Source organism: Girardinichthys multiradiatus, chromosome 8 (assembly GCF_021462225.1).
Source record: "Girardinichthys multiradiatus isolate DD_20200921_A chromosome 8, DD_fGirMul_XY1, whole genome shotgun sequence".
Taxonomy (NCBI): Eukaryota; Metazoa; Chordata; class Actinopteri; order Cyprinodontiformes; family Goodeidae; genus Girardinichthys; species Girardinichthys multiradiatus.
In genome coordinates this window covers 41919297-42063475 of record NC_061801.1, presented here as the reverse complement: position 1 = coordinate 42063475, position 144179 = coordinate 41919297, and the positions used below count along the sequence as shown (strand labels likewise).

Sequence of the window (144179 nt, the reverse complement as noted above, 5' to 3'; positions counted from 1 at the left end):
TGTTAGAGCAACATGATGATGCTTAACACACCTCATCTGCACATGTTCTGTCCTTCTGGCTACTGACAGAAGGTCTGCCCACATAGAAACCATGACTGGATCATCTAAGCACTGTAAGAACAGATAAATAACTGTCCAGTTCATGGATTTTATTTAAATTCTCCATAATCTGCAACATTTCAAGGTTTCTAAACTGGGAACTGACCCTCTTCATTGGTTTCTTCTATGACTCCCCATGCCCAAGTTCATACAGTAGCTGATCAGTTTAATAAAGGGAACAGGAACATTTTTTTTATCTGAAACTTACTTTGTTCAGATATTGTAAAATAAAACAGAACAAATAAATAATGTGCTTTGATTTAGTGTTTAACCCTTGAAACATTTTCCATGTTTGTGTGAGAAACAGGTTTATGAGGACGCTGGACATACCTGGAGAAACTACAACCTGTAGAACAAACAGACATTAGTGATAAATCTGAGGGAAGATGCTTCAATGATGAACATGCCAGAACATGTCAGATTCAGTATGATTATCAGCACGTTAGTAATTAATACACCTGGATGTCTAAACTCGATCAATGGTTGGGAGGTAACGTCTGTAAGGAGGGCTGATATTGGATTTATTAGAACATCTGAAACACCAGTAAGAACTGAAGCTCCAACCCGTTTTTCTTTTCATTTCACACAGCAGATCTGCATCACCAACCATCACCAACTGTCGCCATGGCAACGTGAGTCCACATTTTTCAACATGTACTCTTGACCCTCTGCTTTAAATGTTTTTGACCTTAAGTAGATTTAAACCTGAAGATCAGGTTCTTCCTCAGTGTAGAGTCCATGATTAGACCTTCAGCTGCGTGTGAACTTTATATAGACCTTGAATGTGGGCCTGAGGTTTGCCTGCAGTGTAGCTGGCAGCTAACACCTGAGCTTCCACTCAGAGTTCCTGTTCTTGCTGCTATGAGCTATCTGTCAGCAAGGTGACGTCCAGTTAGTCTGACCAGGCTTCCTCAGGGTGTGAGAAGCTACCAGCTGAGCTCTCTCATTGTTAGGCAGTGCTTGTCTTCCTCAGTACGTGGACCTTTAGGTTGTGTCCAATATAATTTACATCAGAATTATACAGTGATAATTAAATGTTAGACTAATGTCTAATAGGTGTTAATATCTGCCATCAATCCACTGAATCGGATCCAGTCCAGCAGCTTGCAGAGCATAAAATACATCATGACCTTCATATTCAGATGTTATACAGCTAATTGTACCTGCAGAATAACCTACATCCAATGATCTGCATGACCATGACAGCGAGGGAGATGTTAGAAGCAATGTCCGGTGCTGCTGTTGAAGTTCTACACCAGCAGCAAAGACTCTAGAGAGTCTAGCATTAACTACCTGCTAAATTTGGTCACTTTGACAGGTTTGGGTTCCTGAAACCAAGCAATGAACAGATAACTGAATTATTTTCTGAAACCATTAGAAACTAAACTGGCTGGAAGCTTTGTCTGTGTGTCATATTCTCCATCTTCTCCTAGAAACAGGGTTTCATTTTCACTGTTCTGGTCACAGCTGTTAGAAAGGGAGGTATCAGTGACTGAGCCGTTTCTATATGAAACTAACAGATGATAGATATTAAGACTAACTGTTAATCTAACCAGAAACGCAGACTATTCACACTTAAAAAGTCCACATGAATCATTAGATACAACAACAGATCTTTTGGCTGCTTTAGAAGCCAGAGGCCACAATACCCAAATTATAACAAGTCTTAAGATGTTTAAATAGATATTCTGACCCTGGTAGCTGCTTCCCTGATCCTTGCTACAGAAGACATATGGTTCCACAACCGTTTCCTTATTGTTAATCCTTACTAAATATGTAATATGTTAACATTTTATATCCCTACCATCTTATTTTTACATCATCTATGGGGCTCAAGCCTTAATCTCCCCTCCAGCTTATTATTAGCTTCTACTCTCGATATCTTCCCATCCCAACCCAGTAGGTACCCTGTGGAGTCCAGGCTGCATGTAGACCTTGTCTTCTTTAGTGAAGGACGCCACCTCTCAGGTTGCAGCAGTTTCTTTTACATTCAGTTTGGAAACACTTTTCCACCCTTACTGTCCTATTAAATTCATCCAAGCTGGTTGTGATGGCAGCAGCTCCGAAATGCAACATTTAGCTGTTCTGGAGTCTGTTGTCTCATCTTAAATTCACTTTTAGAAAACATGTTTAAATACAATGTTAGTTCTAACCTATGTTGATCCATCATTAGGGCTCCTTCTAATGCAATGAAGAAATAGTTGGTACTGAAGCAACTTTGAAGATAATTACCTTTAAATATAAATTCATATTTTTTGGTACACAACATTTAGATTTACATATTTCCTTTTAAAGCATTTATTGGCCATTGCTGAATGTCAAAAATAATTATTAATTTCTGTGACCCAGGAACTTAAAGAGAGCAAAGATCTCTACAGGATATGAGGACATCATATCAGCAAGTGAACTTCTTCAATCAGGTCCTCCTGCTGTCTACCAGCTTAAACCAGAGAAACAACATATTGGAACTCTTAAAAGAATAAGAATTGGGAAAAAGACCCCTGGAAAAGTAAATAAAACCATCTTACTTGTTGGGGAAACAGGAACAGGAAAATCTACTTTGATCGACGCTCTGGTCAACCACGCCATGGGAGTGAAGTTTGAGGAGAAAGTCTGGTTTCAGATAGTAGAAGAAGAAGACAGAAGTCAGACAGAAAGTCAGACATCAGATGTGATCGTGTATGAGATCTTTGGTTTTGAAGGTAAAACTATGCCCTTCTCCCTGACCATCATCGATACTCCTGGATATGGAGACACCAGAGGGCTGGAAAGGGACTCCATTGTCCGTCAAAGATTGTTTGATTTGTTCCGGACTGAAGGTGGAGTTCAAGAAATCAATGTAGTTGGTCTGGTAGTGAAAGCAAGTGAGAATCGAGTCAGTGATCGCATGAGGTACATCTTTGATTCAGTGATGTCTCTGTTTGGAAAAGACCTGGAGAACAACATCGTTGCCCTGATGACACACTCAGATGGGATGCCACCACGAAATGCTCTACGGGCTCTTGAAGCAGCAGACATTAAATGTGCCAAACATAGAAATGGGCAACTTGTTCACTTCCTGTTCAATAACTGTCAGATCATTCCAAGAGATGAAGAAACAGAGGATGCCTTGAAAAATGCATGGCGGCAAACAGAGAAGGGATTGCAAAAGTTTGCTGAGTTCCTGAATCAAACTGGACCTCAAAAGCTGAAAAAAACCAAAGAGGTTCTCAATTCCCAGATCTGTCTAACAGCCTCTATCCACAACCTGCAAGAGCGAATCAAATCTGCTGATACGATGAAGGAGGCGATATGATGCTGCAGATGCATGAAAAAGACCTGGATAATGACAAGCATTTCACCACAGAGGTGCTAGAGCATTACAAGGTGCTGGAGCCCTACACATCGTCATGGTCTCCATTAGATGGAGTTACTCGCTGCAAAGTCTGTGAGGAAAACTGCCATTACCCAGGATGCACTGTGGCTTTGAATGCAAGTTGGTGTGAGGTCATGAGTAATGACCGCTGCACTGTCTGTACACGGAGATGTTCTGTGGAACATCATGTTAAGGACAAACAGAGGTACGTCAGTAAGACCAGAACCGTGAAGAAGACTTTGAATGATATCAAGAAAGCATATGAAGCACAGGTGAGTGACACATCAAGCCTGCTGAAGGTCCTGGATCAGGAGATACAACAGCTGGAAGCAGAAATAAAGCAATGGGTGGATAGCGCTTTTAGGCATGTCCTGAAACTGAGGGATAATGCACTGGATGTGAAAACAGTGTCCACTTCGACTCACTTGGATCTCCTCATCAAGAAGATGAAGGAGGAAGGAGATAATGAGAAAGTCCAGATACTGGAAGAGATAGCAGGTCGGGTGGATGAGGGAGACAAAGCTCTGCTGAGGAAGACCTTTGGCAAAACATAAACCAAGAAGCAGTGAGATGTTATTTTGATGGTCTCTACCAACCAGATGTTCTGACTCCGTAACTTGATCCAATCTGTAATCATTAGCAGTGTTTTAGGTCCATCCAAAGCTGAACCTTGATGTGACAATCAAATGGTAGCGTCCAGCATTAACAGCTAAATCCCTCTTCAAGCTTCTTTAAAACTTGATTTTTTCACTGTTTTGTGTAAATGTTCTGCAGAACTGATAGAGTATGTGTGTAACATATTAGCAGCTAACTGATTTAAAAATATGAAATATTCAGAATGTCTTATTATATGACTCACCTGAGGTCAGGTTTACAGCCTTAACTCAATCATGTGATGGTTTTACATATTTTGTTCTGTTATTTCCTGGGACTTGTACCCACATGATGTAGAATATTTGTAGGGATTTTGTGATTTATGGTTTTCGGTTGTGTAGAAACGAACCAAAGCTTTAATATATCTAAAAGATTTGAACCATTGTAAACAAGCTGGGGATATTTGTCTGGAACATATCTGCTTAAATAAAACATGCTGTAAAATTATCATCCTATCTTTGAAGTCAAAATCGATTGCTTACTCTGTGCCAACTGTTCAGTAGAGAAATGGTGACAAATAAGTCTTTACTTTATGGTTTTAAAATGTGTGAAGCTTTACAGTATAGTTCTGAAATATACTGCCTGACAGTATGGGAAAATGACTTTTTAATGTTATAATCAATAAAAACAGTGTGAGAAAATGTTTGCATGTTTCCAGTCATCTCTGAAATCCCACATAGCAGCATTAGATCACTGAAAGTTCCTTCTTCTGATCATTAGATTGATCTAAGACAGAGTTTTATGGTCACCTGATGATAGCAACGAGGAGGGAGTATTTTTCTGTTGCTGTTTTCTGTTTTAAGATTAAAATGATGAGAAAAAAAGTGTATCAACAGAAAAGTTGATATGACACCGATGCAATGACCTGCAACAATCATGCCTTGTGTAAACCAGCGAGTATTTTAGAACAGGATTTCTTCCTCCTTCAGGACGTTAACATCCTGTGGAAACATTTTGTCCTTCAGCAGGAACGTTATCTCGACACACCCCAAACCAGCTCAGAAACAATTATTTTCACTATTTTCACAATATTTTGACTATACTCACGAAGCAAAAGTTTTTTCTCACCATTTCTGCTTTATTCCTAAGATGCTATTCAGACTTTATTCTTTTAATAAAATGTTTCAGAGTAATTCTTTAATGGAAAAGAAAATCTGCCCAAAAAACAAAACTTTTTTCCCTCCAAGTAAGATCCTTTGTATTTATCAAAACTGTTATTTTACTCTTATTTAGTTAATTATTTGAAATACATTGATAGACTTCAGACGTACAAATATAAACATTGTGGAGTTATTAAGACAGCTCATTTGTTCCTTACCAGGTAACATGCAACAAATATAATGAATACATACATCAGATGAAGCATTAAAATGCCAAAGGTGCAGCTACTGTTTAACACACATTGGTAATAAGACACAAGGTAAAGGAATCCAATTATTCAGATCAGTCCTGCTGCCTGGAGCAGATCCAAACACTGGACACTTAACAGCACACGCCCCACACATAAAGTACAGACCAAACGTTTGGACACATCTTCTCATTCAAAGAGTTTTCTTTATTTTCATGACTATGAATATTGTAGCTTCACACTGAAGGCATCAAAACTATGAATTAACACATGTGGAATTATATACTGAACAAAAAAGTGTGAAACAACTGAAAATATGTCTTATATTCTAGGTTCTTCAAAGTAGCCACCTTTTGCTTTGATTACTGCTCCACACACTCTTGGCATTCTGTTGATGAGCTTCAAGAGGTAGTCACCTGAAATGGTTTTCCAACAGTCTTGAAGGAGTTCCCAGAGATGCTTAGCACTTGTTGGCCCTTTTACCTTCACTCTGTGGTCCAGCTCACCCCAAACCATCTCGATTGGGTTCAGGTCCGGTGACTGTGGAGGCCAGGTCATCTGGCGCAGGACCCCATCACTCTCCTTCTTGGTCAAACAGCCCTTACACAGCCTGGAGGTGTGTTTGGGGTCATTGTCCTGTTGAAAAATAAATGATGGTCCAACTAAACGCAAACCGGATGGAATAGCATGACGCTGCAAGATGCTGTGGTAGCCATGCTGGTTCAGTATGCCTTCAATTTTGAATAAATCCCCAACAGTGTCGCCAGCAAAGCACCCCCACACCATCACACCTCCTCCTCCATGTATACTCCATTTATACTCCTCCACCACCTCCACTTCTTCTCCAATGATGGAAATAGTTTTTGACTTATTCCTGTTTCTCTTAAAATCTACAATCATATCCTTTGTTTTAGTCACGTTCAAAATGAGATGATTGTTTCCACACCATGCCACAAAGTGGTCCACCACCTTCCTGTACTCATCTTTTTGTCCATCATCTGAGCATTTCTGCAGATGACAGGAGTCTGTCTTGTACTGGAAGTCTGAGGTGTACAGAGTGAAAAGGAATGGTGAGAGTACAGTCCCCTGTGGTGCTCCTGTGCTGCTGACTACCTGGTTAGACTCACAACCCTTCAGTCTCACAAACTGTGGTCTGTTTGTCAGGTAGTCTTTGATCCAGGAGATTGTTGAGGCCTCCACCTGAGTCTTCTGGAGTTTCTGACAAAGCAAATCAGGTTGGATTGTATTAAATTGTGCGGCATAGATTCAACAAGGTACTGGAAACATTCCTCAGAGAGTTTGGTCCATATTGACATGATAGCATCACACAGATGCTGCAGATTTGTCGGCGGCAGCCATGATTTGAATCTCCCGTTCCACCACATCCCAAAGGTGCTCTATTGGATTGAGATCTGGTGACTGTAGAGACCATTTGAGTCCAGTGAACTAATTGTCATGTTCAAGAAACCAGTCTGAGATGATTCATGCTTTATGACATGGTGCGTTATCCTGCTGGAAGTAACCATCAGAAGATGGGTCCACTGTGGTCATAAAGGGATGGACATGGTCAGCAACAATACTCAGGTAGACTGTGGCGTTGACACGATGCTCAGTTGGTACTAAGGGGCCCAAAGAGTGCCAAGAAAATATCCCCCACACCATTACACCACCACCACCAGCCTGAACCGTTGATACAAGCCAGGATGGATCCATGCTTTCATGATGTTGACACCAAATTCTGACCCGACCATCCGAATGTTGCAGCAGAAATCGAGACTCATCAGACCAGGCACCGTTTTTCCAATCTTCTATTGTCCAATTTTGGTGAGCCTGTGTGAATTGTAGCCTCAGTTTCCTGTTCTTAGCTGACAGGAGTGGCACCCGGTGTGGTCTTCTGCTGCTGTAGCCCATCTGCCTCAAGGTTAGACGTGTTGTACGTTCAGAGATGCTCTTCTGCATGCCTTGGTTGTAACAAGCGGACATTTGAGTTACAGTTGCCTTTCTATTAGTCTGGCCATTCTCCTCTGACCTCTGGCATCAACAAGGCATTTGTGCCACAGAACTGCCGCTCACTGGATATTTTCTCTTTTTCGGACCATTCTCTGTAAACCCTAGAGATGGTAGTGCGTGAAAATCCCAGTAGATCAGCAGTTTCTGAAATACTCAGACCAGCCAGTCTGGCACCAACAACCATGCCATGTTCAAAGTCGCTTAAATCACCTTTCTTCCCCTTTCTGATGCTCAGTTTGAACTGCAGTAGATCGTCTTGACCATGTCTACATGTCTAAATGCATTGAGTTCCTGCCATGTGATTGGCTGATTAGAAATTTGCGTTAAAAAACAGTTGGAAAGGTGTACCTAATAAACTGGGTGGTGAGTGTATACTCGTACTTGTCGTTATCTGCTTCATCCGGGACCGGGTCGCAGGGTCACCGGACTCAGTAGAGACACCCAGACGTCCCTCTCTCCAGACACCTCCTCCAGCTCCTCTGGGGGGAGCCCTAGGCGTTCCCAGGCCAGCTGAGAGACATAGTCCCTCCAGCGTGTCCTGGGCCGTCCCCTGGGCCTCCTCCCGGTGGGACGTGCCTGGAACACCTCCCGAGGAAGGCGTCCAGGAGGCATCCGGTGTAGATATCCGAGCCACCTCAACTGGCTCCTCTCAATGTGGAGGAGCAGCGGCTCTACCCCTCCTTACCCAATATCTAAGGGAGTGCCCAGCAACCCTACATAGGCAGCTCACTTCAGCTGTTGGTATCCGGCATTTCGTTCTTTCATTCATGACCCAAAGTTCATGGCCATAGGTGAGAATAGGTACATATACCAACTGGCAAATCAAGAGCTTCGCTTTTGGGCTCAGCTCTCTCTTCACCACAACGGACCGGCACAGCGTCCCCATTACTGCAGTAGCTGCAATGATCCGTCTGTCGATCTCCCGCTCCATTCTGCCCTCACACGTGAACAAGACCCCAAGATACTTGAACTCCTCCACTTGAGGCAGGAACTCCGCTCCGGAAGAGGACAATCCACCCTTTTCAAGGTTGAGAACCATGGCCTCGGACTTGGATGAGCTGATCTTCATCCCAGCTGCTTCACACTCAGCTGCAAACCGCCCCAGTGCATGCTGTAGGTCTTGGCGAGAGGGGACCAGCAGGACCACGTCATCTGCAAAATAAAGAGACGAAATCCACCAGTCCCCAAGCCAGACTCCTCTGGCCCTTGGCAGCGCCTAGAAATCCTGTCCTTAAAAGTTATTAACAGGACCAGTGACAAAGGGCAGCCCCGACGGAGTCCAACATGCACTGGGAACAGATCCGATTTAGTGCTGGCATTGTGGACCAAACTTCTGTTCCGCTTGTACAGAGACTGGATGGCCCCTAATAAAGGGCCCCCAACTTCGTACTCCTGGAGCACCCCCCACAGGGCACCACGAGAAACACAGTTGAATGCTTTCTCCAGGTCCACAAAACACATGTGGACCAGTTGGGCAAACTCCCATGAACCCTCGAGTACCCTGTAGAGGGTATAGAGCTGTTTCTCTGTTGAACATTTAATAGAGAACCAAACAACCTCATACTGAAGTCGCAATTCCACCTTGTATATGTGTATATTCTTTAACGCAAAAAAAACAAAAACAAAACCAGAGAGCAAAGTGTACTGGAGTCAAATTCCTTGTTTGTATGTACGAACATACAAATCAGCAATAAAGCTGATTCTGATTCTGATCTCAATGTTCCTCACAGGAGCTTCTACTCTGCTGAGGTTAATTATTATTCTTAGAAGATATCTGGAGCTGAGTATATAGATAATGAGATAATATCCTGCCCTTCATAGTGTCTGCCATTAATAAAATAATAATTTATATTATTCATTATTATGACATACAGGGGTTGAACAATGAAACTGAAGCACCTGTCATTTTAGTGTGGGAGATTTCATGGCTAAATTGGACCAGCCTGGTAGCCAGTCTTCATTGATTGCACATTGCACCAGTAAGAGCAGAGTGTGAAGGTTCAATTAGCAGGGTAAGAGCACAGTTTTACTCAAAATATTGAAATGCACACAACATTATGGGTGACATACCAGAGTTCAAAAGAAGACAAATTGTTGGTGCACGTCTTGCTGGCGCATCTGTGACCAAGACAGCAAGTCTTTGTGATGAATCAAGAGCCACGGTATCCAGGGTAATGTCAGCATACCACCAAGAAGGACGAACCACATCCAACAGGATTAACTGTGGATGCAAGAGGAAGCTGTCTGAAAGGGATGTTCGGGTGCTAACCTGGATTGTATCCAAAAAACATAAAACCACGGCTGCCCAAATCACGGCAGAATTAAATGTGCACCTCAACTCTCCTGTTTCCACCAGAACTGTCCGTCAGGAGCTCCACAGGGTCAATATACACGGCCGGGCTGCTATAGCCAAACCTTTGGTCACTCATGCCAATGCCAAACGTCGGTTTCAATGGTGCAAGGAGCGCAAATCTTGGGCTGTGGACAATGTGAAACATGTATTGTTCTCTGATGAGTCCACCTTTACTGTTTTCCCCACATCCAGGAGAGTTACGGTGTGGAGAAGCCCCAAAGAAGCGTACCACCCAGACTGTTGCATGCCCAGAGTGAAGCATGGGGGTGGATCAGTGATGGTTTGGGCTGCCATATCATGGCATTCCCTTGGCCCAATACTTGTGCTAGATGGGCGCGTCACTGCCAAGGACTACCGAACCATTCTTGAGGACCATGTTCATCCAATGGTTCAAACATTGTATCCTGAAGGTGGTGCCGTGTATCAGGATGACAATGCACCAATACACACAGCAAGACTGGTGAAAGATTGGTTTGATGAACATGAAAGTGAAGTTGAACATCTCCCATGGCCTGCACAGTCACCAGATCTAAATATTATTGAGCCACTTTGGGGTGTTTTGGAGGAGCGAGTCAGGAAACGTTTTCCTCCACCAGTATCACGTAGTGACCTGGCCACTATCCTGCAAGAAGAATGGCTTAAAATCCCTCTGACCACTGTGCAGGACTTGTATATGTCATTCCCAAGACGAATTGACGCTGTATTGGCCGCAAAAGGAGGCCCTACACCATACTAATAAATTATTGTGGTCTAAAACCAGGTGTTTCAGTTTCATTGTCCAACACCTGTACATCATGAATAATAATGTTTTCCTGTGGAAAAAAACAGGTCAGTACCGACTCCGACCACTAGAGGACAGTACATACCTGTGTTTCCTGTACGGATGGTTGTCAAGAAGAGAGTCACTGTCCAATCACACAGAGCAAACCTCAGAATTTCTAAACATATAAAACTCATGATGTTTCAGGTCTCTTGTACGTTTTCATTGATAGAATATAAATCTTATACATGCAACTACATGAAGTATGAGCTGAAAACAGTTCAAATAGAATAAAACTTCAATAAACCAGCTGATTCCAGGATTTATGGAAACAAAAATCTCTATCAGTCTTTAAGTAAAGAGATCTTCTGGACTGTGGAAACCTTTTCTAAAAAAGCCCTGTGCAATAATAACTACAGATGAACATAAAATATAAACGCACAATGAAATGCTGAAATGAACAGAAACAGAAAACACATCCTGTAGCTCAGTGGAAATGATTCACTTATTCTGATTGTCCATTTCAGGTCCTTTATGTCATTTTCATAACAACCAAGAGCTTAATAAAACCATAACTGACACCTCAGTTGATGTTTTATCAAACTCCCAGCGCCAGAAGTTCTAATAACATAATTTATAACTTTACACATATAACTTTAAATATTTTCCCTGTAAAGCTTCCCTTTGAAATGAGAACATTCAATTTGATGCTGTTAATATTTGAGTTACATCTAAACCTCTGCTGTCCTGCCCAGTTTTTCACTCAGTGAGTTTCTTCATGGCGACCTTTAAAACGAAGCAGTCTGTGAAACCATGTGACCCGTGACTCCTCCTCTAGTGGAGTTTAAAAGCTGTTAGCTCATCCCATCTCAGCTCTTCCTGACTAATCCTCATCACAGGTAAGAACTCCACAAATATCTTCTTCACAAGATGGCTGAAATGTCCTGAATTATCAGGTTTTTCTGATAGATTCAATATTTAGTCAAACATCAGCAGCACCATTCATCTTCTGGACAGAAAACTGCTTTTTTATTGTTGCTTTCATCAGAATCATCTTGAAGTAAAAAACTGAGCTAAAATTTTCAAATATTTCTCAGAATATGTCTTTTTTCATCAGAGATAACTTTAATTAATTTTTCTCCATCTGAGAATTTCATGCACACAGAAACCTGATCACCTCTTGCTGTCTTTCTTTATGATTATAACAGTTCAACTAGTTTTCAGAATCAGAATCAGCTTTATTGCCAAGTTTGTTCAGACAGACTAGGAATTGGACTCCGGAACACTTTGCTCTCAATAATAAAGAATATCTTTTTAAAGGTACATATATACACAATTGACTTTACAATAGAAAATAATGTGGGATCAGTCCAAGTATGCATGGTGTTGTTCTAGAGCTCTGACTGTCAAGTGTTCATCTCACAATAAAGTCCCAGCCATGAATAGAAGCATTTGAAAACCAAGCAATATGACTTGGAACCTGGTGGAAAACCCTCTGTTGGAAGCACAGTGCTAAGATATTTCTTGTAGTTGGTCATCACGTTCTCACAAACCTTCCTGCAAACACAGCAGGATATATTGATGCCAAACAGCTTGATTTTGGTGCCATCTAACCAGAGCACCTTCCATTAGCCTTCTCTGAATCATTTAGGTTTTCACTGCCAGATCTAAGATGAGTCGGTACAACTAGAGGCTACAAGATTTTAATTCATCCGAGCATGAAGTGGTATAATTGATGTAACTTTGGTCCCTACTGCCTTCAGATCATTAGCAAGCTCCTCCTGTGTTACTGTGAGGTGATCCTTCACCTTTCTCATGATTATCCTCACCTTCCATGGAGCTGCAGGCTGAAGGTGATTCATTGTTACATGTCTTCCATTTCCCAGTAATAGGACAGCACTTGCCATCTTCTCCCCAAGTTAAATGGACTGAATATACATGGCCTCTTTTCCAGTCATATTGACCAATCAAAGCACTGTACACTAGAGCCACATCCACCCAAAACCCAGTTGCACCCACATTCTTACACCGCTACACAGACCAGTAGGCAACTTCAGGTTAAGTGCCTTTCCCAGGAGCACATCGACAAGTAACAGGAGGAAACTGGAATCAAACCAACAACTTTCAGATTGCAAGACAACTGCTCTTCCTTCTACTCCCTCAACTCGAGTTCCTTGCTCTCTGACCTCTGGAAACTCTTTGGTCTTTGGAAGACATTTATTATGAGGACCAGTGGTACTTCAGACATATAACAAATTTAGATTATCTGAATTTCTAATCAGATATCCATCCATTGTCTATACCTGCTCATCCATGCAGGGTCGGGGGTCGGGCGGTTGGTCTATCTCTTGCATGCATTGGGTGAGAGGTCACCAGTCACCAGTCCATCACATGACAACAAAGACACACTGCACAAACAACCATGCACACACTCAGACCTAAGGGGAATTTTAGAGAAACCAGTTAACCCAATATGCATGTTTCTGTACTGTGGAAGGAAGCTGGAGCAACTGGTGAGAACCCAGGCATGCTTGGAGAACATCCAAACCTCATGCAGAAAGTTTCAGGGTCAGGATTCAAACCTCAGACCAGTTCGGTTGAATAATATGTGAGCCACTGTCACAATCTGCCTCTGTTAGGTTTAGGTATTTCAGCATTTTGCTTGGTTATGTTCTAAACGTTTTGCCATATTTTGTTGAATTGTTCCCGTTTGGGTTTTGCCATGTCAGTTCTTTCATTGTGCTCATTGTTAGGCGTATTCTTTTAGTTCACTACTTTGTGTTTCTCTTGTGAAACTTTTATTCTGTTCGATCTAAATTTGACATTTTTCCTCAGGGTTTCTTTTTTAGCTCCAGTCATGTTTGTCTTTCCTTCTCTGCTCTGCCTTTTCTCTGCCTCCGCTGTTGTCATCCCCTCTGATCAGCTCTTCTGGTCATTTCTCTACACCTGCCTCAGTAAATATACCTCCTTGTTCTCTTTGTTCTTTACTGCTTCCTTCCGTCAATCTGTCATTTGGTCTGATTCTCTGTTCCATGTTCGGTTTCTCCATGTCTTCGTTGAATTCACTTTTAGTTGCTCTGCATTTGAGTCATGCACATGGGGCCTTAACTGCTTTGACGGAACCAGAAATTCTGATGGTTCTAAGGACCCGACCCCTATTTCATACAATGATGCACAAATCAATCTTTGACTTAAAAACTTTTTATTATTTTAATTTAATTTTTTTTTTTTTTATACTATTTTCTGTGGACATACTGTTGATATTCTCTCTTCCACACGATGTTAAAAAGCCGTCATTTGATTTTAAGTTAACCTATAAAGATTCATGTCTTCTTGAATTATTATCCAGGTTCCTCATCATCTAATCATCTGAGTGACCTTCACTGGTTTCAACTGCAGACTGCACAATGGACTCACCGTGAGTACCACTAACCAGTACAACTACAGGTCCTTCTCAAAATATTAGCATATTGTGATAAAGTTCATTATTTTCCATAATGTCATAATGAAAATGTAACATTCATATATTTTAGATTCATTGCACACTAACTGAAATATTTCAGGTCTTTTATTGTCTTAATACGGATGATTTTGGCATACAGCTCATGAAAACCCAAAATTCCTATCTCACAAAATTAGCATATCATTAAAAGGGTCTCTAAACGAGCTATGAACCTAATCATCTGAATCAACGAGTTAACTCTAAACACCTGCAAAAGATTCCTGGGGCCTTTAAAACTCCCAGCCTGGTTCATCACTCAAAACCCCAATCATGGGTAAGACTGCCGACCTGACTGCTGTCCAGAAGGCCACTATTGACACCCTCAAGCAAGAGGGTAAGACACAGAAAGACATTTCTGAACGAATAGGCTGTTCCCAGAGTGCTGTATCAAGGCACCTCAGTGGGAAGTCTGTGGGAAGGAAAAAGTGTGGCAGAAAACGCTGCACAACGAGAAGAGGTGACCGGACCCTGAGGAAGATTGTGGAGAAGGTCCGATTCCAGACCTTGGGGGACCTGCGGAAGCAGTGGACTGAGTCTGGAGTAGAAACATCCAGAGCCACCGTGCACAGGCGTGTGCAGGAAATGGGCTACAGGTGCCGCATTCCCCAGGTCAAGCCACTTTTGAACCAGAAACAGCGGCAGAAGCGCCTGACCTGGGCTACAGAGAAGCAGCACTGGACTGTTGATCAGTGGTCCAAAGTACTTTTTTTGGATGAAAGCAAATTCTGCATGTCATTCGGAAATCAAGGTGCCAGAGTCTGGAGGAAGACTGGGGAGAAGGAAATGCCAAAATGCCAGAAGTCCAGTGTCAAGTACCCACAGTCAGTGATGGTCTGGGGTGCCGTGTCAGCTGCTGGTGTTGGTCCACTGTGTTTTATCAAGGGCAGGGTCAATGCAGCTAGCTATCAGGAGATTTTGGAGCACTTCATGCTTCCATCTGCTGAAAAGCTTTATGGAGATGAAGATTTCATTTTTCAGCACGACCTGGCACCTGCTCACAGTGCCAAAACCACTGGTAAATGGTTTACTGACCATGGTATCACTGTGCTCAATTGGCCTGCCAACTCTCCTGACCTGAACCCCATAGAGAATCTGTGGGATATTGTGAAGAGAACGTTGAGAAACTCAAGACCCAACACTCTGGATGAGCTAAAGGCCGCTATCGAAGCATCCTGGGCCTCCATAAGACCTCAGCAGTGCCACAGGCTGATTGCCTCCATGCCACGCCGCATTGAAGCAGTCATTTCTGCCAAAGGATTCCCGACCAAGTATTGAGTGCATAACTGTACATGATTATTTGAAGGTTGACGTTTTTTGTATTAAAAAACACTTTTCTTTTATTGGTCGGATGAAATATGCTAATTTTGTGAGATAGGAATTTTGGGTTTTCATGAGCTGTATGCCAAAATCATCCGTATTAAGACAATAAAAGACCTGAAATATTTCAGTTAGTGTGCAATGAATCTAAAATATATGAATGTTAAATTTTCATCATGACATTATGGAAAATAATGAACTTTATCACAATATGCTAATATTTTGAGAAGGACCTGTATGTTCTATGACAGAGAGAGAGAATGAATTTTGGTCAAAGTTTTTCAGTGTGATTTTCACTATTTTTGTCACAGCTATCATCTCTCAATGTTTGCGTAATTCCTCTTCAAATCCTGTCTCTTCCACAGTGTATTGACCCGCTCCGGATGTCTTACCATCCACCAGAAGCAAATTGAAAAAGGGCACTTTGGGACTCTGACCAGAGTCACTGTTGGTAAAAAGCAACTGAACAAACCAAATAAAACCATCTTACTTGTTGGAGAAACAGGAGCAGGAAAAACTACTCTGGTCAACGCTCTGTTCAACTACAGCATGGGAGTAAATTGGCAGGATAAGGTCTGGTATCAGATCGTAGAGGAGGGAGAACAAGGTCCAACATCAGATGTGATCGTTTACGAGATCTTTGGTTCTGAGTGTAAAACTCTGCCGTACTCTCTGACCGTCATCGACACGCCTGGTTATAGAGACACAGACGGACTTAAACATGATGTCATCATCAATCAAAGATTGTTTGACTTGTTTCGGATAGAAGAAGGCATCCATGAAGTTCATGCTGTCGGTGTGGTGATGAAAGCAACAGAACGAAAAATTAGTGACCAGCTGTCGTACGTCTTTGATTCGGTGATGCGTCTCTTTGGAAAAGACTTGGAGAATAAAATTGTAGCTTTTATTACTCACTCAGATGGAACAACACCTGAAATATCTCATCAGGCTGCAGGAAGTGGTCCTCTTCACTTCATGTTCAATAACCGTCAGCATGAAGCCCGAACAGAGGAAACCAGCTCAGATCTAGAAAAAGCATGGAGAGTGACAGAGAGGGGAATGAGCCAAGTAACAGATTTTTTTCAAAAGGTCTCAGCTCAGCAGCTGCAGGTCATGGTTGGGTTTAACTCATTTATCAGGCTGACGGCCTCCATCCACAACCTGCAAGAGAAAATCAAACTGACTGAACTGAAACAGAGAGAAATCAGACAGATTCAAGAAGCTCTGAAGAAACACAAAGAAGAGATGAAGAGGAACAAGAAGTTCACTGTGGAGGTAGATGAAATCTACAAAGATAAAGAACATATTGATGGTGATATATTCTTCTTAAAATCAGCTGTCTGCTGCACTGTCTGTGAGGAGAACTGCCACTATCCAGGATGTACGGTGGCCCTGAACGCTCAACAGTGTGAGGTCATGAATTTAGGCTCTTGCACTGTTTGTTCCAAGGGATGTCCTGCAACAGCACATGTTAAAGGCAACTGGAGATATGTGACCAAGACAAGGAAGGTGCAGAGAACCAAAGAAGAATTTAAGAAGAGGTATTTGAAGACTCATTCAGACACAAAGAAGCAGATAAAACTTGGAGAAACTCTAGAAAAGAAAATGGAAAAGCTGACCACAGAGAAGGGACGTTTCATGGAAAAGTCTTATCAACTTGCTGTCAAACTGGATCCAACTCTCCTCAAAGTGAACTCAGTTTCCACATACATTAATCTGGACTTCCTGATTAAGAAGATAAAGGACAAAGGAGACACAGAAAAGGTCCATAAACTGGAAAAGATAGACAGTCAAATGGACGGAGGAGCCAAATCAGTCATCGAGGGGAAGTAGGTCCAATCACCATTTGTTAAAATTTCATCTAACAAGGAATGGTTTAGATTAACAGCCACCTGATGATCAACCAGGTTTTAGCTGATCATTTAGAAGATAACTTGGTTCAGATTACTGGTCACGTTTTAGCTTTTTTATGGAAAATAGAAAAACATATTAGTGTGTTTTATTGGAGCTTAATCAGACTCATCGTTGACGTCTTCCACTTTATCCGGGACCAGGTCGCGGGAGCAGCAGACTCTGTAGAGACACCCAGACGTCCCTCTCTCTAGACACCTCCTCCAGCTCCTCTGGGGGGAGCCCAAGACGTTCCCTGGCCAGCCGAGAGACATAGTCCCTCCAGCGTGTCCTGGGCCGTCCCCTGGGCCTCCTCCTGGTGGGACGTGCCTGGAACACCTCCCGAGGAAGGCGTCCAGGAGGCATCCAGTATAGATGCCCGAGCCACCTCAACTGGCTCCTCTCAATGTGGAGGAGCAGCAGCTCTACTCCGAGCCCCTCCCAGATGGCCGAGCTCCTCACCCTATCTCTAAGGGAGTGCCCGGCCACCCTACGGAGGAAGCTCATTTCAGCCCCTTGTATCCGGGATCTCGTTCTTTCGGTCATGACCCAAAGTTCATGGCCATAGGTGAGGGTAGGAACGTAGACCGACCGGTAAATCGAGAGCTTCGCTTTTTGGCTCAGCTCTCTCTTCACCACAACGGACCGGCACAGCGCCACCATTACTGCGGCAGCCGCACCGATCTGTCTGTCGATCTCCCGCTCCATTCTTCCCTCACTCGTGAACAAGACCCCGAGATACTTAAACTCCTCCACTTGAGGCAGGAACTCCCCTCCAACCTGAAGAGGACAAGTTACCCTTTCCCAGTCGGGAACCAAGGCCTCGGACTTATAGCAGCTGATCTTCATCTCAGCCACTTCACACTCAGCTGCGAACCGCCCCAGTGCATGCTGTAGGTCTTGGTTAGAGGAGGCCAGCAGGACCACGTCATCTGCAAAAAGAAGAGACGAAATCCACTGGTCCCCAAACCAGACCCCCTCCGGCCCTTGGCCTCATCTAGAAATCCTGTCCATAAAAGTTATGAACAGGACCGGTGACAAAGGGCAGCCCTGCCGGAGTTCAACATGCACCGGGAACAGGTCCAACTTAGTGCCGGCAATGTGGACCAAACTCCTGCTCCACTTGTGCAGAGACGGGATGGCCCCTAATAAAGGAGCCCTGACTCCGTACTCCTGGAGCACCCCCCACAGGGCACCGCAGGGGACACAGTCGAATGCCTTCTCCAGGTCCACAAGACACATGTGGACCGGTTGGGCAAACTCCCATGAACCCTCGAGTACCCTGTAGAGGGTATAGAGCTGGTCCAGTGTTCCACGGCCGGGACGAAAACCACACTGCTCCTCCTGAAGCCGAGGTTCGACTATTGGCCGGAGTCTCCTCTCCAATACCCTGGTATAGGCCTTACCAGGGAGACTGAGGAGTGTGATCCCCCTGTAGTTGGAACACACCCTCCGGTCACCCTTCTTAGGAAGGGAGACCACAACCCCGGTCTGCCAGTCCAGAGGCACTGTCCTCGACCGCCAACACAATGTCTTTGTCTGACCCGTCACCCAGAGCCTGTTTGCCATGGTAGACCCTACCAGGGACATTTAAGCCCCAGACAACATAACCTCTAGGATCATTCAAGCACTCGAACCCCTCCACCACGTTAAGGTGGCGGTTCAAGGAGGGGAGTTTACTTGGAGCTTACTATTAACAGGAAATATTTACACTTCAAAAATCTTCTTGTTTCAATCGACCAAATTTTGATGTATACTCCTAATGAAACGGCAGATGAAACCTAAAACCACATCATGTGAAATTTAAAGGAAATAATCAGTAATGCATCAGCACATCCAAGCCCTTTACACAATGTCCGAGGTGAGACAGGCCTTCTGTCCTCTTGCCTTGTTAACATAGGAACTGTTCTTCTCTTGATGGTTAATGTTCTGGAGAAATTCAAATGTAAACCGACTCCAGAGTAGGGCAACATTTAGCATTTCAAAATGAAAGTAAACAAAATATGTAAACTATATTTCTCTGCTCCTTGTACAGGGTTGACAACACCTCTCTACAATATCTAACCTCCAACAGTGTGGTCATCAGCTCAGGACCTCCTGCTGTCTATCAGCTTAAAACAAGAAAAGAGACCTTTGGGACTCTGACCAAAGTGACATTTGGTAAAAAAAAGCTGAACAAGCCAAATAAAAGCATCTTGCTTGTTGGTGAAACAGGAGCAGGGAAGTCTACTCTGATCAACGCTCTGGTCAACCACGCCATGGGAGTGAAATTTGAGGATGAAGTCTGGTTTCAGATTGTAGAAGACGAGAACAGAAGTCAGACAGAAAGTCAGACCTCAGATGTGATGGTGTACGAGATCTTTGGTTTTGAAGGTAAAACTCTGCCCTTCTCTCTGACCATCATCGATACTCCTGGATATGGAGACACCAGAGGGATTGAACATGATGTCATCGTCATTGAAAGATTGTTCGAGTTGTTTCGATCTGAAAATGGCATTCATGAACTTGATGCAGTGGGTCTGGTGCTGAAGTCAAGCGTGAATCGTCTGAGTGACCGACTGAAGTACATCTTCGATTCAGTGATGTCTCTGTTTGGAAAAGACATAGAGAAAAACATTGTAGCCCTGGTCACTCACTCCAGTGGAAGAAGGCCGAAGGACCTGCTTCAGGCTCTCGAAGCTGCAGATATTAGATGTGCCAAAGATGAGAAGGAACAACCTGTTTACTTCCTGTTTAATAACTGTCAACAAGATGAGCGAACAGACGAACCAGAATACCTGGAAAATGCTGATAGAATAGCAAGGAGAGGACTGAGTGGCTTTACTGCCTTCCTGGGAAAAACTGCACCTCAAAAACTAGAAACGACTTTGGATGTTCTCAATGAACGGATCCGACTGACGGCCTGCATCCAGAACCTGCAGGATAGGATCCGAATGTCTGAACTGAAACAGGCAGAAATTAAGCAGATGCAAGAAGCTCTGAAGAACCATGAAGAAAACACTAAGAATGAGAAGTTTGCTGTAGAAGTTGATGAAGCCTACAAAGAAAAAGAGTCCATTGATGGAGGGGTGTGGTTGATGACTTTATTTAAAGGAGCAGTCTGCTGTACCGTCTGTGAGGAGAACTGTCACAATTCTGGATGCATAAGTTTTAGAGGCCCTAAAGACTGTGAGGTGATGAAAGATGGCCGCTGCACCGTTTGTTCTTCAAAATGTCCCGTATCTGCTCATGTGAAAGGAAAGTGGAGATATGTAACCAGAACAAGGAAAGTTCAGAAGAATATGGAAGATCTAAGGATAAGATTGAAAAAAGAAAAACGTTTGAACTTCGTCGAAACTCTTGAGGATGAAATCAAAGATCTGACAGCAGAGAAATCTGATTTGCTTGAAGAGTCCTTCCAACATCTTGTCACTCTGGAGCAGATTGCTCTCAAAGTTAATTCTGTGTCCACATTTGTCCACTTGAACTTCTTAATTGAAAAGATGAAAGAAAATGGAGACACAGAGAAGGTCCAGAAACTGGAGGAGATGAAGACCAAGGAGGATGAAGGAACTAGATCCAAACTGCAGTATGTGTGGGGGAAACTAGCTGCAGCTGGAAAGAAAGTGAAAGCAGTATTGAACAGTAACCTGGGCACCTTCTGACTCTAAAATGACTTGTGTATTATCTTCTTCAGCTGAACCGTTGCTCAGATAAAGTCATCCACAACTTGGAAACAGTGATGTTTACAACTGTCAGAAAAACCATCATTAAGCCCTTTTCTAAGCAGTTAGAGGTCTGTGGTTGTCTTTGAATCCACTACCCTGTCTGGATAATACAACCTGTATGTGCTTAAAAATAATAATTCTTTATATTCACCTATTTGTGTGGGCTTTGTGTTGCTACACACACAAATTTGTATTTCTTGCTATATTAGGACTTTGTATCAATTTCCATTCATCATTAAGTTACTGAATTATTCTTAACCCTAATACTGATTACTTGGGATGTTATGATGACACTAAGCCAACCCCACGCCTAACCATTACCAGTGTATTACTAACCTTAACCTAAACGTAATTCATTTCATTCCTCTGACCACAAAAGGCGAGTATGCCAGAATATAACCAGATGTCGGTCCCGATGAGGCCCATCGTCTGCTGGTGGTTGAACAGAAACTGTCCTTAGTAGACAACATTAACAGTACACACACAAAACACTATATTGCCAATAGCTCTGAGACACCCATTAAAAGAGTGAATTTAGCTGGTGTATAATATCCAACATCTTGGCCTGCAGAATGCCTCTAAAACATCTGTGAAAGGAGCCAGTAACAACCTTTAGTGAATAATGAATTCCAGTGTTGTACTGAGATGGTATGCCACTAGTGCAGTAAATCGAGTTGTGAAATATACTCACTGCTGAACTGTAAACCATGAATGGTTGCCTGAGGAACTGGGATGAACAGAAACTCAACCACAGCTTGATAAATCACATACGATCACACAGAGTCCACCGAGGTCAATGGTTGTCTACAGGATAAATAGTCACAGACCTGTGGTTGAACATTGCAAGCAGAACGGCTGTGGATGATTGCATTTTGTCAAGGACAAAGTTTGGAGGAGGAGGGATGGTGGAGGGCTGTTTTAGGATTTGGAATGGGCTCCTTTGTTCCAGTGAAAGGAAGTTTCTATATTCATCATTACAAGACATTTTGGACTATTTCATGCTGCTACCTTTGTGTGAACAGTTTGGAGATGACCCCCTCCTGTTCAAAAATGACTGCCTACTAGTGAACAAAGTAAAGACTTGGACGAGTGACTTTGTTGTGGAAGAACTTGACGGATCTGGACGAGTTTTGACCTTAACCTCAAATTTAAGTTCTTTTAAATCAAAGTTAAAAACCCATTTGTTCAGAGATGCATTTGACTGTTTTATTTAAACTATTAACTGAAACATCTTTAATTTTAGTCTGTAGCCCAACTTTTCTTTACTTTCCTTTATTATGCCACCGCATCATGTAAAGAACTTTGACTTGTCTTATTGCAGAAATGTGCTATACTAATAAACATGCCTTGCCAAATAACTTTGGGATGGAACAGAGCAGAGATGCATCCAGTTTCAGTGTGTGACCTCAGAATGACATTTATTGAATAATAATTTGTTGAGGACCACTCTAAATAAGCATCACATTCATTAAAAACATTTAAATTAGAATGACTTTTATCAAATAAATGAATCTATCCCAGAAACATTTGACTTGTTTTATATTGACATTACATTTTTGTGTATATTCTTTTTATTTTTATGAATGCATCCTCTGTCTGACCAAGCTCTCTGTATGGATTAATAAAAACTGTTCTTCATGAAATAAAATTTGCTACAGTGCCTTTTTTTATATCCTGTTTGTTCTGGTTTCTCGAGCATCTTTTGCATTCTCTCTTGAATTCAGTAAAAGTATTTTTCTAGTTCTAACTCTGTGAATACAGACAGATCATAGTTGTGACAGGATCCCAACTCTATCTAGTGATAATTTCCTTTAAATCTCAGACATTTCTCTCAAAGGTCGGAATGTTTAGAGGTGAAATAAACAAGCAATATTACGTTTGTTACCAGGAAAGTTATGGCAGTCTTATAAAGATTTCTGCAGATTCTGAATGAAATTCACACACTTTGAAAAAATAGCAGAGTCTAATTATTGTTTAGCTTGTAAAGCTCTCTGAGCTAACAGCAGCTTCATCTAAACAACCACCCTGTCCTGGAGGCCTGTGAAAAATACTGTAATACAATATAATAACCTATTTAATTTAAATATTTGATCATTTATAATTAAATAATGAATGGAAAACTTGCATTGTGAAATACAGTATCAATGTTACATGCTGCATGGATCATCTGATCTCCTGAATAAGCTGCAGTGGAGCAGAAACACCTGCTGCTCCCAGGTGGTGGGAGAAGGGTGCAGTTTTCTATCAGCGCCAGGTCTTTGGGTCAACAGAACATTCAATCAGAAGTGCTCATCCCTGTTTTAGATGTGTTAGGATTTCCAAACCTACTTTAATTTGCTAAATGCTGGATCAATGAGAGAATTTTATTATTTTCTTTAAGCTTTAGCACAATAAGATTACTATACTTTTATACAGTCTGGAAAAGCCCAGATGATGAAGTCATGGCTTTGTAAGATTCTCATAGGTTTATTCACAACATTTATGCTGAATCAAGGCACATCTGTGGTTGTATTTGACAATAGGAAATCAGCCAAGATATCTGGAGGATAATTGTGCATCTCCGACACGTTCGTCTGTTCTATTATATGCCAGAATAAACACCTTTTCTCATCTTCCAGCAAATTTCCAATGGGACAGGGCTTTGTGATGGCCAAAAACAGGAGGTTTGTTGTCCTTGGGCCACCTTGTTACTAATTTCTGTTTTCAAATATGCTGCTTAGCAGGTAAGATATTTGTTTATGGTTTCTCCTAAACCAATTATTATTTTAACACAGCCCTCCCTCTACCTTTTTGTCCAAAAAAAGTTGTTTATTAGCTTATGAAGCCATGTAATCATCACCTAGACTCTCCCAAATTGTGTTAAGGTATAAGACAGTCTCTGTAAACTTCTGAATATGATGATGTTAAAAAGAAAATCACTGAAATAAACCCTCTATCATTGTTTTAGCAAATAGAAATACTTTGGGGAACACTCTCTGATCTAGGTTTAGTCTGATTTATTGTTAGTCAGAAAAAAGGTTTTGTGTCATTTTATACAGTGTATGTTAATATCTGCACCATTAGTGACTTTACTGGTCCTATAAGCCTGTAACCTCCAGCCATGTAGTTCTGAACATGGCTGGGAGGTGAAACTTCTAGAAACAAGAGAAGTCCATTTGCCTTCCACCTAGTCTATTAACAGTCCCAGTCTTTCTGAATGACTAGATTATTTTAAGAACCACGGTGTTAACCTCTGATTATTTAAAGTATTTTCCTACAAATGAATGAAAGCGGCACCAATCTTTTTGCCGGCAAAAAAATAAAACTGACAAATGAGTTTAAGTAATTAGATTTATTTGCTCTTTTTTATAAATGGGTAAATCTATTGTTTGATGTTAGTTTTTATGTCTTCTTGGTAAGAAAAATGAATACTAAGGTTGTTTTCTTTTAATAGTAAAAAAAAAAAAAAAATGGTAATGTTCGTGTTAAATTATTTTCACCCTTCAGTAACAGTGGTAATTCAGAGGCATAGAAGTACCGCTGTTTGAATTTTAAGTAAAGAAAACCACACTGGTGTCTTCAGTCGTGCACTCAGCGAGACAAACCTCAAATGTCATAGTGTTGTCAATGTGAGTTTTGCTTAGCACGAATATAAAAGTATTTACTGGAAACAATGCGGCCACTCTTCATTTATGTCCCGGTACCACACCCAAGTAACAACACTGTATGGTGAAGCATTAATGCACATACCAAACACGCTGTCAACAGACTTATTGTGTTTGACCACTTAGGTGTGGGTTTTCTCGCAGGGCTGCTTCTGGCTGGTGTATTGGTGTCAGGCATATGCTTCTGGGTGTGGATGTGTGGGTCCTCTTGCAGGAGTGCACTTCCATGGGGGTGGTGGTCCTGTGCGGTTTGGCTCTGGCCATAGTATGTGGGTGCGGCAGGGCAGGAGTTGGTGGGCTTAGTGGTTGCATCAGGCTTCTCAGCCTTATACTGGGGTGGGGTTTGCTTGTCTGCTGTCTAGTTCCTGGTGGGTAGTGCGTGCTTGAGGTTGCCGGTTTTCCACGTGTCCCTACAGACTTATAAAAGGAAGTGTGTTGTTGTTGTGGCATTGGCTTGGGGGGAGCTGTTGCCTGGCTTGACTCCATTGTTTTTGCTTAGCTCACCTTGATGATGGTGGTTCTGCACATCGCGTGTGGCCACTTTGCGGTGCGGGCTGTGGCCTTTCTGTGGCGCTCTTCGGTTTCCTGGGCTGATGTCTTTCCCTTGGGCATGGTGGTGGGTGGTGTGGCACGTTGCAGGGTCTGCTTGACTGCCTGGCTGGTGCTGGCAGTTTTGGTAAATTTTTCTATAGATGGATGCATGTGCTAACGTCACACTGGCTGGGGGTTTGCATTTGAGAGAGCCTGTCGTTTTAGGTTGGGTGGGGCTTGTTGGCTGACTTGTTGGGCAAGTTTTATTGTTCTGCTGGCCTGGTTGTGGCTGCGATCAGGTGCTGGTCTGCGGGGTCGGGGACTGGGTGCCCTGTTTGTTCTGCACCGTGGGTCCAGGATGTTTGTGCATGTTGGTCATGTGCCCTATTTTATGCTGCATATTCCTGTTGCCCTGAGCTGGCAGGTCGGCTGTTTTTGCTGGAGTGGGGCCTGCTCTTGATCACTGCTGCATGCTTCTAGCTGGTTCCTCTTTGTTGGGGTTCAGTGGCTTCTTCAGTCATGGGCTGTGTATCAGGACTGGGTTTGAGGGTTTGGACAGTTCTGGGGGGGCTGGGGGTGTTGGTCCCGGTTCTCAGGGTTATATTTTAAAGGGGTGGGGGTATGCCATGCGGGTGTGGATGTGGCCGGCATACTGGGGCAACTCTGGTTGCGTCGGGGCAACAGGCTGGGGGGAAGCACAGGGGAGTTGCAGAATGTGTGGTGGGGGGATTGCATCCTCTTTTTGGATGTGTGATCACCGGCATTTGGATTTGGGGGCTGGGTGATTGGGTCTGTGCTGGCTCACTCCCGGTGGCTGCTTGGTGGGGCCTGGGCCCCCTGGCTCTGTTAGGCCTTTGCTGGCGGGCAATGTGCCTTAGGGTCTCTGGGTCAATGGCTGGGTCTGCTCCGGCATAGCCCAATCAGAATCAGAAAAGCCTTATTGCCAAGTACGTTTTTGGACATACAAGAAATTTGTTTTGGCGTAATCGGTGCAATACAGTACTCAAATTAAACAGTATAAATACAGCTACAATATAAATATAAATATATGTGCACAGTTTTAAGTGAGTGAGAGTAAATGTAGAGCAGTATAAGATGTGAGAGCGGTACAACAGTGCAGGTGATCAGTGTGCAAGTATGGCAGTGCAAGTAAAGCAGGAGTCCAAGCTGAGCGTTAATGTAACGCATAGAGTTACAAGTTACAAGTGTCCTGTCAGCAAAAAAAGGGGGTGTGGGGGGGAGGGAGAGTGTCAGGGTGGTTTCGGGCTTTGTTAACCAGGCTGGTGGCAGATGGGAAAAAACTGTTCTTGTGGCGTGAGGTTTTGGTCCGGATGGACCGCAGCCTCCTGCCAGAGGGGAGAGTCTCAAAGAGTCTGTGACCGGGGTGGGAGGGATCAGCCAGAATCTTCCCTGCCCGCTTCAGGGTCCTGGAGGTGTACAGTTCCTGGAGCGACAGTAGACTGCAGCCAATCACCTTCTCAGCAGACCGAATGACACGCTGCAGCCTGTCCTTATCCTTGGCTGTAGCAGCGGCGTACCAGATGGTGATGGAGGAGGTGAGTATGGACTCAATGATGGCTGTGTAGAAGTGCACCATCATAGTCTTTGGCAGGTTGAATTTCTTCAGCTGCCACAGGAAGAACATCCTCTGCTGGGCTTTCTTGATGAGGGAGCTGATGTTTGGCTCCCACTTGAGATCCTGGGAGATGATGGTTCCCAGGAAGCGGAAAGATTCCACAGTGTCAATTGTGGAGTCACAGAGGGTGATGGGGGCAGGTGGGGCTGGGTTCTGCCTGAAGTCCACAACCATCTCCACTGTCTTTAGAGCGTTGAGCTCAAGGTTGTTCTGGCTGCACCAGTCCAACAGATGGTCCACCTCCCATCTGTATGCGGACTCGTCACCATCAGAGATCAGAGTAGTGTTGTCTGCAAACTTCAGAAGCTTGACAGACTGGTGACTGGAGGTGCAGCTGTTGGTGTACAGGGAGAAGAGCAGAGGAGAGAGAACACAGCCTTGGGGGGAACCGGAGCTGATGGTCAGGGAGTCAGAGACGTGCTTCCCCAGCCTCACACGCTGCTTCCTGTCAGACAGGAAGTCAGTGATCCACCTGCAGGTGGAGTCGGGCACACTCAGCTGGAAGAGCTTCTCCTGGAGCAGAGCTGGAACGATGGTGTTGAAGGCAGAGCTGAAATCCACAAACAGGATCCTGGCGTAGGTTCCTGTGGAGTCCAGGTGCCGGAGAATGAAGTGAAGGGCTAGGTTGACTGCATCATCTACAGACCGGTTGGCTCTGTAGGCAAACTGCAGGGGGTCCAGGAGGGGGTCGGTGATGTCTTTTAGGTGTGAGAGCACAAGGCGCTCAAAGGACCTTATCACCACAGAGGTCAGGGCAACGAGTCTGTAGTCATTAAGCCCTGTGGTCCTTGGCTTCTTGGGAACAAGGACAATGATGGAGGACTTGAAGCAGGCTGGCACATGACATTAAATTCAATGGTTATTAAAAATGTTCAGACGGGACAGGGTTATGAGGAAATATTGTTATTTCATTGGACTCAATTCCATATGTCAACACAAGGTCCAGAGAATGAAGACAAAGGTGGGTTGGTTTGCTTATTTTTTGATCAAAACTAATTGAGTCTAAGATAGCATTAAAGGCTATATTTACTCTATCACTTTCCATGTCAACATGCAAACCTCCAAAGACGAGCAGAGGAGAACCTCAGGGGAACCACCCAGCAGTCTCAGTGCAGAAGCCTCAGGGAGCTGCAGCGACAAGCCCACAGGCCCCACCACCAATGAAATAACAATATTTCCTCATAACCCTGTCCCATCTGAACATTTTTAATAACCTTTGAGTTTAATTTAACGGAGTACTCCACACCTTAAAGAAAATTATATTAGAATAGATCATTATCAGACAATGCTGTACCAACCTTTGAAGAATCTGTGTCATGTTTAATTTCCTCAAAACAGAAAAACACAGATGAAGGTGATAATTTAGTTTTTTCCCCTTCACAAATTGATTCTCTTGTTCATAGTGTTACTTCCTCACTGCGTGGTGCATTAGACAATATAGCCTTCTGAAAAAGAAGGTAATTAGTCATAAGAGACTGGTTCACTGGTTTTATTCAGGGCTGCGTACTTTAAAGCACAATGTCAGAATATTGGACAGAAAATGGCGCTCTACACATCTAGAGAACTTCTACTTAATCAGGAAAAATAGTCTACTGTTGCCAAGAGGAGGTTGTTATTGATTTTAATCATGGCCATTTCAGTGTTATGGCGGGAGGGAAAACCAGAATTGAACTGCTTATATAAATTGTTGGAGGTTACATAGGAGTGGATTAAGAGACAAGTAAACTGAATTGAATTGAATTGAAGTGTTTTTTTAAGGATTTTCAAGATAAATGCAAGGTTGGATATAGGACGCAGGATTTTTTTAATTGTGGGAAAGGGATCAAGGAGAAAGGTAGATGGAGAAGAGGTTTGAGATGGAGGCCATGTCAGGGAGGATGAAATATGAGAAGGGCTGATTGTAAGAAAGAGACGAAGGCTCAAAGGAGAGGCTTGGTAGGACAACGGAGTTGATGTGCTGATTAATATTAATAATTTTGTCATTAAAAATGAGAACAGGGAGATGCAGGTGTCACTGGAATACATGTGGGGAGACAGAGTTCGAAAGTTTGATCATCTGATTGAAGAGAGAAAAGAGGATCATAGAATTGGTGAGGTTTTCATTTACTAAGTTGGAGTAGTAGTTGGATTTGGCTGTTTTGATTTTGTCTCCATAGAAATTGAGGTGGATTCTGTAAATGTTCATTCTCCCATGAATTGGGAGTTTGTTTGTTTTTTATAAGGTACTCCAGCTGTCGTCCTTCCGCCTTCAGTAAGACCTGAGGTAAACCAGGGTGGAGAGTGGAGAATGTCTCTGAAAGTAGTTACTAGGTTGTTGGAGGAGGAGTTGAGAACCAGCATATTGTTGATAAGCTGAGAAATGATAAGGCGAGGTGTCCTTTGGGGCTTAGGTAGTAGGGGTTTGAACCCCTGCTCTGTCCATCTTAGCTGTTGTGTTCTTGGGCAAGAGACTTCAACCACCCTGGCGGTCTGGTGGCGCAGATTGTATGGCAACCTCGCTTCTGTCAGTCTGCCCTAGGGCAGAATTTGGGGGATCTAAACTGCTGGTTTGATCTTCATAGACTCTCAATGTTGTTTTTATTTTTATTTGGTTAGTTTTTTAGCCCTTTTTGTAGAATTATGCATGCTTGATTAGGTGAAGATTATTGAATCAGAATAGCAAAGTGTATCAGGGCTGTTGATTCCATAAATGTTCACATTGATAAAGAGGAAGCGTTTGTGTTTATTTTGTGCAAGAGTGATTTATCTGTCAAAAGGTTAGTGTTTCCCACCAATCGGTGGAGCAGATAATAAACAGTGACATTCAGCGTGATTTTGGTTAATAATGATAAATTATTAATGGTAATTAACTAATTTTAATTATTAGGAGCTGTGAGCCCATCATCACACCAGAGTGCATCTCTGATTTCTATTTGTAAGCAATGATTTTGGTAAATAACAATTATTTTTCTGAATTAGGATTTTTAATTATCATTTTTGATACACATTCATTCACCAGGAATTATAATCCTTACATAATTGGCGTCCCTGGGTGGGCCTTAAAATGACATATATCACTTTGGCCCAGAGTGAACAATTGTGACACCCTTGGAACTTATGACCGTTATTGTGAGATTTTTTAGTTTTGCAAAAGTGGTTGTGAGCTATAGGATATCTTGACTAGACTTTGCTCAATTCTACTGCAGAGGAGTAATAACCTTTCTGAGGTGCTTTGTGGAAGCAAGGTGGAAGTGGTATAGTTTATGGTGTGAAATTTAACTTAATTTATGCCTAATCTCCCCATCATCAAAGGAGCAAACAAAACTGTTAAACGTTCGGTTTTGGAAGGACAACACACATGTACACCTTAAGCCAGAAGAAAAGGAGCCATCTGTTTGTGTCTGCAGCAAAAGGCTGGTGTCAGTAAAAACAATTAGTGATGCGCCACGGGAAAACCAGGAACAAGTCGGCAGAGCACAAACGGAGAAAATTAGGAAAAACTGTCAATTTCTGAGAAAATAGTGATCTTTGTTTTATTGCAAAATGTACAAGTTGAAATTATGAAGTATCCACTCAGTTCTTTAAATGACAGTTTCGGAGGTTTTAAAATGGTAAATTACATGTTTAAACTCGGCTTGTTTTCAGCCTAAAACTCAGCCAGCTTGTATTTACATTTTGGGGAGGGGAAAAGCCTCAGCTCATTTCTGTAGTGGCTTTCTTTGGCTCCGTCAATTTTCACATGGGATACAATGATTGCCTGCTAACCTCGTGTAGCTACGCTAGCCAAAAAACTCTTTTTGTGACCACCGATCACCTAGCGCAGGGGAAAGAAAAAAAACACAACCTCAAGCTTAGATCAAAAATACAACCCCCCTCTCCCCACTCAAGTCAATTTTCACATGGGATACAAAGATTCCCTGCTAACCTCGTATATCTACGCTAGCCAAAAAACTGCTGTTGTGAACACTGATCACCCCTGTGCTGGGTAATCAGTGGTCACAACAAGAGTTTTTTTTGTCTAAACCATTAGCTGAATATTTCCTTTGTTTCCCCTGCTCAGAATCTGTAAAGCCACTTGGACGGACATCATCAGACACTTTGATGAGAACGATGCAAGACCCCGCTTAAGGAGCCAGCAGCCACAGGATCCCCATTTTATCAGCAGTGAGCAACTCCGCAGAGTTTTGGAGTTCACAAAGAACTATGCTGAGGATCACGCCATCATGCTGCCTGGTCGGCATCCTGGCCACAGGGATAGGCATGTGAAGCTACTGCCAACACATGTGTCAAAGGCCTCAGTGTGGGGTCTCTATATGAAGTCTGCTAAGGAGCTTGGTATGTATAAAAATATATTTTTATAGAACAGTGAAATTCTTCTAATGACCAGTGATGTAAAACCTTCATCAAAAATTAATAACCCTGTGATATCTTTCTTTTAGGTGAGCGTGCAATTGCTAAATCAAGCTTCAAGGTGCTTTGGACCCAGCTACTCCCACACATAAGAAGCTGTAAGCCCTGCACCGACCTCTGCTGGCCGTGCCAACAGAATAATGACCAGCTTATAAGAAAGGCAAACCTTCCAGAGGAGAGGAAGACTGCAGCAATCAAGAAGCAACAGGATCATCTTCAGCTTGTTCAAAAAGAGAGGGCCGTCTACAACGAGATGACTGCTTCCTGCAAAAAGACCTGCGACAACTGTCAATTGTCCATCGGCCCCTCCCCACCTTCAAGTAAGAAGATCAGGATCCACTACAGCTTTGACTTTGCACAGCAGGTATTTGTTCCACATTGCACTTTTTTTTTCTTATAAAGTATAAACATAAGACTGCTTTAATGATACACAGCTTTTGTTTAATCTAATCCTTGTTTTTTTTTTGTCCTCTGTCTTCATCAGATGCACTTCCCCTCGAACCCACTGCAGCCTGGGCCAATGTACTTCCTGACACCACGGAACTGTGGACTTTTTGGTATCTCTTGTGATGGCCTGCAGAAACAGGTGAATTTCCTGATTGATGAAGGCATGTCATCAGGGAAGGGGAGCAATGAAGTCATCAGCTACATGCACCACTTCTTCACTCATTTCCGAGTTAGAGAAACTGATGTGGATCTTCATTGTGACAACTGCACTGGGCAAATCAAATAAAATTTTATGCTGTGGTATGGCATCTGGCGTGTTGCACACAAGCTTCACTCCACACTAAACATCCACTTCCTGATTGCTGGCCACACCAAATTTGCCCCGGACTGCGGCTTTGGACTTATCAAACAAGCATACAAGAGGACCAGGGTCAGCACATTGGCAGATATCGCCAAAGTAAGTCTATTCCATCAGATAGAAAATCAAAGAAGAAATTCAGTCATATACATGAAAACTAATATGCTTATTTCTATTATGGTCCTTCTGTGTACAGGTACTGGAAAACAGCTTGCCAGAAAGTCGCCTCAACATCCCACAGCTGGTCGGACTGGAAGATGGCACCGTGTTAGTCAACACGTTTGACTGAGTCCCTACTTCTGAAAGCTCCCACAGATCAAGAGTTATCAGCACTTCAGGTTTCTATTATGCGGACTTCCACAATCTGTATTTGTCAATAACAAATAAAAGAGACATAGAATATTTTAATTGTCTTTTGTGTGCTTTTATTAACAGCTTTGATGCCAAAAGACCTGGTGTGGCCCTAGCTAGGACTCAGTGACACAGAGCCTGTTAGCTTTCAGCTGCTGTGTGACCCGGAAGTTCTACCCCCTGTCGTCTGTGTTCCTGCCCTGCCTGCACCTGGACTGGCCACGGACAGACAGACTTATCTTTATTCAAAGATCAGGCCTTTCTGTTCCGATGAAGCAAAGGACATTACGTGCCCAGCACCACAAAGCACAACAGAATAGCACACAGACAAGAACAATGGTGTGACACTGTGACATTGGCGTTTTGGCAATTTGTAATGTGTATAGAGTTGTAAATAAAAATCACATTTGCAGACATGAAATTTGATGGGTAGAGATTAAGTAGCTGCAGCACCAGCCTCTTCTAGATTAACATGTATTTAAAAGGTGTAAACTATTAGCCCATAGCTCTATTCATACCTGCACACATAAAATGAAGACCGATAAACTATATTTCTGCATGCTACAATAATCTTTGGACATTTCAAATTACATATTAAGAATAACACATCCATATTACCCTGATATTTTGCTAATTGCTGTGAGATAGGACTTCAAACTCTACCTGAGGCAGAACATTTAATAGACTGGAACTTTAAGTGAGATTTATTCAATTCAATTCAGTTTTATTTATATAGCTCCAATTCACAACACAAGTCTCAAGGCACTTCACAACAGTCAGGTTCATACATTCCAATTAATCCTAATCATTGAACAGTTCAGTCAGATTCAGTTATTTATTCAAATTGGATAAAAAGTTTTTCTATCTAAGGAAACCCAGCAGATTGCATCCAGTCAGTGACTTGCAGCATTCACTCCTCCTGGATGAGCATGTAGAGACAGTGGACAGTCACTGGTGTTGACTTTGCAGCAATCCCTCATACTGAGCATGCATGTAGCGACAGTGGAGAGGAAAAACTCCCTTTTAACAGGAAGAAACCTCCAGCAGAACCAGAACCAGACTCAGTGTGAGCAGTCAGACAGGACCTATCTAAAAACAAGAGGAAAGGAAACAATCACCAGGATGCAGACATTAGGGTGCAGTCATGATGCAATTTGCAGACATAAATAATATAAATAATAAATTGTAATGCAGTGCTGTAAATTATCTTTACATAGAAAAATACTATGAGTTCAGTGACAGATGCCTGTTGCAGTCAGTTGGAGCTTCTGTTCACAAACAGTTGGGGGAGGTGGGCTATTCAAAGTTATTCACATTAGCAGCTTTTGTCATCACCCTGCTTTCAGGGAGAGAAAACAAGGCGAGTGCAGACATTCAGATGGTCATATCTTCTTCAATTCTTTTTCAATTTCCACAAGTTTGACATCATTGGAAAGCTTAGACTCCATTCTTTCAGGATCTGTTAATTACTCAAAACGACCCGGGATAGATTTGTTCCTGATTTGCCACAGCCAGTCCTGTTCCAAGCAGTTGCCAGACTGGCTGGATAAATAAACCAGTCTGCGTACTGTTTCAGTCAGGATGCAACAGACAATTCGAGGAATGTCGGTTTTGGGTCCATATTTTAAGGAGATTCTTGTGTTGGTTTATCTCCTCTTTATTGATTGTTTCGTTTTCCTTGGTCTTTGTGTTTTGTCGTGGTTGTTCTGGGTTAGCTGCTCTCCAAATGACTTTGATCCCCACCTCCAACTGAAGGTTGGACTTTTCAGTATTAGTAAAGGAATGGTCATCTTTTCAATCAAGCTCTTGATGAAACATTGAGTGCTGCTGTTCACTGAATAGAAGATAAAAATAAATCAAGTTCTGGTGACTTGAGTTGAATGAAATGTTCACGGTGGTGGGTGAATAAAGGCAAAGTTTTTATGTTTGTTTGATAAAACTGAAATAAACTCCATTCTCTGTTTTGTTGTTTCTGACTCTCAGTGACGTTTATTTGAAGCCAAAGCAGAATTGTGGAAGTCACGCCAGATTTAGAGAAGGTTGCTCAGTGAGAAATAGATTTGTCTTCAGACATCAAGACTCTGAAAGAGAAACCAAAATATTATTTCAACACACCCATAAACCCAGTTATTGTTCAAATTAAAGCAGGTATGACTACAAACCAAGCCTGATGCCAAACCCACAGTCTGTTCAAACACCTGCAGGCAGTTGCTCTAAGAGGCCAATAAATAAGAGACATCCCAGCATGCATGGGAACATTTGGCTTCTTTTAAATATTTAAGCATCATTTTTACTGACTGGACTGAACAGATTATTGCAGAAGAAAAGCAGCCATCTGTTTGTGTCTGCAACAACATGCTAGGGTCAATAAAAACAGTATCTTCTAGTTTGCAATAAAATTTAGGAGACATTATTAATTTAAATAAAACATTAAGAGATTCTTAGATTTTGTTTTGGAGTAGATGAAAAGTATCAGCCTATCTAAATAAGTCCATTTGCTCATATTTGGTTTACAAAACACAGTTATTGTAGCACATTTAAAATTCATGTATCCACTTTTCTTTAAAATATTAAGCATCCAACATTACTCTCTTAAAACCCAACAATGATTTAATCTGAACTGATCAACCTATTCATGGACAATGATGTTAATCTCCGCTTTGATCCTTCATGAATAATTTGACATGTGAGACAGTTTCTAATCAGGCTTTAAAATGTTAAATCTGACATTTTAATTAACTTTGTCCAAGTAAAGCTTTTCTCATATTTAGCCACAATCGTTTTCAATTTAGTCACATTAATTTGATTGTGATACAACTTTAATGTGACTTTTCTAGATTTTCTTTCTCCTATTATTGAACAGCGCTACACAATGTGGCTTCTTGTTGCAAAAACTTATTCTTCGTACGTCTTTTCTTCCTCATTCTTCTAATTGAAAACATTGCATTCTGAATTTGTGTTTTCATTGAGGTTAGGATGCTGTGTGGCTTTATGATGTTCGTCTTGTTGGATGTATACGATGTGTAACCATAGCAACAAGAGTTTCAGGTGACTGACATCTCAAAGGCTCAAGCAATATTCAAATTAGGACCCCAATGATTAGTTAAGATGTGGAGAAAGATAAATATGAGGTGCAAATAATTTCTTTCCATAATGAGCAACATGAGTTCTGTGAAAAACACGATGGATGAACTTCAAATGCTAAAAATCACTTTCAACATGTGGTTACCCTATCTAGGCTTATGTTAAGACATCCAGGATCTCAAGAAAACACTGAACCTGCTCCAGGGAAGGAGAAAGTAGCAAGAGAAGAAAAAACATTGACATTTCATAGTAGCTTAAGCATCTGAGGATCAAGATAGATATTGTCCAAGCATAAAGTCCTGAGGCATTGAAACCTAGCAACACTCTGAGTGGTTCATGCCAAGGTTAAAACACCCAGACACAAGCTCAGCCTCTACACTAACAGATCTAACTAGATAGCAGATGCACTGAAGGATGGCTCAACCCAGAAGAACCAGATGATCAGGTCAAGAGTCAGCGTTCATTTAGGTCTCAAGGACAGAGGAGGAAAAGTGGTTTGAAGAAAGTAGTGAAGGAAGCCAACTATGGTACATCTGACAATTGATGACGTTCTATATTCTAAGTCACAAAGTTTTTAAAAGATGGACACAGTTAAAACACCCCATTAAATCCTCTATAAACTGATGCAGTGCACAGGTGATATATTTGCTGAAATTAAATGTCCCTGTGGATCAGATTACAGCCAGTAAATGAAAAGATCCTAAAAAACTCAGATATATGTGAGAAAGACGGCCGCACAGCACAGAATATATTTGGCAGGAATTATGTACAGACCAACCCTGGCTCTGCAGCAGCCCTGAGGTTTGGGGAAACACAAAAAAGCTGACGTCTTAATTCACAGACAGGAACATCAGACTTCAGTTATAAAATAGTGGAACCGTTTGACATTAAGGAAAAAATGTCTTGTTTAGTTTCTTGAGTTGTATTGCAAAAGTCTGTTTGCTGTTTAACTATTTTTATTGACCCCAGCATGTTGTTGCAGACACAAACAGATGGCTGCTTTTCTTCTGCAATAATCTGTTCAGTCCAGTCAGTAAAAATGATGTTTAAATATTTAAAAGAAGCCAAATGTTCCCATGCATGCTGGGATGTCTCTTATTTATTGGCCTCTTAGAGCAACTGCCTGCAGGTGTTTGAACAGACTGTGGGTTTGGCATCAGGCTTGGTTTGTAGTCATACCTGCTTTAATTTGAACAATAACTGGGTTTATGGGTGTGTTGAAATAATATTTTGGTTTCTCTTTCAGAATCTTGATGTCTGAAGACAAATCTATTTCTCACTGAGCAACCTTCTCTAAATCTGGCGTGACTTCCACGAAATGCTGCTTTGGCTTCAAATAAACGTCACTGAGAGTCAGAAACAACAAAACAGAGAATGGAGTTTATTTCAGTTTTATCAAACAAACATAAAAACTTTGCCTTTATTCACCCACCACCGTGAACATTTCATTCAACTCAAGTCACCAGAACTTGATTTATTTTTATCTTCTATTCAGTGAACAGCAGCACTCAATGTTTCATCAAGAGCTTGATTGAAAAGATGACCATTCCTTTACTAATACTGAAAAGTCCAACCTTCAGTTGGAGGTGGGGATCAAAGTCATTGTAGAGCAGCTAACCCAGAACAACCACGACAAAACACAAAGACCAAGGAAAACTAAACAATCAGTAAAGAGAAGATAAACCAACACAAGAATCCCCTTAAAATATGGACCCAAAACCGACGTTCCTCGAATTGTCTGTTGCATCCTGACTGAAACAGTACGCAGACTGGTTTATTTATCCAGCCAGTCTGGCAACTGCTTGGAACAGGACAAAAAACTGAGAATGTCCCACTGATTTACAGACCCATTCAGTAAATTTGAATATTATTGAAATGTTCATTTATTTCTGTAACTTAATTCACTAAGTGAAAAACATTCTATGGATTAATTACACAGACTGATGTTTTTAAACGTTTTATTCTGCTAATTATGATGATTTTCCTCTTATAGCAAATCAAAACATGATATTTAAGATTCGAATATTACATCAGATCAATAAAAATAACCCTTTTTAATAAAGTGATGTGGGTTAAATGAAAAGTATGTTTAATACCTGCTTAACGATTGTTATTTTCATGAGGTTCTTTTAATCTGACAAATGAGCCTCATCAGAACGCATATTGTTATTTCTTGTATATAACTGTAGTTTAGTCAAAGAACAGAGATTGTTCCTCACTGCACATGCTCATATTCAGAAGAGCAGCATTCAACCGATGGATGGACAGCTGGCAGCGATGTGCTCGTCTTTCAGATGTCTAACCAAAGAGACAGGACGCCTCTGCATTCTGAATAAACATTCATCTAACAGTACGTTAGGGGAGGTTGTGTCCAAGCTTTGATTAGGCCAGACTTTAAACTCTTGTATTTGTGATCTTAATTCTTAGGCACATATTAGTTTTTTTGTTGATTTCACTCGTCACTTTTTAATTGTCAGGAAGTTGTGTGGTGTTTTTGTTTCGTTATTGTCTTACTGTGTTCTGATGGGACACACATGTAAATCCCACTCTTCAGTAAAGTTTTAAAGGAACAATTTTCAATCTTACTGTATTTACGCTTCTCCTAATCAGTTCAGATCGGGATTGATGCCTAAACATTTCTATAGCGCCACATTTCTGACTATGGAGCTGCCAGTTATGACTTCCCAGCACATGAGAACACAAAATAAAGTTTATATAGAATTTAATGATGTTTTTTTAACTGTGTGTGGATTTGTTAAAAACTCAATTCTCTCTGTTTTGTTGTTTCTGACTGTCAGGTTTATCTTCTCTTTACTGATTGTTTCGTTTTCCTTGGTCTTTGTGTTTTGTCGTGGTTGTTCTGGGTTAGCTGCTCTACAATGACTTTGATCCCCACCTCCAACTGAAGGTTGGACTTTTCAGTATTAGTAAAGGAATGGTCATCTTTTCAATCAAGCTCTTGATGAAACATTGAGTGCTGCTGTTCACTGAATAGAAGATAAAAATAAATCAAGTTCTGGTGACTTGAGTTGAATGAAATGTTCACGGTGGTGGGTGAATAAAGGCAAAGTTTTTATGTTTGTTTGATAAAACTGAAATAAACTCCATTCTCTGTTTTGTTGTTTCTGACTCTCAGTGACGTTTATTTGAAGCCAAAGCAGCATTTCGTGGAAGTCACGCCAGATTTAGAGAAGGTTGCTCAGTGAGAAATAGATTTGTCTTCAGACATCAAGACTCTGAAAGAGAAACCAAAATATTATTTCAACACACCCATAAACCTAGTTATTGTTCAAATTAAAGCAGGTATGACTACAAACCAAGCCTGATGCCAAACCCACAGTCTGTTCAAACACCTGCAGGCAGTTGCTCTAAGAGGCCAATAAATAAGAGACATCCCAGCATGCATGGGAACATTTGGCTTCTTTTAAATATTTAAGCATCATTTTTACTGACTGGACTGAACAGATTATTGCAGAAGAAAAGCAGCCATCTGTTTGTGTCTGCAACAACATGCTGGGGTCAATAAAAACAGTATCTTCTAGTTTGCAATAAAATTTAGGAGACATTATTAATTTAAATAAAACATTAAGAGATTCTTAGATTTTGTTTTGGAGTAGATGAAAAGTATCAGCCTATCTAAATAAGTCCATTTGCTCATATTTGGTTTACAAAACACAGTTATTGTAGCACATTTAAAATTCATGTATCCACTTTTCTTTAAACTATTAAGCATCCAACATTACTCTCTTAAAACCCAACAATGATTTAATCTGAACTGATCAACCTATTCATGGACAATTATGTTAATCTCCGCTTTGATCCTTCATGAATAATTTGACATGTGAGACAGTTTCTAATCAGGCTTTAAAATGTTAAATCTGACATTTTAATTAACTTTGTCCAAGTAAAGCTTTTCTCATATTTAGCCACAATCGTTTTCAATTTAGTCACATTAATTTGATTGTGATACAACTTTAACATGACTTTTCTAGATTTTCTTTCTCCTATTATTGAACAGCGCTACACAATGTGGCTTCTTGTTGCAAAAACTTATTCTTCGTACGTCTTTTCTTCCTCATTCTTCTAATTGAAAACATTGCATTCTGAATTTGTGTTTTCATTGAGGTTAGGATGCTGTGTGGCTTTATGATGTTCGTCTTGTTGGATGTATACGATGTGTAACCATAGCAACAAGAGTTTCAGGTGACTGACATCTCAAAGGCTCAAGCAATATTCAAATTAGGACCCCAATGATTAGTTAAGATGTGGAGAAAGATAAATATGAGGTGCAAATAATTTCTTTCCATAATGAGCAACATGAGTTCTGTGAAAAACACGATGGATGAACTTCAAATGCTAAAAATCACTTTCAACATGTGGTTACCCTATCTAGGCTTATGTTAAGACATCCAGGATCTCAAGAAAACACTGAACCTGCTCCAGGGAAGGAGCAAGTAGCAAGAGAAGAAAAAACATTGACATTTCATAGTAGCTTAAGCATCTGAGGATCAAGATAGATATTGTCCAAGCATAAAGTCCTGAGGCATTGAAACCTAGCAACACTCTGAGTGGTTCATGCCAAGGTTAAAACACCCAGACACAAGCTCAGCCTCTACACTAACAGATCTAACTAGATAGCAGATGCACTGAAGGATGGCTCAACCCAGAAGAACCAGATGATCAGGTCAAGAGTCAGCGTTCATTTAGGTCTCAAGGACAGAGGAGGAAAAGTGGTTTGAAGAAAGTAGTGAAGGAAGCCAACTATGGTACATCTGACAATTGATGACGTTCTATATTCTAAGTCACAAAGTTTTTAAAAGATGGACACAGTTAAAACACCCCATTAAATCCTCTATAAACTGATGCGGTGCACAGGTGATATATTTGCTGAAATTAAATGTCCCTGTGGATCAGATTACAGCCAGTAAATGAAAAGATCCTAAAAAACTCAGATATATGTGAGAAAGACGGCCACACAGCACAGAATATATTTGGCAGGAATTATGTACAGACCAACCCTGGCTCTGCAGCAGCCCTGAGGTTTGGGGAAACACAAAAAAGCTGACGTCTTAATTCACAGACAGGAACATCAGACTTCAGTTATAAAATAGTGGAACCGTTTGACATTAAGGAAAAAATGTCTTGTTTAGTTTCTTTGAGTTGTATTGCAAAAGTCTGTTTGCTGTTTAACTGTTTTTATTGACCCCAGCATGTTGTTGCAGACACAAACAGATGGCTGCTTTTCTTCTGCAATAATCTGTTCAGTCCAGTCAGTAAAAATGATGCTTAAATATTTAAAAGAAGCCAAATGTTCCCATGCATGCTGGGATGTCTCTTATTTATTGGCCTCTTAGAGCAACTGCCTGCAGGTGTTTGAACAGACTGTGGGTTTGGCATCATGCTTGGTTTGTATTCATACCTGCTTTAATTTGAACAATAACTGGGTTTATGGGTGTGTTGAAATAATATTTTGGTTTCTCTTTCAGAGTCTTGATGTCTGAAGACAAATCTATTTCTCACTGAGCAACCTTCTCTAAATCTGGCGTGACTTCCACGAAATGCTGCTTTGGCTTCAAATAAACGTCACTGAGAGTCAGAAACAACAAAACAGAGAATGGAGTTTATTTCAGTTTTATCAAACAAACATAAAAACTTTGCCTTTATTCACCCACCACCGTGAACATTTCATTCAACTCAAGTCACCAGAACTTGATTTATTTTTATCTTCTATTCAGTGAACAGCAGCACTCAATGTTTCATCAAGAGCTTGATTGAAAAGATGACCATTCCTTTACTAATACTGAAAAGTCCAACCTTCAGTTGGAGGTGGGGATCAAAGTCATTTGTAGAGCAGCTAACCCAGAACAACCACGACAAAACACAAAGACCAAGGAAAACTAAACAATCAGTAAAGAGAAGATAAACCTGACAGTCAGAAACAACAAAACAGAGAGAATTGAGTTTTTAACAAATCCACACACAGTTAAAAACACATCATTAAATTCTATATAAACTTTATTTTGTGTTCTCATGTGCTGGGAAGTCATAACTGGCAGCTCCATAGTCAGAAATGTGGCGCTAGAGAAATGTTTAGGCATCAATCCCGATCTGAACTGATTAGGAGAAGCGTAAATACAGTAAGATTGAAAATTGTTCCTTTAAAACTTTACTGAAGAGTGGGATTTACATGTGTGTCCCATCAGAACACAGTAAGACAATAACGAAACAAAAACACCACACAACTTCCTGACAATTAAAAAGTGACGAGTGAAATCAACAAAAAAACTAATATGTGCCTAAGAATTAAGATCACAAAAACAAGAGTTTAAAGTCTGGCCTAATCAAAGCTTGGACACAACCTCCACTAACGTAATGTTAGATGAATGTTTATTCAGAATGCAGAGGCGTCCTGTCTCTTTGGTTAGACATCTGAAAGACGAGCACATCGCTGCCAGCTGTCCATCCATCGGTTGAATGCTGCTCTGCTGAATATTAGCAGGTGCAGTGAGGAACAATCTCTGTTCTTTGACTAAACTACAGTTATATACAAGAAATTACAATATGCGTTCTGATGAGGCTCATTTGTCAGATTAAAAGAACCTCATAAAAATAACAATCGTTAAGCAGGTATTAAACATACTTTTCATTTAACCCACATCACTTTATTAAAAAGGGTTATTTTTATTGATCTGATGTAATATTCGAATCTTAAATATCATGTTTTGATTTGCTATAAGAGGAAAATCATCATAATTAGCAGAATAAAACGTTTAAAAACATCAGTCTGTGTAATTAATCCATAGAATGTTTTTCACTTAGTGAATTAAGTTACAGAAATAAATGAACATTTCAATAATATTCAAATTTACTGAATGGGTCTGTAAATCAGTGGGACATTCTCAGTTTTTTGTCCTGTTCCAAGCAGTTGCCAGACTGGCTGGATAAATAAACCAGTCTGCGTATTGTTTCAGTCAGGATGCAACAGACAATTCGAGGAACGTCGGTTTTGGGTCCATATTTTAAGGGGATTCTTGTGTTGGTTTATCTTCTCTTTACTGATTGTTTAGTTTTCCTTGGTCTTTGTGTTTTGTCGTGGTTGTTCTGGGTTAGCTGCTCTACAATGACTTTGATCCCCACCTCCAACTGAAGGTTGGACTTTTCAGTATTAGTAAAGGAATGGTCATCTTTTCAATCAAGCTCTTGATGAAACATTGAGTGCTGCTGTTCACTGAATAGAAGATAAAAATAAATCAAGTTCTGGTGACTTGAGTTGAATGAAATGTTCACGGTGGTGGGTGAATAAAGGCAAAGTTTTTATGTTTGTTTGATAAAACTGAAATAAACTCCATTCTCTGTTTTGTTGTTTCTGACTCTCAGTGACGTTTATTTGAAGCCAAAGCAGCATTTCGTGGAAGTCACGCCAGATTTAGAGAAGGTTGCTCAGTGAGAAATAGATTTGTCTTCAGAAAACTAAACAATCAGTAAAGAGAAGATAAACCAACACAAGAATCCCCTTAAAATATGGACCCAAAACCGACGTTCCTCGAATTGTCTGTTGCATCCTGACTGAAACAATACGCAGACTGGTTTATTTATCCAGCCAGTCTGGCAACTGCTTGGAACAGGACAAAAAACTGAGAATGTCCCACTGATTTACAGACCCATTCAGTAAATTTGAATATTATTGAAATGTTCATTTATTTCTGTAACTTAATTCACTAAGTGAAAAACATTCTATGGATTAATTACACAGACTGATGTTTTTAAACGTTTTATTCTGCTAATTATGATGATTTTCCTCTTATAGCAAATCAAAACATGATATTTAAGATTCGAATATTACATCAGATCAATAAAAATAACCCTTTTTAATAAAGTGATGTGGGTTAAATGAAAAGTATGTTTAATACCTGCTTAACGATTGTTATTTTTATGAGGTTCTTTTAATCTGACAAATGAGCCTCATCAGAACGCATATTGTAATTTCTTGTATATAACTGTAGTTTAGTCAAAGAACAGAGATTGTTCCTCACTGCACCTGCTAATATTCAGCAGAGCAGCATTCAACCGATGGATGGACAGCTGGCAGCGATGTGCTCGTCTTTCAGATGTCTAACCAAAGAGACAGGACGCCTCTGCATTCTGAATAAACATTCATCTAACAGTACGTTAGTGGAGGTTGTGTCCAAGCTTTGATTAGGCCAGACTTTAAACTCTTGTATTTGTGATCTTAATTCTTAGGCACATATTAGTTTTTTTGTTGATTTCACTCGTCACTTTTTAATTGTCAGGAAGTTGTGTGGTGTTTTTGTTTCGTTATTGTCTTACTGTGTTCTGATGGGACACACATGTAAATCCCACTCTTCAGTAAAGTTTTAAAGGAACAATTTTCAATCTTACTGTATTTACGCTTCTCCTAATCAGTTCAGATCGGGATTGATGCCTAAACATTTCTCTAGCGCCACATTTCTGACTATGGAGCTGCCAGTTATGACTTCCCAGCACATGAGAACACAAAATAAAGTTTATATAGAATTTAATGATGTGTTTTTAACTGTGTGTGGATTTGTTAAAAACTCAATTCTCTCTGTTTTGTTGTTTCTGACTGTCAGGTTTATCTTCTCTTTACTGATTGTTTAGTTTTCCTTGGTCTTTGTGTTTTGTCGTGGTTGTTCTGGGTTAGCTGCTCTACAAATGACTTTGATCCCCACCTCCAACTGAAGGTTGGACTTTTCAGTATTAGTAAAGGAATGGTCATCTTTTCAATCAAGCTCTTGATGAAACATTGAGTGCTGCTGTTCACTGAATAGAAGATAAAAATAAATCAAGTTCTGGTGACTTGAGTTGAATGAAATGTTCACGGTGGTGGGTGAATAAAGGCAAAGTTTTTATGTTTGTTTGATAAAACTGAAATAAACTCCATTCTCTGTTTTGTTGTTTCTGACTCTCAGTGACGTTTATTTGAAGCCAAAGCAGCATTTCGTGGAAGTCACGCCAGATTTAGAGAAGGTTGCTCAGTGAGAAATAGATTTGTCTTCAGACATCAAGACTCTGAAAGAGAAACCAAAATATTATTTCAACACACCCATAAACCCAGTTATTGTTCAAATTAAAGCAGGTATGACTACAAACCAAGCCTGATGCCAAACCCACAGTCTGTTCAAACACCTGCAGGCAGTTGCTCTAAGAGGCCAATAAATAAGAGACATCCCAGCATGCATGGGAACATTTGGCTTCTTTTAAATATTTAAGCATCATTTTTACTGACTGGACTGAACAGATTATTGCAGAAGAAAAGCAGCCATCTGTTTGTGTCTGCAACAACATGCTGGGGTCAATAAAAACAGTTAAACAGCAAACAGACTTTTGCAATGCAACTCAAAGAAACTAAACAAGACATTTTTTCCTTAATGTCAAACGGTTCCACTATTTTATAACTGAAGTCTGATGTTCCTGTCTGTGAATTAAGACGTCAGCTTTTTTGTGTTTCCCCAAACCTCAGGGCTGCTGCAGAGCCAGGGTTGGTCTGTACATAATTCCTGCCAAATATATTCTGTGCTGTGCGGCCGTCTTTCTCACATATATCTGAGTTTTTTAGGATCTTTTCATTTACTGGCTGTAATCTGATCCACAGGGACATTTAATTTCAGCAAATATATCACCTGTGCACCGCATCAGTTTATAGAGGATTTAATGGGGTGTTTTAACTGTGTCCATCTTTTAAAAACTTTGTGACTTAGAATATAGAACGTCATCAATTGTCAGATGTACCCTAGTTGGCTTCCTTCACTACTTTCTTCAAACCACTTTTCCTCCTCTGTCCTTGAGACCTAAATGAACGCTGACTCTTGACCTGATCATCTGGTTCTTCTGGGTTGAGCCATCCTTCAGTGCATCTGCTATCTAGTTAGATCTGTTAGTGTAGAGGCTGAGCTTGTGTCTGGGTGTTTTAACCTTGGCATGAACCACTCAGAGTGTTGCTAGGTTTCAATGCCTCAGGACTTTATGCTTGGACAATATCTATCTTGATCCTCAGATGCTTAAACTACTATGAAATGTCAATGTTTTTTCTTCTCTTGCTACTTTCTCCTTCCCTGGAGCAGGTTCAGTGTTTTCTTGAGATCCTGGATGTCTTAACATAAGCCTAGATAGGGTAACCACATGTTGAAAGTGATTTTTAGCATTTGAAGTTCATCCATTGTGTTTTTCACAGAACTCATGTTGCTCATTATGGAAAGAAATTATTTGCACCTCATATTTATCTTTCTCCACATCTTAACTAATCATTGGGGTCCTAATTTGAATATTGCTTGAGCCTTTGAGATGTCAGTCACCTGAAACTCTTGTTGCTATGGTTACACATCGTATACATCCAACAAGACGAACATCATAAAGCCACACAGCATCCTAACCTCAATGAAAACACAAATTCAGAATGCAATGTTTTCAATTAGAAGAATGAGGAAGAAAAGACGTACGAAGAATAAGTTTTTGCAACAAGAAGCCACATTGTGTAGCGCTGTTCAATAATAGGAGAAAGAAAATCTAGAAAAGTCACGTTAAAGTTGTATCACAATCAAATTAATGTGACTAAATTGAAAACGATTGTGGCTAAATATGAGAAAAGCTTTACTTGGACAAAGTTAATTAAAATGTCAGATTTAACATTTTAAAGCCTGATTAGAAACTGTCTCACATGTCAAATTATTCATGAAGGATCAAAGCGGAGATTAACATAATTGTCCATGAATAGGTTGATCAGTTCAGATTAAATCATTGTTGGGTTTTAAGAGAGTAATGTTGGATGCTTAATAGTTTAAAGAAAAGTGGATACATGAATTTTAAATGTGCTACAATAACTGTGTTTTGTAAACCAAATATGAGCAAATGGACTTATTTAGATAGGCTGATACTTTTCATCTACTCCAAAACAAAATCTAAGAATCTCTTAATGTTTTATTTAAATTAATAATGTCTCCTAAATTTTATTGCAAACTAGAAGATACTGTTTTTATTGACCCCAGCATGTTGTTGCAGACACAAACAGATGGCTGCTTTTCTTCTGCAATAATCTGTTCAGTCCAGTCAGTAAAAATGATGCTTAAATATTTAAAAGAAGCCAAATGTTCCCATGCATGCTGGGATGTCTCTTATTTATTGGCCTCTTAGAGCAACTGCCTGCAGGTGTTTGAACAGACTGTGGGTTTGGCATCAGGCTTGGTTTGTAGTCATACCTGCTTTAATTTGAACAATAACTAGGTTTATGGGTGTGTTGAAATAATATTTTGGTTTCTCTTTCAGAGTCTTGATGTCTGAAGACAAATCTATTTCTCACTGAGCAACCTTCTCTAAATCTGGCGTGACTTCCACGAAATGCTGCTTTGGCTTCAAATAAACGTCACTGAGAGTCAGAAACAACAAAACAGAGAATGGAGTTTATTTCAGTTTTATCAAACAAACATAAAAACTTTGCCTTTATTCACCCACCACCGTGAACATTTCATTCAACTCAAGTCACCAGAACTTGATTTATTTTTATCTTCTATTCAGTGAACAGCAGCACTCAATGTTTCATCAAGAGCTTGATTGAAAAGATGACCATTCCTTTACTAATACTGAAAAGTCCAACCTTCAGTTGGAGGTGGGGATCAAAGTCATTTGTAGAGCAGCTAACCCAGAACAACCACGACAAAACACAAAGACCAAGGAAAACGAAACAATCAATAAAGAGGAGATAAACCAACACAAGAATCCCCTTAAAATATGGACCCAAAACCGACATTCCTCGAATTGTCTGTTGCATCCTGACTGAAACAGTACGCAGACTGGTTTATTTATCCAGCCAGTCTGTTAACTGCTTGGAACAGGACTGGCTGTGGCAAATCAGGAACAAATCTATCCCGGGTCGTTTTGAGTAATTAACAGATCCTGAAAGAATGGAGTCTAAGCTTTCCAATGATGTCAAACTTGTGGAAATTGAAAAAGAATTGAAGAAGATATGACCATCTGAATGTCTGCAATCGCCTTGTTTTCTCTCCCTGAAAGCAGGGTGATGACAAAAGCTGCTAATGTGAATAACTTTGAATAGCCCACCTCCCCCAACTGTTTGTGAACAGAAGCTCCAACTGACTGCAACAGGCATCTGTCACTGAACTCATAGTATTTTTCTATGTAAAGATAATTTACAGCACTGCATTACAATTTATTATTTATATTATTTATGTCTGCAAATTGCATCATGACTGCACCCTAATGTCTGCATCCTGGTGATTGTTTCCTTTCCTCTTGTTTTTAGATAGGTCCTGTCTGACTGCTCACACTGAGTCTGGTTCTGGTTCTGCTGGAGGTTTCTTCCTGTTAAAAGGGAGTTTTTCCTCTCCACTGTCGCTACATGCATGCTCAGTATGAGGGATTGCTGCAAAGTCAACACCAGTGACTGTCCACTGTCTCTACATGCTCATCCAGGAGGAGTGAATGCTGCAAGTCACTGACTGGATGCAATCTGCTGGGTTTCCTTAGATAGAAAAACTTTTTATCCAATTTGAATAAATAACTGAATCTGACTGAACTGTTCAATGATTAGGATTAATTGGAATGTATGAACCTGACTGTTGTGAAGTGCCTTGAGACTTGTGTTGTGAATTGGAGCTATATAAATAAAACTGAATTGAATTGAATAAATCTCACTTAAAGTTCCAGTCTATTAAATGTTCTGCCTCAGGTAGAGTTTGAAGTCCTATCTCACAGCAATTAGCAAAATATCAGGGTAATATGGATGTGTTATTCTTAATATGTAATTTGAAATGTCCAAAGATTATTGTAGCATGCAGAAATATAGTTTATCGGTCTTCATTTTATGTGTGCAGGTATGAATAGAGCTATGGGCTAATAGTTTACACCTTTTAAATACATGTTAATCTAGAAGAGGCTGGTGCTGCAGCTACTTAATCTCTACCCATCAAATTTCATGTCTGCAAATGTGATTTTTATTTACAACTCTATACACATTACAAATTGCCAAAACGCCAATGTCACAGTGTCACACCATTGTTCTTGTCTGTGTGCTATTCTGTTGTGCTTTGTGGTGCTGGGCACGTAATGTCCTTTGCTTCATCGGAACAGAAAGGCCTGATCTTTGAATAAAGATAAGTCTGTCTGTCCGTGGCCAGTCCAGGTGCAGGCAGGGCAGGAACACAGACGACAGGGGGTAGAACGTCCGGGTCACACAGCAGCTGAAAGCTAACAGGCTCTGTGTCACTGAGTCCTAGCTGGGGCCACACCAGGTCTTTTGGCATCAAAGCTGTTAATAAAAGCACACAAAAGACAATTAAAATATTCTATGTCTCTTTTATTTGTTATTGACAAATACAGATTGTGGAAGTCCGCATAATAGAAACCTGAAGTGCTGATAACTCTTGATCTGTGGGAGCTTTCAGAAGTAGGGACTCAGGTGTGCCTGCCAGTCAAACGTGTTGACTAACACGGTGCCATCTTCCAGTCCGACCAGCTGTGGGATGTTGAGGCGACTTTCTGGCAAGCTGTTTTCCACTACCTGTACACAGAAGGACCATAATAGAAATAAGCATATTAGTTTTCATGTATATGACTGAATTTCTTCTTTGATTTTCTATCTGATGGAATAGACTTACTTTGGCGATATCTGCCAATGTGCTGACCCTGGTCCTCTTGTATGCTTGTTTGATAAGTCCAAAGCCGCAGTCCGGGGCAAATTTGGTGTGGCCAGCAATCAGGAAGTGGATGTTTAGTGTGGAGTGAAGCTTGTGTGCAACACGCCAGATGCCATACCACAGCATAAAATTGTATTTGATTTGCCCAGTGCAGTTGTCACAATGAAGATCCACATCAGTTTCTCTAACTCGGAAATGAGTGAAGAAGTGGTGCATGTAGCTGATGACTTCATTGCTCCCCTTCCCTGATGACATGCCTTCATCAATCAGGAAATTCACCTGTTTCTGCAGGCCATCACAAGAGATACCAAAAAGTCCACAGTTCCGTGGTGTCAGGAAGTACATTGGCCCAGGCTGCAGTGGGTTCGAGGGGAAGTGCATCTGATGAAGACAGAGGACAAAAAAAAAACAAGGATTAGATTAAACAAAAGCTGTGTATCATTAAAGCAGTCTTATGTTTATACTTTATAAGAAAAAAAAAGTGCAATGTGGAACAAATACCTGCTGTGCAAAGTCAAAGCTGTAGTGGATCCTGATCTTCTTACTTGAAGGTGGGGAGGGGCCGATGGACAATTGACAGTTGTCGCAGGTCTTTTTGCAGGAAGCAGTCATCTCGTTGTAGACGGCCCTCTCTTTTTGAACAAGCTGAAGATGATCCTGTTGCTTCTTGATTGCTGCAGTCTTCCTCTCCTCTGGAAGGTTTGCCTTTCTTATAAGCTGGTCATTATTCTGTTGGCACGGCCAGCAGAGGTCGGTGCAGGGCTTACAGCTTCTTATGTGTGGGAGTAGCTGGGTCCAAAGCACCTTGAAGCTTGATTTAGCAATTGCACGCTCACCTAAAAGAAAGATATCACAGGGTTATTAATTTTTGATGAAGGTTTTACATCACTGGTCATTAGAAGAATTTCACTGTTCTATAAAAATATATTTTTATACATACCAAGCTCCTTAGCAGACTTCATATAGAGACCCCACACTGAGGCCTTTGACACATGTGTTGGCAGTAGCTTCACATGCCTATCCCTGTGGCCAGGATGCCGACCAGGCAGCATGATGGCGTGATCCTCAGCATAGTTCTTTGTGAACTCCAAAACTCTGCGGAGTTGCTCACTGCTGATAAAATGGGGATCCTGTGGCTGCTGGCTCCTTAAGCGGGGTCTTGCATCGTTCTCATCAAAGTGTCTGATGATGTCCGTCCAAGTGGCTTTACAGATTCTGAGCAGGGGAAACAAAGGAAATATTCAGCTAATGGTTTAGACAAAAAAAACTCTTGTTGTGACCACTGATTACCCAGCACAGGGGTGATCAGTGTTCACAACAGCAGTTTTTTGGCTAGCGTAGATATACGAGGTTAGCAGGGAATCTTTGTATCCCATGTGAAAATTGACTTGAGTGGGGAGAGGGGGGTTGTATTTTTGATCTAAGCTTGAGGTTGTGTTTTTTTTCTTTCCCCTGCGCTAGGTGATCGGTGGTCACAAAAAGAGTTTTTTGGCTAGCGTAGCTACACGAGGTTAGCAGGCAATCATTGTATCCCATGTGAAAATTGACGGAGCCAAAGAAAGCCACTACAGAAATGAGCTGAGGCTTTTCCCCTCCCCAAAATGTAAATACAAGCTGGCTGAGTTTTAGGCTGAAAACAAGCCGAGTTTAAACATGTAATTTACCATTTTAAAACCTCCGAAACTGTCATTTAAAGAACTGAGTGGATACTTCATAATTTCAACTTGTACATTTTGCAATAAAACAAAGATCACTATTTTCTCAGAAATTGACAGTTTTTCCTAATTTTCTCCGTTTGTGCTCTGCCGACTTGTTCCTGGTTTTCCCGTGGCGCATCACTAATTGTTTTTACTGACCCCAGCCTTTTGCTGCAGACACAAACAGATGGCTCCTTTTCTTCTGGCTTAAGGTGTACATGTGTGTTGTCCTTCCAAAACCGAACGTTTAACAGTTTTGTTTGCTCCTTTGATGATGGGGAGATTAGGCATAAATTAAGTTAAATTTCACACCATAAACTATACCACTTCCACCTTGCTTCCACAAAGCACCTCAGAAAGGTTATTACTCCTCTGCAGTAGAATTGAGCAAAGTCTAGTCAAGATATCCTATAGCTCACAACCACTTTTGCAAAACTAAAAAATCTCACAATAACGGTCATAAGTTCCAAGGGTGTCACAATTGTTCACTCTGGGCCAAAGTGATATATGTCATTTTAAGGCCCACCCAGGGACGCCAATTATGTAAGGATTATAATTCCTGGTGAATGAATGTGTATCAAAAATTATAATTAAAAATCCTAATTCAGAAAAATAATTGTTATTTACCAAAATCATTGCCTACAAATAGAAATCAGAGATGCACTCTGGTGTGATGATGGGCTCACAGCTCCTAATAATTAAAATTAGTTAATTACCATTAATAATTTATCATTATTAACCAAAATCACGCTGAATGTCACTGTTTATTATCTGCTCCACCGATTGGTGGGAAACACTAACCTTTTGACAGATAAATCACTCTTGCACAAAATAAACACAAACGCTTCCTCTTTATCAATGTGAACATTTATGGAATCAACAGCCCTGATACACTTTGCTATTCTGATTCAATAATCTTCACCTAATCAAGCATGCATAATTCTACAAAAAGGGCTAAAAAACTAACCAAATAAAAATAAAAACAACATTGAGAGTCTATGAAGATCAAACCAGCAGTTTAGATCCCCCAAATTCTGCCCTAGGGCAGACTGACAGAAGCGAGGTTGCCATACAATCTGCGCCACCAGACCGCCAGGGTGGTTGAAGTCTCTTGCCCAAGAACACAACAGCTAAGATGGACAGAGCAGGGGTTCAAACCCCTACTACCTAAGCCCCAAAGGACACCTCGCCTTATCATTTCTCAGCTTATCAACAATATGCTGGTTCTCAACTCCTCCTCCAACAACCTAGTAACTACTTTCAGAGACATTCTCCACTCTCCACCCTGGTTTACCTCAGGTCTTACTAAAGGCGGAAGGACGACAGCTGGAGTACCTTATAAAAAACAAACAAACTCCCAATTCATGGGAGAATGAACATTTACAGAATCCACCTCAATTTCTATGGAGACAAAATCAAAACAGCCAAATCCAACTACTACTCCAACTTAGTAAATGAAAACCTCACCAATTCTATGATCCTCTTTTCTCTCTTCAATCAGATGATCAAACTTTCGAACTCTGTCTCCCCACATGTATTCCAGTGACACCTGCATCTCCCTGTTCTCATTTTTAATGACAAAATTATTAATATTAATCAGCACATCAACTCCGTTGTCCTACCAAGCCTCTCCTTTGAGCCTTCGTCTCTTTCTTACAATCAGCCCTTCTCATGTTTCATCCTCCCTGACATGGCCTCCATCTCAAACCTCTTCTCCATCTACCTTTCTCCTTGATCCCTTTCCCACAATTAAACAAATCCTGCGTCCTATATGCAACCTTGCATTTATCTTGAAAATCCTTAAAAAAACACTTCAATTCAATTCAATTCAGTTTACTTGTCTCTTAATCCACTCCTATGTAACCTCCAACAATTTATATAAGCAGTTCAATTCTGGTTTTCCCTCCCGCCATAACACTGAAATGGCCATGATTAAAATCAACAACGACCTCCTCTTGGCAACAGTAGACTATTTTTCCTGATTAAGTAGAAGTTCTCTAGATGTGTAGAGCGCCATTTTCTGTCCAATTTTCTGACATTGTGCTTTAAAGTACGCAGCCCTGAATAAAACCAGTGAACCAGTCTCTTATGACTAATTACCTTCTTTTTCAGAAGGCTATATTGTCTAATGCACCACGCAGTGAGGAAGTAACACTATGAACAAGAGAATCAATTTGTGAAGGGGAAAAAACTAAATTATCACCTTCATCTGTGTTTTTCTGTTTTGAGGAAATTAAACATGAAACAGATTCTTCAAAGGTTGGTACAGCATTGTCTGATAATGATCTATTCTAATATAATTTTCTTTAAGGTGTGGAGTACTCCGTTAAATTAAACTCAAAGGTTATTAAAAATGTTCAGATGGGACAGGGTTATGAGGAAATATTGTTATTTCATTGGTGGTGGGGCCTGTGGGCTTGTCGCTGCAGCTCCCTGAGGCTTCTGCACTGAGACTGCTGGGTGGTTCCCCTGAGGTTCTCCTCTGCTCGTCTTTGGAGGTTTGCATGTTGACATGGAAAGTGATAGAGTAAATATAGCCTTTAATGCTATCTTAGACTCAATTAGTTTTGATCAAAAAATAAGCAAACCAACCCACCTTTGTCTTCATTCTCTGGACCTTGTGTTGACATATGGAATTAAGTCCAATGAAATAACAATATTTCCTCATAACCCTGTCCTGTCTGAACATTTTTAATAACCATTGAGTTTAATGTCATGTGCCAGCCTGCTTCAAGTCCTCCATCATTGTCCTTGTTCCCAAGAAGCCAAGGACCACAGGGCTTAATGACTACAGACTCGTTGCCCTGACCTCTGTGGTGATAAGGTCCTTTGAGCGCCTTGTGCTCTCACACCTAAAAGACATCACCGACCCCCTCCTGGACCCCCTGCAGTTTGCCTACAGAGCCAACCGGTCTGTAGATGATGCAGTCAACCTAGCCCTTCACTTCATCCTCCAGCACCTGGACTCCACAGGAACCTACGCCAGGATCCTGTTTGTGGATTTTAGCTCTGCCTTCAACACCATCGTTCCAGCTCTGCTCCAGGAGAAGGTCTTCCAGCTGAGTGTGCCCGACCCCACCTGCAGGTGGATCACTGACTTCCTGTCTGACAGGAAGCAGCGTGTGAGGCTGGGGAAGCACGTCTCAGACTCCCTGACCATCAGCTCCGGTTCCCCCCAAGGCTGTGTTCTCTCTCCTCTGCTCTTCTCCCTGTACACCAACAGCTGCACCTCCAGTCACCAGTCTGTCAAGCTTCTGAAGTTTGCGGACAACACTACTCTGATCTCTGATGGTGACGAGTCCGCATACAGATGGGAGGTGGACCATCTGTTGGACTGGTGCAGCCAGAACAACCTTGAGCTCAACGCTCTAAAGACAGTGGAGATGGTTGTGGACTTCAGGCAGAACCCAGCCCCACCTGCCTCCATCACCCTCTGTGACTCCACAATTGACACTGTGGAATCTTTCCGCTTCCTGGGAACCATCATCTCCCAGGATCTCAAGTGGGAGCCAAACATCAGCTCCCTCATCAAGAAAGCCCAGCAGAGGATGTTCTTCCTGTGGCAGCTGAAGAAATTCAACCTGCCAAAGACTATGATGGTGCACTTCTACACAGCCATCATTGAGTCCATCCTCACCTCCTCCATCACCATCTGGTACGCCGCTGCTACAGCCAAGGATAAGGGCAGGCTGCAGCGTGTCATTCGGTCTGCTGAGAAGGTGATTGGCTGCAGTCTACTGTGGCTCCAGGAACTGTACACCTCCAGGACCCTGAAGCGGGCAGGGAAGATTCTGGCTGATCCCTCCCACCCCGGTCACAGACTCTTTGAGACTCTCCCCTCTGGCAGGAGGCTGCGGTCCATCCGGACCAAAACCTCACGCCACAAGAACAGTTTTTTCCCATCTGCCACCAGCCTGGTTAACAAAGCCCGAAACCACCCTGACACTCTCCCTCCCCCCCACACCCCCTTTTTTTGCTGACAGGACACCTGTAACCTGTAACTCTATGCATTACATTAACGCTCAGCTTGGACTCCTGCTTTACTTGCACTGCCATACTTGCACACTGATCACCTGCACTGTTGTACCGCTCTCACATCTTATACTGCTCTACATTTACTCTCACTCACTTAAAACTGTGCACATATATTTATATTTATATTGTAGCTGTATTTATACTGTTTAATTTGAGTACTGTATTGCACCGATTACGCCAAAACAAATTTCTTGTATGTCCAAAAACGTACTTGGCAATAAGGCTTTTCTGATTCTGATTGGGCTATGCCGGAGCAGACCCAGCCATTGACCCAGAGACCCTAAGGCACATTGCCCGCCAGCAAAGGCCTAACAGAGCCAGGGGGCCCAGGCCCCACCAAGCAGCCACCGGGAGTGAGCCAGCACAGACCCAATCACCCAGCCCCCAAATCCAAATGCCGGTGATCACACATCCAAAAAGAGGATGCAATCCCCCCACCACACATTCTGCAACTCCCCTGTGCTTCCCCCCAGCCTGTTGCCCCGACGCAACCAGAGTTGCCCCAGTATGCCGGCCACATACACACCCGCATGGCATACCCCCACCCCTTTAAAATATAACCCTGAGAACCGGGACCAACACCCCCAGCCCCCCCAGAACTGTCCAAACCCTCAAACCCAGTCCTGATACACAGCCCATGACTGAAGAAGCCACTGAACCCCAACAAAGAGGAACCAGCTAGAAGCATGCAGCAGTGATCAAGAGCAGGCCCCACTCCAGCAAAAACAGCCGACCTGCCAGCTCAGGGCAACAGGAATATGCAGCATAAAATAGGGCACATGACCAACATGCACAAACATCCTGGACCCACGGTGCAGAACAAACAGGGCACCCAGTCCCCGACCCCGCAGACCAGCACCTGATCGCAGCCACAACCAGGCCAGCAGAACAATAAAACTTGCCCAACAAGTCAGCCAACAAGCCCCACCCGACCTAAAACGACAGGCTCACTCAAATGCAAACCCCCAGCCAGTGTGACGTTAGCACATGCATCCATCTATAGAAAAATTTACTAAAACTGCCAGCACCAGCCAGGCAGTCAAGCAGACCCTGCAACGTGCCACACCACCCACCACCATGCCCAAGGGAAAGACATCAGCCCAGGAAACCGAAGAGCGCCACAGAAAGGCCACAGCCCGCACCGCAAAGTGGCCACACGCGATGTGCAGAACCACCATCATCAAGGTGAGCTAAGCAAAAACAATGGAGTCAAGCCAGGCAACAGCTCCCCCCAAGCCAATGCCACAACAACAACACACTTCCTTTTATAAGTCTGTAGGGACACGTGGAAAACCGGCAACCTCAAGCACGCACTACCCACCAGGAACTAGACAGCAGACAAGCAAACCCCACCCCAGTATAAGGCTGAGAAGCCTGATGCAACCACTAAGCCCACCAACTCCTGCCCTGCCGCACCCACATACTATGGCCAGAGCCAAACCGCACAGGACCACCACCCCCATGGAAGTGCACTCCTGCAAGAGGACCCACACATCCACACCCAGAAGCATATGCCTGACACCAATACACCAGCCAGAAGCAGCCCTGCGAGAAAACCCACACCTAAGCCCAAAAAAGGCAGAGAGCCCACATAGCTGAAACCAAAACCCACTGAGAAGCCGAGACCACCCCACCCCAAAAACAACTCAGCACACCCGCCCAAACCATGCAGACCCCTCTGGTCCCTCCTCAAAATCGAATTGGAACTCAGAATCTTCGGAATAGGCACCCAAACAGACCCAAACAATGCTTAACCCCACCCAAGGCTGACCGCCCACCCCTACCCCAGAAGAAAAGCTACACCCACTCCAACATTCAAACCAAACAACTCCCAGAACAAATAAGACATTAGACACCCAGGTTGACATCACCCCTCCCACAGACCCTTTGCCCAGCCAGCAGAATGCACTCCCTGAAGAGGGAGCACCTGCAATGAGATGGTACCTCCCTGCTGGTTTAGTAGGCCCCCCAGGTCCACAACCCTAAAGCCCTGAGCACCTAAGACCAACCCATGAGCAGCTAGGTCACCAGGCCATTAACCTGTCGGCACATGCCCCCCAGAGGCATCAAATGCAGCTCCCAGATGCCACCTACGAGAGCCACCAAAGGCCCACTCCGGTGGAGGCTAAAGCCTCCAGCCCCTGATCCCCAAGTGACACCAACCCAAAGGCAGCCCAGATGCCCCAAACCAAGACACCCCCTCAGCTACAACGCCCCGCAGGACAAAGCTAAGGGTCCGCCATCCCCACTAGGTAATGGAGCCAATCAAAGGAGCCCAGAGAGATTGATCTGATGTGGAGGTAGAGGCTGTCTCAAGACTAATACAATCCAACAAAATGTTTCTATGCTGGTTCTTAGTTTTCTTAGCTATAGGATAAGGCAGTGAAAACCATGTGAACTGTATTTGTCTCCATGGTGACTTCATCTAAGTTGCCCAACAATCAAACTGAGGGGGAAAGTGAAACATTAACTCTGAGACAAGTCTTAACATGTCTGGCACCAGATCCTCTGAATAAGTGTACAAAACTATAGTACAAGACGGTGCAAAACCCTTCCTGAACATCTGTTGACCTGTATAGTGAAGGATTTTATATTGTATTAATTGTAAACCGAGGATACTAGTCATTTAAAAAAAATCTTTAATATATCTCAGACCAGACGTTTTGGTCAAAGTCGACTGATAAATTCGCCTCCCATTTCATAATAGAAAGAGATTATTCATCTATTTTAGACATTGTCCTGTGTATTTTAGACAGTAATTGGGGGGGGGGGTTTAAAAATCAGGAACTCTAATACATTTGATGGTGTTTGTAACAATCGGAGGTCACCAAAGTTAGTGTTGCTTCGGTGTGTAAGTTTGCCAAAACAATGTCAGACTAATTTTCTCTGGTCCCCTCCCTGATCTGACCAGTGACAACATATCTGGTTGTCTAGGTGGGGTCCAGAAAATGATGTGGGCTACATTGATAATTGGTAAACATTTTGGGTTAAAACTTGTCTCTATGAGATATTCCTTCAGCTGTATTTTCTCAGTTAATTAGTTATATAAATTGTAATGACTATAGTCTGTTTTAAGATGTTTTGTATGAATATTTCTTAATAGCTCCTAAAAACAAAACTCTATGAGCTATACCTACATAAATAAAGGTGAAATAAAAATAATTATGCTTTGGCAATACTTCATCAGAACCAAGTTGAACTTTTCATGGAAATAATAACATGATAAAGCTGAATTTGCAGGAATTAAAGGCAGAACTGAGGCTTTCCTTTGCTCCTGGTAAGAGCCTCTATGGTTGGAGTTATAAGGTCAGGAGAAGAAGAACAACAGCTAAGAGTCCACAATCACAGAGACCTTTAGTGCTGAATGGTAGAAGGATTTTATTGCAAGGGAAGGATACTCACTCATCACAGTGCAGCACCAGAACTGAGAGACCTACCTCCATGATTTTCAGCGTGTGGTCACCTGATAGCTCCGTTCTTTTTGTTGTTTGACAAGGTGACAACTTTCAGGTTGTTTCTGAAGGAGTCACTTATGTATTCATTATGTCAGGATCTGTCTGTTAGGTTTTTGTGTTGTTAACTTTCTACTCAGCCAGGCGCTTTTCTGTTCATTCCTGGTTCCTTCTGGATAGTTTTGTTGTTTTTCTGTGTTCTGGTGTTAGATACGTTTAGTTATATTCTGATAGATCTGGTTCTTGTTTATGTACTTAAGTCTAGTCATTGTTTTCTTGTATTCTGATCACCTCCATGCTCTCCTTGCTCATTTGTGTTAATTGGTCACTCCTTCAGTTCTCTGGCATCCCTGGTCTGGTCACCAGCTGTTTCACATTCTCCTGATTAGCTCCTCTCCCAGTTCATTGGTTCTCACTCCACTTCCCTCAGTTTATAAGCTTTCTGGTTTGCATTGTTCTCCACTGGTTCCTTCCATTAACACCTCATTACCTACCCTGTGTCTTTACCCTGGTCCAGTCCTGTTGCCTTCCAGTCTGCTGCCTGATTTTCATGTGGTTTATGTTTTTCACCTGCCTGAGTTCCTGTGCCTGGTCCACTGTAAGTTTGTTTGAGATTTATTGAGATGTTTTGGTCCAGGTTCTGTTCCAGGACTTGTAAGCGAGGAGCCGAGGGAAACCAGTTGGTTTGTTCTGACCAGCTTAGGAGGAATCCGAGAGTCCGATCTCTGTCCAGGAAGGCCAGTTACACTGTGGAAGGAGATCAACCTTTAAGAGGAGAAAATGCAACAAGGGGTTAGCTGGGAGCAAAACAGCAAGAGCAAACGTTCGGTCATAGAGGCTAGAGGTACCACGAAGGAAGACACTCAGGTGTCAGCTGATCAGCAACCAGCTCCTCTTAAGCTCCTGCTGGAAAGGTCTGATGAGGTCCAGCTGTGCTGCACAGGCTGCTCAGCCCCACCCTCATGCAAATCTGCAGCTTCAGGAAAACATGTGAGAGAAAACAGAACCAGGAGCAGATCTCTGACAATCATAACTTTTCCATCCTCAATTAGCATACTTAAATTTTGGATGTGTTCTTTTATGGTGTGAAACAAGGATCAATTTTTGAATTGAGAGTTGTTTGAAGACCTTATATTACAAATAATATTCAATAATACAAATATTTCAAAAGGTATAAGATGCAATGTTTTTTTTTGTTTTCTTGTCCCTTGATGTGCTTATTATTTATTAATCTGGTCTGAACACACCTAGAAGAATTTCTTTTCAGGACAGCTAGTGGTCAAACACAATAAGTCTGTTGACAGCGTGTTTGGTATGTGCATTAATGCTTCTCCATACAGTGTTGTTACTTGGGTGTGGTACCGGGACATAAATGAAGAGTGGCCGCATTGTTTCCAGTAAATACTTTTATATTCGTGCTAAGCAAAACTCACATTGACAACACTATGACATTTGAGGTTTGTCTCGCTGAGTGCACGACTGAAGACACCAGTGTGGTTTTCTTTACTTAAAATTCAAACAGCGGTACTTCTATGCCTCTGAATTACCACTGTTACTGAAGGGTGAAAATAATTTAACACGAACATTACCATTTTTTTTTTTTTTTTTACTATTAAAAGAAAACAACCTTAGTATTCATTTTTCTTACCAAGAAGACATAAAAACTAACATCAAACAATAGATTTACCCATTTATAAAAAAGAGCAAATAAATCTAATTACTTAAACTCATTTGTCAGTTTTATTTTTTTGCCGGCAAAAAGATTGGTGCCGCTTTCATTCATTTGTAGGAAAATACTTTAAATAATCAGAGGTTAACACCGTGGTTCTTAAAATAATCTAGTCATTCAGAAAGACTGGGACTGTTAATAGACTAGGTGGAAGGCAAATGGACTTCTCTTGTTTCTAGAAGTTTCACCTCCCAGCCATGTTCAGAACTACATGGCTGGAGGTTACAGGCTTATAGGACCAGTAAAGTCACTAATGGTGCAGATATTAACATACACTGTATAAAATGACACAAAACCTTTTTTCTGACTAACAATAAATCAGACTAAACCTAGATCAGAGAGTGTTCCCCAAAGTATTTCTATTTGCTAAAACAATGATAGAGGGTTTATTTCAGTGATTTTCTTTTTAACATCATCATATTCAGAAGTTTACAGAGACTGTCTTATACCTTAACACAATTTGGGAGAGTCTAGGTGATGATTACATGGCTTCATAAGCTAATAAACAACTTTTTTTGGACAAAAAGGTAGAGGGAGGGCTGTGTTAAAATAATAATTGGTTTAGGAGAAACCATAAACAAATATCTTACCTGCTAAGCAGCATATTTGAAAACAGAAATTAGTAACAAGGTGGCCCAAGGACAACAAACCTCCTGTTTTTGGCCATCACAAAGCCCTGTCCCATTGGAAATTTGCTGGAAGATGAGAAAAGGTGTTTATTCTGGCATATAATAGAACAGACGAACGTGTCGGAGATGCACAATTATCCTCCAGATATCTTGGCTGATTTCCTATTGTCAAATACAACCACAGATGTGCCTTGATTCAGCATAAATGTTGTGAATAAACCTATGAGAATCTTACAAAGCCATGACTTCATCATCTGGGCTTTTCCAGACTGTATAAAAGTATAGTAATCTTATTGTGCTAAAGCTTAAAGAAAATAATAAAATTCTCTCATTGATCCAGCATTTAGCAAATTAAAGTAGGTTTGGAAATCCTAACACATCTAAAACAGGGATGAGCACTTCTGATTGAATGTTCTGTTGACCCAAAGACCTGGCGCTGATAGAAAACTGCACCTTTCTCCCACCACCTGGGAGCAGCAGGTGTTTCTGCTCCACTGCAGCTTATTCAGGAGATCAGATGATCCATGCAGCATGTAACATTGATACTGTATTTCACAATGCAAGTTTTCCATTCATTATTTAATTATAAATGATCAAATATTTAAATTAAATAGGTTATTATATTGTATTACAGTATTTTTCACAGGCCTCCAGGACAGGGTGGTTGTTTAGATGAAGCTGCTGTTAGCTCAGAGAGCTTTACAAGCTAAACAATAATTAGACTCTGCTATTTTTTCAAAGTGTGTGAATTTCATTCAGAATCTGCAGAAATCTTTATAAGACTGCCATAACTTTCCTGGTAACAAACGTAATATTGCTTGTTTATTTCACCTCTAAACATTCCGACCTTTGAGAGAAATGTCTGAGATTTAAAGGAAATTATCACTAGATAGAGTTGGGATCCTGTCACAACTATGATCTGTCTGTATTCACAGAGTTAGAACTAGAAAAATACTTTTACTGAATTCAAGAGAGAATGCAAAAGATGCTCGAGAAACCAGAACAAACAGGATATAAAAAAAGGCACTGTAGCAAATTTTATTTCATGAAGAACAGTTTTTATTAATCCATACAGAGAGCTTGGTCAGACAGAGGATGCATTCATAAAAATAAAAAGAATATACACAAAAATGTAATGTCAATATAAAACAAGTCAAATGTTTCTGGGATAGATTCATTTATTTGATAAAAGTCATTCTAATTTAAATGTTTTTAATGAATGTGATGCTTATTTAGAGTGGTCCTCAACAAATTATTATTCAATAAATGTCATTCTGAGGTCACACACTGAAACTGGATGCATCTCTGCTCTGTTCCATCCCAAAGTTATTTGGCAAGGCATGTTTATTAGTATAGCACATTTCTGCAATAAGACAAGTCAAAGTTCTTTACATGATGCGGTGGCATAATAAAGGAAAGTAAAGAAAAGTTGGGCTACAGACTAAAATTAAAGATGTTTCAGTTAATAGTTTAAATAAAACAGTCAAATGCATCTCTGAACAAATGGGTTTTTAACTTTGATTTAAAAGAACTTAAATTTGAGGTTAAGGTCAAAACTCGTCCAGATCCGTCAAGTTCTTCCACAACAAAGTCACTCGTCCAAGTCTTTACTTTGTTCACTAGTAGGCAGTCATTTTTGAACAGGAGGGGGTCATCTCCAAACTTGGTCCTATAGAACGTGTGCATCCAGGATAATGACAGTTCTCCTCACAGACAGTATAGTAGACTTCTCCTTTAATTAAAGTCATCAACCAACCATACTGTGGAGCAGTTCACACGTCCAAGGACGAGATATTCACCCAAAACACATGCCCAAACTCCCTCGGGACGTAATAAGGCATGCCCACAATGAGAACCTCCGAATCCCAGATGCAGAACTGCTTCTTCACATGGACACCACTTCTCATTCACAAACGCTGCCAGCCCTCCTCCTATCTTCTTACCACTCTGCACCACACTGCGTTCTGTTCCCAGTTTGAACTGTCCAGGGAAACCATTGAGTCCAGTATATATCTATTTGCCATGTCACCGTAAAACACAAGGGGCTCAACTCCTGGTACTCCATCTGGTGTAGCGTCAGCGTGGCCACCTCCTCAGTCTTGTTGGAGATGGAGTGAACATTTCCCATAATCACGGAGGACAGACATGGTCTGTACCTCCGCTTCTTACAGCCTCCTCTGGAGTCTCTTCTCTCTAACTCTGCAGGAAATATGGCTTCTCTGCATTTATTTGATACTTTCTTCACTTTTGATTTGACTGCTATTTTAGAATCCATAACAATACCTGCATATTTGTATTCTTGTACCATTTTCAAGGTTTGCCCTGCCACTGTAACAGGTAGATCTGGTTCTTTGTTTTGTACATATTAAGTGTAAAACTGAATTGTATAACCAGTTTGGCCACAGTGCCTCTTACATATAACAGATGTAAATTAATTAAAACGTACCTAGATAAGATTAGGTATATTATTCTAGTAAAGTAATTGAAAGACTTACACTACAGGTCCTTCTCAAAATATTAGCATATTGTGATAAAGTTCATTATTTTCTATAATGTCATGATGAAAATTTAGCATTCATATATTTTAGATTCATTGCACACTAACTGAAATATTTCAGGTCTTTTATTGTCTTAATATGGATGATTGTGGCATACAGCTCATGAAAACCCAAAATTCTTATCTCACAAAATTAGCATATTTCATCCGACCAATAAAAGAAAAGTGTTTTTAATACAAAAAACGTCAACCTTCAAATAATCATGTACAGTTATGCACTCAATACTTGGTCGGGAATCCTTTTGCAGAAATGACTGCTTCAATGCGGCGTGGCATGGAGGCAATCAGCCTGTGGCACTGCTGAGGTCTTATGGAGGCCCAGGATGCTTCGATAGCGGCCTTTAGCTCATCCAGAGTGTTGGGTCTTGAGTCTCTCAACGTTCTCTTCACAATATCCCACAGATTCTCTATGGGGTTCAGGTCAGGAGAGTTGGCAGGCCAATTGAGCACAGTGATACCATGGTCAGTAAACCATTTACCAGTGGTTTTGGCACTGTGAGCAGGTGCCAGGTCGTGCTGAAAAATGAAATCTTCATCTCCATAAAGCTTTTCAGCAGATGGAAGCATGAAGTGCTCCAAAATCTCCTGATAGCTAGCTGCATTGACCCTGCCCTTGATAAAACACAGTGGACCAACATCAGCAGCTGACACGGCACCCCAGACCATCACTGACTGTGGGTACTTGACACTGGACTTCTGGCATTTTGGCATTTCCTTCTCCCCAGTCTTCCTCCAGATTCTGGCACCTTGATTTCCGAATGACATGCAGAATTTGCTTTCATCTGAAAAAAGTACTTTGGACCACTGAGCAACAGTCCAGTGCTGCTTCTCTGTAGCCCAGGTCAGGCGCTTCTGCCGCTGTTTCTGGTTCAAAAGTGGCTTGACCTGGGGAATGCGGCACCTGTAGCCTATTTCCTGCACACGCCTGTGCACGGTGGCTCTGGATGTTTCTACTCCAGACTCAGTCCACTGCTTCCGCAGGTCCCCCAAGGTCTGGAATCGGCCCTTCTCCACAATCTTCCTCAGGGTCCGGTCACCTCTTCTCGTTGTGCAGCGTTTTCTGCCACACTTTTTCCTTCCCACAGACTTCCCACTGAGGTGCCTTGATACAGCACTCTGGGAACAGCCTATTGGTTCAGAAATGTCTTTCTGTGTCTTACCCTCTTGCTTGAGGGTGTCAATAGTGGCCTTCTGGACAGCAGTCAGGTCGGCAGTCTTACCCATGATTGGGGTTTTGAGTGATGAACCAGGCTGGGAGTTTTAAAGGCCTCAGGAATCTTTTGCAGGTGTTTAGAGTTAACTCGTTGATTCAGATGATTAGGTTCATAGCTCGTTTAGAGACCCTTTTAATGATATGCTAATTTTGTGAGATAGGAATTTTGGGTTTTCATGAGCTGTATGCCAAAATCATCCATATTAAGACAATAAAAGACCTGAAATATTTCAGTTAGTGTGCAATGAATCTAAAATATATGAATGTTAAATTTTCATCATTACATTATGGAAAATAATGAACTTTATCACAATATGCTAATATTTTGAGAAGGACCTGTATATTTACTTTTCCTTCCCATAGAAAGTACTCCTGGATCAGTGCTTCTTTGTTCTCTTTGTGTCTCTGCTCTGTTCTCTCAAACCTCCAGTCGGTCGTGGCAGATGGCCGCTCACACTGAGCCTGGTTCTGGTTCTGCTGGAGGTTTCTTCCTGTTAAAAGGGAGTTTTTCCTCTCCACTGTCGCTACATGCATGCTCAGTATGAGGGATTGCTGCAAAGTCAATACCAGTGACTGTCCACTGTCTCTACATGCTCATCCAGGAGGAGTGAATGCTGCAAGTCACTGACTGGATGCAATCTGCTGGGTTTCCTTAGATAGAAAAACTTTTTATCCAATTTGAATAAATAACTGAATCTGACTGAACTGTTCAATGGTTACGATTAATTGGAATGTATGAACCTGACTGTTGTGAAGAACCTTGAGACGACATGTGTTGTTAATTGGAGCTATATAAATAAACTGAATTGAATTGAACTAGTATTACATTATAAATTGAGCAACTTGTACCAGTAACCAGACAGATTTTTAAAGTCAGCTGCCCACTTTGATTTCCTCCAATGGAATCACATTTTAAAGTGAGCAACAGCTTAATATGTAATCAAACTGATAAAAAAAATTCTTAGTCAAGGATTATTTCAGTTCAACACTGCTGACACTGCAGCTGATGCAACAACAAACAGAAAGTTTTAAAATTCTGTTTCTAAATGAATTATCAGCAGATCAAACTATTATTTTTTGATTGAATCTTCAAGTCTTTCTTAAATAACAAACAAGTAAAACTCTGATATTATTCTCGTGTTTTTGACCCTTTTGGTACATGTAGCTTTGCTGTGCTTGTTCTTTAACTTGGTGAAATGTCGCTGGACATGTTGTAGCTCTCTTCAGTCAAAGATTTCAAGATACGACTTCAGAGTTTGAGTGAAACCATGTGATCGGTGTTTTTCTCCTCCTCTAACTGTATAAAACCTCTGAACACTGACTCATCTCAGATCTTCCTGCCTTCTCAGCCTCACTGAGCTGTACAAGCAGCAGTTGTGTATTTTACACAGGTAGGATAACCTCATATTTGACTCAATGCTTTTTTAGTTATAAGGTGTGATACACAATATTCAGAACATTCATACAATAGCAGGGAAATAAGGAAAGCCTAAGGCTACGTTTTTTTTTTTTTTTTCTTTTTCATTCTCATTTATGTAATTTAATCATTTTAAACAACAGTTTAATAAACAGAAAAAGCAACATCTGTATCCACTGCATTAAAATAATTTACATTTTATATAAGGCACAGTAACAGCACAGTGACAAATATAAAGAAATGTCTTTAATTCTTTCCTAATGCAGTTTAAATAATTTGAAGTGAACTGAATGAGATCAGCAGCAACATCAGTTTGATTTTGTTTTATTAGACACTAAGACGTGTTTCAACATCACCGCTGTGGAGATCTTTGAACGACTTCCTCACAATGGAAAGAGCGTGAGTAACACTTATATCCTCTTTACATCTGAGACCAAATCAAAGTGATATTAAGTCAGATCCTACAAAATGACTCATAACAACATTTAATTATGTAATAAGAAACTTCACATTCACTATAGAGCATTAACTCGAATAATGTCGAGTGAAGAAAGCTGAAGTTAAATTTATCCGTGCTGATCTAGCAGAATAAAGTTCAGTCAGCTGGTGTTAAAAATCATTTCACATCTTAATCAAAGTTAATCATTACTATTGAGGTACAGGACGTACATAGACACCCAGGTATCCCTCATAAGCCCCAGGTTATTATAGCTCTCTCTCTTTCCTCTCCAGGGGCGTGTTTACTTTGTTGGGTTGTTTTTGCATATTTATGCGATTGCACAGTGTGACCACAAGATGGCACTAAGAAAGCAAACATGCATGACTTATTGCACAAATAATAACTTGTTGAAGTCACAAAGTATCAACACATGCTCACTATGTTAAAATGTAAGCACCAACAGTTTTCAATCTATAAATCTAATTTTATTTATAAGGTACTTTTTATACAGAACATCGTAACTGAAAATGCTTAACAGGGGTTAAAAACTGACTGACATTAAAACAAAATAGAAATAATCAAATGTAATAAAGAGACAAACACAAAAAAACATAAAATAGTCAAATTAATTAAGCAATTGAAGGCAACGAGGCGCAGAGGAAATGCAGTGGTGTGGTTAGTGAGCAAACACCGGAAAGGAATATTTGCCGTAGAGAAAGAGGAGTCAACAGGATGATTTAAGATAACCACGCTGTCCTTTTCTCTCTTTCATTGTTTGGGGAAAAGTTTAACATCTCAAGCATTTTCATTTAGTCAATGTTGAAAATTATCAACTGGTTAATCCACTCAATTCTCTGCTTGTCTCGTATGCTGATTTTTTTCAAGATTATTGCAACAATCTTGACTAAACTAAACCTAACTTTTAAAACTGAAATAAGTTTACATTAGGTGTCCTTTTAAGATGGTTGGAAACGTGTTCAAATAATGAATTTCTTGTGTTAAGTTGGCTTTTGTAATGATTTTATGTGTTGTTCTTTGTTGAAATCAAGGCTTTTCTTATATGATGAATAAATAAATGAATGAATGCATATATAAACAAATGAAATGTGCTGCAGTGTAAGAAAGAAAGAGGAAGGCCAGCGCTATCTTTCAGCTGAAAGTACAGGTTAAGTCTATTTCAAATTAAATGTATTCAGTGAAGCATCTTTCCATGATAAGATCTCTGCCTGTACATCTCTCCTCTGCGAAGCTTCTAGAAAACCCATAAATAAAAATGTGTAATATTTACAACAATTTTAGTTGCAATCGCTGCAGTTACTGTACAGTTAAATATTTTAACAGACAAATTACAACAGCCAGAAAAACCCAAACGGATTACTTTCAGCAACTGATCTACTAAACCCTAAACGTCTCATGAAAAAATACATTTTCTAATACAAAATAACTATACCAGATAACTTCAGCAGTCAACCCCGTCCCATCACCTGAACATGACCCGGCACCCATTTAAATATAATTTGGAGAGGCTTTCAGAGTTGATGGTGATATGCAAGGTAATGTTATTCCTTAACTTATGTATGTTTCAGACTCCATTTCATTTTATGTTATTTAATAATGATTCATTAATGTAGCCCACTGTAAATCAAATTAGTTAATTTGTTCTTCTTTAAAATACACACTGCATAAAACCATTGTGCACTGAGAGGTTTTGACCACCCAACCAGGATGCTTATGTTATTTAATATTTAATTAAATAACCGTTCAGTCTGCCAAGTATTGTCCTGGGAATACCAGCCTAATTGTAACAAAGTGAAAAGGGGACCCGAAATTTCAGCCGGACACAACATATGAAAATTTAAAGGATTTAGATCTGTAGACGTAGATTTGCAGGAAGCCACCAGCGGCGAGACCAGGAACCTCTGAGGGTGGACAGATAGGTTAGTGGCTGAGCAGAGAACTATAGCAAGGTGAAGCACAAAGAAAAAGCCACTAACCTTTTCAGAATCCGAGAGAGAGCAAGGATGCTGATTTTTGGCTCCTCAACGCTGTAGGCTGGTGACAGCAGGATGAAATCACAGAGGATCCGAGAGACTGTGAATAAGACTCCTTGATTTAACGTAACCCAGTGGGTTAGTGGAATCCAGTGGTCAGGGGACAGAAACAGGGTTGAAGCAAGGGAAGTGGTAACAGGTGACTTGGAGGAGACTTGGCTTGAAGAGGTAGATGAGGCACAGAAACGTGGTCAGACACGGAGAGGCTGATACAGGCAGACAGATCCAGGGGTTAGGCAGGAGGCAGTAGTCAGTAGGCAGAAACAAGGTCGATGTCCAGAAATCAGAAGCCAGGGAGATATCTGACAAGGGCAGAACAGGGAAATCAAGGAGGCAGAAATGAGATTGAGATCAGACAGAGAGACAGGCAGGCAGGGAAGGTACACTGGACATTTACTCACACAAGGATTTCAATAATCTGGCACTGTTTGTCAGCCAGCGCACAGCATATAAAGCCAGGACAAGAGGTGGAATTATTGAGGCATGATTAGGGTGCTGGCAGGGGAGAAGCAGGTGAAAACAATGTTCTAGATTGCTTCTGCACACAGAGGATCAGAGGCAGAAAGGGGCGATGCAGACAAACATACCCTAATCCAGAGGTTTCAAACTGCAGTCCTCGAGGGCCGGTGTATATGTGTCCCTGGTCCAGCATACCTGAATCAAATGACTGGATGATCTCCTCAGTATGCAGTCAAGTTAGGTCATTAGTGGTCCAGAGTAGTGCTAATGACCTAAATATTTGATTCAGGTGTGCTGAAGCAGGGACACTTCTAAAAGTTGCGAGGACTGGAGCTTTACTCCTCTGGGCATAACACCAACATGGCGGTGCTATTAGGGAGCAAATCGAGCTGTGCCATTATTGAACAGCAAACTCTGCACACATATGCAATAAATTCACAACTTCTCCTTAAAATTTAAGAATTTAACAGAAAAATTAAACAAAATGTTTCAGTTAACAAACTCTTTACTAGGCTAGAACAATTCAGCTAAAACTACCAAGCAAAATGAAGGAATACAGAACTAATGGACTATGTACAAATAAAGAAACAATGGAAACAATAAAAAATATGCAAAGATGTCACAGTTCAATGTGGATATTTATGTTTAAGAACCAAGATTTATCTTGAGAAACAACAATTTTTATGTCTTCAAACAACCAGTCCCAATGCACAATCCGAGGGTAAGTAAAACATTGTTTTAATAAAATAATATGTAATCAATAATATTTTAGCAAATATTTATATAAATAATATTTACGATAATTGATTCTTATTGTTGTTTAATTTAACTACCATTATTTGAGTAAATAATATTTAAGGAAATATTATTTGTTGCATTAGAAACCAATAATTTTCGTGGATAATTGATTCTTAATGTTATTTTAATCAGCTACCATTATCTAAATAGAATTCAGTAACCTTTTTGGATAAATGATCTTAATGTTTTAACTAGGCAACACATAGAGCAATGGACCACTAAAATGGCTGAAGGGACATCTATGGCTATGAGTCATGTGTAAACATTTGACCTGCCTAGCATTAGCTTTTAGCGGTTTTCGCTATCTAAGGAAAGCTTGTAGCTCATTCACCACTTCTTTAAAGTCAAACATGTACCTTTAACCACCATTTAATTACACATTAATGTGCACATGAGCACTGGTGGCACATTGTGGCCAATCTGTTTTTAAACCACCCTTTAAGTAAAGTTTGTAGCGAGTTCAAAACACAGCTCAGAACAAATAACTAGCCTCAAGGCTGAGAGGTCTGTTCACGTTAGCTGAGCAAGTGACCTGCTAGCACTGAAATAGTTCAACCTTTAATACCACACACAAAGAAAAACATCATGAAATGAACAATATTTAGATTGTTTTATCCTAAACCAGTTTTCTCTGCCCAAACACCACCTCCTACATGAACCGTTTTGAAGAAAAGATGTCCTTGGGTGACGAGTTGAAGAGCAGGTTGTTCCGGTCCTGCCACGTGGTGGGCATGAACAAAGAAACGCTGCGACTGCTTCAGTAGACGCTATGTGGGTAGTTTATGCAGGATTGACACACATGAAGCATGCAGAGCTGCTGTTCTGATTGCTTCTTCTCCAGGCCGTAGGGAATACCGCTCTTTAGATCCTCTCTGTTGCTTTCTGCAGAAGCTTAGAAGGAAAGTTGAAGACAAGCTTGCCGTCTACGCCCGAGCAGATCCAGCCATGGACCCAAGACCTGAGACCCCGGGACATAACACTCCCCAAGCAGAGGCCCGACCAAGCCCAGGGGTCTAGCCCCCGGCAAGCAGCCACCGGAAGTGAGCTGGCACATACCAAAGCACCCAGCCCCGGGTACCGAGAACCAAAAGTACACCAGCGGGCAAAGATACCAACCACCGGCAGGTAGTGTGGCGGGGAGGAAATAGGCCCGAAGCACCCAACGTAAAGACAAACAACAATGGACGTCGTACACTCACTCACACTCCCCATACATACTCTATACTCCCAGGTCCAGATGCTGATACCCCAGAGGGGCAACCAGCCCCCAGACCCAGGAAGTGGTTCCCTTACCTCTGGGGTCAGACACAGGTAGACCCCCCAGCACCAGCCCAGACTAGTGCCAGCACCGCCTGAACCCGAGCGACACTGGCCCAAAGACCCAACCCCCCTCCCCAACCCCAGTCCCCAACAACCCCCATCCTCATCTGGAGAGAGGGCCATGTACAAAAGAGAGGTCTACATGGTTCAAAAAGCCAGTCCCAACACCAGACAACCCCCAAGACCCGAACCCCAACCCCAGCCCAGATCCCGACCAGAAGGCTTGCTCCCTATCCCGGCCTCCGACCCAAGATGGTAAACAGCGTATTTAAACTAAATAATAGAAAACCCACTTGGAGCTGATTAAATCATTGAATGAATGCATAAATATTTGGAAAATACTAAGTTCAGTTGAAACTTACAGCGCATTAACAGTTGTAAAGATTTTAAATAAAGTGAAAGTAAATTGAGAGGAAATATACAGTGTGTACCCATGCTATATCCAAAAGTATTCACTCACGCACCAAAATCATTGAATTCAGGTGTTCAAATCACCTTCACGGGTATATAAAATCCAGCACGTAGAAATGCAAACTGCTTCTGCAAACATTTATGAAGTAGTGGGTCGCTGCAAACAGCTCAGAGAATGCTACTGTGGTACAATGCAGTTATGGCGTTTTCTGCTGACTTAATGATTTGCTTGAGAGCCTTCCTATTTGCAGCAGAACATCCAGCGAACCACATAGAAATGCATTAAGTCAAGATGCTCTTGCTTGTGTCTTTGTAGAAAGACACAAGCAACGTTTGACTAAGATGTTTTTTTCTGAGAATTCTCTGGAAGTGAAGGCGCTGTTGTGCCTTTTTAACAGTTGCACAAGAGTTTGATGACCATGACAAACAGTCGGAAAGATGGAAAACCAAGGAATTTGAATGAATACACTCTCTCAACACACTCTTCATTTATAAAGAGAGGCTGGTGACTTGTATTGTTTCCTGAAGTCAATAATGAGTTCTTTTGTTTTGATAGTGTTGATGATAATGTTGTTAGCACAGCACCATACAGACGGGTTCTGAACTTTCCGCCAATAGGTAGACACATCATCACCTGTGACGAATCCAACCTCAGTAGTGTCATCTGCAAACTTAATACCAGAGTTAGATGGAAAGGTTGGTGTGCAGTCCGAGGTGCACACAGTGCAGAGTCAGGTTTCTGCAGACTCAATAGCAACAGACCTTTAAAATTCACACGGCCTTCTGATTAGCTCAAGTATAGCTCTAAGAGAGCTTCATGGTCTGGGTTTCCATGACTAAGGAGTTGTATCCAAAACATATGTCACAAAATGCAATACATGTGCAGTGGTGTATAATACACCACCACTGGATTCTAAGGCAGTGGAAAAATGTTATCTGGATTAATTACTTACTCTTCTCTATCTGGGAGTGGCTGAGTCTGGGCTTGGCAGTTACCATGATAATTGTACTTGCCTGACTGCATCGTGTCAAGTGTCATATTTGGTGAGGGGATTATGATGCAGAGCTCTTTTAAAAAAGTTGTGTTTGGATTCTAAGTTACAGTAAGATGAACTCTGAGTGCTACACAAAATGCCTTCCTCCCAACTTCATGTGTGTACAGTTTGGAAATGGCCCCAACTGTCCACTAGTGCACAAAGCAAGGTCCATTAATAAGTGGTGGAGTGGAAAAACTTTGAAGTTTGCATTGAGTCCTGACCTGATTGTGAAATAGCACTTTATGGACAAATTTTAACAGAGAATGCGAGCCAGGAATTCTCGTCCAATAATGGTCTCTGACCTCTAAAATGCACTTCAGCAAAAATGATCATAAACACACTCCCAAACCTTATGAAAGGCCTTCTCACAAGTTGAATTTAAATCAATAAAGGGATATTAGTTTTTTTTTTAGTATTTGGTTATTGTGTTAAAGGTGCATAGCTTATTATGTTTCCTTTGTTAAATATATGATGTTTTACCTCGGACAAGCTGCTGCAAGCTTGTACAACAGACTACTGCACTCACACTGCTCAGTCAGCTACATGCTCAGAGAAATAGTGTTTTGTAAGTCGGTAGATAAATATGTTCCAGTTACTGAGTTCTGTGTAATATGTTTTATTTTTTAATCAGATCCATGTGAATCTTCATCAACATCATCCCCTCTGCATAATTTTGGCTTCTGTACTGCAAATATGTCCAAATAACTCTGTAAAAACTTACAGAACTGGAAAAAATATATCAAGTATTTATTTGGGATCAAGTAATTCAGGCAAATAGACATTTGTCCTTGGTGCTCAATTTCTTTCCTCTCTACAATCTGCAGCCACAGAAAATACCATTACAGTTAAAATACTCATACCACTAGCAGACAGATTTAAAATCATTGTAATTCAACCAAGAATGTTTTGTCTGATTGAAAATGACAAAAGCATCTCTTTAAGGAGAATACAACTATTTATCAGTTTTCAAGGTTATTCATCCTTTTTCTATACAGTAATTAAATCCTTTTTATAGTAGCCAAAGATATTTTGAAAGTTCATCTTTTGTGATGATCTTAGAAGATCTCCTTCCCATCACCCTAATCTTTTCACGCAATCAAACAATAATAAATATAATACAGATTTACTGCATCTGCTCCAAATTTCTTAATTAACCTCATTTAAACATTTTCATTTCGCTTTTGTGATATTGTTAATATAAAACGAGGAATTGGGGAAAATGAATTGAAACTAGTAAAATTTAAATTTTTCCTACAGGAATGTCTCATCTAAATTCAAGAACATCATCTCTAAAAGTCTCCTGATCCGTTCAGGACCTCCAGCTGTGTACCAACTACAGACAAAAAAAGAGGACTTAGGACCTCTGACAAGACTAACGCTTGGAAAGAAAAACTTGAACAAGGCCAACAGAACTGTGTTGCTGGTAGGTGAAACAGGAGCAGGAAAGTCTACCGTCATCAACAGTCTGGTCAACCACGCTATGGGAGTGAAGTTTGAGGATGAAGTCTGGTTTCAGATCGTAAAAGACGAGAAGAAAGGGCAGACTGAAAGCCAGACTTCAGATGTGATTGTGTACGAGGTCTTTGGGTTTGAAGATCAAACTTTGCCTTTCTCCCTGACCATCATCGACACGCCTGGATTTGGAGACACCAGAGGGATTGAACGTGATCTTATTGTCAGTCAAAGATTGTTTGACTTGTTTCGATCAGATGATGGAATTAATGAGATTCATGCCGTGGGTCTGGTGGTGAAGGCCACAGATAATCGAGTCAATGATCGCCTTTCATATGTCTTCAACTCAGTCATGTCTCTGTTTGGGAAAAACCTGGAGAAAAGCATCGTGGCTCTCGTTACTCACTCAGATGGAAGAACACCCAAAAATGTTCTTCAAGCTCTTGCAGCTACAAACATAAAATGTGCCAAAAATGAAAAGAATCAACCTATTTACTTCCTTTTTGATAATTCCCAAACTGATGATCGATCAGAGGACATTGAATTCCTAAAAATTGCTACGGAAATTTCTGAGAAAGGAATGAAAGCCTTTACAGCCTTCTTGGAGAAGAAATCATCTCAAAAACTGATAACGACAACAGACGTCCTAAATGAACGCATCAGCCTGGCGGCCTGCATCCAGAACCTGCACGAGAGAATCCTGTTAACTGAGCAGAAACAACAGGAACTCAAACAAACTCACGACGCTCTGGTCAAACAAGTAGAAGACATGAAGAAATCTGAGACGGTCACTGTAGAAGTTGATGTTGTCTACAAAGAAAAGGAGCTTCTTAAAAGCAAAAAGCTTTTCAGCCGTGGTTTCTTTGAAAAAGCAATGGTCTGCACCATCTGTGAGGAGAACTGCCACTATCCTGGCTGTACTATCAGTTCCAGTCCTCAACATTGTGAGGTCATCAAAAAAGGCCGCTGCACAGTCTGCACAAAGAAATGTCCTGCATCAGCTCATGTGAAGGAAAACTGGAGATATGTCATAAAAACCAAGAAGGCTAAGAAGACTGTAGAAGTTAAAAAAGAGAAGCAGGTGGAGAAGGTTGACCCTGACATCAAGTTTAATATTTTAAAAAGTCTTGCAAATAAAATCCAGAACCTGAAAGCAGAGAAGATCCAGCTGGTTAATGAGTCCTACCAACATGTTATCACCCTGGAGGAGATCGCCCTCAAAGTGGATTCTGTGTCCACTTTTGTTCACCTGGATTTCTTGATTGAGAAGATGAAGGAAACAGGAGACATGAAGAAGGTCCAGAGATTGGAGGAGATGAGAAGCCGAATGGACGAAGGAACCAAGTTAGCCCTCCAGTACATGTGGGGCAGAACAATCGGAACCATGTAAGAACCAGAAGAACCAACACATCCATGACAGGATGAAGAAGAAAGCTTCATTAGGTGCATCAGCTCCTCTAAAGCCTCTTCTTGATTAACTTTAGTTCAGTTTCAATAAAATAACCTCCCATCTGATCCTGGTAAAGGAAAGGATTTAATGATTGTTTAAGCTAATATACTGAGTTTGTTAAAGAAATATTTTAATCATAGATATACAACCGAAATACAATATATACAACATCAGAGAGAAGAGACTGCAGCTGAAACCAACAAATGTTTTCCAGCAGACATTTCTGTCTTTACTAAGAAACAGCTTCAAACAGCTGATTTAGTAGGAATGGGTTAATATGATTTATCATAAGAATTAGGATTCATTGTGTGAATGATAAACTCCAACTGATTATGTTTGCACTCCTGATAAATTAACAGTATGTTGGGACTTTTAATATTTTCTTCCACTGTCGGTTCCAATGAAAGCATAAATAAATATGCAAATAATAAAAATATGATTGAATGCAGTTATTTTTACCTTTCTAACATTAACTGCACTACTTAATTAAACTGGTGTGTTTTATAATGGGTTCATTTATGTTAGTTTGGAGAACTGAGTCCTGCTGAAATTTAAACACTTATTGTTACTTTTATTGTTGTTGCAACAAATACCGAACATATTGTGATAATTTTAAGTACATGTTAACTATCCCTAGTTTTATAGAGAACTATTGAAAATTGTGTTTTTCTTTTAATTCCTGTAAATATTTAACTAAAATTAATCATTTGGGATGAAATTCAACTAAACTCCAAAACAGTGGTGCCTTATGACCATATTTGGATTATGTTGATGTGTGCAGTTTTGACTTTAGTGCGTTACTTTTAGCTCTATATTCGATACAGGTGGCTGTCTTTGTTTAACTCAATATTTGTTCCATAAATACATCTTCTGTGTTCCTCTGAGATGTGATGGATGATGGAGCTGGGACGTCCCACTGAGGGCTAACTGGGACACACACTGAGAGACTGAGTTTTATTATGGAAACAATATCTACCAAGTTACCTTTAATCCATGTTATACATTGTTCTGCTGTCTTCTGTGAATAAAATAGTTGATCGATAAAACCAGTTGGCTTCATGTGTGTTTTCTGAAGTTAGTGTACTTTCATGGTTCTCCTGGGTGTCTCTGAGTTGGACCTGTGGATGACAATGGATGGATGGAAAAAGCAATCAACAATTAATAAACTGATCAGTGATCAATAGTATTTCATTTCAGGTTATATTTTGATTGGTCTTTATATTAGACACCATTATTCTGGTATATTTGCATTCTATTTTTTTTTTATTTCAATATGAATCCATACTGGTGCATTTTAAATAAAGCATGAAAATAAACCCAGATGGAGAGAAGATGGTCTTTATGCTTCTGTCCTATGTTCCAGTAAACCTCCAGGCAAGGTGATTGGAGCTAAGTTTCCACCTTCATCTTCTACACCACCAACGCGCACACCTGCTCCTCTGCCTCGTACCAAACCGACTCCAGAACCCCCCTCTCTGGTCATCAGCGATCCAACAGGGAGGTACGTAAGGAGCAGCCTGGCTGATTTCTCTGGTGATAAACATTATAATATTCATGGTGAGATTTCAGGGGTCTTACAAATCTTACTAATACCTGAAACCTTGTTATCCGCGTTGGTCAGAATGGAGACGTCTCAGTTAGCTAATCAATGACCCTGCTTGGCCGAGCCGCCATGTTTGGATGATTCCAGGTTTTGGGTTTTTGGACCTGTCCTCCTGCCTTAGATATGGTGTCCTTATTAAAAGCCTGATAGACTGGACTGGGATTACTGCTTGTGTTTTATTAGGATTTTCTGAGCATCTTTCTGACATATCCTTTAGTCCCATTGAGAACCAGGTCATGTCTGAAATGACAGCTCTGTGTAGTGATGTTCCTGTTTGTTCTGTTTGAGGCCATATTGTCTTCCTGCTTTGAGTACTTTCTCTAAAACAGGCTGTAAGGCACCATTAAAATATATTGTATCATCTCTATGCTGATGACATTCCCCTATGCTCTTTATTTGAAGAATCTGATGTTTATTTAATAGATACTTTTCTAAAACTAAACACAGAGAAACCAGAGAACTAAATCGTGACAACTCTGATATTTCTATACTGGATTATTTGAATGATTTAGACTTTGCTGATGAACCTAAGACTGTTTAATTTCTCATTATTAATGGCTCCACGTTATAAGGGCGAAATATTATAATTCAGATTATTTTGAAGGTTGATCCATTACAGGCCCAATTTTTCCTGATCTAAAATATAAAACGGATCAGAGTTCCTCAATAAGACATTTTTTCCCACAGTGTAAAGGATAAAATTGGTTTTAGATGTTTTTTAGCTAATTGCCACCAGTGGAGAAAACAACAGCAAACACTCTGCAGGTATTGCTGATTATATTTTAGGTTTATATTCTTTCTATGGTTTTATTATCAGTTATTAAAATAAAATCAAGGTCAATTTAAATGATCTGAATTCCATCCAAGCTGCTATTATAACTCCCGACGCCTCCTACAAGTAAACACTGTGTACTTCACTTCTTCTGTGTCTCTAAAGCTTCTAAGATTTTCATGTTAGCTTCATCAATATTTAATACTGTTACCTTTAACAGGTAGTTTTATAATGATGTAATCTGTTTATAAGTTTGAATTGACTTTGAGTGGGTCTGTTCATCTTATAGGAATTCTTCACTGGACAACATGATCTCCAAAAGTTCTCTGATTCGATCAGGAAATCCATCCGTTTACCAACTGAGACCAAAGAAAGAAAAATCTTCTAAACTGACAAGAATCACTGTCGGTGAGAAAGATGCAAGCAAGAAAAATAAAACCATCTTACTAGTTGGTGAAACTGGAGCAGGAAAATCCACTCTGATCAATGCACTGGTCAACTTCACCATGGGAGTGAAGTTTCAGGATAACATCTGGTTTCAAATAGTGAAGGAGGTGGGCCACCAAACATCCGATGTGACTGTGTATGAAATATTTGGTTTTGAAGGTAAAACCATGTCCTGCTCTCTGACCATCATTGATACTCCAGGATTTGGAAGCACTAGAGGGATAGAACATGATGCCAACATCACTCAGAGTTTATTTAACTTGTTTCAAGCAGGCGATGGGGTTCAAGAACTTCATGGAGTGGGTCTGGTGATGAAAGCCAGTGATAATCGACTGAGTGACCGACTGATGTACATCCTGAATTCAGTCATGTCGTTGTTTGGAAAAAACATAGAAGACAACATCGTAGTTCTCATCACCCACTCAAACGGAAGAAAACCGAAGAATGTCCTTCAAGCTCTTGAAGCATCAACCATTAAATGTGCCAAAAATGAGAAGAAGCAGCCTGTCTGCTACCTGTTTAATAACTGCCAGAACGAAGACCGCGAAGAAGAAGCAGAATACCTGCAAGGTGCCAATAAGATAACCGAAAGAGGAATGACAGAGTTCACTGCCTTTCTGGAAAAATGTCCTCCTCGAAAACTGAAGACAACTGTTGATGTTATCCAGGAACGCATCAAACTGACAGCCTGCATCCAAAACCTGCAGGAAAAAATAATCAGAACTGAACAAAAACAGAAGCAAATCAGAAAAATTCAAGATAATCTGATGAAATATAAAGAAGAGATGAAGAATAATGAAGATTTTGCTTTAGAAATAGAGGAGTCCTACAAAGTCAAAGAACCTATCAAAGCTGGAAACTGGTTTAAAGATGCTTCCTTTGAAAAAGCTATGTGCTGTACACGCTGTGAGGAGAACTGTCACTATCCTGGATGCGTACTGGCCCCGAGTCCTGCCTTCTGTGATGTCATCAAAGGAGGTCACTGCATCGTTTGTACTGGAAAGTGTCCAACATCTTTTCACGTGAAAGAAAAGTGGAGATATGTGACCAAGACAAAAATAGTTCAGATGACTCTGAAAGAAATGCAGCAAAACTATGAAAAGAGTAAAACTGAAAGAGAGAAAAACTTGACTTACTTAGAAAGTCTGGAGACCAGCATGAAACATCTGACAGCAGAGAAATCTCAGCTGCTGGATGAGTCCTACAACCATGTCGTCAACCTGGAGAAGATCGCTCTCAAAGTCGAGACAGCATCTACTTTAGTCCAATTGGACTTCCTGATTGAGAAGATGAAAGAAGCAGGAGACACCAAGAGGGTCCGGAAACTTGAAAGAATTAAAAGAAATATGGGTGAAGGAAGCAGAGCAGCTTTACAATATCATCATAATCCTGAGAATCAACAATAAGGTCATTATTCTGACTAATCAGCTGAGAACAATCTTTGAGCATCAAGTTTTCCATAAAAGTGAAACTGATTTATTATAAATAAAACTAAATCACATGGAGGAAAAATCTGGATCATTTACTAAATAAATCATTAATTATCTAAAACATTATGTCAGAAAAAAACTGTTTAAAAAAGAATTGTATAGGTCTGGTATATTATAGATGCTATAAAAACATAAATATAATTCCTGGTGGAGGTTATTATCAGAATAAACATGACTTAGATTGATATACTTTTATTTCTATACAGACAGGTGGAGGGAAGTTCAATTACAACGTTTTAGGTAGAAACGATTTTCTCAGTGTCCATAAAAATCCTCTAACTAACAGGAACATGACAACCCAGTAATGAAACACTAACATACAACTAGTATGATCCAAATACCACAAGGTGCATGGAGCAAATGGCAGCTAAACATGTACCAGGCGCTATGTACACAGACAGCTGGAAAGATGATTATTTCAAGAAGGAAACAATGATGTACTTTTGTTCTGTTCGACCCATGAACCCAATTAAACAATTCATGAACCCAGCGATGGTGTCTCCTGGTCCTTCCTGAAGGTGCTCCTTATCAAAAATGTTCATTCTGTTATTTCATGCTGCACTGATTTCAAAAGTTCTTGTCAGTTCTGCAGCTGGTTGATTCAACGAGGATTTAGTTCATCTCCAGGTGTTTGCTGCATATTAATAAAGAAAACTGAAGCAGAGAAGCAATGTCAACGGTGTGGTCGTTTTTTCAGATGTGATCTGTGGTTTCTAGCTATAGAAACTGTAGCTGTGTGCTGACTCCTGATTGCTCCTCCTTTGGTCCAAACATGACTTCAGTTTTGTTTTTAATTTGACTGAAGAAAATTATGGCTCATCCATGCATTGATTTGTTCTCTGCATCAAGTCAATGCTTGAATAGGTTCATACTCACCTGGTGACATTGTAATGTAGAGCTGTGTATCATCTGCATAGTTATGGTAACTTATCTTGTTTGTTATTATCTGAGCTAGGGGGAGCATGTAGATATTGAATAGGAGAGGTCCCAGGAGGGAACCTTGGGGAACCTCACATATGAGTTTTGTTAACTTGATGTAAAGTTACCTATTCACACAAAGACAAATCCCTGTACTTCAAGTAAGACCCAAACCAGCCAAGTGCTGTACCAGTGTTATCCAGTCCCTCCAGTAATATTCCATGGCCAGCAGCGTTGAATGCTGCACTGAGGTCCAATAATACAAGTACTGTGCTTCTTCCACAGTCCGATTTCTAGGAACCACCATTTCTCGAAATCTGAGATGGTCCTCACACATATACACTGGTTAGAAGGTGCTAGAGAGACTGTACTTCCTGAGGCAACTCAAGAAGTTCAACCTTCCACAGGAGCTGCTCATCATCTTCTCCACTGCCATCATTCAGTCTGTCCTGTCTTCATCCATCTCAGTGTGGTTTGGATCATCCACAAAACAGGACAGGTCCAGACTGCAACGAATAATTAGGACTGCAGAGAGAATAATCAGAGCTGACCTTCCCTCCATCCAGGACCTATATAGGTCTAGGGTCAGGAAAATCTGCGTTAATTAGTCACTTTCACTCATTTATCTTCTCTACCAGCTGTTTCTGAGTCTCTCCCTGATTAGCTCTCCTAGTTCATTGGCCCATTCTCCACTTCCCTCATTTATACTTTCTGGTTTTCTGTTCTCGCCGCTGGAACCTTCTGCTTGCTACCCGTCTGTTTCCTGACGTGTTCCTACCCAGGTTTTGTTTCCTACCTGTAATCTTCTAGGTTCTTGTAAGTGAAAACTTAGTTAAAGATAAAACTTTTTGACTCACCCCTTCCTCATTCTGCTCTGCAGTTTGGTCCAACACAACTCCAACTCAACGTGACACAGCCTAACTTCCATGAGATGCTGTTTGGCTTCAAATAAAAGTTACTGAGAGTCAGAAACAACAAAACAGAGAATTTAGTTATTTCTGTTTTATTAACCAAACATAAAAACTTGTGATTGTTTGTGTGTTGCCATATACTGGCGACCTGTCCAGGGTGACCCCTGCCTCTCGCCCATAGATTGCTGGAGATAAGCACCAGCTCCCCCGCGACCCACTGTGGAATAAGCGGTAGAAAATGACTGACTGACATAAAAACTTTGCTTCTATTCATCCACTGCGGTCTCCATTTTATTTAAATGAGAATTACTCGTTGGTTTAGTTTAGTCAAAACAACAGGGACCTTTCCTCAGTGCATATGCTCATATTTAGCAACCCTGCATTCAACGGATGGATGGACAGCTGGCATGAGACAGGTTAGACAGTCTTTCAGCCGTCTAACCAGAGAGACAGGCCAGCTGGGTCTGTTAGGGGAGGTTGTGTCCAAGCTTAGATTAGCCCAGACCTTAAACTCTTGTATATGCGGTCTTGTTTCTTAGACAACATTTTACCACTCTTCAGTATAATTATATACATTTCGATCTTAGTGTAGTTACACTTCTTCTTAATAGTTTCAAGTAGGATTTGATGTCTGGAAAACATTTGTCTGGAGTCTCTCGTGTCTCTAATGCCATGTTTCTGACTATGGAGCTGGACTTCTCAGCACATAGGAACACAAAATAAAGTTTATATAGCATTTAATTGGTTGTTTTTTTTTACCCTGTGGGTCTGTTAAAAAAATCCATTCCCTCTGTTTTGTTGTTTCTGACTCTTGGCAACATTTATTCAAAGTGAACAGCTTTTCATGGAAGTCAGGCCAAATCTAAAAAATGTTGCTCAGCAAGAAATAGATTTGTCTTCACACATCAACAATCCAAAAGTGAAACCAACACATCATTTCAACACACTTATATACTTAAAAATCATTTTTCATACACTGAACAGAACAGATTATTGCAGAAGAAAAGCCGCCATGTGTTTGTGAACCTGCAGCAAAATTATAGGGTCAATAAAAACACACAAACAGACATTTGGGATGCAACACAAGTAAACAAGACATTTCTTTCCTTCATTTCAAACAGTTCATCTGTTCTTAAGCTAAAGTCTTATGTTCTGTTCTGGGAATTAAGAGGTTTCTGTCTCCTCCTGTTTTGTGTTTCCCAGACTTCAAGGATGCTGCAGAGCCAGGGTTGGTCTGTACATAACTTGGTGCTGTGTGGCAGTCTGTCTCTCATGTATCTGAGATCACCAAGGTTATATGAACTGGATAGGAAATAAATACCTTTAACTAAAAAAACAGAAAACAAGGTCCTTTAGATTATTTATGATAACATGTTTTTATTCTTTAGACTAGTGAGAGGAGACGACTGTAAGACGACCCTAAGTTGCTTCAAATCAAGATTAAACACTTATTTGTTTAGAGTGGCCTTTGACTGGGCCATCTAAACATTATTAGTTAAGGTTTTTGTCCAATTTTCCTTTCATTTTCTTATACATCATTCTATTCTCTATTTTTTTAATTACCTCTGTTTGATTTTCTGTATCATGGTAACGTTTTTCCTTATGTACAGCGCCTTGAGTGCCTTGTTGCTGAAAATCGCTAAATAAATAAATTAGACCTGACTGTAAGACATACCGCTGTGAAAAGGAGACAACTGTGATGTTACCAGGAAGCGTTCTGACCCACACACACATAATGTAATTTGAGAGAGACCAAGTAACCTAACAGTCATGTTTTTGGACTGTGGGAGGAAGCCAGAGTACCTGGGGAGAACCCACGCATGCACAGGGAGAACATGAAAGCCCCATACAGAAAGACACCCAGCTGGGAGTTGAACGCACAACCTTCTTGCTGCAAGGCAACAGTGCTACCAACTGCACCATCATAAATTGTAAACCATGTAAATAACAAATCTTCAAACTCCAGTGTTAACTGTAGAGTACCACAGGGTTAAGTGCTTTCAGACAAGACAGAAGTTGTCATCTTTGGACCGGAGTCTTTAAAAAAGAAACTGCTTAGTCAATCACTTAACCTGGATGGCATTAAATTGACCTCCGGTAATAAAGTAAAAAACCTTGGTGTTAACTTTGACTAGGACATGTCATTTAAATCCCATATTAAACAGGTTTCTAGGATTTCCTTCTTTCATCTCCAGAACATTGCCAAAATTAGAAATATCCTGTCCAGGAGAGACGCTGAAAAACTAGTCCATGCATTTGTTACTTCAAGGCTGGACTATTGTAATTCTTTACTATCAGGATGTCCACAAAATGCAGTTAAAAGCCTTCAGCTGATTCAAAATGCTGCAGCAAGAGTTCTGATGAAAATTAAAAAGAGAGATCATATTTCTCCTATTTTAGCTTCCATTCATTGGCTCCCTGTTAAACAGCATTTCAGGGAACTCAGGTCGTCTTTAAAAAATGTTGCTGAGCAAGAAATAGATTTGTCTTCACACACCAACAGTCTGAATGAGAAACGAAAATATCAGTTGAACACACCCATAAACTCTGAGTATTCAAATCAAATCAAGAATAAACATATCAGCACATTGTATTGTCACTGATAATAAACATATCAATAAACATATCAAACATGTTTCCAAACACCTGCTGGCAGTTGCTCCAAGGGGCCATTAAAAAAGAGACATGACAGCATGAATGGGAACTTGGACTGTTTAAAAATCAGATTATTATTAAATAAAAGCAGCCAGCTGCTAATCTCCAGTTTTCCCAGTTTGTGTATCTGTTGACATCTGAATCTAAACACCTGTGGGTATAAGTGTGATCACGCTTGTGAAAATAAGGTTTCTCTATAAAAATATGCAATAGTGAGTGTGAGGAGCCACAGACCTGCCTCCACACAATGAAATTAAACATTCAACAGAAAGAAAGAAAATTTAAAGATTTGAATCAAGTCTGTGGTGATTTCACAGGGATCATAGAGAAGAAATAGATTCATTGCAGACACTCTTCTTATTATTGAGAGTTATTATAATAGGAAGTGCTTCTGATTTATTCCAATTGCAAGAACAAATGGAAAAGTAGGTTTGCTTTGGTCAACACATAGTACGCATATAAACAGATGTAATAGATTATATAGGCTGCTTTGATGTCATGGATGAGTTATCTTTGATTAAATTAATTACCAGTGACTCACTAAGAAATAGTGAGAGAGAACGAGGACAACCCTGTCTGGTTCCTCTTTAAAGATTAAAGCTTTAATTTACAGCGCCACCTGCATGTGACACATCCACATTAATTAAAAACTAAATACATTAGTTACATTACTCTGGTAAAGTAATGGAAATACATACACTAGTTTTACATTTTAAAAGGAGTAACAGTAACCAGACACATTTTTAACATAAACTGCTCAACACTGCCTCCAGTGGAATCAAACGGAATGAAATTCCTAGTCAGAGATTATTTCTCCAGTTGAAGCTGATACAGAAAGGAACATTTTTTAAGTCGGTTTTTAAATGAATTATCAGCAGATCAAACTATTATTTTTTGATTGAATCTTCAAGTCTTTCTTAAATAACAAACAAGTAAAACTCTGATATTATTCTCGTGTTTTTGACCCTTTTGGTACATGTAGCTTTGCTGTGCTTGTTCTTTAACTTGGTGAAATGTCGCTGGACATGTTGTAGCTCTCTTCAGTCAAAGATTTCAAGATACGACTTCAGAGTTTGAGTGAAACCATGTGATCGGTGTTTTTCTCCTCCTCTAACTGTATAAAACCTCTGAACACTGACTCATCTCAGATCTTCCTGCCTTCTCAGCCTCACTGAGCTGTACAAGCAGCAGTTGTGTATTTTACACAGGTAGGATAACCTCATATTTGACTCAATGCTTTTTTAGTTATAAGGTGTGATACACAATATTCAGAACATTCATACAATAGCAGGGAAATAAGGAAAGCCTAAGGCTACGTTTTTTTTTTTTTTTTTCTTTATCATTCTCATTTATGTAATTTAATCATTTTAAACAACAGTTTAATAAACAGAAAAAGCAACATCTGTATCCACTGCATTAAAATAATTTACATTTTATATAAGGCACAGTAACAGCACAGTGACAAATATAAAGAAATGTCTTTAATTCTTTCCTAATGCAGTTTAAATAATTTGAAGTGAACTGAATGAGATCAGCAGCAACATCAGTTTGATTTTGTTTTATTAGACACTAAGACGTGTTTCAACATCACCGCTGTGGAGATCTTTGAACGACTTCCTCACAATGGAAAGAGCGTGAGTAACACTTATATCCTCTTTACATCTGAGACCAAATCAAAGTGATATTAAGTCAGATCCTACAAAATGACTCATAACAACATTTAATTATGTAATAAGAAACTTCACATTCACTATAGAGCATTAACTCGAATAATGTCGAGTGAAGAAAGCTGAAGTTAAATTTATCCGTGCTGATCTAGCAGAATAAACTTCAGTCAGCTGGTGTTAAAAATCATTTCACATCTTAATCAAAGTTAATCATTACTATTGAGGTACAGGACGTACATAGACACCCAGGTATCCCTCATAAGCCCCAGGTTATTATAGCTCTCTCTCTTTCCTCTCCAGGGGCGTGTTTACTTTGTTGGGTTGTTTTTGCATATTTATGCGATTGCACAGTGTGACCACAAGATGGCACTAAGAAAGCAAACATGCATGACTTATTGCACAAATAATAACTTGTTGAAGTCACAAAGTATCAACACATGCTCACTATGTTAAAATGTAAGCACCAACAGTTTTCAATCTATAAATCTAATTTTATTTTTAAGGTACTTTTTATACAGAACATCGTAACTGAAAATGCTTAACAGGGGTTAAAAACTGACTGACATTAAAACAAAATAGAAATAATCAAATTTAGTAAAAAGACAAATAGAAAATATAAAACAGTTTGCTTAATTAAATAACTTAAGTGAATGAGGAAATGACAAAATGCAATGATGTAGTTTAATGAGGAAACATTAGCAAGTGAAAGTCATTGTTTGCAAGTCCAAGTCAAGTCTTAAGTATTTGAGTGACATGGCAGTCAAAATGCAAATCCCTTTATAGTTGTAATGGTCTGTCACAACACTTCTGCTGTATGGTTAAACAGAAAGTTGCATTGTGATACATAAAAAATAACATTTTTAAAAAGCACACACAAATGTTTTACAGATATGAAAAGAACCTTGATAACTGCCAGAATGAAACCCAGCAGGAGAAGCTGAATTCCTGCAAGTTGCTGACAAAATGTCAGATAGAGGAATGGGAGAACTTACAGCGTTCCTGGAAATAAATGCACCTAAGACTGATGACAACTGCTGCGGTTCTGAATGAACGCATCAGCCTGATAGCCTCAATCCAAAACCTCCAGGAGAGAATCCAACTGACTGAACAGAAACAGACAGAAATCAAAAGAGTCCAAGAAGCTCTAAAAAACATTAAGAGGAGATGAAGAATGAAAGGTTCACTGCAGAAATTGTAGAGCTTTACGAGGTGAAGGAACCTTAAATGCTAAAGAAATAATGTGTTCAACACTGGAGGCAGTGTTGAACAGTTTATGTGAAAAATGTGTCTGGTTACTGTTACTCCTTTTAAAATGTAAAACTAGTGTATGTATTTCCATTACTTTACCAGAGTAATGTAACTAATGTATTTAGTTTTTAATTAATGTGGATGTGTCACATGCAGGTGGCGCTGTAAATTAAAGCTTTAATCTTTAAAGAGGAACCAGACAGAGTTGTTCTCGTTCTCTCTCACTATTTCTTAGTGAGTCACTGGTAATTAATTTAATCAAAGATAACTCATCCATGTCATCAAAGCAGCCTATATAATCTATTACATTTGTACAATGAAAAACTTGTTGAATTTGTCTACTTGTCAGAAGGGTGTCAGTAGCATCCCAAAAAATTGTCTAGGTTCACTGAAAACATAATTTCTCCATTCCGGGGTTTAATTATTGGCACAAGTGGCAGCAGACACATCAATATTAAACCTAAAGAGTCTTAATATCTAGATTTTACAGCATAAAGAAACTGAACCTTTAACACTGGAGATAAAACTATTTCATTTTTGTAAACATTGTAATTTCTAGGAACTATTAGTTAATATTGATTGTTTCTCATAGCTTTTCTCAGCAGCATAATTTAGCTTTCATGGTATAAAGTAAAACAAAAATGGTTTTGACCCGATTGAACAGAAAGTACCTGAAATATCATGAAAAATCATGTGTCTTGTTAATTGGAGTGGAGAACTGTTGAATGCATTAAATCCTCATTAAAGTGTGAAGATGAACTTGTCATTAAAAGCTTTTAAAAGTTGATGCCTGAAGGATCTAAAAGAATAAAAAAGGGTAACTGTAATTGTTGGAGGTATTTGTTGTTTCATATTTAAGACATTTAGTCCATGAAGGAAATCAAATGTGCTCTTTTTTACAGGATCAAGAATCCCTCCCTGACAAAACTTATCTCCACTAGTGCTCTGATCTCCTCTGGACATCCAAATGTCTATCAGCTGAACACAAAGAAAGAGACGTTTGGAGCTCTGTCCAAAGTGACTTTTGGTCTACAAGACACTAAGCAGATGAATAAAACCATCTTACTTGTTGGTGAAACAGGGGCAGGAAAATCCTCTCTGATAAACGTTATTTTCAACCATGCAATGGGAGTTCAGTTTGAAGACGGGGTCTGGTTTCAGATCACAGATGAAGAGGAAGGTCAGACACCTGGTGTGATCATATATGAGATCTTTGGTTTTGAAGGTACAATTCTGCCCTATTCACTCACCATCATTGATACTCCTGGATATGGAAGCACCAGAGGGATCAAACATGATGACGTAGTCATTGACAGGTTACATAAGTTGTTTAAGTCAGAAAATAAAGTTGATGAACTTCATGCAGTAGGTCTGGTGATGAAGGCAACCGATAATCGACTGAGCGACAGACTGATGTACATTTTTGACTCAGTGATGTCGCTGTTTGGAAATGACATGGAGAACAACATTGCAGCTCTTATCACTCACTCCAATGGAAGAACACCTAAAAACGCTCTTCAAGCTCTTGAAGCTGCTGACGTCAGATGTGCAAAAAATGAAAACAGTCAACCAGTTTATTTCTTGTTTAATAACCACCAAAAAGAAGACCAGACAAATGATGTAGAGTACTTCAGAGGAGCTGATAAATTATCAGAGAGAGGAATGAGAGGGTTTACAGCTTTTGTTGATAATATTTCACCTCAAAAACTGAAAATTACAACTGAGGTGATGAATGAACGCATCAGACTGTCGGCCTGCATCCAAAACCTGCTGGAGAGAATCAAACTGATTGAAGAGAAACAGACAGAAACCAAACAGATCAATGAAGGCCTGAAGATGCATGAAGCGGAGATGAAGGGAAACAATGAGGGCACTATACATGTTGATGAGACCTACGTTGATCAGGAACGTGTCAAAGGTGGAAAGAAGTGGCTAATCTTTTTTGAAGGAGCTGTGACCTGTCAGGTCTGTAAGGAGAACTGTCACTATCCTGGATGCACCAAGACCTGGCTCCCTGAATTCTGTGAGGTAATGAGAGGAGGTCGCTGCACTGTTTGTTCCAACAAGTGTCCTGCATCAGTTCACGTTAAAAACAAGTGGAAATATGTGAAAAAAACAAGGAGTGTCGAGAAGACGATACAAGTGAAAATTGACTGTCAAAATAAATCAAAGTTTGAGAACCAGACAGGTCTTCTGAAAAACCTTGAAAAGGATATTGAGCAACTTTCAAAAGATGAATCCAACCTTGTGGATGAAGCATATCAACATGTCGTCAGACTGGAGCAGATCGCTCTCAAAGTGGATTCAGTGTCCATTAATGTCCACTTGGACTTCCTGATTGAGAAGATAAAGGAAAAGGGAGACACATTGAAAGTTGAGAAACTGGAGGAACTGAAGAAAAAAATAGGAGAAGGAACCAAAGCAGCACAAAGATACGAACGTTTCTGAGACACAGTTTATGATGCATAAAATTTGTGTGAAAATAATCTGATTTCTTCCCTGGAAACAGTGAAACATTTAACACATTGATTCAGAAAGTGTTCCATTATAGCCAAATATGTGGTGGAGGGATATTTAAAATTAATCTTCATTAATGTCTAAAAATGTATGTAAAGTAAAGCTTAAATATTGAGATAAAGTGCTAGTTTAGTTTATCAGAAGTTTGTTTTATGTTTTTTTGATTTTTGTTAATATAACATTGTTTTGATTGAAAAGTAACTGGATGACAGGAACAAATCAAATGTACAAGATGTGCTTCCTAAAGTACATCTTTGTCCATCATGGAGCTAAGTTTATCTCCATGACTCCAAGTGAGCTGCTCATACGGGATAATTACAGACTCTCCCCATTTCTGAAACACGCACACTCGGGTTTTTCTATCCTTATGGTGACGTTGAACTGACTTCTATTAATTTTCCCTTGATTTCTGCGCCCTAAACCTAAGCATTAACCCAGTTGTCATTATCAGGACAATATCCTCACAATGCTGAATTGTCCGCACAACGTTGGTCTTCTGTCAGGTTTTGGTTCTCATAACGTTGGCTATACATGAGCACACACATCTTACTGGATTTTTTTAACTATTATAAATAATCTGTGGCCAGATTTAATCCAGACAGTTTTCCTTCCTGATCAATGCTGTTTTCCTTGATTGCTTGAATAAACTCTGCTTAATGAAGTTGTTCAGAGTATCTTAACTGGATTATCAGCCTGGTGACTGGGGTCAGGGGACCGTACAGTATGAGGGATTGCTGCAAAGTCAACACCAGTGACTGTCCACTGTCTCTACATGCTCATCCAGGAGGAGTGAATGCTGCAAGTCACTGACTGGATGCAATCTGCTGGGTTTCCTTAGATAGAAAAACTTTTTATCCAATTTGAATAAATAACTGAATCTGACTGAACTGTTCAATGGTTACGATTAATTGGAATGTATGAACCTGACTTTAGTGAAGAACCTTGAGACGACATGTGTTGTGAATTGGAGCTATATAAATAAACTGAATTGAATTGAATTGAATACCATATCAAAGCTGTCAAAGGTTCATAGCTGGGGGACATCCTGAACCGGAAAATCCTGATGACAAGATGGGATATTGTTTAAAACTGTATATAGATTTACAAAATGCAAGTGAAAAAAGTGCCAGAAGAAGAAAGAAATGAAATGCGCTGGTCCCAAGTAAAGCTTAATGTCAGGTTGATGTTGGTAAAGATTTACAGATGAGCTTTGATTATCCAGCACTCTGACAGTCTTTAATGTTTCATGATTTAGAATAGATTAAATCTGGTATTTTTAAAATATGGCCAGCTTTTTATCCAACAACTGACTTTAATCTGCTGCTGTTACCACTAGGTGGTGCTATAACTTCTTCTATAAACTACACTGCACTTTCAAGACACAAAAATAGGAAATACACAGAATCAGAGAAAGCTTCAAATAACATTTCAAAGTTGGGTTTCTTTGTAGTCAAATACAGCCTTTCCCATACCGTCACATAGAGATGGTGGAAAATGTAGTTTGTCTTGGACTGAAGCAGCTATAAAATCAGAACAAATTCAGGTTGCCTGAATGTAATTTTGATTTAAAATTTACCACTTTGTTTTTTATTTTTTATTTTTGTGGAAGCATAAAGCTTCGTTTGTTAGATTAAAAGTGTTATTATTGTTTTCACCATTATAAGATGAATTCTGTGAATAATTGTTCACTCTGAGTAAACATACAAGCCGTCTGGAAACAGATTACACTAGGGAAAAGTTATGATTGATGGGCTTGTTATTGCAGTTCAGCCAGGTCAGTGTGACATCTATTCAGCAGTCCAGTTTAGCTCAGGAATGAAGAGTTGACCAAACTGATGAGAATGTTCTTGTAAACTATCACGTAGGCTAATTTGATCTTCTCCAGATGTTTGGCTGGACTTCTATTCTTGGAACTGTGCTTGAGAATCAATGTTGTGAGTGTCATAATGTGCATAAGTTAAAGGGTACATCTGATAGGTCAAAAAGTCTCACATACACAACAATGATATGACTGTTGTATATTTATCTTGACTCATGAAAGTGATTCTTTGGGATTCTTGGGATTTTGTTGAAGATGTATGTGTTTTAAATAAAAGGTCCCCCGTGTCGGCTCTTGAGAGGAAACCAGTTGTCTCTTCATCATTTTTACATTAGTAAACTTTCTTCTCCCACATTTCCTAATTCAACGCTAAAACATTATAAACGCAGACCTTTAACATTGATAGAAAGATGAATTAGGACTCTGAGATCCAGATTACTATATTTAACCTTTCTGCAACAAATTCTAATACCAATAGAACTGTACCAAGAAATCAGTTGATGACCAGAATTGACTGTTTTCAGCTTGCAGAACCAAACGCTCTTTGTTTCCAAATGTTTGTGACCTGTTTGGGCCTTGGATAGAGTATATTATTAACCCGTCCCTCAAAACAGGCTCTGTCCTGTTCCCTTTTAAACATACTGTTGTAAAACATTTGCTTTAAAAAAGAGCTTGGACTCCTCGCAGCCACATAATTATAGCTTGATTTCAAAATAACCTCTCTTGTTTTAAAAGTCTTACAAAAAAATAAGAGGACTGATTTCTCGTGGCCAATGACATCACGATGGCGGCGGACAAACAGACTGGAGAATATTTATCCCTTAGTTTTCCTCATTCAAATTACAAAGCACTAAAAACACTTCAGTTTGTTATTTTGCATCATCCACCATGCTCTTAATCTCAATTTTCAGTTCTTAGATTTGTTGGTAAAAACAAGTGAGGTCATTATAGTGGAGGATTTTAACATTAATGTTGACATTAAATCTGTTAACCTAAATGTAGTTTATAATGTTATCTTAGATTGTTTGGCTTTGCTCAAAATATCCACACACCTGCCAACCTTTGTCTTCATACTCTGGACCTTGTGCTGACATGGCATTGAGTGGGAAGAAATTACAGTATTTCTTTGTAACCCTTTGTAACCCTGTCCTGTCTAACCTTTTTTCGAAACCTTTGAATTTAACTTGTTGAGTACTCTGCCCCTAGGAGGAATTTTTATTATAGTAGATCATTATCAGACAATAGCTTTTAAAAAATCTGTTCTATTTTTAATTTCATCAGTGGAGAAATTAGCCTTTCACAAATTGATGTTCTTGTTCAAAGTGTTCCCTCCTCTTTGCGTGTTGATGTAGATGATATTGTCCCCTTAACAAAGAAGGCAATTACTTATAGGCTGGCTCCCTGATTTCATCCAGAGCTGCATACTTTTAAGCACAGCGTTATGCAATTGGAAAGAAAATGGCGCTCTACACACCTAGAGGAGTCTTTCTCAATCTAGTCTACTGTGCCTTTGTCAAGCTAGAATAGCATATTTTTAATCATTAACAGAGGAGAACCAGAATGATCCTAGGTTTCTCTTTAGTACAGTTGCTAAACTTACACAGAGTCATAGCTCTGTTGAGCCATCCATTCCCTTAGCTCTTAGTAGTCATGATTTTATGGGATTCTTCTTAAATAAAATTGATTATATTAAAAATAAAATCTTTGACATACTCCTGAAGATGATAACTTCATCCTCAGCAAGTGAGACAACATTGGAAATAACTGCAGAACCTGATTTGTGTTTGGACTGTTTTGATCCTGTGAAGCTTCCTGAGTTATCAGAAATATTAGCTTCATCTAAACCTTCAACTTGTATGTTAGACCCAATCCCAACCAAATTATTTAAGGAAGTGTTCCCTCTGATTACCAGCCCCATTTTAGATATGATTAATCTATCTTTAGTAAATGGATCAGAACCACAGGCTTTTAAGTTAGCTGTAATTAAACCTTTACTTAAGAAACCAACAACAAGTAATGTTATGAACAAACTACTTGCCTTTGCTAAGCACTGGATTTTTCCAGTCCTTACACTTCAGAGGTTGAAGAGGTTGCTAATCCTGCAGCATCCGTATTTACATAGAAAAATCTGATAAATCTGGTGTCAGGTATTTTTATCCTAAGAGGGGCTAAACAGTTACTCAGAGCACTCCAGATGGACTGAGCTTCAGTCAAAGCCACTCATGATAAGAATAATTTTAGTTCACAGAAGCTGGTGTAAATAGTCAGCTTTCAGTGCAGAAGGCAGACATTAAAATAATCCACAGGGCACCAAGCTGAAGGTTCAGAAGAACATCTAATCTGTTTCAGAATTACACTTAGCATCAGTCAGACAGATGTTAACTTCCAATTATACCCTGATAAAAAGTTCAGGTTTTACAGAGAAAAGTAACACAAAAAACAATCAAATGTAACAAACACAGTTAGTATTATCAAGTTAGTTTAAATGTATGCAGTGTAATTATCAACAGATAAAAATGCATTATTAATATGGGGGAAACAAGAAAAAAAACAGCCAACATTCTGAGGTGTAGATGTCCAGTAAGATCAAATATTTTTTAGTTAATTTTTAGTTTTAGTTCCTATGATTCCATAATAAATAAGATCTGCCTGTCAAACCTGCAGGGATTCAAACCCGAGACCTTTAAGACAGGAAGCAGTGCTGACCATTGTGCACCATGCTGACCATGAACAACATGGAGAGCTTATTTAATATAGTTTCCGGTACCAGACGTTCTGGTACAGACAACTTAAAGCAGCAGAGGTTGTTCAAAACAAGTTAGACTTCCTGTAAGAAAACTGTCACCTACAGCTGATTCTTACAAAAACAGATATATGTCCTTGTTAACCCTGCCTTATTAAATGAACTCTACATACTCATAAACATTGGTGATGGTAATACAATATTGCATGTTAGTAGAAATGAGCTACATTATTTTTTGCATTTTAACATTTGACTCTAATTTGTAGCCTGTGGAGGATATTCTTTCAGGCCGACACAAATCCTACATGATTACAATCACGGACAAAAGAAAATACACCTCCTATAAATTTTCCTATTTTACATATTTTGCAGAAATCAGGGACTTAAGGAAGGTTAAGTTGGGTTTTTCCCATTTTGACTCAATCTTTTTTACTGAGTAATCACATGGTAAAATCTCTGTTGTGTTTTTTTATACTTAAAGTTTTACTGAAGTATTTGCAACCTGGTAAAAACCGTATCATTTATAAATGAAAAGCCCCAGTTTGAAAGGGGGTGTACTTTCCTTTATACCAGTACTGTATCTTTAAAACCATGTGACCTGTCTGTCTCCTCCCAAAGTGTTTAAAACATCTGAGCACGACTCATTTTCTCCCTGATGATCATCAGAACTAAGCTTCTTGGAACCATCACAGGTGAGATCATTAATGGACCAATAGTAATCAGCTCTGACTAGAACCTTTCTAACATTTTTAAATAATTTAGCTCAAGCCTGTGTTTTAAATGAATATTTCTGTTATTTAAATAACATATTTTTTCTGTGTGAAGAAAAAAAAGGAAACTGGGTGTTTACCTGATCATCATATTTATATTTCTGCAAATTTACCAGATTTTTAACTTTAGCCGATCTTACAGTTTGTAAACTGTTTGATCCTCATCTTACATTTCAAATGTGCTGCTTAATATTTCTCAACTGTGTTCACCTGAATAGTGCTGCTTATGTTTGGACCCAATACAAATTCGGATCTCTGCTTTTACTGTAGGTTTCTAAGCACCAAGTCACAGTTCTGTCTAATTATTCAACTCTACACAAATAAATATCTGAAATATTGTAAAATTGTTTTCCGGAGCAAATCATACCCCTGTCAGCTGGTGCAGTTGGCTCATAATTAAATGATTACTAATGCTGAGATAACCATTAAATGAGCAGGTAACCAGTAAGGAACAGGACAATTTCAGGAAATCCAGGAAAACAGAAGGAGGTAGGCTAATTAATGCAGATGAACATGGGATTCAGGGAAGTAGTAACAGAATGAATCTAAACTACAATGAATGAACCAAAATAACAGCAACTGTAAAGCAGGGAAGTGCAGAGAAACTCAAACATAAAGCCCCTCACACAGGAAGATCCTGACCCCTATAACTGGAGAGTTAACCACATAAAAAACAATACACGATTTATTATTGTTTTTTCCATTATTTATACCCTGTTTAATTATTGATCATTAAAAAATCTGTTATATGTGTTTTCTAGAAATGCTATCCGGATATCTTCTAAAGGATTTTAGTAGAAGATAACGTCATGGACTCGTGAGTAAAATAAAAAACTGCATTTGTTTAACACGAGAAAAGAAAATATATAATGTTTCTGATTACTGCAGAATGTGTGTGTAAAATGAATATTTCCATAAATTGTGTTCTGGTGCTTTAGTTGCTAAATCATATTTACTGTCAGTTTTGTAAACTAATAAAGAGCAGGACCATCAGCTGAAATTTATTTCCTGTTTTTCAAGGTTCAAGGTTAGTTTATTTGTACCTGTAGACAAATGTGTTTTGCAGGGTTCAAATCCACTTACACAAACACACACACTGGAAAAGAAAACCATCTCTACAGAATCAGAACCATTATATACAACAGTGCTCAAAATGCTCAAGACTGCACAAATTAAATCAAAGAAAACAGAAGAGGAGAGCAAGGCTCAATAATCAAGATAAATGAGTCAAAAAACAGATATGCAGGGAATGACACCAAAATAAAAGTAGAAATAAAATGAAACTAGACCCTGGTAAAAATAAGATGAAAACTTAAAACATGACTACAAAATGTTTGTCAACAAATACTAAAGTTAAATAAAAGCTAAAATCCATTTAAGAAACACGTGCAGTCCATTAAAATGGCAGAGGCTGCTTTCACTCCCGATGGCTGCTTGTCTCGGGTCTCTGGGTCCATGGCTGATGGGGCCTGTGGGCTCGTCGCTGTAGCTCCCTGGGGTTTCTCCACTGTGGCTGCTGGGTGGTTCTCCAGGGATTCTCCTCTTCTCTTCTCTGGGGGGGTTGTGGTAGTGCCAGCGGTGGTTCTCTTGAGGCGTCTGCGCTCTCAGGGGCCTTTGGGTGTCTGTGGCTCAGATCTCCACCATGGACCTCAGGTCCAAGGGGGCAGGTCTGTGGCTCCTAACACTCACTCTTGCATACTTTTAATGGGGAAACCTTGTATTCACAAGCACGCTCACACATACCCACCAGTGTTTAGATTCAGGAGACAGAAATTCTGAGTGCTACTCTGCCGGACAGAACACACAAAAAATAAATAAATAAATTAAGAAGTAAGTCAGAGTTTGCTTAGACAGAAGAGGCACTGATGAGCCTTCTTGCACACTGGCTCACAGCTGGCTTCAATGTTCATTTAACTACACTAGTCCCAATAGATTTGGTAGAATGCACACTCAATGGCCTCACCTTTAATTAAAGTGACTGTGTGATGGTGAGGTTTCCTCCTAATATCAATGATCATCTCTTTGGACTCCTACCAAGGAAAGAGGTCATCAGTCTCCAGACCACAGCTGCTTTCATTCTCCTGGAGAAGACCGATCTGTTGTCATGTCTGCTCTAAGCCTACAGGATGAAATGTAGAGGTGACAGCACACAGCCCTGAGGCGACCTAGTGGAAGTATATTTAAAATCTGAGAGACAATTATTAACTCACTCTCTGTGTGCCATTCATTAAAACATCCAGGATCCAACCCAGCAGGTTGTTACTTAAATCAAACTTTTCTAGCGTTTTATTAGAATATGCTGTTAAATTGTCTCCATAGCCAAGGTAAAATCCACCAATAAAAGCCTGAAATGGGTCCCATTACAGACTTATTATAGATATACTGAAACAGGATTCAACTCATTGGGACAAGATTTCACTGAACGTCCGCATACATCATTTAAAACATAGCTGCTGTTCACCTGTACGGAGTAAAAGGCCTTTCAGACCCTGAAGGTTGATGCTATCTTTAGGTTCAGAGATAAGTTTCTGGAATTCCTCGTTAGAATCACAGATATACAAATGACAATAAAAAGAATTAAAAGCGTTAGCCAGGTCAGAGTTAGGATTAAAACGCGACCAGTGTTGTTCGTCCTGGAGGAACTGAACCTTATAGCTTTTCCATCTGAATACCAGCATGTTTATTCCAGCAGCAGTTAAGAACATCCTGAAGGAACTTCTCCACCTAGATTTCTATTTCCATGTTGTCTACAACTTCAGCTTGGATCCAACCGCAGGTCCATATCAGTTATTATTATCTGATGCTGTTCATAAAATCATGAACAATAGATATGAAATTATTTTAGGGTCAGGACCTGGAGACATTCAGGGAACAAACTTAGACACAGAAATTAATAACAGTTTAGACAATTATTTGAGAACAAAAATCTAAACCTGAAAATTTGTGAAACAATAGTTTCTCATGTTATTAATTTGCTTTAAAATGTGGCATTAATTTTCCTGTGAATTGATTATTTCCACAGTGTTCTGATCAGCTTAGGGCCTCCTACAGTCCACCAACTGAAAACTAAGAGACAGAAGTTTGGAACAATGACCAGAGTGACTATAGGTGAAAAAGATGTGAAGAAGATAAATAAAACCATCGTACTTGTTGGAGAAACGGGGACGGGAAAATCAGCTCTGATCAATGCTTTGGTGAACTACACCATGGGAGGCACGTTTGAGAAGAAGGTCTGGTTTCAGGTTGTGGAGGAAGAGGAGGAGGATGGCCACACATCAGATGTGATTGTGTATGACATCTTTGATTTTAAAGGTAAAGCTCTGCCCCACTCTCTGACCATCATTGATACTCCTGGATGTGGAGACAACAGAGGGACTGAACATGATGTCATTGTGAGTCAAAGACTGTTTGACTTGTTTCGATCTGAGGATGGAGTTGGTGAGATTTGGGCAGTGGGTCTGGTGATGAAGGCCAGTGAGAATCAGCTGAGTGATTCTCTGAGCTACATATTTGATTCAATAATGTCTCTGTTTGGAAAAGGCATTCAAAACAACACTGTGGCTCTGATCACACACTCAGATGGAGCAACACCTAAGGTTGCTCTACAAGCTCTTAAAGATGCAAGCGCTGCATGTGTGAAAGATGAGAACAACCAGCCTCTCCACTTCACATTCAACATCCATCAGAATGAGGCCAGAACAGAGGAAACTAGCTCAGATCTGGAACAAGCATGGAGGGTGACTGAGAGGGGAATGAGTCAGTTCTTGTTTTTTCTTGAAAAGGCTTCACCTCAACAGCTGCAGGCAAAGTTTGGGTTTAACTCACAAATCAGGCTTGCAGCCTCACTCCAAAACCTACATGAGAAAATCAAACTAAATGAACTCAAACAGAAAGAAATGAAGCAGCTTCAAGAAGCACTGAAGAAACACAAAGAAGAGAAGAAAAGGGATGAAAATGTCATAGAAGTAGATGAAGTCTACACAGAGAAAGAACCTATCGATGGTGAGATGTTCTTCTTAAAAGCAGCTGTCTGCTGCACCGTCTGTAAGGAGAACTGCCACTATCCTGGGTGTACGATGGCCCTGAACGCTGACCAGTGTGAGGTCATACAGCATGGCCGCTGCACTGTTTGTACCAGGAGATGTCCTGTGTCAGCACATGTTAAAGTCAACTGGAGCTATGTGACCAAGACACAAAAGGTGCAGAGAACCGAAGAGGAATATTTAAAGAAGTACCAGAAGCAGACATCCATCTATACAAAGATGAACCTTCTAGAAATTCTGGAAAAGGAAATGGAAAACCTAAAATCAGAGAAGACAGGACTGGTAGAAAAGTCCTACCAACGAATTGTAAGCCTGGATCAAACTGTCCTTAAAGTTTCTTCAATTTCCTTCTACTTAAATTTGGACTTCCTGATTGAAAAGATGAAAGAAAAAGGAGATTCAGAGAGGCGTCAGAGACTGCAGGAGATAGACCAGCAGATGGATGGAAGAGCCAAAGCCCTGCTTGAGTGCAAGTATGATCAATTACCAGTTTTATAAGTTAATTTACCAGCATGTTCTTTAAGTAAACTGTCTCATGTTTATCAGAAGACATAGTAGTTTGGTCAACATAAAAGATTTCAATCCATTTATATGCATTTTTAGTTTAAATTGGTAGTTCTGTGTCTAATTAACAGAATCAGGATCAGTTTTATTGGCTAAGACTGTGCACACAAACAAGGAGTTTGACTTGGGTATCCAGCAATCAGATATTAACTATACTATGTAAACTTTAGAGGGAATAAAATGAAGGATAAAGGAGCTGTATCTATGTGGGTTTGTGCATACAGCCCAGTGTTTATTATATAAAGAGAATGAGAGGCAGGTTATGGAAGTGCAGACATGTTAAATCCTGGATGGAGGGAAGGTCAGCCCTGATGATTCTCTCTGTAGTCCTGATTATTCGTTGCAGTCTGGACCTGTCCTGTTTGATGGATGAACCAAATCACACTGAGTGTTACCCGGTCCTGTGTGTCCTCAGGTGTCCCTGTCATGGACAGGAGACCAGAAAGCAACCCGCCTCTCACACAATGACCCCTGGACTTAGGCACCCCCACGCTAATGACCCTGCATAGATAAGCGGGTAAAGACTATGTTTGAATGTGTATTTTCCTATTTAATCTTTAGTTTCAACCCAATCAAAATGTTCAAAAGTGAAATAACTGTATTTTCAATTTAAAAAAAAAGCCTCATAAGATGAGACATCTTACCACCAGAACCTGATGGCATAACAGACCCAAAATATTACAGACATAGGGGCTTTCATCATTTAAAAGAACAGTCACACTGTTGAACTGGAATAAACAGTGGAGCGACTGGGCCAACTGAAACCAGAAGCACACAGTCAGTTATATCAGTAACGACAGTACAAGCTGGACTTACAGTGTGTTATTATTCACAGCAAATGGAACTTGACTTTATCAGATATGTTCATTTTATTTATTCATAAATAAAAATGTCATTACTACTCTAGTTTTCATCATAGTTTTAGCCTCTAAATCTAACAAGAAACGGATTCAAATGTCATCACAACTGATATCATTCATACAGTTTACATGTGTTTCACACTTCAACAAATCATCTGAGTCAATTAGAACAGAGGTTTAAAATTATGGTATAAAACTAAACATTAAAAAACTATTAATCTACTGAAAGCAGGTAAGGCAAATTTTAAACATGATTTTAACTTGTCGGGGTGGGAGGCTGCTGACCTCAACAGGGGACATTATGGGGCAGTAGAAGGAGTACTTCGAGGATCTCATCAATCCTGTTGTCACGCATTCCCTGGTGGAAGCAGAGACTGGGGAGTCGGAGTTGGACTTGTTCTTCACCCAGGCTGAAGTCACAGAGGTGGTCAAAAAGCTTCACAGTGGCAGGGGTTCAGGATGGATTAAATCCGCCATAAGTACCTCAAGTCTCTGGATGTTATGGGGCTGTCGTGGTTGACACCGCTCTTCAACATTGCATGGCAGTCGGGGACAGTGCCTCTGGACTGGCAGACCGGGGTGGTGGTCCCCCTTCACAAGAAGGGGAACAGGAGGGTGTGTTCCAACTATAGGGGGATCACACTCCTCACCCTCCCTGGTAAGACATATGCCAGGGTGTTGGAGAGGAGAGTCCAGCTGATAGTCGAACCTCTGCTTCAGGAGAAGTAGTGTGGTTTTCGTCCCGGCTGTGAAACACTGGACTAGCTCTACAACCTCTACAGGGTGCTCAAGGGTTCATTGGAGTTTGTACAACCAGTCCACATGTGTTTTGTGGACCTGGAGAAGGCATTCCACCGTGTCCCATGAGTACGGAGTCGAGACCACTTTATTAGGGGGAATTCCAGGCTCCGTACAAGTGGAGCAGGCGTTTGGTTCGCATTACCAGCACTAAGTCAGACCAGTTTCCGGTGCATGTTGGACTCCAGCAGGGCTGCCCTTTGTCACCGATCCTGTTCATAACTTTCATGGACAGGATTTCTAGGTGCAGCCAAGGGCCGGAGGGGGCCTGGTTTAGGGACCAGCGGATTTTGTCTCTCTCTTTTGCCATGACATGGTCCTGCTGGCCATGCCTACCCCCAGGCCCGGCCAACCTGGAGGAAATACTGGAGGGACTGTGTCTCTCAGCTGGTCTAGAAATGCCATGGCTTCCGCCAGCGACACTAGAAGAGGTGTCTGTGAAGAGAAAAGTCTGAGCGTCTCTGCGTAGACTGCTGCCCTGTGGCTCGGTCCCGGGAAAGCAGGGGGCAACAAGTGCGGTTTAAAACTTCAGTAAAATCATCTTATTTTTAAAGATTAAAAAGAAATGGTGTGCTTTCTCTGCAGGGTTAACAACAAATCTCCACAACAAATCTTTCCCAGCAGTGTTCTGATCCGTTCCGGATCTCCTGCGGTCTACCAGCTCAGAACAAAGAAGGAGACCTTTGGGACTCTGACCAAAGTGACATTTGGTAAAAAAAAGCTGAACAAGCCAAATAAAAGCATCTTGCTTGTTGGTGAAACAGGAGCAGGGAAGTCTACTCTGATCAACGCTCTGGTCAACCACGCCATGGGAGTGAAGTTTGAGGATGAAGTCTGGTTTCAGATTGTAAAAGACGAGAACAGAAATCAGACAGAAAGTCAGACCTCAGATGTGATGGTGTACGAGATCTTTGGTTTTGAAAGTAAAACTCTTCCCTTCTCTCTGACCATCATCGATACTCCTGGATATGGAGACACCGGAGGGATTGAACATGATGTCATCGTCAGTGAAAGATTGTTCGAGTTGTTTCGATCTGAAAATGGCATTCATGAACTTGATGCAGTGGGTCTGGTGCTGAAGTCAAGCGTGAATCGTCTGAGTGACCGACTGAAGTACATCTTCGATTCAGTGATGTCTCTGTTTGGAAAAGACATAGAGAAAAACATTGTAGCCCTGGTCACTCACTCCAGTGGAAGAAGGCCGAAGGACCTGCTTCAGGCTCTCGAAGCTGCAGATATTAGATGTGCCAAAGATGAGAAGGAACAACCTGTTTACTTCCTGTTTAATAACTGTCAACAAGATGAGCGAACAGACGAACCAGAATACCTGGAAAATGCTGATAGAATAGCAAGGAGAGGACTGAGTGGCTTTACTGCCTTCCTGGGAAAAACTGCACCTCAAAAACTAGAAACGACTTTGGATGTTCTCAATGAACGGATCCGACTGGCATCCTGCATCCAGAACCTGCAGGATAGGATCCGAATGTCTGAACTGAAACAGGCAGAAATTAAGCAGATGCAAGAAGCTCTGCAGAACCATGAAGAAAACACTAAGAATGAGAAGTTTGCTGTAGAAGTTGATGAAGCCTACAAAGAAAAAGAGTCCATTGAAGGAGATTTGTGGTTGATGACTTTATTTAAAGGAGCAGTCTGCTGTACCGTCTGTGAGGAGAACTGTCACTATCCTGGATGCACAAGTTCTACAAGCCTTAAAGACTGTGAGGTGATGAAAGATGGCCGCTGCACCGTTTGTTCTTTGAAGTGTCCTGTATCTGCTCATGTGAAAGGAAAGTGGAGATATGTGAACAAGACAAAGAGAGTTCAGAAAAGTCTGGATGAGATTAGAAGAAGATCCAAACGAGAAAAAGGTTGGAATTTTTTAGAAAAACTCGAGAAAGACATGAAAAAGCTGAAAGCAGAGAAGTCTCAGCTGCTGGAAGACTCCTACCAACATGTTGTCAACTTGGAGAAAATTGCCTTGAAAGTTTATTCAGTGTCCACATATGTCCACTTTGACTTTCTGATTGAAAGGCTGAAAGAAAGTGAACAGTCTAGCAAGATTCAGAAACTGGAGGAGATGAAAAACAAGGAGGATGGAGGAACTAGATCGAAGGTTAAGCATGTGTGGAGTAAAATGAAAGCAGTTGGCAAAAAAAATTCAAAAGGTCTTAAATTAGTAAATCTAACAGCAGCTTAATCAGATTTGCTGAAAGTACACAACATACCACTCACCTGCTACATTCTTTGAACACCATCTGTTACTCGCTAATCATGTTTGATTTACAGCGTGAGCCATGGCAACTCTTGTCATTGGATGACCATTGTGCTTGCCATACATAATTATATGTGAATTGGGCTTGCTGTATTTCCACAACTTTTTACTGTTGCCATAGTTTACCTGGAATCTCAAGACCTTTTTCTACTACAAAATTAAGGAGGTTTCTTCAAACTCCGACATGTCATCAGTACCAGTTAGTCATTCTGGCATTGCTTTGGTGTGGAGAGCTTCAGATGGGAAAGCCATCAACTCATTTTGTAACATAACAAAAAGCTGGGGAGGCGCATCTTATCCTCTTTTTGCTGGCTGTGGTGATTACATATGACACACGTGTTCATCATGCGTTTTCATCTCCCCTCAGCTAACATCTAGACCATGATGCTTGGTTATGAATTCATGAACTGCTAAAAATCTGTTCAGAGTAATACTGATATAACCACTGATTACTGTTTCATATTGGTAGCAGCACCTCTTTGTTAATAATATAATTTATTTATGTAATTCATGATAAAGATCTGGTTGTTGCTGAAGGTCTGTTTGTGCATTAATAATACTTATTGGAAATGGAATATTAAATTAATTACTTCATGTATATGGTGGAATCAGGTGGATGAAGAAAGTTAATGTTCTTCATGACTTTCAGCTGTTAACACTTTGGAATAAAGGAATATTTATTTTTGTTATTTGTTGTATTTCTTACTTCAAAAGGCTAAAATATGATTATTCTTAAAGACGAGTTGGAATCAGACTAAAATATTAGATCCTTGTATGTTTGAGTTGATGTTCTAACTTTAATACTGTATATTCTCTTTCTCTATATGGAATTGTTTGGTACAAAGTGTGTGAATTGTTAATAAAAGTGATTAATGAACAACAACTTTTTTCTGTCAATTTCTGATAGAAGTTTTATATTAAACACAGTACTGACAAAAACACATTAAAGAAAACTTCATACTTCACTTGGTTTCATGTTAAAAATTAGAATAGAATAGAAATATCCTTTATTCAGGTATATAAGCAGCAAGTAAGTAAAAATTTACAACATGAGAAAAAATACTGTACAGTTATTAAAAATTGCATACTAAGATTGAAGCAAATATGCAACTGAGTGGAGTTATTTTGAAAATGTACAAAATGTGCATGTATAATTCTGCATAAAAACAGCAACAGAATATTTACAACAAATATAAAAACTGCAAATAACAGCAGGGATTTAAAGCCTCATTGTAAGTTTAGTTACTCTGAATATGTTGATGAGGTCATTGATAAATGCAGTGATCCTGTCTCCACAATTAAATATGACAGGATCCTATGGACTGAGGTCGCTTTGAAATAAATCAGATGTGTATCATATTTACGACCACATATGAAAGTGATGCGGGCCCAATTTGAAAAGAATCAGATTTCTGCTGTTCAGACCATCATAAAAGCATGAGTCACATATGGGCAGAAAATCTGGAGTTTTGCTTTCAGAGTGAATGTATCTTAATGCATATATTAACCATATAGAAATGGTTACAGAGCCATTTTTAAGAGTTATGGACTCCTCAGAACAACAGTGAGAACCATATCCACAGATGAGAACACATGGAACCGTGAAGAACCATCCAAGGAATGGCTGACCTGACAAAATTACTCCAGAAGCACTGAAGGCCTCATCTGCTTCAGGTAAAGCTTCAGTCTGGACTTTTTAAAGTGCAATTCTGTGAGGATGAAATCAGTGATGTTTTCCTTACCTGGACTAGAAGGATTTCATGGCACCATGATCGTGATGAAAGGTAAATACACCAAAATAGTGGAAGCTTTAGCTGATTTTATTTATTAAAATGAATAAACCTGAAAATGTTTATATCAAAAGTAAACTATGCTAGATTGCCAGATGCTAACCATTTCAATTATTAAAAGACACACTTGTGACATTTGCTGCTGTTTGATGAGTCAGACATCTGGTTCTCCATGTGGAGTTTTGTTGCATCAGCCTGTATCGATCCGCCCCATCAGCTCCTCATGAGTCCATCAGGATAATAATGTTATGAGACCTGGAAAGCACAACAGGAGCTGAACTACTTTGCAAAAACTGACAAAGAGATGAAACCCCCCAAAAATCTGGACAAATCCATTAAGGTTCATGTTTCAACAATAGGAAGGAGACTGGGCAAAAATGGCCTCAACAGGAAAGTGCCAAGGCCAGAACCGCTGCTGACCCAAAAGTAGACAAAGGCATTTTCCAGAAACTCTTTAGGAAAAATATTCTGTTGACTGATGAGACATAAGTGGAGTTTTTAGAAAGGTGTTCATTTCAGAACACGGCAGTGGTAGTGTGATGGTTGGGGTTGTTTGCTGCTTTAATTGAACCATGAATTCTGCTCTTTTCCTAAAAATCCTGAAGGAGAATACCAGGAGGTAAATCCATTGCATCAGAGCTCCACCCAATCTCTGGAACACATCTGGACCTCTTCACCTCGTGACATTTGAAAACCACATTTAATTTTATTCTTAGACATTTGTGATCTTTTTGTGCTTTTATTGGTTTTATTATTGTACAGTTTTTTTTTACAGTTTTATTGTTCCTCATTGCATTCCTTGGATAGAGAAAAAAGTCATTTTTCTTTGGATTCTTTGGATTTTGGTGATGATGTATTCAGAGTTGTATTCTGAAAAAATGGTCCCTGTGAGCAGCTGACAGGAGAACACTCTTGTCCATTTCATCATTTTATTTAAGAATTTTTTGTGCCACTGCTCTGTCCAACTATACCTGGTTTCATCTACATGTCCCGCTCATTGGCCAACCTTCTTTTTAAAGGTGCTCATAAATAAATCGATTTCATTTCAAACCCAGAGTACTGATGTGTGTACAGTTCAGAGTTAAAATCTGTTTCTGACTCAGTTTACAGGGTTGGAAGGACCGCTTTGTATTTCTTTACACTCACACAAAATAAATGATTTTTACTGAGTTTGAAAATCAATGTTTCATTTGTAAAATGCTGTCTGTTTCTAAATACCTTATCTGGACACTCCTGACAGCCCCCATAGAGGTTTGTCAACAGGTGATGTGTTTTGTAGCGGTCTACTGACTTTGTAAAACACATACATAAATGATAAGATTGTTTACTGTGAAGGCAGCTTGTCTTTCCTGATGGGCAACATACTTGCAAGTCAGGTTTGCTTCTATGTCTTTTCAGTTTGGGATGAAAATTCTACTGAGTAAAGAAACAAACCTGGTTACCGACCAGGTGGACAAAGAACAACGAAAGGTGAAGTCAAACGACTCATGTCCTCATCTCCTGATAGCAGGCAGAATTTAAAGCCTTTGTGTATCAGGATATACTTCATCTAAAGAGGGATGTGTACAGCTCAAACATCAGTGGCAGCAGATTACAACTTTAAGGTCTGCAGTCCCTCAGCAGCTCAACATAATGAGCAGAAGGCTTAAAACAGTCATGAAATTTTTTTTTTATTAAATATAGAAAAAGAAACATCAGCCAAAACAAGATATCAGACACACGTTACTGTAAAGAACATCCTAATCAGTTACTACAATACTGAGAAGACTTTAACAAACCTCTTAGATTGAATTTGAAGGAACGTCACATAATCTGACAGAATGTTCTGCTAATTTGTAGCTTTTGCAGACAAACACAATAGCCTAAAAACAGTATGCGGACTGGTTTGGTACAATCTCATGTAGAGGAAGTTCAGAAAGCTCTAATAGAGTTCAATAAGCCACCAGTCACAGGGAGGACAGGGAGGAAGGGAGAACGGGTCAGACTATTTGAGAATGGAGAAACAAGACATAAATCTGAAAACAACCTAATATTCTAGAAGCTCAGTAACTTGTGCAGAGACACTTCCTGATTTCTCAAAAACCAATTAAAATATATTTCAAACATTTCTTACGTGTTTTTTAAAGTTCTAATTTTGATACAGAATCAGTGTAAGATATTTAAAGTTAAGAATGTCAGTTCATTCACCTTTAATGTGAATCCCAGCAATAGGAGGTTGTACCACAGCTTTAGGAAAAGATATTCACTTTGTCTATTTTACATTAAACCTCTCTCTAACACATTTGTGGCTTGTTGGCTATAACTTTAGCTGATTTAGTCTCTACATGTACTACAGCATCGTCTGCATACGTTTGCAGATCAAGACTGAATAACAAAGGGTCTGACACTGATCCTTGTGGGACACCGATATCATACTTTACACAGCCGGAGCATTTTTCTCCTACTTTTTCAACCAGTTTGACAAACATAAAGACATTCAAGCCAAAGCACTGGGTCTCCCCGCAGGTCACCTCAACAACCGCTGCGCACTTCCCATCCACCCCTCCACCCCCGCCACATGTTGCTGTGTGCCATGCTGTACATTTAAAACGTTCCATCTAAACACATCTATGACCAACTATTTCAGAGTTTTAATGAGGAGAATGTGAAGATAGTTTTGATTCTGTTAAAGTCATAACATTGTTCTGATGTTAGACGTACTTTTTCCTCATACGTAACATATCTGCAAGACAGATTTCTTTCTATTTCTTATCAGAACTGAATGTAAACTTCTGTGAAATTTAAAACAAAACCCATCATGCATCATCCTCTACAATTACTGCGTGAACAGGTAGATGAAGGAAAAATTACAGAGAAACAGCAGATTAGTCCTGTTTACTAATCCCTGTTTGGCCCAGAAGCTCCTCTAAGCATCCTGACAATTCAATAGTAGGTATTTTAGTGGTTCTGACCCAAAAAAGAACGAATCCTGCATGATCTGCTGTACCATTAAAATCTGAATGACATGGAGGACAAGACTGTTGGAATAATTGAATAAAGATTTGTCTTATAGTTTCTCCTATTTTTTAACATAACTATTTGATTTTATAACCATTCATGATGTTTGTGTGAGTAAAGAATGTGTGAGTTGTCTGCAGGCAAAGGTCATAAATGGAGCTGAGCTAGCTAGGAGGAAGCGGTCCAGTTGAGGAGGTCATAAAAGATGAAGGCTGATTGCGCTAACCAGAAGATGCAATGATCCTGGAAGATGGAGAGACTGTGGAAGTGTGTTGTTAAAAGATAAAGGAGTTTATGACCTGTTTACGATGCAGCTGTTGTTTCCCATCCTTTAGAGAACAAGGTTTTTGTAAATAGGGATCCCCAAAGATAATAAAAAGAGAGGTACAGGCAGATGTTGTTCAGAACGGTGCGAGATTTGTAACTGAACACATCTTGACCGTTCTCCTCGCTGCGAGTATATAACTAATTCTTTGTCGCTCTCTTCTTTTTGTGTTGTTATAAGTATTTTAGGTTGTTTAAACCTGACAAAGACATCAGGAGGACACATCATCATCCCCACCAAGCCCCATAGAGAAGCTCTGATTAGCTGAATACTTGGTGTTTTATTTACATTATAGTTATGTGATGTGTTGTGTGCCTTGCAATATCTTATCTGAAAACATCTGACACCAACCAGAACATGGTGTTTCAGTCCAGTGGTTCTGAATGAAACCACGGTCCTCTGACTCTGCACACAAACAAGATAATGTTGTCATGTTAAAACCAAGAGGGCAGCTGAAAATACTTTTAGTTTCTCTTTACTAAAGCGAAAATATGTTGTTACAGTGAGACAATAGATAAAAATCATAAATCTATGTGGATCAGAACCAGACATATAACATCTGATGTAAAGTTTGTGTGAATAAGTGTCTGCAGCTGCTTTATGAATCAATCTGCAGAATCAAGGCAACTTAAAGACAGAAGCAATGTCCTCTGCTGTTCTCTGACCGTCTGAAACCTGGACTCAAGTTCCAAAGACCATTGATTTGGACATGTCCTCAAAAGACTCACGACTGGAGACAGACACAAGGTTTGAGACGTTTAAACTACTCATCACAGAGAAGACAGACATAAGCAATGTTCTCTGTCTCAGGGACATTGCTGGAATATCTGCTGTACTATGGCAGCCCGAAACCTGGACTCAGGTAATGATTAGCTTTTCTCGTCACTTATAAGAATAAAGTTTTTGTACAACGACCAAAGTGGGAGATGAAGATGAAGTAAAACAAAGATAAACATCTCATGAAAACCAACACTCACTGGCAGAAATATTTCAGGACTGCATGTTTGAAGTGTCGGATAAAATAACACAATAAAACATTGGTTGTCAGCTACACCCTACTCAACCTGCTGAGTGGAACTACTCAACATTTCTCACACATTTCTGTCACATTTTGGTGCAACACGTCAGACTGCTGCTGGCGGCAGGACAAGAAACCCTGAAACCACCTTTAGAACATAACTGATAAATAATACAACTTACAGCAAGTCATCCAGGTGTTGAAATAGCAACACAACCCCACACCACCACACTTCCACCTCCATGCTTGACTGTTGATGTTATTCATCTGAAATGCTCTTAGTTTTTAATGTGTTCTGTTGAGTCAGCAGTGGTTCTGGCCTTGGAACTCTCTCATGGAGGTCATTGTGGCCCAGTCTCTCTTTTTTATTGTTGAATCCTGACCTCTGACCTTAACTGAGACAGTGAGACATGCAGAGCTTCAGATGTTGCTCGGGGTTCTAGAGTAATAACAAGTTATAGTGTGATAACCGAGTCGTTTCTGGTTGTATGGTGTATGCTTACTCATCCTGTCTGTGTAAACCCTTTATTAGACAGTAATAAGAACTCCAAACCTTTACCTGAGGAAACCAAGCTCCAGATAAGCAAAGAAACTAAATTGAATTTTTTTTAAAAATCAGCATCAGTCAGGAGGAAAAGACACAGTGGTTTCTGTCCTCGTTTCTTTTATTGTGTCTTAAAGCATGGTGTGTTTTTACAGCTATAAATTAAACAGGGATATGTTGCATTTTCAAGCCTCTGTTTCACAGTAACAATAAGGAAAGGTCAGACTGTAAAGTCATTTGGCTCATTTGACAGATTTTGTTTTGCTGGAGACCCCCAGCGCAGCCCTGCTGCTTCAAATGTCACCTCAGAGTGTAACAAGCAGCTTTTTACCAGAGTTATGTTTTATTTTCACTTGATTAAATATTTCAGCTACTTTTAATTGTGTTGGAGGAAGATTTCATAGTAAAAATTGTATGTTTGTCTGAACACCTTGGTTGTGAACACTGCCGTATATTCTCCTACTGGACTGATGTTTTAAATGGCTGAGAAGAGACATCATTACGGTCCATTTTGTTTATTCCAGCATGTGTTATTTGAAGAAAGCCCAGAGACCACAGTCTAGCGGAGCAATCAGGGACCTTCTGGAAAAACTATTAAGAGGTTTAAAAATCGGCTTCGGTTTCAGTTTACTAATCGGATCATCTTCTGCTGCAGTGGAAGAAAACTCTCAGATTTCCTGCTGTGCAACATACAGGTGCTGGTCATAAAATTACAATATCATGAAAAAAATGTATTTATTTCAGTTATTCCATTTAAAAAGTGAAACTTGTATATTATATTGATTGATTACACACAGACTGATTTATTTCACATGTTTATGTCTTTTAATTTTGATCATTATAACTGACAACTAATGAAAACCCCAAATTCAGTATCCCAGAAAATTAGAATATTGTGAAAAGGTTCAATATTGAAGACACCTTGTGCCAGACTGAGAGACCATTTATAAGCAAAGGCCTTTAAATGGTCTCTCAGTTTAGTTCTGTAGCTACACAATCATGGGGAAGACAGCTGACCTGACAGTTGTCCAAAAGACGACCATTGACACCTTGCACAAGGAGGGCAAGACACAAAAGGTCATTGCTAAAGAGGCTGGCTGTTCACAGAGCTCTGTACTTATGCAAGACATGGTTTCAGCTGTCGCTTTCCTTGTGTCAAACCACTCTTGAACAAGAGGCAGTGTCAGAAGTGGCTAAAGACAGAAAGGACTGGGCTGCTGCTGAGTGGTCCATGGTGATGTTCTCTGATGAAAGTAAGTTTTGCATTTCCTTTGGAAACCAATTTCCCAGAGTCTGGAGGAAGAGAGGAGAGGCACAGAATCCATGTTGCTTGAGGTCCAGTGATGGTTTGGGTGCCATCTCATCTGCTGGTGTTGGTCCACTGTGTTTTTTGAGGTCTAAGGTCAACACTGCCGTCCACCAGGAAGTTTTAGAGCACTTCGTGCTTCCTGCAGCTGACCAACTTTACGGAGATGCAGATTTCATTTTCCAACAGGACGGCGCCTGCACACAGTGCCAAAGCTACCAGTACTTGGTTTAAGGACCATGGTATCCCTGTTCTTAATTGGCCAGCAAAGTCACCTGACCTTAACCCCATAGAAAATCTATGAGGTTGTCATACCTGCTTATGTTTTGAGTTCTTGAGTTTATGTTTTGTTATTTTACCTGGTCTAGTCCTTTGTTTTCTGTCTCCCTGCCCCCCATCACACACCTGTTCTGTGTTTTCCCCTGATTGTCTGGTCACGCGTGTCATTGGTTCCCCCTGCTGTCCAGTTTTGTATTTAAGCCCGTTTTGTTTCCTTTGTTCCCCGCTGGTTCCTTGTGTGTTGTTTGTGTTTGTGTGCATGTCTGGTACCCTATCCGTGTCCAGCCATGAGCAGCAAAATGTCGCCTTACCTGCAAACTTCGAGCTTCAGGAGTTCTTCCCTGTATATTGGTCCAACAGAAACCCACATTATGACAGGGGTATTGTGAAGAGGAAGATGCAATACGCCAGACCCCACAATTCAGAAGAGCTGAAGGCCACTATCAGCACAACCTGGGCTCTGATAACACCTGAGCAGTGCCACAGACGGATCGACTCCATGCCACGCCGCATTGCTGCAGTAATCCAGGTAAAAGGAGCCCCAACTAAGTATTAAGTGCAGTACACGCTCATACTTTTCATGCTCATACTTTTCAGTTGGCCAACATTTCTAAAAATCCTTTTGTTGTATTGGTCTTAAGTAATATTCGAATTTTCTGAGATACTGAATTTGTTTTGTTTTTTTATTAGTTGTCAGTTATAATCAACAAAATTAAAATAAATGAACATTTGAAATATATCAGTCGTGTGTAATGAATGAATATAATATACAAGTTGAACTTTTTGAATGGAATTACTGAAATAAATCAATTTTTTCATGATATTCTAATTTTATGACCAGCACCTGTAAATATGAGTAACAAAGTAAAATACCTTTATAATAAATCCACGTAAACAAATGTGCATGTAGAAGATCCAACAGAAGTTATTTCTCCTCTCTGCTGAGCAAAGAAAAAACTTTTTCTTGTTGGAAATCTCCCCCGTCCTAATAATCAGATCCTTGTTAGCAAGTTGGCTTTTCTTTCCAATCACCAGAAACACATTTCTTGAAGTTTGCATAATTTCTCACAGAAGAATAAAGAAAATAAAGAAGATTTTAACATCTAAATATGTGCTAAGATCCCTTTTATTTGTAATAACAAATAAAAGGTGTTTTTATTGTAAGGTGTGTGTTTTGGCTCATTTATTCATTTATTCATGTCGACTTCAATAAATATATTCCCAACTTGATTTGTTTCAGTAAAGCAAACTGGACCTGTAAAATGTGTAGAAGTTAATCGAAATGAACCACAAATAAAAAACATCCCCATGAATTATGAGCTGTAGGTGCAAGGCCACAAGATTGGTTTGCTCATATCGTCAATGTTTGTTATGCATTATTACTAGGAATAATGTCTTGAATGTCCAGAAATTCACCTTTGGAAAGTATGTTGGGCATTTTAAGAATGTTTTATGTGAAGAGACGTGACACCAACCATCAAGTCTGATTTAGATCAGTGGAAGAGAATAAAAACAAGAGTTTTCTGACAGCAAAGCAATGAGGGTAAAATCTATGAAGATGCTAGAAAATCTTTAGTTTCAGTTTACTGAAGAGACATTTATTTCCAAAACTGGTATTTCCCGCTTAGCAACATGTTTTACAAAAATGTATTCATGCAGCAATACTGGAGACAGTCATACTCCTCTTCTGCTAGAAGCTTAAAATACTTATATTAGGATAACTGGGAGGATAACAGTGATACTGAGCCTCCTCCTAGCTGTCATTAAGGACTCTGCAAAGACAGAGTTAAAACCTAAAATAATAGTCAATGTTTTAACAAGGAGTGTTTATTGAACAATAATCTGTATAACAAAAGTATACAAGAGAAATATGCCTGGTGTCTGAGCAGGAGAATAAGTCAAGTCATCCACTGATATTCATAGTTGAACTGTTTAAAGTTCACCATGGTCAGTTATTTTGAATTCAAGGGAAGCCTGTGATGAGACGGATATTTCTGGTGTGACTGCAGGAACCCAGGAAGCAGAAGGTATTTTAGACACAGCAGCTTTACTGTTGGTGGCCCATAAATACCAGTTAGAAAGTTAGATGAAGACCCATGACTAGTTTATGTCATTTAGATTAAATCCCTTCTTTCCCAGATTGTCTTCGTTTAAAATAAATAACAAAGACGACAAAATAGTTGAATCCCTAATTTGTCCGTTTTTTTTATATTTGGGTGTTTGTCTATTAAAGTTCTCATTAAAATAAATAAATCATATTTTATGCTTTATACTTGTTTCCTATTGTCTTTCAAGTTTATTGCAAATAAAACTAAAATATGAGTTTACCAAGCAGCTACAGGACAGACTTCATCAATCAAACCAGGCAACAAAAGGTTCAGGGGGCAAATGAAGGCTAAATGAATCATGTGACCAAAGTTTTACCTCCTCCTCCTACAGAATATAAAACTCAGCCTTCTCAGCTTCACTGAACGTTGAGAAGTTTGACAACGCAGGTAGGAAAACTTCCTGATATCAGAACCTGAACTTAGGAGTTTAGATTAGAAACCTACAAATTAAGCTGACATATATATTTTTATGCTGGTGCTTTAAAGAAATCAGTTAAATTACAGTGCTGGAAAAATAATTAGATCTAAATAATTAGTTGAACATGAATTTATGTTTTTACAGCTGATTTTATCTCTAATAGCTCAACAAAGAGCTCCCATGATGCCACTCATGTTTTCTCCATTTTAATTCTTCCCTAAATATTACAAAGTAATTACTTTTTAAGTTTTGATGTGTATTATGCAATATACAGTGGGTAATGTCTGACTTTAACTACACTTAGAGGCATAAAATCAGTAACTTTACTGTTTGTTTCTGATTAGTGACAAAAACCTGACTGGAGTGAACATCACCACTTCTTCATCATGCAGAGAACATAAGTAGCAAAATCATTCATTGGTAACAAATAAAGTTTATTTAATCTGTACTGATTAAACCATTAAAACATATTTTCAACATTGTATTGTATTCTTGTAAAAGGAAACTAAATAAGAGCAATTTGGATAATTTGTGGTGTTTGAAGGCAAGAGGAGATGTTTCTGAACATCATAAGAATTTAGGAAATCAATTTTTCCACAGTTTTCATGTTTCTCTACAGCAAGAAGATTAAAGCTGGTTCACTGTAGGAATTAATGTTGGATCCAAATAAAAAGCCTTTTAAGAGATGGATTATTATGTCTGACCTCATTGATATGTGTGGCTTTGAAGAACATGGCCTAACTTAGCTGCTAGAAGGTCCTGGTTCCTCTCAGCTGCTTCTGATCTGGGATCAATAATAATCTGAATAATACCTAGAAAACAACCTTTATGGTTCTCATGGTGGTTCAGATGGAGAACAGACTGGAAACATCACTGTGAACTTGATTATTGTACATCTTTAAACTTTTAAACAGTACTGCTCATGGGATTCTGCACCAATATATTGGAAAGCGCCATTAATCTGTAAAGTCCTGCCTTTCTTAAGAAATTAATTGTTTAGTTTAAGACAAAGTTTGAAAATAAATCTCTATAGTTATTAATGTTTAATTATTATTTAAAGGTTTTTCTTCCAGTTTGTATTGAATCAGATACTATCTTAGAAACTAGGCTTTTATTTTGAAACCATATCGTGCTACTTATTCAAACTGTTCAATACAGAAAAAGATTCATTCATCTTCTATACTGTTTATTCCATAGTGGGTCACGGGGAGCTGGTGCCTCTTTCCAGCAGTCTATGGGCGAGAGGCGGGATCCACCCTGGACGGGTCGCCAATCCATCGCAGGGCAACGCAGAGACATACAGGACAAACAACCAAGACACACTTTCACACCTAAGGGCAATTTTAGAGAGACCGATTAACCTAACAGTCATGTTTTTGGGAGGAAGCCGGAGTACCCGGAGAGAACCCACGCATGCATGGGGAGAACATGCAAACTCCATGCAGAAAGACCCCCGGACAGGAGTCGAAAAGATACTGTTGTTAATTTTTGTGTCCATATGACCATGTCTGGTCAATCTACATGTCCCCACTCATCCCTTCTTCAACTATATGGAGTCTTTCAGACCTCCCCCATACCATGATGTTCCCACTTCCAGACTTCAACATGGTGTTTTGTTGCTAAATAAAAAGAACATGTTGCTGGTATTTCTCTGATTATGTTTAGATCAGTTTCTCCTCCAATCACAGTGTGTGTCACTGACATCCAGAGACATGATTTTGTTTCATCCTAACAGACGATACCCTCACAGTAATTTGTTGTCTTGTCCAAATGGCCTGCAGTACCTTTTTTTTAGCAGTTGACCATAACTGGGAAACAGCTGTACCTGCTGATTCCATGTCTTTCTGAAGCCATCTTCTAAATATTGTTTCGACTCCTGTCAGAGCTCCTAAAAGGACCATCTTCTCATGGCTGGCTTCTAGTGAAACAATGTTTTCTCCACTAACAGATTCTGGCCACAGCACTGTTTACTGGAACATTGAGAAGATTAGAAACATCTTCCTAACTGATGTCTTTGTTGTTTTTGTAGAAAATAGGGTTTGAAGTCCTGAAGAGAACTGATTGCTTTCCCCTTCATAATATGCTTCATGATATGTTGATTTGTTAGTATGTTTAAAGTACCTGGGTTGTTACCAACATCTGGTTTTAATTCCATGTTAAAAGCCCCATTAGAATCCCTCCAATGTGTTTACTGTAGTAATCAGTTCAGGAACCGTTCTATTGAAAAAAATCAACCTTTAAAGAACTGTTCAGACAAATCCTTCAGCCTGACCCAGTGACACCCCCAGAAGGTTTTCACAGGGGGGACCCCAATGGGGCCATTAAAGATCTCTGAGGAGCCAAACCAAAATCCAAAACTGCTGTGATGTTGTAGTATTACTGTAAAATAGGAACTATCATAGAGCATTTTTTTTTGTTTGTTTTTACAAATTGATATTTCAGTCTGAGTCATTTTTATTTTCTTTTTATAAAATGAAAAACATCACAAAATAACTTAACATGAATTCACTAAAAATAATAATGTTTATGTTAACTATTTACTAAACACCATTAAAATGAAAATAAAAGTATATATTGCAGACTTAAAACTACTGCTACATGAACAAAAGTGCAGGAACAGTTGGTGTGTTCGCTGACGCGTGGATAACTCAGCTTTGTTCAACCAACAACTTCCCAGGGGGGGGGGGGGGGGGACTGGGCTGCCCCCCCCTGATGGCGCCACTGATCTGACCCACTAAAAAAATAATTTACAATAATGATGGATTGTTCTTCATACTCTAAGGGCTTTTTTGACAGTTTTGGGCCTTTTTTTACCTGTTTTCTAGGAACTGTCGGTTTCATGTTCACCCTGATTACTGTGTTTAGTTTTGTTTCAGTCCACCTTTGCACAACATTTACAGATCAGCTTCTTTGATGACTTGCTTTTGTGATCTTATATGTAATGGAAACATTCTTAAAGTTATGAGAACTAAGTCCTAATTTAGGACTTCTGCAGAATAAGCAGATCACTCTCATGTCCACATCAGAAGTAAAATAAATGTTCTTTTCAGAGCTATTCTTCTGGTCTCTACTGGCTCTGGCCTTGAGAAATTAGTTTTAAAGCCTTTCAAGCTTTAAAACAACTTACTAATCTAGCAAGTTGTTTCAGCATAAAAAAGGTAAAAGCACTGCCAGTGAAAACTTTAGGGAAACATATTAAACCATATTCATTTGAAAGTAGAACAGACTTTAACTGACATTAAACAATGTTGAGTTTGGGGGGTGCTGCTACTGTAAACAGGGATATCAGGATAAATCTGAACTACTTCAGGCATTAAGTTTTCCACCATGAGCAGCGAATCAGGTTCTGCGCTTTGTAGACACTACCCGGTCATGTCACACACGCATTGGCCAGCGTACACCCACTTGGTTCCTTACATTTTGGATGAGCAGCTGAGTTAATAGAGCAGACCTTGTGTTTAAATTATTTAAATTTAGATTATGTCAGTTAACAGCTTGCCTAAACAAAGAATAATCTCCTACTTTAGTAAAGGTGATTAAAAGGCAGTCCAAATAGGCCGGCCATCAGTCGCTGACTTTTAGACTAATGACACCAAACACAAAAGTATATTTAAAATAATTATGTGGGGAGTCTCTGTGTGGACGGACCACAAGAATATGTCCAACAATAAAAGAACCTAATGAGGAACATCTTGGTCTGAATGCTGCACTGTTACATGATCTGATCTTAAGGTTTCTAACAGAAACACCACAGTTTAAAAGGAATCCCTGCATTAGAAACTAAACTGACTTTAATATAAAATAATTTAAGTTTAGATTTAAAATAAAACTACATTTGAGCTCAAACTGACTTTAGCATTCAACAGTTTTTTTTAATTCATATTTATTTTGGTCTTTACTGATTTATTAGATATTTAAACAGCATTTACTTAAACATTGTAATTTAGTTCAGTTTACTAAGGTTTATTTTACAATATATTTTACATTATATTTTACATTTTACATTACAGTGATGCAGATTTTAAAAATGACATTTTTAATGAACCAGATTTACACTAATTAACAGCAATAACATTCTGAAACTTTCTAATTAACAGCAATAACATGCTGAAACTTTCTAATTAACAGCAATACATGCTGAAACTTTCTAATTAACAGCAATACATGCTGAAACCCTCTAATTAACAGCAATAACATGCTGAAACGCTCTAATTAACAGCAATAACATGCTGAAACTTTCTAATTAACAGCAATAACATGCTGAAACTTTCTAATTAACAGCAATAACATGCTGAAACTTTCTAATTAACAGCAATACATGCTGAAACTTTCTAATTAACAGCAATACATGCTGAAACGCTCTAATTAACAGCAATAACATGCTGAAACGCTCTAATTAACAGCAATAACATGCTGAAACTTTCTAATTAACAGCAATAACATGCTGAAACTTTCTAATTAACAGCAATACATGCTGAAACCTTCTAATTAACAGCAATAACATGCTGAAACTCTCTAATTAACAGCAATAACATGCTGAAACTTTCTAATTAACAGCAATAACATGCTGAAACTTTCTAATTAACAACAATAACATGCTGAAACTTTCTAATTAACAGCAATACATGCTGAAACTTTCTACTTAACAGCAATAACATGCTGAAACTTTCTAATTAACAGCAATACATGCTGAAACTTTCTAATTAAAAGCAATAACATGCTGAAACTTTCTAATTAACAGAAATACATGCTGAAACTTTCTAATTAACAGCAATACATGCTGAAACCCTCTAATTAACAGCAATAACATGCTGAAACGCTCTAATTAACAGCAATAACATGCTGAAACTTTCTAATTAACAGCAATAACATGCTGAAACTTTCTAATTAACAGCAATAACATGCTGAAACTTTCTAATTAACAGCAATACATGCTGAAACTTTCTAATTAACAGCAATACATGCTGAAACGCTCTAATTAACAGCAATAACATGCTGAAACGCTCTAATTAACAGCAATAACATGCTGAAACTTTCTAATTAACAGCAATAACATGCTGAAACTTTCTAATTAACAGCAATACATGCTGAAACCTTCTAATTAACAGCAATAACATGCTGAAACGCTCTAATTAACAGCAATAACATGCTGAAACTTTCTAATTAACAGCAATAACATGCTGAAACTTTCTAATTAACAACAATAACATGCTGAAACTTTCTAATTAACAGCAATACATGCTGAAACTTTCTACTTAACAGCAATAACATGCTGAAACTTTCTAATTAACAGCAATACATGCTGAAACTTTCTAATTAAAAGCAATAACATGCTGAAACTTTCTAATTAACAGAAATACATGCTGAAACTTTCTAATTAAAAGCAATAACATGCTGAAACTTTCTAATTAACAGCAATAACATGCTGAAACTTTCTAATTAACAGCAATACATGCTGAAACTTTCTAATTAACAGCAATACATGCTGAAACCCTCTAATTAACAGCAATAACATGCTGAAACGCTCTAATTAACAGCAATAACATGCTGAAACTTTCTAATTAACAGCAATAACATGCTGAAACTTTCTAATTAACAGCAATAACATGCTGAAACTTTCTAATTAACAGCAATACATGCTGAAACTTTCTAATTAACAGCAATACATGCTGAAACGCTCTAATTAACAGCAATAACATGCTGAAACTCTCTAATTAACAGCAATAACATGCTGAAACTTTCTAATTAACAGCAATAACATGCTGAAACTTTCTAATTAACAGCAATACATGCTGAAACCTTCTAATTAACAGCAATAACATGCTGAAACGCTCTAATTAACAGCAATAACATGCTGAAACTTTCTAATTAACAGCAATAACATGCTGAAACTTTCTAATTAACAACAATAACATGCTGAAACTTTCTAATTAACAGCAATACATGCTGAAACTTTCTACTTAACAGCAATAACATGCTGAAACTTTCTAATTAACAGCAATACATGCTGAAACTTTCTAATTAAAAGCAATAACATGCTGAAACTTTCTAATTAACAGAAATACATGCTGAAACTTTCTAATTAAAAGCAATAACATGCTGAAACTTTCTAATTAACAGCAATACATGCTGAAACTTTCTAATTAACAGCAATAACATGCTGAAACTTTCTAATTAACAAAATAACATGCTGAAACTTTATAATTAACAGCAATAACATGCTGAAACTTTCTAATTAACAACAATAACATGCTGAAACTTTCTAATTAACAAAATAACATGCTGAAACTTTATAATTAACAGCAATAACATGCTGAAACGCTCTAATTAACAGCAATAACATGCTGAAACGCTCTAATTAACAGCAATAACATGCTGAAACGCTCTAATTAACAGCAATACATGCTGAAACTTTCTAATTAACAGCAATAACATGCTGAAACTTTCTAATTAACAAAATAACATGCTGAAACTTTATAATTAACAGCAATAACATGCTGAAACGCTCTAATTAACAGCAATAACATGCTGAAACGCTCTAATTAACAGCAATAACATGCTGAAACGCTCTAATTAACAGCAATACATGCTGAAACTTTCTAAGTAAAAGCAATAACATGCTGAAACTTTCTAATTAACAACAATAACATGCTGAAACTTTCTAATTAACAGCAATAACATGCTGAAACGCTCTAATTAACAGCAATAACATGCTGAAACGCTCTAATTAACAGCAATAACATGCTGAAATGCTCTAATTAACAGCAATAACATGCTGAAACTTTCTAATTAACAGCAATAACATGCTGAAACTTTCTAATTAACAACAATAACATGCTGAAACTTTCTAATTAACAGCAATACATGCTGAAACTTTCTAATTAACAGCAATAACATGCTGAAACGCTCTAATTAACAGCAATAACATGCTGAAACTTTCTAATTAACAGCAATAACATGCTGAAACTTTCTAATTAACAGCAATACATGCTGAAACGTTCTAATTAAAAGCAATAACATGCTGAAACTTTCTAATTAAAAGCAATAACATGCTGAAACATTCTAATTACCAGCAATAACATGCTGAAACGCTCTAATTAACAGCAATACATGCTGAAACTTTCTAATTAAAAGCAATAACAAGCTGAAACTTTCTAATTAAAAGCAATAACATGCTAAAATGTTCTAATTAACAGCAATAACATGCTCAAACGCTCTAATTAACAGCAATACATGCTGAAACTTTCTAATTAAAAGCAATAACATGCTGAAACTTTCTAATTAAAAGCAATAACATGCTAAAACATTCTAATTAACAGCAATAACAGGCTGAAACTGTCTAATTAATAGCAATTACATGTAAAAACAGTATAACCAACAGCAATAACATGCTGAAACACTCTAATTAACAGCAATAACATGCTGAAACTTTCTAATTAACAGCATTAAGTGCAATTAATAGTCTAATTAATAGCAATTACTTGCGGAAAATCTCTAATCAACAGCAATAACATGCTAAAATGTTCTAATTAACAGCAATAACAAGCTGAAACTTTCTAATTAACAGCAATTAAGTGCAGAAACTGTCTTATTAATAGCAATTACATGTAGAAACAGTCTAATCAACAGCAATAACATGCTGACACGTTCTGATTAACAGCAATAACATGCTGAAACTTTCTAATTAACAGCAATAACATGCTGAAACTTTCTAATTAACAACAATAACATGCTGAAACTTTCTAATTAACAGCAATACATGCTGAAACTTTCTAATTAACAGCAATAACATGCTGAAACGCTCTAATTAACAGCAATAACATGCTGAAACTTTCTAATTAACAGCAATAACATGCTGAAACTTTCTAATTAACAGCAATAACATGCTGAAACGCTCTAATTAACAGCAATAACATGCTGAAACTTTCTAATTAACAGCAATACATGCTGAAACCTTCTAATTAACAGCAATAACATGCTGAAACGCTCTAATTAACAGCAATAACATGCTGAAACTTTCTAATTAACAGCAATAACATGCTGAAACTTTCTAATTAACAACAATAACATGCTGAAACTTTCTAATTAACAGCAATACATGCTGAAACTTTCTACTTAACAGCAATAACATGCTGAAACTTTCTAATTAACAGCAATACATGCTGAAACTTTCTAATTAAAAGCAATAACATGCTGAAACTTTCTAATTAACAGAAATACATGCTGAAACTTTCTAATTAAAAGCAATAACATGCTGAAACTTTCTAATTAACAGCAATACATGCTGAAACTTTCTAATTAAAAGCAATAACATGCTGAAACATTCTAATTACCAGCAATAACATGCTGAAACGCTCTAATTAACAGCAATACATGCTGAAACTTTCTAATTAAAAGCAATAACAAGCTGAAACTTTCTAATTAAAAGCAATAACATGCTAAAATGTTCTAATTAACAGCAATAACATGCTCAAACGCTCTAATTAACAGCAATACATGCTGAAACTTTCTAATTAAAAGCAATAACATGCTGAAACTTTCTAATTAACAGCAATAACATGCTGAAACTTTCTAATTAACAGCAATACATACTGAAACTTTCTAATTAAAAGCAATAACATGCTGAAACTTTCTAATTAACAGCAATACCATACAGAAACTTTCTAATTAACAGCAATAACATGCTGAAACTTTCTAATTAACAGCAATACCATACAGAAACTTTCTAATTAACAGCAATACATTCTGAAACTTTCTAATTAACAGCAATAACATGCTGAAACTTTCTAATTAACAGCAATAACATGCTGAAACTTTCTAATTAACAACAATAACATGCTGAAACTTTCTAATTAACAGCAATACATTCTGAAACTTTCTAATTAACAGCAATAACATGCTGAAACTTTCTAATTAACAGCAATAACATGCTGAAACTTTCTAATTAACAACAATAACATGCTGAAACTTTCTAATTAACAGCAATACATGCTGAAACTTTCTAATTAAAAGCAATAACATGCTGAAACTTTCTAATTAACAGCAATACCATACAGAAACTTTCTAATTAACAGCAATAACATGCTGAAACGCTCTAATTAACAGCAATACATGCTGAAACTTTCTAATTAACAGCAATAACATGCTGAAACTTTCTAATTAACAGCATTAAGTGCAATTAATAGTCTAATTAATAGCAATTACTTGCGGAAAATCTCTAATCAACAGCAATAACATGCTAAAATGTTCTAATTAACAGCAATAACAAGCTGAAACTTTCTAATTAACAGCAATTAAGTGCAGAAACTGTCTTATTAATAGCAATTACATGTAGAAACAGTCTAATCAACAGCAATAACATGCTGACACGTTCTGATTAACAGCAATAACTTGCTGAAACCTTCTAATTAACAGCATTTAAGTGCAGAAACTGTCTAATTAATAGCAATTACTTGCGGAAAATCTCTAATCAACAGCAATAACATGCTGAAACTGTCTAATTAATAGCAATTACATGTAAAAACAGTCTAATCAACAGCAATAACATGCTGAAATATCCTAATTAACAGCAATAACATGCTTAAACTTTCTAATTAATAGCAATAACGTCCAGCAACGGTCTAATCAACAGCAATATCATGCAGAAACTGTTTTATCAACAGCAATAACATTCAGAAACTGTTTAACCAATAGCAAGAACATGCATAAACTTTCTAATTAACAGCAATTAAGTGCAGAAACTTTCTAATTAACAGCAATTAAGTGCAGAAACTGTATAATTAATAGCAATTATTTGCGGAAACAGTCTAATCAACAACAATAACATAAAGAAACTGTCTAATCAACAGCAATAACATAAGGAAACTGTCTAATCAACAGCAATAACATAAAGAAACTGTCAAATTAACAGCAATAACATGTTGAAACTTTTTAGCTAATAGCAATAACATTTGGAAACTGTTTGAGCAACCTAAGAACATGGTGAAACTTTCTAATTAACTGCAATAACATTTGGAAACTGTCTAATTAACAGCAATAATATGCAGAAATTGTCTTATTAAGAGCAACTTTTCGCTGTCTCCCTTTATGAGTGACTTTAAAACAGATTAGGTCCCCTTCCTACAAGACAGAGGAGAAAAACATAGTGCATAAGGATATGTACTACTTACTCAGAGTATTAATATTTTTACACAATCATTAAATGATAAATATAATAAGGATTATGGCTTAATTTAAATATTTCAATCTAGCCCTTACAATATACCTAATATAGAAAGATTAACAGGAGAAATTAATTGAAACTAGTAAAATCTTCTCCTACAAGAATGTCTCATCTAAATTCAAGAACATCATCTCTAAAAATCTCCTGATCCGTTCAGGACCTCCAGCTGTGTACCAATTAAGACAAAAAAAGCGGACTTAGGACCTCTGACAAGACTAACGCTTGGAAAGAAAAACTTGAACAAGGCCAACAGAACTGTGTTGCTGGTGGGTGAAACAGGAGCAGGAAAGTCTACCGTCATCAACAGTCTGGTCAACCACGCTATGGGAGTGAAGTTTGAGGATGAAGTCTGGTTTCAGATCGTAAAAGACGAGAAGAAAGGGCAGACTGAAAGCCAGACTTCAGATGTGATTGTGTACGAGGTCTTTGGGTTTGAAGATCAAACTTTGCCTTTCTCCCTGACCATCATCGACACGCCTGGATTTGGAGACACCAGAGGGATTGAACGTGATCTTATTGTCAGTCAAAGATTGTTTGACTTGTTTCGATCAGATGATGGAATTAATGAGATTCATGCCGTGGGTCTGGTGGTGAAGGCCACAGATAATCGAGTCAATGATCGCCTTTCATATGTCTTCAACTCAGTCATGTCTCTGTTTGGGAAAAACCTGGAGAAAAGCATCGTGGCTCTCGTTACTCACTCAGATGGAAGAACACCCAAAAATGTTCTTCAAGCTCTTGCAGCTACAAACATAAAATGTGCCAAAAATGAAAAGAATCAACCTATTTACTTCCTTTTTGATAATTCCCAAACTGATGATCGATCAGAGGACATTGAATTCCTAAAAATTGCTACGGAAATTTCTGAGAAAGGAATGAAAGCCTTTACAGCCTTCTTGGAGAAGAAATCATCTCAAAAACTGATAACGACAACAGACGTCCTAAATGAACGCATCAGCCTGGCGGCCTGCATCCAGAACCTGCACGAGAGAATCCTGTTAACTGAGCAGAAACAACAGGAACTCAAACAAACTCACGACGCTCTGGTCAAACAAGTAGAAGACATGAAGAAATCTGAGACGGTCACTGTAGAAGTTGATGTTGTCTACAAAGAAAAGGAGCTTCTTAAAAGCAAAAAGCTTTTCAGCCGTGGTTTCTTTGAAAAAGCAATGGTCTGCACCATCTGTGAGGAGAACTGCCACTATCCTGGCTGTACTATCAGTTCCAGTCCTCAACATTGTGAGGTCATCAAAAAAGGCCGCTGCACAGTCTGCACAAAGAAATGTCCTGCATCAGCTCATGTGAAGGAAAACTGGAGATATGTCATAAAAACCAAGAAGGCTAAGAAGACTGTAGAAGTTAAAAAAGAGAAACAGGTGGAGAAGGTTGACCCTGACATCAAGTTTAATATTTTAAAAAGTCTTGCAAATAAAATCCAGAACCTGAAAGCAGAGAAGATCCAGTTGGTTAATGAGTCCTACCAACATGTTATCACCCTGGAGGAGATCGCCCTCAAAGTGGATTCTGTGTCCACTTTTGTTCACCTGGATTTCTTGATTGAGAAGATGAAGGAAACAGGAGACATGAAGAAGGTCCAGAGATTGGAGGAGATGAGAAGCCGAATGGACGAAGGAACCAAGTTAGCCCTCCAGTACATGTGGGGCAGAACAATCGGAACCATGTAAGAACCAGAAGAACCAACACATCCATGACAGGATGAAGAAGAAAGCTTCATTAGGTGCATCAGCTCCTCTAAAGCCTCTTCTTGATTAACTTTAGTTCAGTTTCAATAAAATAACCTCCCATCTGATCCTGGTAAAGGAAAGGATTTAATGATTGTTTAAGCTAATATACTGAGTTTGTTAAAGAAATATTTTAATCATAGATATACAACCGAAATACAATATATACAACATCAGAGAGAAGAGACTGCAGCTGAAACCAACAAATGTTTTTCAGCAGACATTTCTGTCTTTACTAAGAAACAGCTTCAAACAGCTGATTTAGTAGGAATGGGTTAATATGATTTATCATAAGAATTAGGATTCATTGTGTGAATGATAAACTCCAACTGATTATGTTTGCACTCCTGATAAATTAACAGTATGTTGGGACTTTTAATATTTTCTTCCACTGTCGGTTCCAATGAAAGCATAAATAAATATGCAAATAATAAAAATATGATTGAATGCAGTTATTTTTACCTTTCTAACATTAACTGCACTACTTAATTAAACTGGTGTGTTTTATAATGGGTTCATTTGTGTTAGTTTGGAGAACTGAGTCCTGCTGAAATTTAAACACTTATTGTTACTTTTATCGTTGTTGCAACAAATACCGAACATATTGTGATAATTTTAAGTACATGTTAACTATCCCTAGTTTTATAGAGAACTATTGAAAATTGTGTTTTTCTTTTAATTCCTGTAAATATTTAACTAAAATTAATCATTTAGGATGAAATTCAACTAAACTCCAAAACAGTGGTGCCTTATAACCATATTTTGATTATGTTGATGTGTGCAGTTTTGACTTTAGTGCGTTACTTTTAGCTCTATATTCGATACAGGTGGCTGTCTTTGTTTAACTCAATATTTGTTCCATAAATACATCTTCTGTGTTCCTCTGAGATGTGATGGATGATGGAGCTGGGACGTCCCACTGAGGGCTAACTGGGACACACACTGAGAGACTGAGTTTTATTATGGAAACAATATCTACCAAGTTACCTTTAATCCATGTTATACATTGTTCTGCTGTCTTCTGTGAATAAAATAGTTGATCGATAAAACCAGTTGGCTCCATGTGTGTTTTCTGAAGTTAGTGTACTTTCATGGTTCTCCTGGGTGTCTCTGAGTTGGACCTGTGGATGACAATGGATGGATGGAAAAAGCAATCAACAATTAATAAACTGATCAGTGATCAATAGTATTTCATTTCAGGTTATATTTTGATTGGTCTTTATATTAGACACCATTATTCTGGTATATTTGCATTCTATTTTTTTTTATTTCAATATGAATCCATACTGGTGCATTTTAAATAAAGCATGAAAATAAACCCAGATGGAGAGAAGATGGTCTTTATGCTTCTGTCCTATGTTCCAGTAAACCTCCAGGCAAGGTGATTGGAGCTAAGTTTCCACCTTCATCTTCTACACCACCAACGCGCACACCTGCTCCTCTGCCTCGTACCAAACCGACTCCAGAACCCCCCTCTCTGGTCATCAGCGATCCAACAGGGAGGTACGTAAGGAGCAGCCTGGCTGATTTCTCTGGTGATAAACATTATAATATTCATGGTGAGATTTCAGGGGTCTTACAAATCTTACTAATACCTGAAACCTTGTTATCCGCGTTGGTCAGAATGGAGACGTCTCAGTTAGCTAATCAATGACCCTGCTTGGCCGAGCCGCCATGTTTGGATGATTCCAGGTTTTGGGTTTTTGGACCTGTCCTCCTGCCTTAGATATGGTGTCCTTATTAAAAGCCTGATAGACTGGACTGGGATTACTGCTTGTGTTTTATTAGGATTTTCTGAGCATCTTTCTGACATATCCTTTAGTCCCATTGAGAACCAGGTCATGTCTGAAATGACAGCTCTGTGTAGTGATGTTCCTGTTTGTTCTGTTTGAGGCCATATTGTCTTCCTGCTTTGAGTACTTTCTCTAAAACAGGCTGTAAGGCACCATTAAAATATATTGTATCATCTCTATGCTGATGACATTCCCCTATACTCTTTATTTGAAGAATCTGATGTTTATTTAATAGATACTTTTCTAAAACTAAACACAGAGAAACCAGAGAACTAAATCGTGACAACTCTGATTATTATATTTTATCTATTTAATAAATAAGCATTTATTGCTTCACTTATTTAAACCACTCTATAAAAGCTTGTCTTAGCTTGTTAAACAGTGTAGATGTTTGAGATCCATTAAAATGTTTGGATGCTTCATGCCTCACATCAAGCAGATCACACTAACATCTACTTCAAATGCTCAATATTATTTGTGTTTTACACGTTTTTATATTGACTTTGGTTTATTTGAGTGATTTAGACTTTGCTGATGAACCTAAGACTGTTTAATTTCTCATTATTAATGGCTCCACGTTATAAGGGTGAAATATTATAATTCAGATTATTTTGAAGGTTGATCCATTACAGGCCCAATTTTTCCTGATCTAAAATATAAAACGGATCAGAGTTCCTCAATAAGACATTTTTTCCCACAGTGTAAAGGATAAAATTGGTTTTAGATGTTTTTTAGCTAATTGCCACCAGTGGAGAAAACAACAGCAAACACTCTGCAGGTATTGCTGATTATATTTTAGGTTTATATTCTTTCTATGGTTTTATTATCAGTTATTAAAATAAAATCAAGGTCAATTTAAATTATCTGAATTCCATCCAAGCTGCTTGTAGCAATCCTTCAGAACCAAAAACACACGGAGAGCTTCGACGGGTGCAGTAGAGTCACATTTACTTCATCTGAAACCAAGTTGGAATGCACCAAAATACAGTGAAAACTCGCTCCGCTGTCCAAGGGATGCAAAGTGTTTATGCTGGTAAAGTTGTGCCGCTAGGAAGCCTTGAGCTGTTCTCTGACGAACATGCCCTACTAGTTCAGAGTCACAAAGATGAAGCACATCCTCCTCTTCCTCTAGTCTGCAGGATAATTCAGCCTCAAGTACTGACTAAACTTTTTACCCTCTTCTTTTCCGGTTTTTTAAAGTCACAGCTCGTTACGAACTTGGCTACAGCATCCTCTGCTGGACATTACTGGTAACAACATAGAATCAGCTTATAAACATAGAATGGGTATTTACACTCCCACCAAATCGTGCTTGATGAGAACCCGTTAACATTGATTCATGCACGATTTTAACCATGAAAAATAGATGTTGAAGTAGCGAACAAACCAAATACAGTTAACGTCACACATTAATTTTCAGGAATAGAACATCCGATGTGAGAGTAATAAACAATGTCAGTTAGTTACTTTCTAAAAGAACTACAAGTTTTTGAACAGGTTGCTCAATTATGTGAGGTTTTGTGTTGTACCCTGCCTCTTTGTTAGAGTTCGATCACCAACTTGAAGCTTAACTCTGCGCACCAAACCATCATCTTCTTGTGGCGCTTCAACAACCCGACCCAGTTGCCACTGACTTCTGGGAAGCATTTCATCCTTTACAATGACAATGTCATTTACCTCGAGATTCCGACGGGGCAGGTGCCATTTTTGTCTTGTAGATATGTTTAGAAGGTATTCCACTTTCCACCTACTCCAAAATTGTTCAGTTAGATATTGCACTCTGTGCCATCTCTTTCTTGCATACAAGTCCTCCTTCACAAACTTTCCAGGGGGCAGCAGTGCAACTTTTGATTTCATTAAGATGAGGAGGTTTGGAGCTAGAGGTTCAGGCGATTTAGGGTCATTAATTCCAACAATGCTTAGTGGTCGGCTGTTGATTATAGACATTGCTTCATAAAACAATGTTCTCAGAGAAGCATCGTCCAGCCTGCCTTGTGATTGAGCAATGGTGGCGTTGAGAACATTGCAAATGGTTCGAATCTGTCGTTCCCACACCCCTCCAGCATGGCTAGCAGATGGGGCATTAAATACGAATTCGTACTGCTTATCTGCAAAGAACGCCTCCAGGGCATTTGTGTCACATTCTTTGAAAGCCTCCTTCAGCTCATTTTTAGCCCCGATGAAATTTGTACCTTGATCACAGTACACCTTACAGATAGCTCCTCTTAAGCTGATGAAGCATCTGAGGGCGTTGATGAAAGAGTCTGTAGAGAGGTTCTCTAACATTTCAATGTGGACTGCACATAAAGAGAGGCAGGTAAAGAGGAGTCCATACCTTTTTTGCTCTTTGCGGCCTTGCTTGGTTGTGAATGCCCCAAAACAGTCCATTCCACAGTAAATGAAAGGATCTGAGACTTCAACTCGTTCCTTTGGTAGCTCAGCCATGCGTTGTTCTTCTGTAGGCCGCCGAAGTTTTCGACATTTCACGCATCTGCCTATTAGCTTCTCGACGTCCTTGCTTCCACCAATCACCCATTTGCTCTGATTTCCATGAGCGTCTGGCTTCTGCCTTGATGGCAAATCTTTGAATGAAAGTGAGACAAGATCAGCATTGTAATGTGATGGTCCTTTGGGAGAATAATAGGGTGTTTAAATCCATGGCAGAGTGTTGATTTATTTAGTCTTCCACCAACCCGAAGAAGTCCCTGATCCACAATGGGATCCAGTTGAAAGAGGGGACTGGAGCTTGGGAGGCTATCCTTTGCCTTCAACACTCTCAGCTCTTGAGGAAAGGCTTGCTGCTGCAGGAGTTTTAGTACTATGTTGGCAGCTCCTTTGCGTTCATCCGCTGTTACAACATTGCCATATTTGGTTTTGTTTGTCAGTCTTTTTATTCTCCCAACCACTTTAAGGAGCATTGACCAGCTAGAAAACCTTTCGAATTGACTGAGGATGATGTCTTGTTCACTTGTTTGAGTTGTCAAGATTTTGACTGATTTAACTTCTGGATCTCCTACCAGCAGCTCAGCTGATGGTGTGGCTGAATAGGAAATCTCTTGTTCCCAAAGAAACTTTGGGCCAGACAACCAGCGCAATGTCATGATCTCTGATGCACGAAGGCTTCTAGAGCCATGGTCCGCCGGATTCTGAGCTGTGTCAATGTAGTGCCACTGTTTGGGATCTGTAGTTTCCCTAATCAGCTGTACACGATTTGCAACAAAGACGTGCAATCTTTGTGCTTCATTGTTGATATATGCCAAGACTACTTGGGAGTCTGTCCAAAAGAACTCCTCATCAATGTTCATCTCGAGTTCTGATTTTAGCATGACACTCATTTAACGGAGATGACTGCAGCTGATAGTTCCAGTCGCGGGATGCTTGTAACTTTGGTAGGTGCGACTCTAACTTTAGCCACAACCAGACTACAGTGTAATTTGTTGTCATCGCTTTTGAACCTAATGTAGGAGCATGCCCCGTAGCCAATGTTACTGGCATCAGAGAAGTGATGCAGTTCCACTTTAACAATGTTCTTTAGTTCTGGTGGATGGTAACATCTGGGTACAACAACTGATTTGAGCTTTTCCAAACCATTGTTCCAGTCCTCCAACCATGAGCACAGATTGTCAGGAATGGGATCATCCCATCCAGTCCCTCTACGGCAGGCTCCTGTACTATACTTTTGCCACTTAAAGTGAAAGGAGCTACAAACCCTAGTGGGTCATACAAAGATGAAATCACTGATGGTATGCTCCGACGAGTAGGAGGCTGGTTCTTTGTGTTTACATTGAAACTGAAAGTGTCATTTTTGATTGACCACTGGATTCCAAGTACATGACCTTCATATATAGTATCAGCTTTGAGGTTGAGTGACTCTGTTGCGGTGGCTCTTTCTGAGGGTGCAAGATGAGACAAAGCATCACTTTGGTTGGAATTGAACTTGTGCAGACGTAAACCTCCACGTTTGCAAAGGGCTTGTGTTTCAGTGATGAGTTCTTGAGCCTCTTTGACTGATGGGACACTTATCAGCCCATCATCTACGTAAAAGCTCCTTTCCACAAAGTCTGAGGCCTTCGGGTAGTCAGACCTGTGCTGTTGGGCTTAAAGCCAAAGTACTTAAAGCCAAAATTAGCACATCCAGGAAAAGATCCAGCACCAAACAAATGTACAGCCATCCTGTACTCTTTGGGCTCTGTGTCTAATTGTCCATCCGACCACTATAGAAATCGTAAGTAGTTACGCATCTCAGGGCAAACAAAGAACTGATGGAACATTATTTTGATGTCACAGGTGATAGCCACATTCTCCCTTTGAAACGACAGAGCACTCCCACCAATGAGTTAATCATATCAGGTCCTGTGAGAAGAGTATCGTTCAGTGAGACACCGAGAAACTTGGCAGAACAATCAAAGACAACTCTCAACTATGTTGGCTTTTTGGGGTGCTACACCTCATGATGTGGGATGTACCATGCAATCTCATCAGTCACAAGAGGGGCTAGTTCTGCATCACCACTGCTGATAATGTCTCTCATAAAGGTACTGTAATGCTCATGATACTGTTTCTCAGCCTTTAGCTTTTTCTTTAGGTGTTGCAGTCGAACCGTAGCTAGCCTCTTATTGTTGGGAAGGGCTGGTGGCTTATTATCCTTGAAGGGAAGGGGCATCTGGTAGTGTCCATCATCTCTTTGCTTTATTGTGTCGCTGAGGAGCTGTAAAAAATAAACATCATCCTGAGATACGTATTTATCTTCATAGTTTCTCTCATTGAAGTCTAACTGTAAGTGGGCATTTCTTTAACTATTATTCGGTGCACATAACTCTGATTCCTCTCTCTGTCTAAGTGCGGATTGCCAGACCCAATGATGCTCCAACCGAGTATGGTTCTTTGTGCAAAAGGCTCGGTCAGTTGTCCTGTAACAACTTCTAGGGGAGCTAGTGCTGATGGACAGTCATACCCGATTAGCAAGTCCACTTCACAATCTTGTAGTGGGTGTAACTGGTTGGCTATACTTTTAAGGTGTGGCCACTGAAGTGCAGTTTCTCTAGTGGGAATATGGGACTTGTCAACTGGGATAAAGTCACGAGTGTAGGCTTGCTATATTTTGACATGAGTGTCAGAGTCAAAGCAACGCACCTGCAGGTTCCTAGCAAGTTTACTTGCCACAACTGTCTCAGCAGAGGTCATTGTGCTAAGCTTTAACTGCACTGGTTGATTATCCACAATCAACTTGGACGCTAAATCTCCTAAAATAAAGGAAGAGTCACTGTGGTTGTCGAGCAGAGCATATGTGAGTATTTCTTTCTTTGGTTCAGATGCAGCTGACACAAAAACTGGTACGATGCTGGATGTGGCAGATGTCTTTCTTGTGAGTAGATGGGTCCTGACTTTATGCTCTTCCTTGTTTGCACTCTCAGCTGGGAAACTAAAGTCCTCAGTTCTCCTTTTTTCTGGTTCCTTTGCTCTGGGTGTGTGCAGACAGGTTGGGTGACGTCGACCGCACTCACTGCAGGAGTGACGTCCTTTGCATTCTTTAGATACATGGCCTTTTCTCAAACATCCAAAGCAGAGGTGATTTTACAACTGCTTGCTTGTCCCTTATGTCATGGCTGACACTGTTTAAATTTTCTGGTGAGCAGAAAGCCTTCAGTTTTGTTCTGATTTCTTTAGCTAACTCCTTCCAAGAATTATATGCTCTGTTAAATGCTCTTTAATTTTTCTTTGCATCCTGTTTGTGCATTTCTTTGCCCTTTTCAGTCAAGCGTCTTTCTTGATTGCTGGATCTCACTTCTTGCTGCTCTACATTGTCGGGTTCTTCAGCAGGACACAACATTTTGTTCCTTTAATGTGTTTGCACTTTGTAGAAATGTCTGGAGTTAAATTTGAATAAGTGTGGCTTTAACTTTAAGATGGTTTGGGAAACAACTCTCAGATCAGACATTTAAACCATGTAGGTACACAAGTTGGCAACCACATATATGCCAAATATCTCTGTAAATACTGCTGATATACCACAAGTTACTCTGAAGGATACAAACCCCATACAATTTAAATAATAAATAATGCACACACTGTAGCTTTAAAATAGTAAACCACAACTGCATTTAAAGCATGAAATGCTAAATTAGTGAGCGGGTAATTAATCCTTTTATCAGCAAAGTCCTTACTGAGTACAATACCTGAACCCTTGTGATTCACCAAGTCAGAGTTCAATATGAAAAGCAGTGATGAAGTATCAATGATTCTTGACAGGAGTAGTCTCTCTTGACTGACTTGTGGGTTGCACTCGTCTACTATGGGACTAGCTTGCACTCAGCGACTAGCTTGCATTCAGCGACGAGTTTTCACTGTAGCAATCCCTCAGAACCAAAAACACACGGAGAGCTTCGACGGGTGCAGTAGAGTCACATTTACTTCATCCGAAACCAAGTTGGAATGCACCAAAATACAGTGAAATCTGGCTCCGCTGTCCAAGGGATGCAAAGTGTTTATGCTGGTAAAGTCCGTGTTGTGCCACTAGGAAGTCTTGAGCTGTTTTCTGACGAACGTGCCCTACTAGTTCAGAGTCACAAAGGTGAAGCACATCCTCCTCTTCCTCTAGTCTGCAGCATAATTCAGCCTCAAGTACTGACTGACAGGAGACTAGCAAAACTTTTTTACCAACTTCTTTTCCGGTTTTTTTAAAGTCACAGCTCGTTACGAACAAGGCTACAGCATCCTCTGCTGGACATTACTGGTAACAACATAGAACGGGCATTTACACTATTATTATAACTCCCGACGCCTCCTACAAGTAAACACTGTGTACTTCACTTCTTCTGTGTCTCTAAAGCTTCTAAGATTTTCATGTTAGCTTCATCAATATTTAATACTGTTACCTTTAACAGGTAGTTTTATAATGATGTAATCTGTTTATAAGTTTGAATTGACTTTGAGTGGGTCTGTTCATCTTATAGGAATTCTTCACTGGACAACATGATCTCCAAAAGTTCTCTGATTCGATCAGGAAATCCATCCGTTTACCAACTGAGACCAAAGAAAGAAAAATCTTCTAAACTGACAAGAATCACTGTCGGTGAGAAAGATGCAAGCAAGAAAAATAAAACCATCTTACTAGTTGGTGAAACTGGAGCAGGAAAATCCACTCTGATCAATGCACTGGTCAACTTCACCATGGGAGTGAAGTTTCAGGATAACATCTGGTTTCAAATAGTGAAGGAGGTGGGCCACCAAACATCCGATGTGACTGTGTATGAAATATTTGGTTTTGAAGGTAAAACCATGTCCTGCTCTCTGACCATCATTGATACTCCAGGATTTGGAAGCACTAGAGGGATAGAACATGATGCCAACATCACTCAGAGTTTATTTAACTTGTTTCAAGCAGGCGATGGGGTTCAAGAACTTCATGGAGTGGGTCTGGTGATGAAAGCCAGTGATAATCGACTGAGTGACCGACTGATGTACATCCTGAATTCAGTCATGTCGTTGTTTGGAAAAAACATAGAAGACAACATCGTAGTTCTCATCACCCACTCAAATGGAAGAAAACCGAAGAATGTCCTTCAAGCTCTTGAAGCATCAACCATTAAATGTGCCAAAAATGAGAAGAAGCAGCCTGTCTGCTACCTGTTTAATAACTGCCAGAACGAAGACCGCGAAGAAGAAGCAGAATACCTGCAAGGTGCCAATAAGATAACCGAAAGAGGAATGACAGAGTTCACTGCCTTTCTGGAAAAATGTCCTCCTCGAAAACTGAAGACAACTGTTGATGTTATCCAGGAACGCATCAAACTGACAGCCTGCATCCAAAACCTGCAGGAAAAAATAATCAGAACTGAACAAAAACAGAAGCAAATCAGAAAAATTCAAGATAATCTGATGAAATATAAAGAAGAGATGAAGAATAATGAAGATTTTGCTTTAGAAATAGAGGAGTCCTACAAAGTCAAAGAACCTATCAAAGCTGGAAACTGGTTTAAAGATGCTTCCTTTGAAAAAGCTATGTGCTGTACACGCTGTGAGGAGAACTGTCACTATCCTGGATGCGTACTGGCCCCGAGTCCTGCCTTCTGTGATGTCATCAAAGGAGGTCACTGCATCGTTTGTACTGGAAAGTGTCCAACATCTTTTCACGTGAAAGAAAAGTGGAGATATGTGACCAAGACAAAAATAGTTCAGATGACTCTGAAAGAAATGCAGCAAAACTATGAAAAGAGTAAAACTGAAAGAGAGAAAAACTTGACTTACTTAGAAAGTCTGGAGACCAGCATGAAACATCTGACAGCAGAGAAATCTCAGCTGCTGGATGAGTCCTACAACCATGTCGTCAACCTGGAGAAGATCGCTCTCAAAGTCGAGACAGCATCTACTTTAGTCCAATTGGACTTCCTGATTGAGAAGATGAAAGAAGCAGGAGACACCAAGAGGGTCCGGAAACTTGAAAGAATTAAAAGAAATATGGGTGAAGGAAGCAGAGCAGCTTTACAATATCATCATAATCCTGAGAATCAACAATAAGGTCATTATTCTGACTAATCAGCTGAGAACAATCTTTGAGCATCAAGTTTTCCATAAAAGTGAAACTGATTTATTATAAATAAAACTAAATCATATGGAGGGAAAATCTGGATCATTTACTAAATAAATCATTAATTATCTAAAACATTATGTCAGAAAAAAACTATTTAAAAAAGAATTGTATAGGTCTGGTATATTATAGATGCTATAAAAACATAAATATAATTCCTGGTGGAGGTTATTATCAGAATAAACATGACTTAGATTGATATACTTTTATTTCTATACAGACAGGTGGAGGGAAGTTCAATTACAACGTTTTAGGTAGAAACAATTTTCTCAGTGTCCATAAAAATCCTCTAACTAACAGGAACATGACAACCCAGTAATGAAACACTAACATACAACTAGTATGATCCAAATACCACAAGGTGCATGGAGCAAATGGCAGCTAAACATGTACCAGGCGCTATGTACACAGACAGCTGGAAAGATGATTATTTCAAGAAGGAAACAATGATGTACTTTTGTTCTGTTCGACCCATGAACCCAATTAAACAATTCATGAACCCAGCGATGGTGTCTCCTGGTCCTTCCTGAAGGTGCTCCTTATCAAAAATGTTCATTCTGTTATTTCATGCTGCACTGATTTCAAAAGTTCTTGTCAGTTCTGCAGCTGGTTGATTCAACGAGGATTTAGTTCATCTCCAGGTGTTTGCTGCATATTAATAAAGAAAACTACAGGTAATAAAGTCTATGTTGGTGAGTTTCTGCTAGGGAAGCACGATGTATCGGAGTTAAACGTCGGCCAATGGAGGGGGAGGGAGCTGGCCATGTGGTACCTGTTTGGTCATGTAACAGTGATGATGCCGCACAGGATTGTGGGTGTTTAACTGAAGCAGAGAAGCAATGTCAGAGGTGTGGTCGTTTTTTTTGGGCTGTGGGAGGAATTCAGAGTACCCTGAGAGAATCCGCACATGCAAAGAACATGCAAACTCAATTCATGAATCCCCCAGGGCAGGGATTTGAACCTAGGACCTCCTTGCTGCAACCACCGTGCAGCTCCTCCATGCAGCCCTCGCTCAAAGCCTCAAAGTGTTAGTGATGACCTGCCTCTACTGATTGGTTAGAAGGTATTTTTAAACTGTTGTATTGTTAAAGCTTTGCAGGGTTTGCACCAAGAGTTTCCCGCCTTTTCTGTTTACCTGGTGGCTGCTGTTACAAGCTGCCACCAGGTGGCCTCAAAGCTACATGTACAGGTAAGGCTTAAACTTTGAAGACATTTATAGTATTTAGGTTTTTTTTAGGTTAGTTGGGCTGCGCAGTTGGTAGCACTGTTGCCTTGCAGCAAGAAGGTCCTGGGTTCAAATCCTGGGTTCAAAGTCTTTCTGCATGTGTGGGTTCTCACTGGGTACACCAGCTTCCTCCCATAGTCCAAAACCATGACTGTTTGGTTAATTGGTCTCTAAATAGATGGGCACCTGTGACCCACTGTGGAATAAGCGGTATAGGAGATGAATGAATGAGTTTTTTAGGTAAATGTAAAAAAAAAAAAAAACAATAAAAAGTGTTTTTTTTTCTTCTTGTGGTTTTCCTTTTTTTAAGAAATATTAGTAAAAAAAAAAAAAAAGCATAATAAAACAACATCTGCTTTAACCTGTTATTATTTATTACTGTTGTTTAATATTTTAATTTTATTTTATCATTGATCTGATGTCAAATTGTCTGATGGAAGTAATGGTGGATTTTCCCACGGCTCGTGAACGCAGCCCGTCTCGTTCTGCAATGACGTGTCAGAAAGACCCGGAAGTTGTCAGTGTGTCTCCAAAATGGCCTACCAGACCCTCCAGCAGGAATATTTACAGATTCCTGTTGTTACCAGAGCCTACACCACGGCCTGCGTCCTCACCACGGCTGCAGTGGTAAGACCAACCAGAACCGAACCGGACCGAGCTGAGTCAGTCAGTCAGGGCTCTGCTGGTTTAGTTTGAGCTCAAGCTGTTCTGTTACAGATCCGAGTCTGAGCTGGTCATTCAGGAAGTCAGCTTCATGTTTAATGTTGTTCCGAACTGAGAACACAGTCAGGGTTCTGTTCGGGTTCAGTTAACCCGGCCATGAACGCAGTCAGAGATTATTATCCGGTTTTGTTCAATGTGAAGCTGTTAAGGAAACCTGTTCCCTCCATCACAGACCGACCCTGAACGCAGCATTAGATGTTCAGATGTTCAGCTCAGATGTGAGCAGATAAACAGGAGCTTCACCGTCACAGTGACGTCAGCAGGGCTTTGTTGTCCTTAAATCTGTTTTATTGTTTTAATCATAAATGATCCATTCAGGACGTGGAGTTCTGGATCAAATCCTGGCTGATGGTGACCCAGAGCTGCTCCATGCTTCTTTCTCCTCCTCCTTTCTTTGTAAGATCTGACCCAAAGGTTCTTAGAAGGGTTCGGTTCTGGGGATGTTCCTGACCACATTCCCAGGGTCTAAATGAGCAGGGTTCCGACAGAGACCGTGGTTTAATAACTGACATTCCAGGTCTGGACCAGTATGGAAAAAGGATCCGGTTCTTGGTCCATCTGTCTTTCTTTCCTCCAGTTCATCCAGGTTCTACATTTAAAGTCGGACCTCTGAGCAGATATAATTAAAAATGGGCTGAGAGTTCTGGACATTAGAGTTTGGTAGAATAAGTAATGTTTGGGTTGGAAGATGTGGAGGAATCCTGTTTGGGCCACTTTGTTAGCTGTTCAGCCCTGTGACCCGGTTCTCCTTCAGGCTTGAAGCCCACAGATCAAACTGTTCCTGGATTGTTGGTAGATGTTGGTCCTGGAGGACATGCTGATCCCACTGTTTACCCATGCCAGTGTTCTTAGCAGAACTGGGAGGAAGTCCACTGCCTTCTGTTACTTGAAATAAAAAGTTGAAATTGTGGACTTCAGAACACCTGACCCAGTTTGGGACCAACCTGAAGCTTTAAGGATGTAAACATCTCCTTATAAACAACAAAGAAAGTTCTTGCCCAACATGCTGTGCCCATATTAACCTAGCAGAGCCGTTCTTCTAGCTGTTGGCGAGTCCACAGGCCCGGCCCGGTCTTTTGCCAGTTAAGTCTGTCCTTGTACCGAAGATTCTTTGCTGCCCTTTTTGTCTATTGGTCTTCTTTCTCATTTTGTGTGCACATGGGCAAGCTCTGCACTGGTGGCAACAGCACTTCTGGACCTTCTAGGATGAGCTGAAGCTTCTTTTCTGCATTTGAACGTCTCAGCCTGAAGTTCTTGATGGTCCAGAAAGCTGTTCTTTCAGCTGTGATGTTCTCAGCAGCATTGAGGCTGTTCTGATGCTGCAGCTTTTCTTTAGAGGGAACCAGCTGGACTGGATTTCCATGAAGTTGGGGCCAAACTGCACCAGAGCTCGGGTTCAGGGTTTTCTCCGGCAGTAAATCAGTCCATCTGACCCAGAGACACCATTTTGCTGTTCAGACTGGGTTCTGGTTCTGAGCTTTTTATGGGTTTATTCTCTGTTTTCTCTCACAGCAACTGGAGATCATCACACCGTTCCAGCTCTACTTTAATCCAGATCTGATTCTGAGGAACTACCAGGTGCTGAATGTGAATCACACCCAGACGTTTCCATTAAATCGGGTCAGAACTAGCACACCTGAAGGATTTTCTCCTTTTTTTCCAGGTATGGCGACTAATAACCAACTTCCTGTTTTTTGGTCCAGTCGGCTTCAATTTCCTGTTCAACATGATATTTCTGTATCCTTCTGGTTTGCATGTTTCTGTTTCACAGAGGCAGATGTTTCTGCATGCTCAGTGGCTGCAGTTCTGCCTGGTCTAAAATGTTCTCCAGACCCTCTGAAGGCCCACTTTGTAAATGCAGTTTAAAGCCTGGCTGAGTGGGAGAGAAACCTGAAGCAGTGAGGGTCATCTCCTGGGTGCAGCAGGTCAGATCAGTGAGGCCGGGTCAGACTTTACACGGGTTTTCCTTAACAGTCTGTTTCAGGTACAGATACTGTCGGATGCTGGAGGAGGGCTCGTTCAGGGGCCGAACGGCTGACTTTGTCTTCATGTTCCTGTTTGGTGGCCTTCTCATGACCGTATCCTTCAACCACTCGCTGTTTATTTCACACATTTAGGAGGTTTTAGGAGAGAATGTTCAGAAAAAACCTCATAAAATGTTTAGCAATCATCAGAAATGACAGTAAGCTTTGGAGCTTTCAGAGCCGATCTAAAAATAGTGAAAAGATTCTGCAGCTCAGGATGAATTTCTGTCAAATGCACACAGAAAAGCACAAGTCAGACATTAAGGTTTGAGACTGAATCCTTCACCCCTGAACAGATCTTCGGCATGTTTGTGAGCCTCGTCTTCCTCGGCCAGGCCTTCACCATCATGCTCGTCTACATCTGGAGTCGAAGGAACCCAAACATTCGCATGAATTTCTTCGGCCTCCTGAATTTCCAGGCCCCCTTCCTGCCCTGGGTGCTGATGGGATTCTCCCTCCTGCTGGGGAACTCCATCATTGTCGACCTTTTAGGTCCGTTTTACTCTAACTGATGACAGGATGAACAGAACAGAACCGGTGTGGTGAGGAGTCATTGTTGGTTTGATACTTATTTTCAGGGATTGCTGTCGGTCATGTCTACTACTTCTTGGAGGACGTTTTTCCCAACCAACCAGGAGGAGGAAGGTGGCTGAAGACTCCATCAATCATGTACGTTTCCAGCCCATTGGCTTATTTCTTATTTACTGTTTTAATCTCTTGCATGAAATTCTTATTTTCTGAAAGTGACTAATGTGATTCATGAACTTTAAATCAAATATTCTAGACTGAAAATAAAACTGACAAGTTGTATGTGATACTCAGGAGGCCTGATCTTCTCCTTCTTCTTCTTCTTCTTCTTGTTCTTCATCTTCATCATCATAATAATGACTTTATTCTGCAGCCTCTGAGCAGCTTGAGTGGCACGTTTCTGCCTCATCGTCTCCAGCTCGATTCCTGGCGCTGACTCAGCCCTTTTGTCAGGAGTCAGGTCAGGATGATCCTAAGTAATTAAAGAGAAGGAAGCTGGAAAGAGCCTCAGAAACCCTGAACCAAACATTTCTGTGGGAAGAGCTGTAAATCCGATCCACAAAGACCTTTCATAGAGTCCACAGGGTCCAGAATATTTGCTGGGACTGGCTCTGTTCAGGAGAACCATAGAAACCAGCTCTGAGGAGGTTCCTGTTTGGGATGAAAGTCATTAACTCAGTCAGCTTTAATTGGATGGTCTTAATGTTATGGCTGCTTGAAAGGGCAATGGAAAAAGTATTCACACCTCTTCTGGTATGAATGCCACCAGCAATGGTGGCGACTTTGGTAGAGGTTTGTCTCAGTCGTTGTGTCCTTGAACTTCCCCCTCCTTGGCTGCTGATGGTGGTCAGAAGGCCCGGTGGTGCTGATTGTATGGCCGCCTGGCTTCCTTCAGTCTGTCCCAGGGCAGCTGTGGCTCTGGTGTAGCAAAAGGGTGGATGACTGATATTAGGATGAAGAGCTTTGGGCTCTCTGGGGACCTGATGAAGTGCTGAAGCAGCGCCGGCCGTTCAGCATTTCTTAAACTTTTCTACTCTGTCACATTACAGCAAAAAACAACATATTTTCTTGGCTTTGTTTGTCAGACCAAATGATGATGAAGGAAATCTGAAAAGTGTGGTGTGCATTTATATTCAGGCCCTCCTGTGTCTCCTACTTGGAACTGCAAACAGGACTTTATCTCCATCTTTCAACACTGGCTTTCTTCTTGCCACTCTTCTATGAAGACCAGATTTATGGAGTCCACCACTAATAGTTGTCTTGTGGATATATTGTGCCACTGGAGCTGTGGATCTCTACAGCTCCTCCAGAGTTGCCTCTTGGCTGTGTCTCTGATTAATGTTCTCCTTGCCCAGCCTGACAGTTTAGGTGGACCAACATATCTTGGTAGGTCTGCATGTGGTCCATCTTCTCTCCATGTTCAGATGATGGATTGGACAGAACTCTGGGAGATGTTCAGAGCTTGGGATGTCGTTTCAGAACCGAACACAGTTTTAATCTGAACCAGAACTTTCTCCCTGACCCGTCTTGGTCTTCATGGTGCTGGTTCTGTAAAGAACCTCTTCTGGTGTTCTTTAAGGAACCTCTGAGGCCAGAAACAGAACAGCTGTTGTTAGACTGAAGGCAGACTGGATTTTATTGAAGGAATCTGCGTAAAGAGGTTAAACGCAGATGAACGCCACACTATTCAGTTTTTAATGTTTTTATGATGAAATATGATGTTAACTGTAAATATGTCTGTTTGAAATAAAATGTTCTAATATCAATGATGCATTGCTTTAGGAAAGCTGAAGATGTGAGGAGGATGTTTCAGACCCGTCTGTCTGCATGAAGCTGACAACCCGGGTCAGGTTTCATGTTTCTGAGCTCTTTCTCTGTAACTCCTCCCACAGAAAGATGCTGTTCGACACCCCAGAGGAAGACGCCAACTACAACCCGCTGCCTGAGGACCGACCCGGAGGCTTCGCGTGGGGCGAGGGTCAGCGCCTCGGAGGGTAAATCTCCTCCCTGAGTGTCGGATGGCCTTCATGGACCTTCCTTGGAGAGATGAAGGAGACAAATGTGCTCTTTGTTTTCGACGTGTTTGTTTAGTTCTCGGTGAAGAATGCCAAACAACCTGAACTGCTTTGAAAGAAATGGTTTTGTGTTTTTGGGCTTTAATCATCTTCAGAAACTCTTGATGCTGAATCATCGCTGTGAGGCCATTTTTAGAAGAACTGGGGTTTTGGACTACAGACAAACCTTGGACAATGAGTCTGTGGGGCTCACATGATGTTTGTCATCATCTCAGATTAAAATATTGACGTGTGGAAAAAATGACAAAATTTAAATATAAAACAGAATTTATCCAATGATGAGTCTTTCTTTTTCATTTCACTTTTTAAACAAATAAATGTGTGCAGCAAATGTTGCTTTGGTTTCATCTCTTTGGTTTCATTTGGATTTTCACATGAACCCACTTTTAACTGACGCACCAGATCCGACCTTTCACCTTCAGGAACGGCTTTCCTTCAAGTACAGAGTTCCTTCCCATCTTTCATGTCAAAGTCCCAGACATCTCAGTCCGTTTGGATCTACAGGCGGTGTCAAATAAAGCCGAGAAGGAAAGGAGGATGTAAAGGTGGGGGAAAGGAAGGGATGGAAATAAGAAAGACATGATAAAGAAATGTAGGACCCAAGGAAAGAAATAAAGGACACGTAAAAAGGAATGGTGGCAGGAAGTAGAACACAGAAAGAAGGTCAAGGATTAAGGAGAGGAAAGAAGAAGGAAACAAAGCAAAAAGGAAGTAAGGAATGCAGAACACAAGGAAAGATGGAAATGATTCTTGGAAAGAATGTCAGGAAGAAATGAAGAAAGGAAAAAAAGGAATACAGAGGACGTAAATGAAGGAAGGAAGAACAAAATAAAACTTAAACGACCATAGAAGGAGACAAGGTCGGCAGAAAGGTCACAAAGAAGGTAGGATTTAAATTCAATTTCAACACAAATATTTTCCACATTCTTGTTTTTTACAAATACTGGAATCCATTTTCAGCCTTTCCAGATTTTTCAAGATTGTACAGGAAGCTTGCAAATACCATAGAAATGTCCTTGTTGGACCTATGGCAGCCTGAGAATGGGAAGCATGAACTTTAGTATGACCCTGAAGTTATTAGGTTCAGCAGAAGTGTTGCTTGAATGCCT

At 39.8% G+C, this 144179-nt stretch overlaps 4 protein-coding genes across 9 annotated transcripts; all 4 read left to right on the top strand.

The window, feature by feature from the left end:
* The first annotated feature begins 13925 nt into the window (after window positions 1-13925).
* LOC124872112 lies at window positions 13926-22643 on the top strand. The gene is made up of 3 exons (XM_047371808.1): window positions 13926-13997; window positions 15764-17227; window positions 19324-22643. The coding sequence occupies exons 1-3, from the start codon at window positions 13987-13989 to the stop codon at window positions 20930-20932; spliced, it is 3084 nt and encodes a 1027-aa protein (XP_047227764.1). The 5' UTR covers window positions 13926-13986; the 3' UTR covers window positions 20933-22643.
* A 36145-nt stretch (window positions 22644-58788) lies between these two features.
* Window positions 58789-136999, top strand: LOC124872120 (septin-2-like). Of its 6 annotated transcripts, none has more exons than XM_047371821.1 (5): window positions 58789-58905; window positions 66184-66251; window positions 76633-76770; window positions 127481-127618; window positions 134862-136999. In XM_047371821.1, exons 1-5 carry the CDS (start codon window positions 58858-58860, stop codon window positions 136423-136425), a joined length of 1956 nt encoding a protein of 651 aa, XP_047227777.1. In that variant the 5' UTR covers window positions 58789-58857; the 3' UTR covers window positions 136426-136999. The 6 variants fall into 6 exon arrangements, with proteins under 6 accessions (XP_047227777.1, XP_047227779.1, XP_047227781.1 ...); XM_047371822.1 differs by lacking the exon at window positions 58789-58905 and adding an exon at window positions 65715-65826; XM_047371823.1 differs by lacking the exons at window positions 127481-127618; window positions 134862-136999 and adding an exon at window positions 77934-80071.
* Window positions 95600-104249, top strand: LOC124872110. The gene is made up of 3 exons (XM_047371805.1): window positions 95600-95646; window positions 97852-99345; window positions 101680-104249. Exons 1-3 carry the CDS (start codon window positions 95639-95641, stop codon window positions 103289-103291), a joined length of 3114 nt encoding a protein of 1037 aa, XP_047227761.1. The 5' UTR covers window positions 95600-95638; the 3' UTR covers window positions 103292-104249.
* Window positions 137000-138214: 1215 nt separating the features above from the next.
* derl2 (derlin 2) lies at window positions 138215-143405 on the top strand. The gene is made up of 7 exons (XM_047371870.1): window positions 138215-138347; window positions 139956-140021; window positions 140107-140180; window positions 140428-140521; window positions 140764-140959; window positions 141046-141136; window positions 142888-143405. Exons 1-7 carry the CDS (start codon window positions 138255-138257, stop codon window positions 142991-142993), a joined length of 720 nt encoding a protein of 239 aa, XP_047227826.1. The 5' UTR covers window positions 138215-138254; the 3' UTR covers window positions 142994-143405.
* The last annotated feature ends 774 nt before the right edge of the window (window positions 143406-144179 follow it).

Coding starts and splice junctions, on each gene's coding strand:
- LOC124872120 (XM_047371821.1), top strand. CDS start 58,858: ATGTGGTTTATGTTTTTCACCTGCCTGAGTTCCTGTGCCTGGTCCACT. Junction 76,771..127,480: donor ATCAGCGATCCAACAGGGAG/GTACGTAAGGAG, acceptor CCTATGTTCCAG/TAAACCTCCAGGCAAGGTGA. Junction 127,619..134,861: donor ATCAGCGATCCAACAGGGAG/GTACGTAAGGAG, acceptor TTCATCTTATAG/GAATTCTTCACTGGACAACA.
- LOC124872112 (XM_047371808.1), top strand. Junction 17,228..19,323: donor AAATCAGTCATCGAGGGGAA/GTAGGTCCAATC, acceptor CTCCTTGTACAG/GGTTGACAACACCTCTCTAC.
- LOC124872110 (XM_047371805.1), top strand. Junction 99,346..101,679: donor AAAGCCCTGCTTGAGTGCAA/GTATGATCAATT, acceptor CTTTCTCTGCAG/GGTTAACAACAAATCTCCAC.
- derl2 (XM_047371870.1), top strand. CDS start 138,255: ATGGCCTACCAGACCCTCCAGCAGGAATATTTACAGATTCCTGTTGTT. Junction 140,181..140,427: donor CTGTTCAACATGATATTTCT/GTATCCTTCTGG, acceptor AGTCTGTTTCAG/GTACAGATACTGTCGGATGC. Junction 140,522..140,763: donor TTGGTGGCCTTCTCATGACC/GTATCCTTCAAC, acceptor ACCCCTGAACAG/ATCTTCGGCATGTTTGTGAG.